The sequence below is a fragment of the Mustela nivalis genome, assembly GCF_964662115.1.
Source record: "Mustela nivalis genome assembly, chromosome: 1".
In the NCBI taxonomy this organism is placed as follows: Eukaryota; Metazoa; Chordata; class Mammalia; order Carnivora; family Mustelidae; genus Mustela; species Mustela nivalis.
Window position 1 is genome coordinate 195,154,890 of NC_139020.1, and position 135,084 is coordinate 195,289,973.

Consider the following 135,084-nt stretch of genomic DNA (forward strand, 5'->3'; position numbering starts at 1 on the left):
GGTGTTCTTTTAAATCGACACTTGTTTTAAGTTCGGAGGAGCGGACCATTTAAACTATCTCCGAGGGGTGACTAATTGGCCCGTAAGGCATTGGGCGACTACCTAGTTTCAAGGGCCCTTTAAGAGAACGCCCAAAGAATGACGCACGTGTCCTCCACTTCCGGGATCCTTGAGGCCTTTCCAACGCGTGGTTAATCCCACCCGGCTCTCAAGGTATCTTGGGAAAAGTAGTTCCACTTTCCTACATACCCTAGGTGGTGGCTGTCTTGAAACTGCATTTCCCAGAAGGCTGTGCTCGTGGCCTCGTAAACCGAGCTAGGGGTGGGCGGTGTGAACACCTCATCCTGCGTTTTATCATTTCTCAGGGGATTAGTGACAGTGGACGGAGATCTTTGGCCGCTACGTCCGTGGGCTGCTGGCCTGGCGGAGCTGTGCGCGGAGGCCGTGGAACCCGCCACACAGCTCTGCTTCCGGCCTGGGGTCAAAAAGCCGACGCGCTGCGTCTCCTTTAATCGCCGTGAGCGGGGCGTGGCGACGCGACCCGCGTTGCTATTGGCGGCGGTTGGGGGCGCGGAAACTGAACCGGCCGCAACGGCCGACGCAGCTTTCTCCAGCGCCTTGGGCGCCCCCGGCCTGCCATGGCTGCACCTTGCCCTGTAAGTTCTCGCCGGCGGTGTTTGCCCGGCCTTAGTCTCCCCACTGGGACTGTAGGCGCCTGGCCCGAGCGATGGCTGCGAGGGGGCGAGTGGGACGCCGGGTTCCAAGCCAGTCTTCTCCAGCCGCTTGACGGTCTGTGCAGGGGTCGCTGGGTCGGGACACGTAGTGAGCTCCTCCTGCGCGCCAGACCCTTTGCGGACTGCCGCGGCGGACCACCAAGTCCCTGCTCCCTGGATTCGCATCCTAGCTGAGGAGACGCTAGTACTAGTACGTTTCGACTGGAGGTCGGGCCGGAGGCCAGCTCCGGGCCTCACTGGCCTGAGTCTCATCATCCTGAGCAGTGGGTGGCTGGTCGGGGCTTTTTTGAGCGAACACTTGCTCGGACCGGACAGCTCAGGTGTGCATTGTGTTCTGGGCTGGGCGCCCCGAGTCCCAGGTTCCTCCAGAGGGAAGCACTCCCAGACCCCTCTTTTTGAGAGATTGTGTAAACATGTCTGGTCTTTGGGCTGGGTTGAGAGTCAGGAAGATCAGATGGTGCTCTGTAGAGCGGAACGCCTAGACTTAGGATCCAGGCTTTGTTTTTTTTTTTTTTTTTTAAGATTTTATTTATTTGTTTGACAGAGAGAGAAATCACAAGCAGGCAGAGAGGCAGGCGGGGAGGGGGGGGGAGCAGGCTCCCTGCTGAGCAGAGAGCCCGATGCGGGAATCGATCTCAGGACTCTGGGATCATGACCTGAGCGGAAGGCAGCGGCTTAACTCACTGAGCCACCCAGGCGCCCAGGACCCAGGCTTTTTGATCCCTATTCTAGCCCTTTCCACAAATCCCTCCCCACTTCTTTCCATATATAAACCACCTTTGGGGAGATGAGGAACCATAGAGCCTGGTGGGATGAGGAGTTGGGAAGGGTGTTGGGCAGTCTCAGGAGCCCCCCCTGGTCAGAGGTAGAACTGAACTTACCTAGAGGTGGACATTATCTTATTCTTGTTCTCCCAAGACGTTCAGATGTAGCAGTTGCTGCTCTGTTGGGGGCCCTCTCCCAGCTGCCACTCCCTTTCTTGTTGAATGGGGGACTGGGGCAGGTGTGTTGGGGGTGGAGCTGGGCACAGGGCCCTGAGGGCCTTTGTTCTGGTTACAGCTCTGTGAGGTGGCATCAGTCTTACTCTGTTCCCAAGGACATTTTTTTTTTTTTTTTTTTCCAAGAAGAGGTTTTGCTGGGCTCCATGGAGGTTTTGCTGGGCTCCATGGTGTGCCCAGAATGCTTCTGATATTTAGGGAAGGGGAGATGTTTGCATGGCAGGACTGTGACTCTTCAAGTACTAAGAGAAGCTGCTGTTGGGTGGTAAGAGTCTCTAGAATATTTTCTCCATGTCTTCCTAAGCTGTGTCCTGAACAGCTGCTTCCTTGACCTCAGTAGAATGGTGGCACTGACCCTTGGGGCCTGTCCAGGCTGACCTTTGGATTCATTGGCCAACACTGGTTGCCAGTGAGATTGAAAGTGCAGAATCTGATTCCCGAAATGGGAGTTGCTGAAAGGTCCCCATTTCTTCTTCATTCTCTTAGAAACATTGCTTTGTTGAAATACTCACATGTCTTAAAATTCACCTTTTTTTTTTTTTAAAGATTTTATTTATTTATATGACAGAGACAGTGAGAGAGGGAACACAAGCAGGGGGAGTGGGAGAGGGAGAAGCAGGCTTCCCGCCCAGCAGGGAGCCCAACATGGGGCTTGATCCTAGGACCTTGGGATCATGAGCCAAAGGCAGACACTCAAACACTGAGCCACCCAGGTGGCCCAGATTTTTATTATTTTATTTTATTATTTTTAAAAGATTTTCTTTATTCATTTGAGAGGGGGAGAGGCAGGCAGAGGATGGGGAGTAGCAGACTCACAGCTGAGCAGGGAGCCGGACATGGGGCTCTATCCCAGGACCTGGAGATCATGATCTGAGCCAAAGGCAGACGCTCAACCATCTGAGCCACCCACGTACCCCACGATAGATTTTTATATATTGATCTTACAACCTTGCTTAACTGGTTTATTAGCTCTATTAGTTTTTTAGCTATATGTTAGTTATAGTTATTTAGCTATATGAAAATCCTAAGGAGTTTTATATATAGGATCGTGCCTTGAGCATTTTTGAACCCTCCTGGCTGTTTGGAAGAGTCTTGACCCCTGGGGAAGCTCCTTCTTCATTCAAGTTTCACACATTTGATCCTGGCTTTCCAACAGGAGGACCCCTCGCTGGAGAGGCATTTTAAGGGCCACCGAGATGCAGTTACCTCCGTGGACTTCAGTCTCAATACGAAGCAGTTGGGTAAGAGGAGGCATCTTTTCCTAGGCGCTAGGTTATGCGCCAAGAAGGCGGAGTCTTTAGCTGGGAGGTGTGGTGTGAGGGGAGTAGGACACTGTGAGGACCCAGGTGGTTTGTCTAGATCTGCATCTGGCTTCAGCTGGTCACTGTCTGGGTGCTGGGCTCGGTGTCTCTGTGAACTGCATTCTGCATGCAGAGTGTGAGACTCGAGAGTCTGGGGGCCTTGCCAAGGGCACGTAGCCTTGGGAGGGGGGCCCAGGGTCTGGGCTTTTCACTGCATATACCCCAGCCATCTCTTGGATCTGGCTGGTGGAATGGCCCTAAACAATGGCTCCGTTTCCTTGGGTCCTCAAGTCTTGTCCACAGCAGTATGGGGGCATCCAGTGAGAAGGGCGAAGAGCAGAGCCACATACTCCCTACCCTTGTGCAGCAGCTGAGTACTCCTGCTTCTTGGTCGCTTGGGGGTTCTTATACAGCGTCATGGCTGCCGTTTTCTTATTTGTTTGTTTCTTTTTTCTAATGCATTTTTTTTCTTTTTAAGATTTTACTTATTTATTTATTTGAGAGCGCGAAAGAGCATGGGTGTGCATGCGTGAACAAGTGGAGGGGAAGGAAAGAGGGAGAGGGAGAAGCAGACTCCCGGCTAAGAAGGGAGTCCAGGACCCTGGGATCGTGACCTGAGTTGAAGGCAGGCACTTAACGACTGAGTCACCCAGGTGCCCCTGCTTTCTTCTTTCTATGGACAAGACTCCCCCTTCATCCCATGGTCAGGGTCCCCTGCCAGAGGCTGCTGGTCACTATAGATGAAGAACAAATGAAATGAAGTCATTTGATCTATCTTGGGGAATCTCTAGGTTTCTGACTAACTTGGCCCCTCTCAATGATAGAAGGCCATTGGGTTGGGCTGGTAGGAATTGCTGTTTACTACCCTTAGGGTGTGACTATGTGGGTCCCCACGGGGGATGAGTTTTGTCAGAGGCCTGCTGGGTTGCAGCCTCGGGCTGGCATGTGAAGGGCATCTCTTGGCTTCACTCCCCTCTTGCTGCTCGGGCTTGCTGCTTGGAGAGCTGACAGCCCATCGATGCTCCAAACCCAGGCTTAGCAGTCGCTGGAAGTGTGATCTGTCTCCTGTCCCCTCACCCCATCGTCCTGCTCAGAGGCTTGTGGCCCACCAGAGCTGAGGGTCACAGCATCCCTCCTTCCTCAGCCAGTGGCTCCATGGACTCATGCCTCATGGTCTGGCACATGAAGCCCCAGTCACGCGCCTACCGCTTTGCGGGCCACAAGGATGCTGTCACCTGTGTGAACTTCTCCCCTTCGGGACACCTGCTGGCCTCAGGCTCCCGAGACAAGACCATCCGGATCTGGATACCCAATGTGTGAGTTACAGACTTGGAAGGGCTTATCTGAGCCTGCGGCCCTGGTGCCAGAGCTGTCCCCACTCAGGTCCCACCCTGGCTCTGGACTTGTCTCGGTGGGCATCTGCCCGACTTCTGAAGAGGGGCCGTCAGAAGCTGGGGCTCTGGTTGGGGCCCTCCCCGCCGGGTCAGGAGAGGGATTCGGGGCTTACCACTGCCATCCCGCCAGGGCTCCCATCTGATGCTGCTCATGCATGGCAGGGTGGGTGGTGGTTCTGGCCTTCCTTGTTGGGGGGCTGGGGCGGCAGGCCTGCACTGACGTCGGGAGGGGCCCCTGTGGGGTGTGGAGAGCATCGATGTGCTCACGGGCCCTCTGGTCACCGCTCTGGGTTTCCTGAGTCGAAGTACTCGTGCCCGCAGCAAAGGCGAGTCTACCGTGTTTCGTGCCCACACGGCCACAGTGAGGAGTGTCCACTTCTGCAGCGACGGCCAGTCTTTCGTGACGGCCTCCGATGACAAAACGGTGAAGGTGTGGTCAACTCATCGCCAGAAATTTCTGTTCTCCCTGAGTCAGCACATCAACTGGGTCCGCTGTGCCAGGTGAGCCTCGTCCTGGCCCAGGTCCCTTGGAGGGACCCGGGCCTTGAAGGGCCCTGAGGCGTTGCTGGGCGCCCGTGTAGCATGACCTTGGGCACACTAGTTCCTCTTCCATATTCCCGAGCCTCAGTTTCCTTATGGGTGAAATGGGAGCAGAGAAGTTGTCACTTTGTGAATTGTCGAGGAGCTTCTAGCTCACACGTGGCAAGTGAGTTCATTGCCAGCCACGACTGAGTGTGTCACATCTGGGCTGATGTGGCTGGAAGCACGTCAGCAGGGGCTGTTTTGGAGCAAGAGCGACAAGGTGATGTCCCTTCTACCTCACTACGATTTCTGTTCCCTTTTCACGGCAGTCCTGCAGGCTACATGGTGTCATTCCCACTTTGCGGATGAGGACAGGAAGGCTCAGGACAGCGCAGTATCTTGCCCCTGGGTGCTCGCTGGGTTAGTGGCAGAGCTGGGATTTGAACCTGTGGTCTACTGCTCAGAAGTTGATTTTGCTTGAGCTGCTGGATGGGGGTCAAGGCTTCTGAGGAGGCTGGTCTGGAGGCTGGTTCTCCCTTTGCTGTGGTGGGGCAGTGCTGTGGGGATGGGGGCCAAGTTACCCAGAGGACATTTCAGGGGCCAAGGATCGTGGGTGTAGATGAGCCCGCTTTTAGGTATTCTGATCCTTTCTCTGTAGATCTCCGCGCTCCAGAGGAAGAGGTTGGGAGGGCTGGGGACTCTGGGAAACAAAGGGAGTCGGAGATCAGGGCCTATTACAGTGTTCTTCTGGAGACCCCACGCAAGTTACTTCTTCTCAGGGCACCTTTGTCCTGGGAGGTCCCTGACTGCTCCGAGAGGCCTCACCATTGGGCTCCTGAGAATAGGAGTCAGGCCAGCAAACAAGTGTGGAACCTACACCAGCCTTCGTGGGTGGGTCCCTAGGACCTCCACAAACTTTTGTCCTTAGATGGTGCTCCAAGTCAAAAGTGAACTCAGGGGTCCTGGGAACAGGATAACGATGCTGATGGTGGCTTCGGGACACCTTCATGCTAATAGCATCAGCCATCAGCACACACTTTGCCACATGCCATGTGCAGTGCTGGGGGCCTCATGTGAGCGACGCTGCTCCCTGCTCCCCACGAGGTAGGTCCCGTTCTTACGCATCTCCCAGAGGGAAAGCCGCTTGCCTAGGATTGCTCAGGACCGGAGCAGGGCTCATTGCTTTGGCTGGTTCTGGAATCGGGGTGGGCAGGGCAGGAAGGTGGCTGTGGAGGACAGCGTGCCGCGTCCACAGTGGTGATGTGACTTGTGCTCTGCCTGGTTCAGGTTCTCCCCTGACGGGCGGCTCATCGTGTCTGCCAGCGATGACAAGACTGTCAAGCTGTGGGACAAGACGAGCCGGGAGTGTGTCCACTCTTACTGTGAGCACGGCAGGTAAGTCACTGGACGCTGTCATCCTCCTGCAGGTGTTCAGGATGAGCATGGACCTAGGGACAAAGGGGCCCCAGTGGCCTTATGTGGGGCCACGTTTCTGCCACTCTCTGTCTCTGGATTCTTTCCTCTGTGAGCAGGAGGTTCAGCCTCATCCCCATCCCCACAAATATGAGGGGCTAACTTCAAGGCATGTGATGCTTGGGGCCGCTCTTCCCAGTTCTCAGACTGGCGACTTGTCTCTCTCAAAGAAGGTGACCCCAGACCTCCCCACATCACATTAGTATGTTACTTACCTATGGTGATGGTTTTATCAATGACAGGCTTGTCAGGTTCTTGTAAGTTCTTGGTGGTGGTTCCCATTGTGCCACATTATCGGGAGAGGCAGGGGCCTGCACTGGAGCTGGACCTCCCCTGTTTTCTCCTCGATGAACCCTAGGGAGCCCAGGGCCAAGCTCCTCTGGAGAACCAGCCACGATGCCAGCCTGGGTGTCACGTGTGGGCATACTGGGGGACCTTAGCCTGTCTCCTGGAGATAGGTCAACCAGTGGTCTTGGGGTCCTGCTGGCCCTTTGCCCTCAGTGGGCAGGGCCTGTCCTGCCTCCCGTTTTGATGAGGGCTCTAGCTCTGACTCAGAACACCCTGAGTCATCAGCTGACCTCTGGGATGAGGACCACTTTCTCTATTTGTATTTAGAAGTGGCTGCTGGGATTTGCTCCCTGGTGAGTCCACGTCCAGTACCTGCTACTGTTCTCACCCTCTCCTTGCTATCTCTTGGCCCCTGGTAAAGAAACAGGGCAAAAGGGAGGTCTTCTGTGTTTGGGGAATAGTCTGAGCAGATGTGCATGGTTAGGAAAGGATTGGATGTCTGGGGTCTGTTCAGAGCCTGGATGGTCCTTCTCTAGCCTGTGGCGGCCACTTTCTTTGCAGCTTTGTCACCTCCGTGGACTTCCACCCCAGCGGCACATGCATCGCAGCCGCCGGCATGGACAACACGGTGAAGGTGTGGGACGTGCGGACACACCGGCTCTTACAGCACTATCAGCGTGAGTGGCCATGCGCTGCCGTGGCAGGGCTGCGTGGGAGCAGGCAGCAGGCTTGTCACTCTGGTGCTGAAGTGGCCCTGAGGATGGCCCCGGTCAGTGGGGAAGAGCCCTGGGCCTGCTGGGATCTCCCGTGGTCTGTAGTCTGTGTCGTGGCCATACTGGCTCAGAACACTGGCCTGGAGGTGGAGTGTGGCACTAGCTGGTGTCCCCCAAGCCCTCTGGGAATCTTACACATGCTGTAGGGCAAGATGAGGAGCTCGTGGGGGATGTCTGGCCAGGGCCCTGCTCACGGGCCACTTCTCAGGGGCTGCCTGTGCTACTGGCCTAAGGCAAAGGGGGCAGGTCTGTCAAAAGAAGTCAGTGTTTATGCGATCTTGGCCACCTCTGGCCTCATGGTGTCCTCCATAGATACAGAGCCATGAACCAGATGGAGGGTCCACTTAGGGTAGAGACCAGGCTCAGGAGACAGCCCCAGGGATGTGTGACCTGATCCAGCGGTAGCCCTTGGGAGGCAGAGTGGCAGGCAGTCAACATGGGCCACATCAGGCTCCAGCTTGGGGTGGGGGAGGGACGGATTTGGTATGATTAGGATGAGCTAGCCGAGGGTACTGGAGTATGGAATTGTCTTGAGAGCAGGTGTGACTGGGCAGGGCCCTGAGCCACCTCAGTTGTGGGGATGGGGCCAGGGAAGGAAGCTGGCGAGGTCCATGGGAGGAACTGGGGCAAAGTGCAAGGGGCAAAATGGTGGCTGGGCCCGTGGCCGAGACTGGGGAGGGGGAGAGCTGGAGTTGCTTGAGGACCTGTGGTCGTTGACTTGGGACTAAGTTTATTTATTTTTTTAATTTTTATTTATTTTTATTTTATTTATTTATTTGACAGAGATCACAAGTAGAGAGAGAGGAAGGGAAGCAGGCTCCCTGCTGAACAGAGAGCCCGATGTGGGGCTCAATCCCAGGACCCTGGGATTATGACCTGAGCCAAAGGCAGAGGCTTTAACCCACTGAGCCACCCAGGTGCCCCTGGGATTAAGTTTAAAGTCCATGGGCTATGTTCCAGAATTCACACCTAAAAATGGGGAGGATGTGTCTGGACAAAGGTGTGGGACTTGGGGTTCAGAGCTCTCCTTTCTACCCGCTCTGAGCCCTTCTTAGCTGATTCTCAGATGTTGAGGATGGCACTTTCTTGAGGTAACCGATGTGAGAAGATCTTCCAAGAAGAGGGAGAGGCTCCTGGTCTTAAAAAGCATGTGGTGGAGGGTGGGCTCTGCAGCCAGTCTCTGCATTCCTAGTTTTGTGATGTTGGGCAGGTCACTTGACTCCTCTGGGCGGGGTCTCCTTCGCAGATGGTGTTCGTAGGGTAACAAGGTGGTCTGGAACCAGGTGCTGTGTTCATGATGCCCAAGTTGCCAAGTCTGGGTCCTGGAGATCCCTGAGGAGGGAGTCTGGCCTGCACTGCCCTACACCACCACCAGGTGGCAGGGGCTAGCCGCATAACTGGTTCCTTCCTCCCCAGAGCCCCGTGTTTGTCATAGCCGCGGTCCCAGACGGGGCTTCCAAAATAGAGCAGCAATGCATCTGCCCTCTACTTGGAGACCACAAGTCTCCTTCCCCTTCTTCAGGCTTTAGAGGCCTCTCTTCTGCTCTGGGCCAGGCCTGGGTTAGAGAATGGGCACATCTGCATGGTTAACTAGGGGAAGGTTGGTGGGTGTGGAGGAGCACTGGGCAGGAAGGTGCCCCTGAGTCAGGAGAGAGGGGAAGGGAAGGTGATGAGGCACTGCAGGTTGGGAGTATAGGCTCTTTCCTATCTGTAACTGGGGTGGTAATAATACCTTATGGGGTTTGTGAAGCTCTGTTGGGGGAATCCACGTGAGTCCTGGAAATGTGGTTTGTACCACAGAAGTATTTTTCTTTTAATTTTTTGTTTAATTTTTTTTCACCACATAAGTCTTGACACTGAGGGGAGAGGATGTCTAGGCGACCCTGGGAGGGTCCAGCTTCACCTCTGATGGATCAGGAGCATGGGTCTGGGTTTGTAGAATACACCAGCAGGTACCCATTGGGGAATGCCATACTCTGACCTATGGTCCCAAAGATGCAGTCTGGCTGGCCGTGCTGGGACTGGTCATTGTTCGAGGAGTGAAGGTCTGTCTGGGAGGACAGCAGTGCTGGGAGGTCTGCATGGGCGTGGGAGGGGGGGGAGTTGATGCATTTGGGTGACTGGTGGATGGGCCGCTTGCACCCAGTGTCTGAGTGAGGGCCGGGTGTCTGAATGGGGCGGGGATGGGGCCCAGAGGGATAGGTTTTGGAGATTGACTAGAGTCAGGAGGTCATGCTGTGGGTTGAGCAGCCAGCTGGGCCCAGGAATCGGGGGGCTTGAGAAGGGCTGAGGCCATATCCTGGGTCCCTGCGATTGAGGGGCTACGGAATGGAAGGTCCACAAAGCAGCCAGAGTGAGGGGTAGAAGCCCTCTCTCCCAGTATGGGAGGGCTGAAGGGGCAGAGCCAGAGGCACGAAGGAGCACAGCGTCTCCTGAAGAGTGATTGGGAGGAGGAGTGATGTAAGGCAGTCGAGGAGGGTGCTGGCTGCTGGAGAGAGGTCCCTGGAGTTCTTGAGGGGGCAGTCTTGGCAGTGGATGGGCATGGGAGGTCAGTGACTGGCAGGGCTGGGGAGGTGGTGGGAGGGCTCAGGTGGTACCAGGAGCCAAGCCCTGAGGGGACCAGAGGTGCAAGAGGCTGACAGGCCCTGCGGAGAGATTTCAGTGGGTTTTTTTGCTGTTGTCCTTTGCTCCTGTGACAGAACCACCGGTGTCTTGTTCCTAAGCCACCCTAATATAGATCAGGCACCTGGGTGGCTTGGAATACCTCAGCTCCCTGCCCAGTGCATGGTGCATGGGGCAGCAAACTCATTCCACTGGCTCTAAGCTCACCCTCTAGGGCTCCAGGAAAGCCTGGTGGATCTGAGGACATTGGCTGGGGGATGGAGCCCTCGCTTTTCTGCTGCTTGAGGGCATGGCTAGGTCTGCTTAGGTCTAGCGGCTTCCCTTAAGGGCTCCATGGCTGAACTTTCTTCCTGTGAGGCTCCCCCTCGCCCCTTCATGGCTGCTCCCTCATCCTTAGAGGAGCTGGGGCATCTGTTTGGAGGCTGGTTCCCGAGAAGGACTTCTGGCACTCTGGTAGCACATGCCTGAACTCTTTAAGGTTCCCAACCCCTGGAGGAATGTTTTTAAGGCTGCCATGATCCCTCATGTCTCTCTTGGTGACTCTGGATGAGCTCCAGGTGTTCCTGGGTAGGCTTGGGGCACGTGAGGTTGTCGGGCTTTTCTGAGACCCTTTGATTCCTGGTACTGTGTGTGGTCAGCAAGCCCAGCCTGCCCATGTCCAGCTGCCCTGTGGTTGCGTGCATCAGAGAGGACGCTTTCTGTCCTGTGCTGGGTCTTCGGGACTTAATTTGGGCAACAGCAGGCAGCTGGCACTATTTGTCTCAGGCAAGGAGTTTTTGGCTCTAGCCTGTCACTGTGGGGAGCGGTTCTGGTTTCCCAATTCAGCAAGGAGACAGTGGGGCTACTGGAGCCCTGGGGGTGCCGGGCCCCACGGAGGTGGGTTCCGCTCCATATGCTCTGAGCCCACATTAAGGCTGTTCAGACATCTGAGCAGCAACCCCCATCCGGAACTCACAGTGCGGTTTGTGGCTCACAGGCACGTGTGGGTCCGCTGTCCAATGATGGGCTGGGGGTGGGGGGTAGGCGAACAGGACAGGGCTACTCCCCATTTCACAGATGGGCAGTTTGAGGCTTGCCCATGGTCCCGCAGCTGGGAAGCTGGGGATCTGAATCTCCAACAGAAGGCCTCTGAGTGTAGCGACCACATGCTGGCTTCCTTACACCATGTTGGATCTCGTGATTTGCTTCCTGAGGTCCCTGGGAGATTGTGGCTCAGCCTTCTCCCGACATTCTAGTTAGAGCTCAGAGTCCCAGGTTCTCTGTTCCCTGGCTCCTACCACACCCCTCCACCCTACCCCAGATGTGGTCATGGAGGGTCTTCAGGGGGCTGTGCAGTCAGTGGGGCAGGCCTGTGTTCTTTGCTTGACATTTGGAGACCAAAAGCGTTGGTCAGGAGAGCAGAGCACTGTCCCACATAACCTGGCCTTCCCACATGGCATCCCTAAGTGGGCATTTATGGAACATTCACACCGAGGCAGGTTTTGAGCACCCTTCCCTGCTGGTTTCAGAGCACTGTCATTGTGTGACTCCGTGGCCCCTGGAAACCCAAGGTCGCTGGTGACGCCAGTGGCACGTTGTGAGAAGCCACCCTGGGTGAAGAGAACCGAGCCCTTTGTGAGGGTGGTGGACTGGGCCTCGGCCTGGTGGGGCCTGCCTTACAATGCTACCTCCTTACAAAGCTACATCCTGGGTAGCTTTGTGTGGGTGCCTGGGACTTCTCTGGGCCCCCTGGTCCGTCTGGAGCCCACTGGGGAGTGGGCTGGGTTTGTGGAGGGCTTGTACTTGCAGGGCTGTGTAGGCAGCGGGATTATAGGTACCTAGGACTCTCCTTATGCCACGTGCTGCCCGTAAGTGATGGTTAGTTCCCAGTGCATAGGGTCAGGGTCTGCAACGGCCTCCGTCCCACCCTCTCTGGGCTCCTGGTGACGTGTAGAATCTTGATGTTGGCGTGTTTCTGACCGTGGGTTGGAATGTCTTCCCTGGGACAGCCCATGCTCCCCCTCCCCCCTTTGCGGCATTGGAAGTAAGAAGAGGGCCTGCAAGCTTTGAGCTTGATCAGAAGTGGATTGTTCTGGACAGTCACTGCTTGGGACTTTATGGCGGGAGCCTCCCTGGGGGACTGTTGTGCAGGGCTGATTCTTCGGATGAGGCCTCCCTAGAATGTGTCTCCCACCTCCATGGAGCGGGAAGGGCTGCCCCAGGCTGGCGGGGCGGTGGGAGAGGGAGGAGCATGGGGAGGGCCAGGCAGTGGGTCCTGCTATCTAATACATCCTCATCCCCCAGGCTGAATGCTCTTCTGGAGTAAATGGTTCCAGCTGTTTTCATCCCAGCAAGGAGAGCTTTGATATTCCTGCCGTTTAAAATGGAGCAGGACTTGTGTTACCCGTCTCTGGGGGAGATTCTCTCTGTGGGGTAGACCGGTCCAGCTGGGAGGCCCTGCATGGTATCCACATCTTGACCAGCCGCCCTGGCAGTGTGGGGAAGCCCTGGACTCCGTGAGCTCGCCCTCCCCTGATCCACACCCTCCTGCCCCCACTGCTGCTCTGCCAGCTTTGCCTCGGCTGGGGTGGGGTGGCGTTCATTCCAGGACAGGCTGCCAAGGGCCACAGAAATGAGAATAGCGTGTCCTTCTCCAGGCACAGGGAGGTAGATGGGCCAGGAGCAGCATTTGAAGGGGTCCTGGGGACGTAGAGGTGGGGCAGGCTGCCTCGCAGAGCTGTCCCACTGGGGGGCTAAGGGGTTAAGGGTGGCGGGGCTCCCCTCCTCCCACCCCACTTCACTACCAGCGTGAGGCAGCAATCTGGCGAGCATCAGTGGCCACTTGGGAGCACAGGGCCCTAGCTCTTGGCTTGTAGACACCTGACCTAGAGGGCTGGTGGGAGGGTGCTGAGCCAGACTGGGCTCCTGCCTCCCTGGGCATGACTCACTCTTTGCGGGGAGGGAAAGATTCACTTTTTATCATTCACCCAGTTGTGTAATCACAGTGACTGTATTCTGATGGTTAAAAAAAAAATCTGGGATACCTGGATGGCTCAGTTGGTTAAGTGTCTGCCTTCAGCTCCGGTCATGATCCTGGGGTCCTGGGGTCGAGCCCCACACTGGGCTCCCTGCTTGGTGGGCCGCCTGCTTCTCTCTCTCCGCCTGCCTTCCCGCCCTGCTTTGCACACACATGTGCTCTCGCTCTCTCTCAAATTAAAAAAAAATTTGGAAGTGTAACAGAATAAAAATGAGAAGTCCCATATTCCAGTCCTCTCCGGAGGACTCTATAGAAGGTCTCTATTTGGGGCTTCTGTCCACTTCCCTCTGCATGTGCGTGTCCCCTTCCACATGTGGGTACTGGCAGTCACATTCTGTTACGAACGTTCTTTCTGCTTCTGCTTGTGGTTGGCTCCTGCCTGTTCAGTTCCCGCTGGGGTCAGCTGTGGCTGAATTCTCTGGCTCTCCATGCCCCAAGTCTTGGCAAACACTGAGAACCCTGACCTCGCCCACCCCCGACAGCCTCGAGTGTGAGGAGTGTGGCAGGCTGAGGGCTCTGTCCTCTGTTTCTGTGGAGCCCCTGTCAGTGCCTCTGCAGGCTGGCTTGCAGAGCTCTGGTGCCTGGAGAGTACTCAGACGGAAACACTGTGTTATGTAAAGCCCTGGCTGTCTCCCCTAAGTGTGCTTGGGAGCTTGTACCCACACTCCCCAGGCATGCTGGCACATTAGCTGGGCTGGTGTCTGGGGGGGCTCCCTGTACCCCTGTGGGCTCTGCAGATGGCCGACCTGTGGTGGGTGTGTTTCTGGCCTAACGCTGGTTGTTGCAACCTCCCAGGGCCAGGCTGAGGGGCTGGTTTTAGAATTTTTCTTTCTGTTTGTAGCAGTTCTGATTCGGCAGGCCACGGTTATCTCACCCTCACTGGTGTCCCCAACCTGGCCCAGGGATGAAGGCACTGAGGTCTTCTTAAAGCAACTTCTTTAAGAAGGTGTAAGGTAGCCGGTGTCACGTTGTCGTCCCCACATGGCCTGCCTGGGTCCAGCTCACCAGCCGCTTTCTGAGTCCTGCTCAGTGTCAGGCGCTGAGCCGGGAGGCCAGGACCTGACACAGCCCCGGCCTGGTAGAGCACATAATCTCATGGGGGACCTGGCCACGAGTCAAAGAGCTACACCGAAACATGAAAGACTGCGGTGAAGAGTGCACCCACTGGAGCCTCGTGGTGCTTCAGGGGGACAATTCAAGGGGGTGGCTCTGATGAGATCGGGTGGCTTCCTGGAGGAGGTGACTGAGCAGTGAGCTGCAAGGTCGGGGCTGGAGATGGGCAAGAGTCTCCCAGCTCTGTGTGGAACAGCTGGGGAGCTGACGGGCCGGGGTGGCTGGATTGCGCAGAGTGAGTGTCCCTGGGATGGGGGAGCTCAGGCCGGGCACTGGGGGAAAGAGTCACACGAATGAAGGGGAGCTATGGAGTGGGTAAAGTGGCAGGACCTGGAAGCTGTGGGTGACAGCCAGGGCAGCAGAGAGACCCATCAGGGACAGAGGCCAATGGTAGGCCCCTTCCCACTGCGCCCCAACTCGTGGGTGCTGAGGTAGAGTAGGAGAAGCGGACACAGCATGTCAGGGTGCTTGCTCAGGGTCCTACGGTGAGGGACAGTGGGGAGGCCGGATCGGAAGCCAGGCCTGACTGGCTCCGGAGTGTGCATCTTACCATCTGCCTGCCTGCCCCGATCCCCCATTCAGTTTCCCCTAAGTAGTGGTCAGAGAGACAGAGTGGACACTACGTTTGAGCACTCCATTCTGCTCCAGCTCGACTGCTCCATGCGCTGAGGACAGGCATCAGGAGACACAGGGCAGGCGGGAGCCCATGTGACAAGGGCACGGACAAGTCCTCTACCTCTCCCAGGGGCTGTTGTGGGGCTCCCCTTGTCATCAGAGCTGTGGCCACCCTGGCCTGGCCCCGAGCCAAGCCTTGGCTGGCCCCAGTCACCCATCTTCAGGCTCCGGCTGCATCCCCGGGCCTCTTCCCAGCGCCTGACAGACGTCCCCCCTCTAGTGCACAGCGCAGCGGTGAATGCCCTCTCCTTCCACCCGTCTGGAAACTACCTGCTCACCGCCTCCAGCGACTCGACCCTGAAGATTCTGGACCTCATGGAGGGCCGGCTGCTCTACACACTCCACGGGCATCAGGTGAGGGCATCAGCCTGGTGCTCGGTGATGTGGAGGGAGGTGGAGGTGCCGTCTCGAGGCCCATGTGGGTCTAGGGAGTGGCCCTTCCCTTGGCACCCCCGCTGGGGTTGGTTTCTGTGGTCCCCTCACAGCCTGGGCAGTGGGGTAAGATGCAGAAACAGGTTCACCCCTCACAGGACCTATGACCTCTGGCAGAAGTGCTGGGGCTGGTACTATAGCTGAGAAGGGAGTCCAGGGGTTAACTTTGAGGGTGGGAGAGGCATTTGGACATGGTCACACTTCCCCAAGGGGCTACATGGAATCTGTCCCTCAGTGACCTCCAGTGTCTCTTGGGTCCAACATTTGAGTAGAGGCCTGGAACCCCTGCCTTGAATGGGGGTCTCCTGGGGGTTCTCCAGACATAATGTCTTTGGAGACAGAAACCACAGGTGTCTCTCAGGCAGGTGCTGAGGGAGGAAATCTTCGTGTGTGTGTGTGTGTGTGTGTGTGTGTGTGTGTGAGTGTGCACGCGCGCATGCGTGCACGTTTGCGAATTCCTGGAATTGAATGGAGTCTCTCGGAGTGACTTTTGCCAGTGTAGCCAGTGGCCTGGACTCCGTGGGCGGCCACTGACCAGCACTAGCCCCAGTGGGCAGGCCATGGGAAGGTGGGCCGCTTCCAGCGCCCAGTCAGGAAGTGTGGCTGAGCAGAACAGTCATTGGAATGTCTCCAGTTGGGACATAACTGCCACCACCAAAGGGGGCAGGGAGTGCGGAGACCAGAGCTTTCTTTCAGTTCATCCCCTTCTCCACTTGTGAGAGAGAGGCAGGCAAAGAGGAGAGCGGGAGTGGACTGTTGAGGGCTGAGGGAGGCCTGCTGTGCTCATGCATCTCGTGCTGGCAGCAAGGTGTGAGGCGTCCAGGCTGGGGCTCTGGTTTCTCCTGCCCTCTGAGTCGGCCATGTGGGGACCATTGTCCATGGCTTGGGGAGGGGGCGGGGAGGGTGGGCCTTTTCTTCTGCTCTCTTGGGACTTGGAAGGCTGCCTGCTCCCCTCAGCCCATGGTGACCACTTGTGCTCCCGGTCACATGTCTGGAGTGCAGGACCGGTGGTCCCCTCCCCGCAGCGGCCGGCCCATCTAGGTGTAGTATTTGGCCTTCAGGTGACTGCTGGGAAGCCACCCTGTCTGCCCTTTGGCAAATCGGTTGTTCAGACTCATGTGTAACCGGTTTGAGCTCTTCAATAACCAGGAGGATATTTTAAAACCACATGAATTTTGCTCTCCCCTCCAACTCCCCACAGAAAGAAAAAGCAATATCCAGAAACATCACGCAAACAGAGGCATGCCAAGTGATCACCTAGGGCTTTTGGGATGTGTGTGTGTGCGTTTGTGTGTGTGTGTGTGAGAGTGTGTGAGGGTTCTCTTTTAAACTGTTGACTCACTTCTCAGCCTAATAAGCCTTAAATGTGGTGTCTAGAATGCCAGTGCCGTGTTCAGGCACAGCATTGAGCACGTAAAGGAAACCTGTTGGCGTTCTCCTGGAGAGGTGACACAGGGAACAAGGGAAACTGCACAGTGGTTTGTTGGTTGTGGAACCTGGAGATGTGGGAACTAGGCTGAGGGACGGCTGGCAGTTCACACAGCCCTGTGCGGGCGTGCTGTCCTCTTGGGCTCCCTGCTTGTGCAGTCCGCTCCCTGGTCCGTCTCTCTGGGGAGCTGTGCACCTGGACTCTTCGGGGACTTGAGCATTCACGTTCTGTTCCAGGAGGTGGCTGAGTGCCCATCAGGCCCAGGTACCACCAGCCACTTCCTGAAGCATGGAACTGAGCAGCCCCTGGGCTCCCGAGTGGATCGTCGGTGCCTTGGGCTTCTGTTCTGCAGGTGAAGGCGGCGGATTTGAAAGTCCTTCCAATCCTGGTGGGGGCAGCCGAGGCCCAGGGAGCGGTTGGGAACTGTAGGGGTTGCACACAGCTTCAGGTGGCAGGGCGACGACTGGCGTGCAGGTCTCCGCGGTTCCCACCCTACTCACTTGCCTCACACGTCTGGCTTTTAGCTGTCGAGTTGTGATTTTGCTCTTGTTTTGCGATTCCCGGTCGGTGTAGAAGACCAGCAGGCTTTGTGACCGCTTGTGTTCCAGCCTTGCCTGCGGCATGACCTCATTCTGGTCCAGCAGGAGGGAACCCCGTGAAACTTAGGTTTGGACTTGGCAGCCCTCCTTGGGACAGTCCCCAGGCATGGGAGGGAAGAGTTGTGGGAGGGAAGGCTAGCGAGTTGTTCTGCCAAGTGGAACGCACCTCCTCATGCTTCTAGTTCCACACCTGCGAGAAGGGACAGCCCAGGCTCAGGGTCAGGCCTGCCGAAAGGAGCCAGCTGCAGGGGGCTGAGGCCGGCGGGAGGCAGTCCTTGGCCGGGAGGGCGCTCTGGGTGTATGCCAGGGAAGTGTCTCTCTGTCCCCATGTGAGGGCCAGGCCTGAGCCAGTCCCTTTGGGGGAACAGTGAGGGAGGGTCAGGAAGGAGAAGGAGGCTCAGGGCAGGCAGTGCTGTGGGGCTGACACTCTGATCTGGGTTGAGGCCAGAAGTCTGATAGGCCACTTCATGGTCTCGTAAAGGCACAAGGGCACCGGGATGGAGGTGCTTGTCAAGTGCCAAAACTAAGGTCAGGATCACCTGAGACAGCCCGGGTCTCCCACGCTGCACTGAGGGCAGCTTGTCAGCCCAGGAGTCTGGCCACAGCAGCAGTTTGCTGGTTGCTGTCTAGCACACAGTCGGCCATAGCGCCCATCGGCCCATGTGAAGCTGGCTCCTTTTGTGGGGTTAGGGGTGGATGTCAATCCTAAGTTCATTGTGGTCCTCAAAGATTCTGGTGTTTCTCTCCTACAGTCCTGGCCCTGGGACTCTGAGCTTCGAAGGCTCATTCAGGGGAGGTAGCCGGGGACTGAGAGAGGCTTCTGCCCCATGGGAGCTCAATGCCACTTCGGCTGTCCCCCAGGAATGGTTCCTTAGCTGCTGCTTGGGCCCGTGGGGGCTCTTTAGAGGCTTCTGCCACATGAGTGTCTTCGAGTGCTGGGTGCTGGGCCGAGAGCTGGACAGGCCCTTTGCTCTCTGCAGCCCGGAGGCCCCAGGCCCTCAGCAGCTCTGCTGCTCCAGCTGTGAGGGCTCTCGGCAGTGAGGAGGCAGCTGGTGGGGCTGGTGGGACAGGCTGAGGGGAGCCCTCTACCTCAGCCAATCTGCCCACCCCAGGTGGAGGGTGGGCGCAGTAGGGAGGGCACTGGCAGCCTGGATGGGGCTCATTGCCTTCTTTCCTCCACCTTTGTCCCCAGGAATACCAGGGCAGTTTCTCTCAGCGGACTGAGCTAGTAAAGAGCCTGCACCAGTCTCCTTTGCTAGCGTCTTTGAGGAGAGTGCTAGGAGCCATTCTGGGGGGTCGGGCACAGCCTTGTCTGGCGGGTGATGGTGCCCAGCTTTTTTAAGGAAATACCCCAATATCTCCAGGAACAAACAGCTTGTACCCACCTGTTTCTGGTTTCGAAAAGCCACGGCTCCTCTCCCACCTAGTTCAGCCGACAAGCCTGAGCCTCAGGAGGCGGGAAGAAGGCTCTCAAGGTCAGACCATTCCAGCTTTGCCTCTTAACCTGGGACATTGGGCAGGACCTTGAGCTCTTCCTTATTTGTAAGAACTGCTGCATCTGCCTCCTAACAGGGGAGCACGTGTCTACACTCCCCAGCACCTAGCACGGTAGGTCTTTACAGATACTGGTCCTTTTCCACTTTAGCTCTTAGGAAAGATCCCAGGCTGCTCTAGGTGAGCGCTCGTTAAAAGGCCATTGAACGTTTGTGTTATGGGCACAGTTCTGGCAGCCCGTGTGGGCATTCCTCTGTAGGAAAAGGAGTCCCTAGTAGGGGTCTCTGATGGGCCCGGCCCATAGCCACGAGCCCTGCCCTCTCGGGGCTGGGGAGTGCCTGTTTCCCTTCCCTCCATCACCCACAGGGTCTTTCAGGGGTTTATCTAGCTCTTCGTTTTGTTTGGGCTCATCCTCATCTCCCCTAAAACACCCTCTTGCTTTGGCTTCTCTTTGGCCACACAGCTCCTGATACCTGTCCTTGCGCAGGCTTTTTGCCTCAGTGCACTGGTCCTGGCCGGTTGCTCTGAGTAGGTGTGGCCTGTTAGTGCCTTGGTCCATAGGTCTGCCGGCCGGGCCCTTTAGTAGTCCCACCCATCAGGCTGTCTTTTCTAGGGCCTGCCTCCCAGAGGATGGGCCAGGTATATTAGCAGGAGGCTGGCCGGGTGCCATTGCCCTCTCGGAGGCTCTGGAGGGTCTCACTCTAGGGTCAGCCATGGCAGTGACAGTTAAGCAGGAGGAAGAGGGGTCCTTGCTTCTTGTTGGACCCAATGCAGACTTCGGGATGTCAGCATACAGGGGTCTCCTCTGGCACCCCTCACCTTGCAGCAGGGAAGAGCAAGAGAAGGAAGAGCTTTCCCACTGAGCACAGCTATTGTACTGCAGCCCCATGCCCCGCGCAAGGCCCCCATAGCTCCGTGTGGCGAGTGTGGGAGCAGTGTGCTAGAAATGCAGATTTATTTTTCTGTATTTTCTGAAACATAATCTTGAGCCATGCTCATTTGGTTTAAGTCCCCAGAGCTATTTGGGAGAGGATGGTGGGCGGGACGTGGGTGGGAGTTAAATCTGGCGTTTCTGGCTAGGCAGTTGGCGTTCGTGCTGCTGCGGAGTGACTGAGCTGCACGGGGACCACTGGGCACGTGGTTCCGTGCACCCCGGCTGGCTTGAGGGCCTAGAACCCCAACCGAGGGCTGCTCTCCACACCTGGGGCTGTGCTCCGAGGCTTGGTGCTTGTGAAATCACAGGCTCAGGGTATGGGGTCCACCAAGGTCACTGGGAGCTTGGGCCATGCCAGAACCGAGGCTGGGGCTGGGGAAGTGGCATTAAGGGGGGTTGCAGGGTTGAGGAGGAGAGGGGGCAGCATGACAGAGTGGCGTGGAGCACGTGGGCTGCCCCTCAGGCGGCTCCAGGTGGAAGGAAGCTCTCAGAAAGTGCCCTGCCCCCTTTGTTTCTTCCAGTGCTCGGCGGCCTGGTGTAATCATTTCACTTTGGAGAATTACTTTTATGCCTGGGAGGCTCAGACCCAGTTTGGATAGTTGGGCACCTCCGGGGAGGGATGAGAGCACATCAAGAGGGAGAACAGCTCATTTACTTCAACTTGTGTAAGCTGAGAGGTCAGCCTGGCCTTCTGTTCCCTGCCACCAGCCCAGGGTTGAGGATTGGGAACCCGCATCCTTGGCCAAGGTCAGGAGAGAGCCTCAGCATTCCTGACCCCCAGCTCCTCCCAGAGGCCACTCCTTGTCCACAGGGTCACTACTCATACAGAAGAGTCAGCCACGGCAGGCGCCAGCGAGCGAGTGCAGGAGCGTCCCTGCTGTGGGGGTTGTGGAAGGAGCAGCCTGGGCGCATCAGAGACCAGAGCTCCCACGCCAGGGGCTTCTCAGGCCTCCCTGGTTGGTCTCCATATCTTTGTTGGATGGTCACTTTTTTACCTCTGACTTGAGACATATGGTGTGACATTCCTGTTTGTTTGCTGGCGGCCAGTGAAAAACATTTCAGAAGCCTAGGAAGGTGGTGATGGGTGGGGTACTGTGCTGGGTCTTCGGCAGCGTAGCTGTTGTGGGCACCGTGGTCAAAGTTTCAAGTGCACAGGGATCTCGGGGAGTCAGGTCGAAGCGTATGAGGAGAGCAGAAGGACCTGGACAAGCTACTAGGGCTGGAGAGGGAGAATCAGCAGGACCTATGGGATCTAAACACTGTGGGTTCCTTTGTTTTGCCCTTTTTTTTTTTTTTTTCTTAAACTTTCTTGATTGATGCTTGATGCTTTGCCATGCGAGAGCCAAGAAAGCAGATTTTGTGGGTCCCTTGGGTTTGGAGGTTGTCAAGGCAGAGACAGTATGTGTTAAAGTGACTGGGTGGGAGGCCAGGCTGTGTCCTGTGCTTGTGACGACTGAGCAGAATCATCTCACCGAAGCCTGACTGGCCAGATCTGGAGAGGGAGGGAAGGATCTCGTTGGACACTTGAGGGGTCTCTGCCAGCAGATGTGGCCTGCAGGCGGATGGGGACCAGGACATCAGGCAGGTGGGCACCTCAGGAAATCAGAGCACACTGCTGAAGTCTCAGCCAAGAGCTCAGAGTCACGCCGGGAGTCACTGCAGAGGCCCCTCTTGCCTGGGTGCAGAGACCACTCGGTGACATCCCTGGCCCGAGCCAGTGAACTAATGCACCGAGATCGTTGTCAGTGATAAAAGGGACCCCCCACCCTGCCCCAAGCCACGGTGGTTTGGAAGCTAGAATGCCCGCCTAAATGATTGCTGGGCTGAAAGAGAATCAGTGGAAACACCGTCTGGAGGTGGCTGCCAGTGAGAGTATTGCATGTTGTAAACTTTGGGGGTGTAGCTAAAGTAGTAAATCGGAGGCACACGTGTAGCCTTAAATGAGTTGATTCAAAACTGTGAGAAAGATTGGAAAAAATCGAATCAAGAGCTCAATGCTGAAAGTCAACGAAAGATCCTGAAGCAAGATGAGACCCTCTGGAGCTTGTGGTGAGGAGCAGTGAGCAGGCTGATGGGGCTGGAGCACCAGTGAGGGCCGGAAGCGGTGCAGGGCAGGGGGGTCTGGTGAGGTCGGTGGGGACGGGGGTTGTGTGGGCCCTGGAAGGGGTGGGATGAGGGTTGTCAGTGGTGGAGAAGCCCGGGCTGCCTTCCAGTCCCTGCTGGCTCTGGCCCACAGCAGAGCTCTCTTTGTGGGCCTCAAACAGGCGAGAGCCTCCGTGGAAGGGTGTTCCCTCTGGGAACAGCAAGGTACAGGAGCCAAGCATCCTCTGGGTAAATGGGCATTACCGGGGAGGACTGGGGTCCTGCCGCCTTACTGCTTGCCTGCTGCAGGCACCAGCCCCGGAGTGTCTGGGCATTTGGACTCTGGGGAAACCTCCAGCACCTGCTCTCTGGTCCCAGCCTCCCACCAAGCCACAGGCTGCCGGCTGCCTTCTTCAAGGGTGCTGCTACTGCTGGCCTCCGGCATCTTGTCCCCAACTTGGCATCTGGTGGTTGAGTGACAGCAGGAAAGGAGACTGATGAGTATTTGTTTGGTTCCTTAGTTGCTCTGACCTCGTGGAAACTGGCTATTCCTCCATGAGTTCCAGGCAGGCAAAGAGCCCAGCTCCTTTGACACTCCCGTGCCCTGGTTTCCTTCTCTTTTCCCTCTCCCCTCTTTGTTTTTCCTCAGAATGAAAATAGTTTTGTTGTTTTGTTTTTATATTAACATAGCAACGCCACATACTCATTGTTTAAGAATTCAAAGTTTGGGAAATTACAGGATTTCCAAGAATCAAGTAAGAGTCATCTGAAATTTTCTCCCCCCACCACCCCAGAAGTCCTGTTCACCCTTGGGGGTTGTCACCCTGAAAGAGTATCTCAGGGATGCTCGAGCTGCCCCCCGCCATGCACTCAGCCCCGCACTAGCAGCCCATGATTCCTTGCAACTGGCATTTTGCACTCAACTGATGCCATTGACATCATTCCCAGTCATAAAGATGGATCTCCTTTGTCCTACTGGATGGCCATGTAGGGCTCCTGGCTGCATTGATCCCTGGGGCGCTTGGAGTCCCACCTGTGAGAGAAGGCAGGGAGAGGCGCAGGGGGAAGGGGCAGGACCTTTCAGACCTGGGTCTCCCTTCTGGGACGTGTCACCTGTAGGGAGGGGTCAGCATGCAAACCATCCTCCGAAGATTAAGTGGGTTAGTGCACAGCAGTGTTAAATGGCCCCATACTACTTTCTTCCTCAGCATCCTCATTATGGGCATCTTGGAGAGGAGGAGCCATGGGTAGATTCGGGAAGTGGAAGAATGTTCTGTCCTGCTGAGGATGCTTGGGCCCAGGGGGGTGGCTTTCTGCTTGCCTGTCCTTTCTGGGCAGGCAGAAGCTTGTCTTGTTCTATGACCACAGATTCCTGTTTTAGCCCATAACTTGTCTGGTCTTTTCTGGTATCAAGTGGAAGGTGCATCCCAGTGTTCCCCATGGCCAGAGGCACCCATTTGGGCACCTGGGTCTCTTGCTGCTCCCTGCTCTGGTCTGGAAGAACAGAGATGGCCTTTGTGACAGAGGCCATGCCGTCATCAGTTAGGAGAGAAGCTCTTTTTTCTGGTTTTGCTTGAGGTATGCCAGGTACTAGCAGAAGGACTGTTTGGCTAGGAGGGATTGGTTCACTGTGTCGTGTAAACAGACTTGCTTCGGGCATCTTTCTGCTGTGGATGGCAGGCGTGTGGGAAAGAGCCTTCCATTTTTCCCAGGAGATCATGCCCTGCTCCTCCAAGCCTGGATGAGCTCCTGGGCCCTCCAAGCGCTGCCTGCACTGGTCTGGCATCCCCCTTCCCACAGTCATCCAGACCTTCAGCCCCGGAAAGCCAGAGTGGGCCTTTCTCCCCCCAGGGTCCTAACATAAGGCAGGTGATGCACATTAGGGGGATGTATCTTGTCACTCCTGTACTCAGGCACATTTGATAATCCCTTCCCCAGCCCCCTTCCTGCCCTGCTCTGCCCTCCTGTGTCCCCTGGACTCCCTGACAGCACCCTGCTTCTGCTCATTGGCTCCGGTTTGGGCCATGCACTTCTCTGCTCGACTTTAGGGCAGTGTGGGGGAGAAGCACGGCCCCAGGCCAGGAGGACCAAGTTCTGGAGCCGGTGCTAGGCCCGGGATGAGTCAGGGCACCTCTCTGACCTCCAGCTCACCCCTGGGAAGCGGGGACAGTGATGTCAACCCAGCAGAACTGTCAGTGTGCACTGTGCTGCTCACTCCTCCCTGCCCACCACAACCCTGTGGCCTGGCCTTTGTGCTGTCAGCGGTGCTTGGGAACAGAGGACTCAGCCTTGATGCTTGAGGCTGAGCTTCAACAGGTGCCTCTGAGAAAGCTTGGGGAGGACTAGGAGCTCCATGAGGCCCAGCCCTCGGTCCTCCCGCTGCTCTTGTTCATGAGCTGGTTTTCTTCCTGTGCTTTTAGAAGCTAGAGTGACCTTTGGTGTTTGTTCTTTTTTGTTTGTTCTGATAGGGCCCCGCCACCACTGTTGCCTTTTCAAGAACAGGGGAGTATTTTGCTTCTGGAGGTTCTGATGAACAAGTAAGTAAAGAACGGTGTGAGGCAACGTTGGCTGATACTTACAGAAGGGAACAGGAGGTCAAGGCACCTTGAGGACGGGCCAGTTCTTGCCAGCTTCCTTGGTGGCTTTGAGTGACCATCAAGGCTAAAACTTGGGCTGAGGTGCTCAGACCCGGGGTGCTCCACTTAGGAGCTCTTTGAGGGGCCCCGTTTTCAAACTGTTTGGTTGCAGGGGGAAGACATGTGTAAGGAGGTCCTGTCCCATTTTGTCACCCTTTGTGCCGAGGCTTTCTGCCTGTCAGCCCTGGTGCCTCCAGCCCAGAATGTTCCTTCGCTTAGGGCTGGGCCTCACAGCTCTGACTGCTCAGCCCAGGAAAGTCCCATTGGCCTCCCAGTGAGCACCCCCAGCCCCACGGACAGATTCAGGTTGAGTGTCTGCTAGGAAAGCAGAAGGTGGTTGGAGGCTTTTGTGGCATGGCCTGGATAAGAGGCCGTGGGCGTCTTCCCGTCCCAGCACCAGCTCCTGTGCTAATCAAACAAGGGAGGAAGAAGGCCCAGGGGACCCCTGAGCTGTCCCCGAGTGTGGAGGCCTGGCTCATTGCTTAAACAAGGGAAAAGTCGTACAGTCAAGTCACACTATAAATAGTCCTGGTAAAAGAAAGTCACAGGGTACAAGAGGCAGCCTAGTAGAAAGTAGGGCTTCTGCCCACTCTGGCCCCTCCTCAGGCCATCCCTGTGAGCAGCTCCCTGGCTGCTTTCTGAAAGTCAACTCCCAAGAGCCTTTGCAGAGAGACATGTGAATCTGTCCCCTCTCGGGAGTGTAGTCAGCAGCTGGACCAGTGCGATTACACTGGGCCCTACAAATAGGGTGGGAGGGGTGCTAATTCTGTTTGTAAACAGGAGGAGGAACAAAGGCCTCAGTGCCTGTCAGTCAGGGGGCAGTAAGCAGTGGGCTGCCCTGGGAGTGGGGTGCGGCCTCCCACAGAACCAAGCTCGTGGCTGCTTGGCAAGCAGGGAGGCCTCTCAGGTGAGAGGCATCTGACGAGGCTTCGGGACTCTGGGGCCTCCGCTGAGCACTCCGTAGCTCCTGACACATTGTAAGTGACCCTGGTGTAGGGCAGCCACCTGGGGCTGACACCTTCTAGCAGGAGCTCTCTTGCTCCTCAGCAGGGCCATTTTCCAGCCTTTTGCTGGGGGACCCTCAAGAGGCAACGCTCCTTCAAGCGGAGCGGGGAGTGATGGGTGTGTTACCCACGGCTCCCTGGCTACCAGTGTCTGCCGAGCTGTCTCCTGTGAGGTTGGAAGTAACATCATCCCCTCTTCGCCGATGAGGAACCGGAGGCACAGAGAGGTTGAGTGCCTTGCCTGGAGCCACACAGTAAAGGGTGGACCCAGGAATTTAACCACAGTGGTCTGCTGTAACTTAAGGCCAGGCCGCGGCCCTTGGGAGCTTCTGTTTGGTGGGGAGAGGGACGATAAACGAGGACGAGAGACAGAGAAATTGAATAACTGTCGAGTCTGATGCTATGAAAGAAATCACTAGAGGGCTGTGATAAAAATTAGCAGGAGACCAGGACAGTCTCTCAGAAGATGCTGCTGAAGCAGACACTTTAGCACAAGCAGCTAGCGTCACTGATGCTGGGACACTCCAGGAAGGGGCGGCAAAGGGCAAAGGCCTAGGGACAGCACACAGTGAGCCCACACGGTGGTCCGTCCGAAAAGTTTGGGAGGTGGGGCAGGTCCCAGAGTTGAGCTGGGCTGTCAGGTGGGGACTGTCTTGCAACTTTGGCTGGGGTGGGGGGTGGGGTCACCTCTGGGCTCATTTCTTCCATGAAGTAGGGCTGGTGTGATGTCTCTGTGCTTGTTGCTCTCCGCAGGTGATGGTCTGGAAGAGTAACTTTGATGTTGTGGATTATGGAGAAGTCCTAAAAGTGCACAGGCCCCCAGCCCCACTGGCCACGTCCTCTGGGAGTCTGGTAAGTGACTCAACAGGCATGTCCCGAGCCCTGAAACTCTGGTGGGTCATGGTGAATGGCAAATCATACTTTGGCACTTGCTGCACTTTGTTTCAAATCTAGAGTGTACAAACAAGACGTGAGGACCACTGGGTGCAAGGTCCTGTGCTGTCTGGTGGGGGGAGTGTTTGCATGGCGCAGGCTACTAATGGTTGAGGAGAGGAAGGACCTGTCCCATGCCCGAGCCTTGGGCCGAGGACCCACTGGAGAGTTCCTAGAGGGCGTGGGGCCTGAGCCACAGCTGGGACGGATGGGAAAGGCCCAGCCTTGTTGCTTTCACTTCCCCTTTTTTTTTTTAAACCATGGAAAGGAAGTTCCTCAGCCACAAACTGTTTTTTAGTATCTTTGTTGGTAAAAGGGCATTTAGTGTTCCTGAATTAAAATAGTTAACAGCAATTTTTGACAGATACTTTTGGGGAAAATTTGATAACTGCCATGATCTCATTGAATAAGGTTGCATTCCGCTGTGGCTGGAGTAAGTTGTCAAGCCAAAGGTGTGGAGCCCTGAGGGTTTTAAGCCCTAGTGGCCGCAGGGTGTTTAAATCTCTCCCTCCCGGACCCTGGAGGCAGTGTAGCCTCTCCCACCCACGGAAACCAGCCTGAACAACAGGAAACGGCTTGCCCAAGGCCCCCAGCAAGTCAAGGCTGGCCCAGAATAGAACCAGGAAGCCTCTGAGTCCATCCTGGGCTTGCCTTGGCTCCAGCAGAGGGATCCCCCACCCCAGCCTGAGACGCGCACACACGCGCACACACACCCCCATTCTGTGTGTTGGAGCTACCTCTAGGAATAGGCCGGGTTGAGATTTAAAGCTTTTCTTCCGAGGGTGGCCCTGGGCTGGGAGGTTTTGTTCTCCTTCCACATTTGTTAACGAGTAGCTAATTCTCAGCTTTAGGGTTTGGTGGGGATGACTGGGTTGCATTGCGGCCTGCTTGCTACTATTTGGTCTTCTGCCTAGAAAGGCATTTCTCAAACTGCAGGACTGGGATCCTGTGGGGTGAGGACCTTCTCCCCTCTAGCTCCCCCATGTACTGGGCATTCAGTGAGCCGAGCCCAGGCTGGACAGGTCAAGTTACTACTCATTCTCAGATGAGATGCCTGGGGCTTAGTCACCTGCTGGGATGCCTGGACCTGGGGGCTCACCACACTGGCCCCTCTGAGCAAGGCTGACCAAGCTAGAAACTAGGGGGCACAGGGCTGCCCAGCAGCTCTCCCCCATCCCAGGAGAGGGCACGGCCACCTGCCTCTTGGGAATGGTTAGTAATCAGCAACAAGGGGAGAATCCCATATTCTTCTTCTTGTGGTTATTAGGCAAGTGGCTTGGACAAGCTGCCTCTTGTCCCTTCAGTCTTGCTCAGATAAGGGGTATGGAGAATCCTTGTGTCCCAGAGCTGTGGGGCTTAATACTCTAGCACGAAGGCCTTCAGGGTAGGGGAAGCCAGCAGGACAGGGCAGGGTTTGGCAAGGATGGGAGACTAGCTCACCAGTACTCAGGAAAACCATGTGTTCCCATGCTGCCTGCTGGCCCACGACGGAGCTATGGCCACAGTTCCCCTGGACGTCACCACGTGGTGCTTACACAGGGGAAAGGTTATGGGCTCTGGGGTCAGAGAACTGGGTCTGAATCCTGGCTGTGTGGTCCCAGACGAAGCACCCATTCTTCCCACACCTCTATTTCTACAGTGGGACCTGAGTACTCTCGCAGGCAGGTTCTGAGGACCCCATGTGGGACATAGGTGAACTTTACTAATCCACACAGTGACTGGACTTATTAGTCCTAAAATTGTTGTTTATGGCTTTTGCTCTACATGCCGAGGCAGTGTGTGGGCCCTCATCCAGACAAACCCCCATGCCCAAGGCTACACACCACTTGGAGTACACGGCGAGGAGTGTCTCTGATCTCAGGACTCCCAGGCCAAGAGGAGGGCTAAGGGGTTTTTGGTTGGTTTGTTCTGTTTTATGTACATGACATAAGATTTCCCTTCTGAACTAGTTGAAGCATGCAGTTGAATGGTGAGAAGAGCATTCACCCTGTTGTACAGCCATCAGCCATCACCACTGTCACCCACAGAGTTTTTCCAGCTCCCCCTCGCCCAGGGGAGCCCGTTGGCCCAGTCCTACCCTGCAGTTAGGTTTGCCCCTGTGGTGGGAAGGGAAGCTGACAAGTACGGGCTCACCTTTCCTGCCCCAGGGCTTCCCTGGCACTGAGTCGGTGACTGATCGCATGGTTGGCCAGAGTGTCACCACTCCCCTGGGGAGCCCAGGTCCTCTGCAGCCACATGCCAGGAACTGGTGCATCCGATGAGCTCCCGCCCCTTTCGCAGACCCCACCCGGGGCCCTATGAAGGCTGCATCGGGGGCTGTCCTGGGCCTTGCAGGATGCTCAGCAGCTCCTGGGCCTCTCCCCACTGGCTGCTGGTAGCATCTCCCCGCCCTTTGTTGTGACAGCCCCAGATGTCTTCAAACATTGCCAGATCACTTCCGGGGGAGGGGGGTGCGGTGCACGTAGGATGGCCCCCTGCTGAGAATTGCTACCCTAACTCCCGCCTCAGGAGTGATCCCAGAAAGGCAGTGAATGCAACAGCAGGAGGGTAGGAATCAGGTGGGTCAGGGGCATCTCTGGCAGAAACAGCACAGCCACGGTGTGGAGGGTAGGCTGCCCCGAGCACGATGACTCTGGAGCTCCTGCCCCTGCTCGATTGGGCCAGATTTGGGCTTCACCCGGCAGCCATGGCTCAGGTCTCTAGACTATCTCTACAGAAGTCTATTTTATAGAAATGTCGTTTCAGCCTGTCAAACTTTGGAATCTTCCAGAGGTGACGGTAAACGACAAAAAAAGACCTTTAGCAACTCGTGTTTTTTTTTTTTTTTAACTTACCATTGGAGTGTGTTCTTGGCCTTCCTGCCTGCCGGCTTCCCTGGCCCTGAGATAGTAACTGGTGAGTGGTTTGGTGGCTGGCCAGGGTGGCCTGGCTCAGCCCATGCCCCAGGCGCTCTTGAACCTTCTGACCCCCTCCCCCTCCAGCTCTGTCTCTCCCCAGAGCCTGGGGCCCTAAAGCTGCCCGACACACACCTGGGCATTTGAGGATCTTAGGGAGCCAGGAGGCCAGATACTGTGTGTGTCACGGAGGATGGCATTCTAAAGCCGGAGGGCAGGCCCCCCGGTGGACCATGGCCAGGGCAGCCCTGTGAGCGTGTGACAGCCCCTGTGCCCTGGAAAGCCCCCTGCCCTGTACCCCTGCTCGGACTGTAGCATTCAGCTCTCTCTCTTGGAATGAAGGCCATCCTTGAGCTCACTCTGAACAGAGAGCTCTGTTCACTGCCAGAGCTATTTTCAACCTCTGGTTGAAATTCACAGCTTATTTTTAGGCACATTTCATGTTGAAAAGCACAAGCCATTTCCCAGCCCTTCAGAATGAGAATAATGGGTTCCATTTTCCCTCTATTCCTGGCTGAGTTGTGGAGGAGAGAGTTTAGGACTGTGGCTGGGAGCTTTCTCTGCTTGGAAGGCTGCAGAGGAAGGGCTCCAGCCCAATGGCTGAGCTGTGGGTGGCCGGGAAGCTCCGTGTTCTGCCGTGACATGATACAAGGCCAGAGGGAGGTCGGGAGGGCTGCTTGTGGGCAGATGAGCACTTCCCAGAGGGGCACGTGTGGGGGCAGGGGGTGGGCCCTGCCAGTCTTAGGCAGCAGGTGCTCCTGCTGCTGTTTTCAAGGGTCTGGTACTCACCTCTGTCCTGAGCTGTAGTCCCCGGCCTTCTCTGTTTTCTCGGCACTCAGCCACTCAGGTTCTAGCTCCTCTTAGCTCCCTCCTGCCAGCCCATGAGGCATCAGGGTCACTGTGTCTTGGCTGACCTTGGATTTGGCCCTGCTCCCCCAAGCCCAGCTGCCATAGGACTGATTTCTGCCTCAACCACAGAAGCATTTTTAAAACCACTTTTAACAGCAAAGATGCATTTGTTCCGATTTACTCTTCTTGCCTTTCCTCCACAAACACCTGAGAGCCTATTATGTAATTGTGAAGGAAGGTTGTGCCGAGTGGGGTGGGAGGGGAAGAGCGCAGAATTCCAGGTAATTCAGGAAAACTGAAAACCACTTCCTACGTTCTCGGGCCTGGCTGCCCGCCAGTTCAGACAGTAACCTTGAATTTTGGAGCCCCTCAACCTCAGATGGGAGGACGCCAGACCTTCCTTCATGAGATTTCACGAGGTGGTGCATGCCAGGCAGCCACTTGGAACCGTGCCTGGCACATGGCAAGTACTCACCAAGCTTTAGCTGTTTTTAAAATGTTCCTCTTCCTTCCTCTGTCAGACCGAGAGCAGGATGAGCCCCCTGCCCAGTCGGGCTGATTGTGTGTTCCCCACTTGCTGAGCGGGGGGACAACATGCAGCAGAGGGAGCAATTCTGACAGAGATAATTTTTGATGTTGACTGCTGTCTGCAGGTCGCCTTTGTGAGGTCCTGTAAGGGTTTTAGACCCTTGCAGGAATCAGTTCTGCTTTCTGATGAGAGACCCAAGTCCTCTGTGTTCCCAGATCCAAAAGCCAGTCCATAAGGTGAATGGAAACAGGCTTCTTTTCTTCCACCACCCCCATGACTCCTCAAAGCAAAGTGGCTGCCCATGGCCCCCCGCCCCCATCCAGATCCTCAGTGCTAGAGCTGTCCCCAGGAGGAGGTGGCAAGGTTGGCCAAGAATGCTTGACCCGAGGGCTCAGCGTTTCCTGAGGATGGCCTGTTTCTTCTTCCTAGTTTCTCTGTTCTGAGGGTGAAGCCCCAGCCGCCTCCTACACCCATGCTTCCACTTTCTGTTTTGGGGTGCTACCATGGGTGGCACTTGATGTAGGGGTTCTCGGGCTCGATTCCAGTCTTGGCACTGCCTCTTACCCCATGCTGAAGATCTGAGGCTCCTGGGTTTTCAACCCAGGCATCTAGCCTGAGGAGTCAGATTTGAGGCAGAGGACGGGGTCCATTTCTACTTGCTTTGTGGAATTCCCTCTGTATGGAGCGTGGAGGACTGGGGTCTCTCGCTGAGAACGTAGTTTTCTGGCTGGCATTTGCTTTCAGTAGTGGGGAGAGGTATGCATTTGAGGGGATGCGTGGCAGACGAGGCATTGTGGGTGTTTACGGCAAGAATGAAGTCCAGATTTATGGGTATTAGAAGGGAACCTCTCCTTTCTCCAGCTGACCCTGGTTCTGGCTCTGAATTTCCCAGGACTAGTTAGTCAAAAGGGCTCTAGTCAGCAGGTGAGTCGGGACAGGCCCAGGCACTTACGCATCTTGGAAGAGGGTTGGTTTCCTGGGGTCCAGACTCCCGACAGCCTATAACCAGTTGGTTGGCGGTTTAAGAGCTGTACTGCCCCTGTTTGCTGATCTAAGAGGAAGCTGGAGCCTAGCCTGACGTGTTGAGTCTCTCCTGTAACCTCAGGCAGTCCATATTGCTTCTCTGTACTCGGATTTCCTCCCACCAGCCTACGGTACATCCTTCGGGCATTCTCCATTTTCCTGGCTCACTACGTAAAAAGCTTCTCCTGCCGGCATGGGGGTAGGGTGACTGCAGCGGCCTTTGCTGATTCTGGGCAACAGCAGGCCCCAGACAAGAGGCCTCACGTCAGACTCTGGTTGCATTTTCTTCACCTTTACCGGCGTAGAAGTCATGAAAAGTGCTCTGGGCTTCTTAGTTTAAGCGGGAAGACAGAGGAGAATAGAAACAAAGAAGATTCTGTATTTGTTACCAAGCTACAATTCTTAAAGAGAGTCCTGCTGGAGTCCGGGCATCCTTGCCCAGTGGCCGGGGAGGGTAACTTGACTGCGCCCAGTCTAGGAGAACCAAAGATTCCAATGTTCCCTGCAGAGGGGCACCTTGGGCCTGGGGACCAGCATGGGGGGGTTGGACCCTTCCCTCAGGCTCTGACCTGTTGCATCTGCTCCTGGGAAGCAGGCCAGATCCCCACTCCTTTTCCTTCCAGAGGCCACAACTGAGTTTCCTGGGAGGTGGGTCAGGGCTGCAGCCAGGTGCATGTTCAATAACGACTGTGTTTACTGGAAGGAGGAAGTTGCCTTTGGCAACGCAGCGAGGAGACAGGCCTTTGACCAGTTCACGTGGATTGCGATAAGCCTCTTGCTGTGGCTCTCAAACCTCATTGTGCTTCCGAATCACCCCGAAGGCTTGTTAAGCATAACTTGTCCCATCCCGAGTGTCTGACTTGGAAAGGAATTTGCAATTTCTAGGTCATGTCGATGGTCCCGGGACCCACTCTAAGAGTCGCTAGTCTACTGGAAAACAGTCTAGCCAGTTGTGACAATGGCTTCCTGAGCAGGGATGTAGCAGGAAGAAGAAAGTCTCTGACCATCTTGGGAACTTTCCATGGTTCATGGGGACTATAGTTTGGGAGAAGCATTTGGAGAACTGGGGTCCCTTTCAGCCCAATTTGGAGAATTGTAGTCCTCCTCTTTCCAAGAGGGGAAAAGTGCTATAATGGCTTTAGTTCTAATCTCTGTCTAGTGGTAAAAGAAATCCCAGTGCTCCCCTGTGGGCTCTTTAAACCTAGAGGCACCCACTGGGCTCTACAGACAGCTGGTTTTTTTACCAACCAGGATGCACTAAGGGGGAGGATGGTACCCAGGGCAGCCCTCCGTGGGCCTCTGCCGCCGGTCTTCCTGTCTCGGTTCCTGTTCCGTCCATTAGCGCTGCTGCACTAGTCCAGTGACCTGTTTTTAAACCCGCATTCTGTGGTCACCTGCCTATTATCCTCAGTGCCGCTGCCTCCTGTGCCTGTGCAAGTGTGTGCCTCTATCACCCACCCCCCCCACCCCCCCACCCCCCCACCCCCGTCCTCCAGAGCCCGCGGGGCCTCTAGGGAAGCCAGCAGGTGAGAGTCTCTGGCCCCTGAGCTTGAGATGAGCTGGGTGCTGGTGTCTCAACGTCTCAGGCCTCAGGTCAAGGAGCTTTTTGGGGAAGTGCCTCCAGGTATTAGGAGCAGAAGCAAGTCCCAGAACAGCGGTAACTGCAGTGGCAGTGAGAGGATGGGGCTGTAGGATGGGACTTGGCTGTACACCCTTCTCAGAGTAGCCCCTTGGAGTGGTCGTTTCCTGCCACTGGAAAATTCTCATCTGTTCCACCAACAGGTAGGTCACTATCTAGAGAAGAGTAGCGTGATTCTTAGGAAGGAAAGCCTATTTAATGACTTAAGCCAACAGCAGACATGTTCTCGGAAACCCCAGGCAAGGCATGGTAAGATATTCATGGTGTCAGGAAGATCCAAGAACCTAGCTCCGGAACCCATACAAGGCCCAGAGGACCCTTGCATCTGGCTCTGCGTGCTTGGACATGGAGCGTAAACCGGGCACGCACACACACCTTTCAGAGCTCTGTTACCTTCTTCAAGGGTCTCATAACCATTGGAGGTTTTCCTTTTCCCCGCATTTCCCTTCTTCCCAGATGACCTCTCCTCCATGTAGCCTTTTCCGGGAGGCCCACAGCTTGTGAATCCTTCCTGCCCCACCTTTCAGAGCAGCCCTTCTTTCCTGTAGTTGGTTATTCTCCGGCCTGTGGTCTTCCTGGAGGGCTAGGTACTTGGTCACTTTTTGGCGCCATGTATGTCACCAGAACACAGAATGTTCTAGAAATCCGGGTTCAGTGGACACGTGCTTGCAGCTGAGGGCAGCATGGATTGAGCCTTTGAGGCAAGAGGCAGGCTCTGGCTCTTTCTTTTAGTGTTTTTGACGGTCCCAGGTTAAAGGAAGGAAACCCCTTTCTGGCCTGGTTTGTCAGTTTCCAAGGGCAGGTGCACGGGTGGTAGGGGCAGTGACCGGGCAGCGGAGGTGGTAGAATCAGCATGTCTGCGCTAGAAGTTTCAGTACTTCTCGTTTTCACTGGAAAAAAGCCTTTTGCAGCTTGAATTTGCCAGATTGGATGGCAGCGTTGGCCCATGTGGTGTAAGGGTGTTAGATAGCGCTTGTGTTTATGTTCTCATCGGTTACCATGGCAAAAATCAGAATAGATGGTTTCCATGGAGATTATCTTAAAATTAGTTTCTTTGACGGTCTGGACATTGCTGCAGGGTTCACAGAATGCTTGTGGTGCCCCTGGGGGATTTCTCTGTGGCCATGCCAAAGACTGGCCTGAATGTTGACGGACTCTGACAAATCTGCATCCTGTGCTTGAAAATGCTGGGACACCAGGCTGGGGACATGTCCTCAACTTCTTCCTGGGGTCCCATTCGCCTGGCCTCAGCTCCACGGCTCGTTCCAGCCACCTGGGAGCTTCTTCTTTTTTACTAAGTAAAACAAAACACAAAAACCCCCTTTATATTGTGGAAAATTTCAAGCAAGCACAAAAAGTAGCGAGAATAGTGTCACAGACTCCCCTGGATCTTTTGTCTAGCTTCAGTGTTTTGCTGGTCTATTTTGCTCATCTCCCTCCCCCCATTTTTTTTAGAAGAGTTGGAGTATTTTTATTTAATCCCAGATACATTATTTTACCCTAAATAAAGACTTTTCTTGGTTATATAACTGCAGTGCTCTTGTCACATCCAACAAAATTAATAATCCCTTACTATCAAATGCCTAGTCCATACTCACATTTTTCCACATTGTTCAAGAATATGGCTCTGTGCTTTTTGCTCAAATAAGGACGTGGGAGGCATTGAAAAAACCCATGTCTCCCTTCCCCACCATGGTTCTGGTGCCTGGAGAGACTGAGCAGTCTTGGCTAGAGGTGCATTTGGGCTGGGGGCAAGAGAAGCTCCGGGGTGCCGCTCTCCCACTGTCCTCAGGGACATTTATACCACGAGCTCCAGGACACCCTTGTTCCGGCCTGGAGATGGGTCCGCTAGTGCCGGCTGTCCTGGGCAGGCATCCGCTGGAGGGCGCTGTCCCTCTTTGCAGCCTGTAGGGGGAGGCAGAGAGAGAGGTGATATAACCTTGGTTCACAATAGCTGTGTGCAAGTTAATTTTCCAGGAGGGGGAGGCTGAGAGACCCGATAGAATGAAGCCTCCCTTGACTCCTCCCTGGGGGTGAGAGCTTTGGCCCAGAAGAGGCCCGCTGCCTCTAGGGTAGGCAGAGCTGGCCGTGGTTATCTGCCTTGGCAGGCCGTGCTCGTGTCCTGAGATGCTACACAAATTCTGAATTGCCGAGCTCGGGAGTGATGCCCGGGTGTGGTCAGTGCCTCTAACACTCTCCATTGAACTAAGTGCAAGGAGAGTTTAAAATAGCCAGCCTTTGTTCCCGAGGTTTTAAAAATTCAACCCCAGTAGTTACAATGAGCTGTCTTCAAGTGGATCTATAAATAAACCGCTACTGTTCCTCTTTGTCACCGAGAGCTTCGGCGTCTTCCAGAGACGTCGGCTCTGCCGCTCATCTTCATTAGCTGCCTCTCATCTGTGGGGCAGCTGTGGCCATCAGCAGGCTGGGCTGACAGTGCGGAGTTCGTAATGACAGCGACACGTTCCCTTTTTAAAAAGCCACATTTTACAAATAATACATTATATGTTAATAAAAACAATTAATTTTTTAAAAGCCACATTTTAAAAGCCAAGATTAACTACATAGGGAAAGATGTATTTTCGCACTGGGAAGCCTGGCAGAGTGGTCATCACCATTGGTCAAGGTCAACGCCATTGATAATACGTCCTGTCCACATGAGTTCTGCGGTGTCGGGTGGTTCGCTTCTGTGGTGTTCTCATCAAAAAATGGATAACCTCGTTCTGATCGTGAGAAAACACTGGACAGACCCACACCGAGGGACGTTTGACAACAGAACTGATCAGTACTCTTCTTCAAAAGTGTCAAGGTCATGAAAGACAAGGGAAAACTGAGGAGCTGACACAGATTGCAGGAGACCAAGGAGAAGTAACTCAGTGCAGGGGGACGTCCTGGTTGGGATTCTGGAATAGCAGGATCCAAGGACATTAGAAAAACTGGTGAAGCTCAGCCGGGGCCCTTAGTTTGGTTAATGGTATTGTCCCAAGGTTAATTTCCTGCTCTGATCATTGTCCTAATGGTTATGTAAGATGCTAGCACTGGGGAAGCCTGGGGGAGGGATATATGGAAATTCTCTGTACTATTTTTTGCAACTTTTCTCTAAGTCTAAAATTAGTTCAAAGCAGTCTAATTTTTTAAAAGAAAATCTCTAGTCAGTCCTTGGGCTTCATCTCCCTCCCTGGGTGCCCCGGTTCAGGTGTTTGCACTGGGAGGGTAGGTGTTTCTGTCTCAAGGGAGGGGGCAGGTGACCCTAAGCCCCTCAGCACCCAGCCGGGGGTGGGCCTGTGGTCACATCTGTGGAACGGAGCTGAGCAAGAGCTGACCCTGGAAGACACGGGTCCTGTTCACAGGGAATGGTGTCACAGGGGCGCTGCTCACCGCTGTGGAGACTGCAGGGTGGCTTCTCTGCTTGTCAGTAGTGTGGCTTGTGCTAATGCTCCGGAGGTCTTACCTGCTCCAGGAGTGGATGACTCCACCCCACCCCTGCCTGCTTCCTTCTGGTCCCTGTCGCTGGCCCCTGACTCTGCCTTGCAACCCACCACTGTGTGTTTCTGGCTGTACCCAGTATGAGGGCCTGGAGGGCGTCAGCCCCTAAAGGCCTGGGGTGTTTTCCTGTTCCCTCAGCACCCCTTTGGGGAGGAGGGTCAGGGACCCCCTCTGTGCTGAGGACAGTTCTCGATGCACGATGGCCCGCTTGATCTCCCCCAGCCTCTACCTGTGCGCAGTTGCCAGGTCTTCCTCCCTGCCCCCCGCCAACCTCGGCTCATTCTCGCTCTTTTCTACCCCGCAGCTCCCCTCCCCTGAGTATGCCGCTGCGGTGAACAGACCTTCTCAGCTCCACTGCTTTCCCTGGAGGGCATATGTGGACGTTGGAATTACTTTCCAGTTCCTGCTTCTCAGGGCAATCCTTTCACTCCTCTGAAAACTCTGGCTTTATACATCAGCCCTCTCCTGTGGGGAGAGATATTTGGAAACTCCTGGAGAGTGTGGCTGGCAGTGGGCAGCTGGAGGTCGCCAGGGGTGGAGCCCAGGAGGGTCGTTTGAGCCTGGGTATGGAGGCCTCAGTCTTGCTTTGAGCCTGGGTGAGGAGATAGGGTTCCTTGGTTTGTGCATTTAGCATCTCGCATGTGCCAGGCAGGTCTGTCGGGGACACAGGTGTGATAGGATGCCATCTGCCTCCAAGGGACCACTCTCTGAGGAGAGGACTGGTATGGGAGTGGGCCAAGCTGCCTGGAGTCCCAGGGTGGGTTAGCATGTGGATCCCTCATCCGTCTCAGACCCATCCTTCGACCCCTTCACAATTCTTAATTCAGAGGACACCCTGTCCTCTTCTGATCAAAGAGGTGGGGGCCTGGGGTCAAGGGATGGCTCTTAGACCCAAACGTGACCCGTTGTCATAGAACATTTAATTCCGTTCAGAGGCTGCTCTGCTGGCCGCAGACCCTGTGTCCTTGAGCCTCTTGGCTCCCTCTGTGCACACAGTTGACCCAGCACCCTGCCCTCCTTGGGAGCCTGCTGCGGGGAACACACGAGAGCACCCTGCACATTCGTACCCTAGATAAAAGCCAACACGGTAACCAGATCCCATACTCATACTTAGACTGGCTTGGAAGAACATTGGCAAGATTGTCGAACAATTAGATGATTTGAAGACACCAGTGTTCCTCTTGGGTTCAGGGCTATGTTTAGAACCAGAAATTTTCTCTCTTGTTGGACCCCAGGCCGGAACTCTAAATTATAGGGCAAACAAGGCTGTTGTGTATCTAGTCCACAAATATGCGCAGTGGATACAGTACCAGGTTTCTTCCGAGCTCTGATTCGAGAAAACGGCCGTGCCTTTTTTCCACTTGAAGAGCTGGAGAGAAGCATGAGCTCCAGTGAGCTCTGTCCTCTTTTCTGCTCTCCTGGCTGGGATCAGGTTTAGCAAACAGGCAGGCAGACATAGACACCCATTAACTTTTCATGAGGGCAAATTGTCAGAGCCAAAGGCCCGAGGCAAAGACTGTAAGAAGCAAATGCGTGAATCTCTGCACCCTCACTTAGCAGACTATGCAGTGAACAGTCAGATGAAAGATTTTAGTTGAGAAAGATTTAATCATGGTGTGTGTGTGTCTGTCCATTTCTTCCAGTTTCGTGCTCAGCCCTGCTTTGGAAACACAGTGACACGCTTTGGTGTTTTTAGTGGGCCATGGCCAGCCAGACGGCTGCTCGGTTCTATACAAGTTGGGTCCCCGTGAGATCGCCCAAATTTGGGGCACAAGTCACCTTCCTCTCCTCTTTCTGGCCCAGAGTCTGGCCCCTGGACTAGTTCAGGGTACTTTTGTCTGTGACAGAGTTTGTTTCCAGAACAGGCCGAGCAGGGGGCAAGGTCCAGTGTTAGAGATTAAAAGAAAAGGAGAAATTTCCACCTTGAGCAGGTGTTAATAATTGACCACCCCACTTACCAGAGCGGCCACTGGGTCACATTAGCTCACAGCATCTTCATGGTAAATCTCCGGCCACTCCTGGCTGCTGGCCAGGTATGTGCAGACCTTGCTTGCTGCTGACTGTCAAGCTACATAGGGACCTCTGAGCAGCTGGGGCCTGACATTCCACAGACAGGGTGGCCACTGCCTCAGAAACGCTGCCTCAGAAACCTCTGCTGACGACCAGGGAAACTGAGGCTTTGGGAATTGAACTGCACTGAAACGTGAGCTGGTTTTTTGCATCTGGGAACTGTAATCCCCAGACCAGTGATGGGCCTCATGGGCCTCACCTGGAGTCTTCAGCCTGGGCGTTTGCCCTTTGGTAATGTCCAGTGGAGAGTTAGTGATCTTCACCTTGATACCGAGTGGCCGTGATGGGTAGTATCAAGTACAGTGTTACGTGATCGGCAGGTTGGGCTTCTAGGGCTACTTCAGTTAAAACAACATCTTTTTTTTAAAGATTTTTATTTATTTATTTGACAGCACAAGAAGGCAGAGAGGCAGGCGGGATGGGGGAGGGGCGGGAAGCAGGCTCCTTGCTGAGCAGAGAGCCTGATGTGGGACTCCATCCCAGGTTCCTGGGATCACGACCTGAGCCGAAGGCAGAGACTTTAACCCACTGAGCCACTTAGGTGCCCCAGTTCATTTCTTTTTATTGCTGAGTAGTACTTCATTGAATGTTTATCTGCCTGTTGGTGAACATCTGGGTTATTTTCAATTTTTGGCTATTGCAAGTAAAGCTGCTGTTAGGTTTTTTTTTTTTTTTTGCTGTTAACTTTGTTGTTGTTGTTTTTTTTTAAGATTTTATTTATTTATTTGACAGAGATCAAGTAGGCAGAGAGGCAGGCAGAGAGAAAGGAGGACGCAGGCTCCCTGCAGAGCAGAGCCTGATGTGGGGCTCGATCCCAGGACCCTGGGATCATGACCTGAGCCGAAGGCAGAGGCTTTTAACCCGCTGAGCCACCCAGGTGCCCCAGCTGTTAACCTTTATATACTTACCTTTATATGGACATGTATTTCCCTTTCTCTCGGGTACATATCTAGCTGTGGAATGGCTGGAACATAACAAGTGTATGTTTAGCCTTTCAAGTAACTGTCAGACTCTTTTCTGAAGTGGTTGTACCATTTTACATTCTCCCCAGTAGTGTCTGAATTTGAATTTCTCTACTTCCTCGCTACCACTTGGTATGGTCAGGTGTTTTAACTTTAGACCATTCTACTGGGTGTATACTGGTATCTTACTGTGATTTTTTTTTTTTCTAAAGATTTTATTTATTAGAGAGATAGCAGGGGAAGCAACAGTGGAAGAGGGAGAAAGAGACTCCTCACTGAGCAGGGAGCTCGACATGGTCCTTGATCCTAGGACCCTAGGATCATGACCTGTGCTAAAGGCCGACGCCCAACTGACTGAGCCACCCACGAGTCTGTGATTTTTAACTTGCATTTTCCTAACTGCTAATGATGGAGAGCATCTTTTATGTGTGCATTTGCCATCTTTATATGTTCTTTGGTGAAGTGTCTGTTCAAGTCTTTGGGGCTTTTTTCTTTTCTTTTTTAAAAGATTTTATTTATTTATTTGACAGAGAGAGAGTGATCATAAGTAGGCAGAGAGGCAGGCAGAGAGAGAGGGAGAAGCAGAGCAGAGAGCCCGATGTAGGGCTGGATCTCAGGACCCTAGATCATGACCTGAGCTGAATGCAGAGGCTTAACCCACTGAGCCACCCAAGTGCCCCTGTTTTTTCTTTTAATTAGGTTGTCTTCTCATTGAGTTTTGAAAGTTCTTTTATATTCTGGATACAAGTCCTTACTGGATATGTAACTTGCAAATAATTTCTTCCTGTCCATAGTTGGTGTTTTCATTTTCTTAACAGTGTCTTTCAAAGAGCAGTTTTGAATTTTGATGAAGTTCATTTTATCAGCGGTTTCTTTTATGGGTCATGCTTCTGGTGCCATACCTAAGAAATTTTTGCCTAATCCAAGACCATAATGATTTTCACCTATGTTTAGAAGAAAAGCTTATACAAATATTATAGTTCTAGGATTGACATTTAAGTCTGTGATCCATTTTGAATTAGTTATTTTTTATATGTGGTATGAAATATGTACCAAAGTTCATTCTTTTACATATGGACGTCCAATTGTTCCAGCAACTGTCTTTACTAAGTCGTTTGCATGCCTTCGTTAAAAATTAATTGCCCAGCTATCTGTAGGTATATTTCTGGATGGCGTTGATCTATGTGTCTGTCTTTTTACCAGTACCACACTCTCTTCAACTACTGTAACTTTAAACTAAGTCTTGAAATCAGGTAATGTTTCTATGCTTCTATAGCTGATTTCAGAGAGAGCTGTCATCTCAAAAACACTGGGCCTTCAGTATGCAAGCATGATATATCTCTTCATTGGTATTGGTCTTCTTTGATACTACTCATCAGTGTACTGTAGTTTTTAGCATAAAAACATGTAGTTTTTAGCATACAGATTTTGCATATATGTTGTTAGATTTATGTTTAAGCATTTTGTAGTGGGTTGAACAGTGGCCCCCTCAAAAATATGTCTGTCCTGACCCCCAGAACCTGCAAACATTATCTTATTTGGGAAGGAGGTCTTTGCCAATGAAATTAAATCTCGAGATGAGGTTTTATCCTGGATTGTTGGGTTGGCCCTAAATCCAATGACAAGTCTCCTTACAAGAGCTACACAGAAGAAAAGGCCATGTGAAGATGGAGGTAGAGACTGGAGTAACACAGTCATAAGCCAGGGAATCCTAGAGCCACCAGAAGCCGGAAGAGGCAAGAAACAATTCTTTCTCAGTGCTTCCTCAGCACAGGGGCCCTACTGATACCTTAATTTTGGACTTGTAGCCTCCAGAACACGGAGAGAATAAATTTCTATTGTTTTAAGTCACCAAGCATGACCATTTGTTAGAACAACTGTAGGCAAGGAATAACACATTTCATGATTTTTTCATGCTATAGGAAAGATAGTAACCAAGGATTTTTGAAAATTAATGAAAGGGATCAAACAACAGACCCAAAAAGCTCAGAAAAAGGACAAAAGGCTAAACAAAAAACCTAAACCAAACCCTGTATAAATTACATTCAAGCTTCTACAAACCAAAGATTAAGAGAAAATCTTGAAGGTAGACAGAAAAGTGACATTGTATACAGGATCAAAGGTTAGAACCATAGAAGAATACTTCTATGAAACTACACAATCCAGAAGTCATTGGAGTAACATCTTTAAAGTATTTAAAAAAAAAAAGTCTCAACCCAGAATTCTGTACTTAGCAAAAATATCTCTTAAAAATGAAAGAGAAATAAAGACTTTTTTTCTAACAAAAGCTGAGAAAATTTGCTACCAGCAAACTTGCTCTGTAAGAAATGTCTCTTTTCTCTTTTCCTTCTGGGATTCCTGTCACACGTGTCAGACAGTTTGGTCTTGTCTCACGTTTATGGATACTCTGTTCTGGGGTTTTTTCCTCCCCCCTTACTGTGTCAGTTTGAGGAACTTATCAGTGTTGAAGGACATGGATTCATTTTCCTCAGCTGGGCTGAGCCTACCAATTAGCCCATCAAAGCCATTCTTCCTCTCTGTTACGGGGTTTCTGATTTCTAGCATTTTCACGGACTCTTTCTTAGACTTTCTACCTCTCTGGTGGAATTCCCCATCTGTCCATGTGTGTTATCCACACTTTCCAATACAACCTTTAACATAGTAGTCAGAGTTATTTTAAATTTCATGTCTGATAGTACCAGCGTCAAAGTCATCTGATTCTGCTGATAACTTTTTTTTTTCCCAAGATTTTATTTATTTGAAAGAGAGCGAGAGAGAGCGAGCTTGCACATGTGATCACATTTGATGTTGAGGAGAGGCAGAGGGAGAAGCAGGCTCGCTGCTGAGTGCAGAGCCTAGATATGGGGCTCAATCCGGGACTCCAGGATTGAGACCTGAGCCGAAGGCAGATGCTTAACAGACTGAGGCAGCCAGGCGTTCCTGCTGATGCTATCGGACAGTGGGGTTTTTTCCCTTGCCTTTTTGTGTGTGTCATAATTTTTGATTAAATGCCCATACATCATGTTTAGGATAGTAGAGACAGAAGTAGATAGCCTTATCGGGAGTTGAGCTGAGTTTAGTGTTACTCCTTACCCATATCTACATCTTGATGTTGAACCAGTGAGACCATAGTCAGTCCAGATGGGTTGATTTCTTGTCACAAAGAAGACCTGCCAGCTGTTTTGTTTTTTAATAAATGTATGGGTTGGTGACCGTGTGTTCAAGTGGCTGAGATCAGTCGGATATTTCTGCAGTTTCTACTGTGCACGATGCTGAGCTCCTGGTAGCCTATGACAGGCTGGCGGCAGTAGAAACTGAGGCAAGCAGAAGATGAACCTGCTGTGAGAGCTCAGGATCCCATACCAGGGACCATACCAGGGGACCGTACCAGGGGGTACATGCAGACCCCAAGTGAGAGTTCCACAAAGTGAAAGGGATTTGTCTTTTCTGAGTCTTCACCTTTTTTTCTTCGGACGTTAGGAGGTCTGTATATGGCAAAAATGAAAGCTGTCTGCTCGGTGCCGCTGTGTAGGTACATAGTATGTGCTGATGTCATCGTCACTGAGACTCGCCGGCAGGGCTCCCGGGACCCTTTGATGTTGAGCGGGGCAGAGTCCTTATAGCCTTTCTCCCTCACGTGCTGCCCCGGCTGTTCCGTCACTGTCATTACTCACAGCCAGGTACGTGCGTCCCTTCCCACTCCCCTTCGTCATCTCCTTATCTCTGCTTATCGCTTGCTCGCCCAGCGCTGGGAAACGCCGCATCTCCAGGGAGCTGGCATGCAGGTGAGGGGCTGCAGCGCTGTGCAGGGTGGGGCCGCAGCCTGCCTTGGCAGGGTTTCATTACCCAGGAATGTCACCGCGGGTGAGCTAGGCTCTCCGAAGTGGTGGGTGCGTGTGGAGGGCCTACTCCATGTTCAGCTCTGAGCCGGGCAGGCGGGTGGGGGAGTAACTTAGACAGTGTCTGACGCCGGACCTGTGTAGCAGGCATGTGGAGGCAAAACCACAGGCCGTGTCACCTGTCAGAGGCTACCTGATGTCAGGGAATGGCCTCTCACGTGGGTCCTGGTCCCAGCTTTCTCCTTTCCTGGGTGACTTTGAGCAAGATCTCTAACCTCCCCGAGCCTGCTGCCTGCCCCCCCTCCACCGAAAAATAAGCTTAATGATGCCTGCTGTGAAGAAAGGGCCACTGTAAGGATTAAATGTGTGTAAATGCTGGCACGTGGTAGGTAACAAGGGGACAACAGCTCTTGCTATCTTTATGTTCTGGCCCGGTGGCGTGTGCAGTGCTGTCATGTCCACCAGTAAGAGGATGGACAGAAAGCAGAAAAGGGCTGCGTCCTGGGGGAGGAAAGACAAGGACCAGATGGCGCGGCCAGAGGAATAGCCTGGGGCAGGCAGGACCCTGGGCTTGTGGGGGAAGCTTGAGGCTGGGGCCCTCCCAATGGTCATTTGCTCTCGGAGCTTCTGTCTCCTTTGTTGTCACCTGGTCACAGCCTGTGAGAGGTCAGAGTGGGCAGGGGAGCATGGCGGTTCCCACAACCGTGTCCTCCAAAGGCCTCCTCCCTGGCTCGGCACGTGGCTGCTGTCCTCAGTGCACCTTTGGAGCTGGCTCTCTTTGGGCTCAGAAGAGTTGTGAGTCAGTGGTGGTCCCCCCAACTCGCCGTCGTCACTGTGCTCCCAGGGACTCAGCTTGGGGCTGTCAGTTTCTGGGCCGTTTTTCAGAAACACTCAGAATTTCCATTCTATCCTTCCCAGGCAGCAGGCAGCACCCGTCTGGCCACTCCTGGAGGATGCTGGCTGTCGGGACAGAGGGCTGCCTGGCTCCCACCCTCACTTTCATGGCCTTTCCTGAGGGAGCCACAGGGACTCACTGTCCAAAGGAAGAGTGTGTGTGTCTGGAAGGGTGGCGGGGGTGGAGTGGGGGGGAATCTTTCGGGGCAGGGGCGCAGGGCTGGAGCTACTTCTCAAGAGGGGCCTGCAAGTGATTTCAGAGAAGTGCCTTTCACAGCCCAGCCCTTTGCGGGATAGGCCCAGTCATCACTCCCATCATGCAGATGAGGAAGGAGAGGCCTAGGGAAGTTAAGCTTCTTGCCCAGGGCCACCTTGCTTATCAGTCCTGGAGCTCAAATGTCGGCCAGGGCCTATCTGAATCCCTGCTCTTCCCCAGTGCACTGTGCGGGGTCCCCTGACATTGCTGCCTGGGCCTGGGGCTGCTGTGGTGAGGTGAGGGCTATTCAAGGCTTCTGGAACATTTCCTTTTGGGGTGGACTCCTGCATAGGCATTGGGATCTGAAACTGTGTGCCGCTACCTGTCAATGACCAACATTGTGGTTGAACCCGCCCTCATAGTTCTTAATATAATTACAAGACACCCTTCAGCAGTAACCATCAGGAACCTTTGGAAGAAATGAAGGGACCGGGGCGCCTGGGTTGCTCAGTGGGTTAAGCCTCTGCCTTCGGCTCAGGTCATGATCTCAGGGTCCTGGAATCAAGCCCCACATTGGGCTCTCTGCTCAGCAAGGAGTCTGCTTCCTCCTCTCTCTCTGTCTGCTCTCTGCCTACTTGTGATCTCTCTGTCAAATAAATAAATAAAATCTTAAAAAAAAAAAAATGAAGGGACCTAGAAGTAACACAGCACACATGAGGCCACACAGCAAGGGTGAGGGGAGAGGAGAGAGAGCAAGCACCTGAGGTTGCACTTTTATTGGGGTTGAGGGTAGAGGCCTGGGGGTTTTCAGGGCTCCCTCGTTATTGGTGAATTTTAAACATAAGAGTGGGAATTTTAAGAAAAAAACCACATGGCCATATGGTCAGTTCCCTAAATCTGCCAAGATCTCGGAAACCAAGGAACCTCTGTGGTGGGGGGTGTCCCAGCTCTTCGTCTGGTCATGGGCGGGCAGCATGTTTATTCAAGATAGCCCTCTTCAAGTGGATGCCTCTCTGAAGTGGTTGCCTGGGCAGTCAAGAAGTCAAGCACTTGCATTACAAACCAGAAGGAAAACCCCCACACCTGTCAGGGCCTACGCTAGCCAATCGCACTGGTTTCTGAAGGCCCAGGGCCCCAGTCCTGGTGGGCACACATAGCACACAGCAGGCACGCCCACAATGGGCTCGCGTGCTTGGCACTGCTCCTGTTTTAGAGAACACCCCTTGAGCTCTGTGTCTGACCTTCATGTTCTCTTTAACCTCCAGAGCCTGTGTTTCTCCAGGTTCCAATGGGCATGCATGGGAGAGTTTGCTATCTTTGAGACTAGAACACTTTCCGACTACAGCAAAATAGGCAGTAGGGCCCAGGAGCCAAACTGCCCTCCTTGGCTGATTGGGAATCCTCCCCTGTGATCTTTTTCTTCTAGGACTCTGATGCCCACCCCGGTGACCCTGGCCAGAGCAGAGTCTTCCTAGGGCTGGGCTACTATGGGTCCATCCCGGAGATGGGCAGACTCAGAGATGCAAGCCAGCTGCTGGTGGCACATGTGCAGGCAGCCTTGGGGAGCCCCAGTCACAGCCAGTAAATTCTGCTGGCTGGGTAGAGTAGCCATAGCTCTGTGGCACATGGGTAGCTGGCATGCTTTGAGCCCAGAGATATCCTAGATTCAGAAGGGACAGGGCTGATGAGCATAGGCAGGAAACAGGGAGAGGCACACAGACTCATGGATGGGCAGCAGGCCCTATGGACAGGCCGGCATTGATTCAGCCCACTCGTGTGTCCTGGCACTGGAGATGGAGTGGCTGGAGGAACCGGGCAGGGCTGGGGCAGGCACAGGCATTCGGGAGCACAGAGGCGCTGCTGATCAGGCGTTCCAGGTTGCAAAGCAAGTAGAGGCTAGGGTGCTGGGGTCAGGGGGAAGGAAGGCTGGATGAGGGCCTTCCAGTAGGGGAGGACCTTGGGATCTGGGCAAGGGGGTGCAGAAGCAGGAGGGGAGTTGTGCAAGGAGGTAGCCTGGAGTGGGGTGCCTTGTCAAGGTGCTCAAATTTTCTCCCAAAGGCAGTAGAGAGCCCTGGAGGACTGGCAAAGCCATGGGGTGATGTGGTAACATTTAGAAATTTGTTGAGGTCATGGTTTAAAACCCTGAGCCCCACGTGTGGCTGCCTTTTATGGGTTACTGGGGCTTTTGGGCCAGCCAAGAGTGTCAGTCTCACTAAGCACATCATTCCCGCAGGGAGCAAGTCCACAGAGGAAGGTTCTAAGACCAAAACTGGGGCATCTGCCATCTGTGTCCTCGGGAACGGTGTGGCTCTGGGAGTTCCACCCTCTGAACATGCGCACAGCGGTTCATGGGTTAAGAGAAGTGCTAATGCGTACACAGAGTGGTGCCTGAATCTGGGGAGACCCAAGTTGGACCGGGATGGGTCCCCTTAGGAATCACCTGCGCTCGGTGATTGTGAGTGTGTATTTGGTGGGGGAGTGGTGCAGAGGTTAGGCTTCTGCATTTGGGGACTGAAGCCTCTCAGGCAGGAACACTGATCCCTCACGTCTCCGGAAGGCTCTCTACAGCAACTCGGGGTACCTGTCCCACCAGGCACAGGATTCCCACCAGCCATCTGGATGCTCACACACAATTCCTGTTTTCCCAGGGGTTCTGCACTAGGGCGGGGTCGGAACATCCCCCCAGTTCTAGGCCAAGCCCACACTGGGGGTGGGGAATGGGCCTGGGCCTTGCCAGGAAGAGGAGTGACATCAGAGCCAGCCTGGGCTTCAGGGTCTCCAGACTCTGAGGGGGCCTACTACGGGCACGGGCTGCATGAAGAACCAACGGAGGGCACTCTGCGGCCCACCTGCCCCTCCCCCCCGGCTCCTCCAGCCCTCACTGCCATGTGCTCGGATGGCACTCCTCACTCACGGCCTCTGCTCAGAAAGGAAGTCCTGGAAGCGGGTGCGTGGCCCGGATGTGGGAGTACCGCCACACTGCATTTCTCACCAGTATTTAGAACTCATGTTTTCCAGATTGTGGGTAGTTTTCCACTTTATCCTTTGGAGGGGCTGTTCCTCTTTCCGTGTTTCTTTAAGTCCTGAATGAGGACTGAAGGACTCCCTTTCTTTTCATTGTCCTTAGCCAGAAGTGGATTTCCCCATCCCTCCAGGCAGAGGCAGGAGTCAGGAGTCGGTGCAGAGCCAGCCCCAGGAGCCCACCAGCATGCCCCAGACGCTGACCAGCACACTGGAGCACATCGTGGGCCAGCTGGACGTCCTCACTCAGGTAGGCCAGGACGTGCATTCACCCCACTTGGCCTGGCATTTGGGCCGTTTGAAGTTGGGCAGCAGGTGCTATATTTAAAAAAAAAAAAAAATCATCATAATGGATCTACTTTCCAGTCCAAATTAATAAAGTTGCATTGCCTGCCTTGAGGTCCTGGCTCTCAGAGCCATCCGAGCTCCGGCCAAGCCACTGGACCCCAAAAATCCCCAGTGCTGGTCCTGCCAGGGTGTGCCCTCCCAGGGCCAGCCTGGCCCACAGCAGAGCTTTGAAAGAAACACTGTCCATTCATCCCGCTCATCGCGGGGTGGGCACCCTCCAGGGGTGTGCCAGGGAGCTGTGAGCAGTGAGTCAGGCATCTGGGAGCCCAGGCTCTGGCTTTGAGCTGGCACTGCTCTTATCCTCCAAGCAGCCTTGGCGAAATCCCTTTGGCTGGTGCACTCCCCAAGCCCTGGTGCACTCCTCTATGATGTGCGGTGTTCGTGGACTCCAGGTCCTGTTCATGGTCAGGATTAAAGAAGATGAATCTGTGGGAAGCATTTGGCTTACACCTGGCTCAAGGCAGCTGTTCAGTAAACATAAGCGGTGGTGCTGACCAGCGTCATCAGCAAGGTAGACATGGACCCAGGCCTCTGGAGCATAGATACATCTGGCAGTTGCTAATATAGAATTGGAGTACAACAGCTTCCCTAAGAACAGAGTGCCCTGGCAAGAGGTGGCTGCTGGCACTGCAGGCACGAGAGTGGCCTTGGTAGGGGGAAGCAGCCTGCCTGCAGGACTGGAGGGGGCCACAGGCACATCCAAGCAACAAGCAAAGCCCAGCATGGCTGGCATGGGGTATAGGTGGGGGGGGGGTGCCAACGCAGGATTTAAAGGTCGTCAGGTCCTTTCCCCACCTCAGCTGTGGGTGCAGACTGCCTTCTCTTGTGCCAACTCCTGGGTAGACCAAGGGTGTGGGAAGAAGACAAGGGAGCCCTGAGTCCCTGGTAGAAATAGAGCTGAAGTGGCGTACCATCCTTTCCCTCCCTCTGGATCCCTGGCCAAGTGAGAAAAGCTCTCTATCATGTCATGTGGCCCACGGCGTGTCGTGGCATCCCAGCTGGCACTGCACACCTTGGGCCCAGGGAAGGAAGGAGCTTTGAAGGGAAAGGTCTGGTGTAAGTGGCTGGGGCTGGGGGGCGTTGGGGGTGGGGAAGACAGGCACATCAGACAGACATTTCTGGAAGCCTGTTAACCCTTGAGAAGGCCTGTGCTGAGAGAGGTATGAGCAACATGCACATCCCCCATCTCACACGCGTCAGAAACCGCCAAGCCCGCCTCATGTTCTTCACAGCCTTGTCAAGTGTGAGAGATCAGGGGAGGTGGAATCAATTAGAACTTTATAGGATAAAATTGGAAATTAAGTCTGAGAAGATGGTTAAAAATAGCTTCATTGGATCGCTTCATTGGAGTATAGCACTAGAAGCATTTCCCATCACTGTTTCAGGGGTGCACGCGGGAGATTTTGTTACGTGTTAGCAGTTTGGAGTGTGATAGTAACTTTGTGAGAAACCGCCATAGCTGAGAATAATGAAGGCTTTCAGGTGGCCTGGGCCTCTGGCCCCAGGTCTGGATGGCTATGCGGCACCCTCGTCCTACCTCACACCATCCAGCCCCTTTGCAGATCCAAACAGCACTCCACCCCCGACCAGATGCCAGGCCCGTCAGCCAGGCACCTGCTCTGCCAAACAGTGTGCATTCCTGAATGTTCCTGGTGGACTTGACATATCCTGAAGAAGATTCTTGGTTTCCACAGTTGAAGCCCCCAGTCAAGGCCTCAGCCTAGTTTCCAAGTGGTAGGAGGTGCATTTGTGCTCTCTGGTGTGCTGTCCTTGAGTTTGGCTGCTGGTTGTTTTCCAGACGTACCTCCTCTCTTCCATTTGGGGCTCTGGCTGAGGTATCCAAGCTACAGCCAGAGCTGTCTCTTGTGGGATTGGGTGTTCCTTTCTCTTGGGACCAGTGTGGCTGTGGGCAGCCCCACCTCTGAAGTCCAGAGCCCAGAGCCATGTGATCCTGCTGAGATACCCATGTGGGTCACTCAGCCGGGCTCTGAGCCTCCTTTGCCTATGGGTATTGGTCTCACACAGGACCCCGTCAGTGAGCACTGCTCGCCATCTTGACGTACCTCTGTACTCTGGAGGGGCAGGGGTTTCTCAGCTACCCCCACAAGGACTCCTACCTCAGAGTCATCTGAATCATGCTATTCCCCTCTGTCCCAACCCCCTCCCTGCCCCTTCCCTCCCCGACAAGGAAGTCTACTTCAAAGAGGGTTCTGAGAGGGAAGTTGCCTTCTGGGTCCTTCCATCCTCCGTCCCCCAGAACATCCTCCAAGGAAGAAGTGTGGGGGCTGCAGTGGCTGAAATGTTTACTGAGTGAGTCACAGAGCCTTCCGCCCCTGGGTGACATGAGCAGGACACTCCGTTGCGGAAGCCCTCAGTCCTCAGAGCCTGCCTTTCTGCTCAACAGGCTGGGGTGGCCCAGTGACTGATTCCTCCTCTCTGGATGTTCCCGGCCCATTTGTGCCAGTCTGAAGGCCCAGGACCAATCTCAGTCCTCCTCAGTGGCCCCCAGAGGTCAGGCGGCTGAGTGCGCCCATGGAGAACAGTGGCTCAGCTTGCTTGGGTGTACGTTCTGGTGACCTTGGGCCAGGTGCTTAACCTCTGTGCCTCAGTTTCCAAATCTGGAACACATTGCTGATAAGAGTAGCCACTTCACAGGTCTGTCGTGAGGATTAGATGTGTTAGCTCGTGTGAGGCTCTGCGAACAGTCCCCAGCAGCGCTGTGTGCTGCCCTCGTCATTAGGGTCTGGTGGGGGTGGCGGGGGGATCACAGCAACACCAGAAACACTTCCCCCAGTTCCCCCCTATCTCCCTGCCCGGAGGAGCCGTGCCTCAGACCCTCGCAGAGGGGGCAGCGAGTTCCCTTCGTTGCTTGAGCTCTCTCTGCATCTGGGGCCAGGAAGCGTTCAAAAGGCTCGTCATTGCCTGGGAAGCAAACTCTCCTTGGGCCATGTACAGCATCCAAAATCCAACCCTTTGACTCTCCAGTTGAGGATGGACCATTTTATTTTTTTAGGAATGCCTTTTCTCTAAAGTGTTCTTCAAAACGGGTACACATTGTTCTTCAAAAGTGTACCCGTTCGGGGCGATAACTTTGGAATGGTTGCAAGGTTCACAGGCCTTTGTCCATCTCCCGCGTGAGTGTTCTCTTTGACCCGGCCTGGCAGTCCTCCCTATGGTGTTGTATTAGATGGGAAGTCCACAGAGGGTAGGGATCATGTATGCTTTGTCATCTGCCTCCTCCCGCTGTTTATCTGAGCCCTGCAACTTTCCACAGGCACTCTTACCTGACCCTCTTGTCATCCTCCCGCCTGGTGCCCAGCAGCTAGCACCATGCCAGTCGTGGATAGGGTGTGGGTAATGGCTTGCTGGGCCTGGACCAGCCCCTGGGGCCACTCAGCCGGGGACTTCTCCAGGATCCTGGGTGATCCTGAGCTCAAGCCACTGTAGGCTGGGGTTCCCCAGCTTCCCCTGCTGGAGAGTTTTGGTGTAGTCAGGGTTGGCTTCCTCGAGGAGTCCACCTGCAAGCCGAACGTTAACCTGAAAGTTAAGGCCAGACATTGTTGCTCTGTGATCACAGAGCCTGGTAGTTCTGAGGTCCCAGGCTAGAGAGTACACCCCCTTGCCCTGACCCTTCTTTGTGTGGAAGACACCCCTCCTTACCCCTCTGAGGTTGCGGTTTGGGGCTTCACGGATTCCTCCACTGTGCTCCTTGGGACCCCATCCCAGCTGGATTTTGTGTTCTGAACAGCTGGGGTCTGTCTAGCCTTACACTCCCCTGCCAGCTGTGGGAAGCAGAGTGACCACCAGCCCATCAGCTTGGACACACCTGGCCTCCCGGATCTGAGGACCAACCCCATCATTCATCAGGTGACATTGTTCCCCAGAGCCTTATAAAGTTGGGACAGTCGAGCCAGCTCATGTTTCCGAGCGCCGTTGGGAAGCCCTTGGTTAAATGGATGTGTTAGACCGGCACCAGCTGTTCCGTGAAGCACAACACGAAGTCCGTGTGCTCCCAGGAGAGTGTGGGAAAGCACCAGGCTGGCCAGGTAACATAGGAGTGTAGGGAGTGGACATTCCACAGGCCTCCACAGCTGCTGGACTTGAGTCCCAGGAATGCCCTTGAGCTGCCAGTGAGACTCTAGTGGTCTGACTTGGCAGTAGGATGAGAGGGAGAGAAAGAAGAGCTCTTTTCCCAGGTCCAGGGAGGGGAGTCCAGGAGGTGACGGGGGACCGGGGTACAAGGGGTTGTTGAAAATCCGAGATGGGTCATGGGGCCCATTAGAGATGGGAGCCTTGAACCTGGACCCAGGCATCTGGCCAAGATTGAAGCTCTTCAAAGACGTATACTTACTGTGATAGCTGTCTTTTAATCCAGTTATCCTAATGATTGTTGGGGGAAATGTATTTCCTAATAATGGCATTTAGGTTTTTCTTTCTTTCTTTTAAATTTTTAAATTTTTATTTATTTGAGAGAGTGAGAGAGCCTAAGCAGGGTGAGGGGTAGAGGGAGAAGCAAGCTCCCTGATGAGCAGGGAGCCCAATGTGGGGCTTGATCCCAGGACCTTGAGATCATGACCTGAGCCAAAGGCAAATGTTTAACTGAGCCACCCAGGCACCGGGATTTAGGTTTTTCTTTGGAAACTTTTTGTTCCTCAAAACCCAGATGGGAATTCTCAGGAGCTGCCAGGGCTGAGTGGGTGCCCCGTCTTCCTCTTGTGACCCTGTCCACACACACACACACCCTGGAGAGAACACACACCTGTCCTATGGCTACCACGGGGTCACTGCCTGTCCCAAGTCTTCTCTTCCTGAGAAAGTTGGCTCAACCTTAGAGGACTATGACGTCCAGAAAAAAACTGCTCCGGCCCAGCTTTGCCTCTTTCTGTCTGTGTAGATCTGAGTAAGCCTTGGTTTCCTCCTCTACAGACGGGAGACTTTGGGCACTGCCCATCTGCCTGTCCCGTGCGGTAGGCAGCAGAGGTCAGCACCTCACGTGGGGCCAGGACTTCCCTTAGGGCCTTCTTGCCATGAGTCGCCTTCCTATCTCTGCTCCCCTTGAGGAAGCACTCCAGGGTAGGCCCCGTGGCTGCCAGACCTGCCTGCTTGGGGTTCTGTATCCAGACAGAGGCCCTGGTCTTTCCTCTCATGTTCTTGTGGGCCTGTGTCAGGTGATCTGGGGGCCACGTCCCATCACCAGCCTGGCTGCGTGAACTCGCCTCCCCCTCCCACATTGTCCCCTTTGCTTCCTTTGCAACTCCTGTATGACAGAGCTTCAGGGGCTTTCTGGGATTTGCAGAGTCCCTGGATCTTCCTCAAGGGCCAGAAGTAGGGCGCTGAGGTGCAGACAGTACCCGGGAGCTGGGGAGGCTACAGTGAGGGGCCTGGGCCCAACAAACAGCTTGGAGGTTTTGCCTTTGAAGCCCACAGCAGAGTTATTTCTGACTCTAGTTTCACATCTTGCTGCTTTTTAAAAATACCAAACCATGAAATTCCTGCTCCAGCTATGTTTTTTTTATGGCACCCGTGCTTCGGGCTGGCCACAGCAATGCTGTGATGTCACGTTCAGGTTCCTGTGACTCACCAGGGGCCGCTCGCTCCAGGACTAGAACATGCATGCGGTGGGAAGCAGGCGGGGGCAGGCCTACCCAGCCCCGCCAGTGTGGGCCTCTGACATTTGAGTTCGTGAAATAGCCAGAAAAATAGCCAGGTTGTAACTCTGCTGACCTAACTCAGCAGGCAGGGCCAAGGATTTGTGTCTGTGTGCTTCGGGGAGTTAGACAGTTGGGGAGTGGCCTGTTTATTTTGAGACATCCCGACCCTCCCCATCATGGTCCTGGTGGTTCCCTATTTGATGGGCTGCTTGGGTGCGACACCTAGTTCCGTGCTGGCAGGGAAGGTGCGAACGCAGGGCCCACCTGACTCCTCTCGGGGGCTCTCGGTCTACTTCTTTCCTGGGCAGATGAACTGTTGTTTGTACAAACAGACTCGATTTTGAAGCAGTTGTGCCATTTTAGCTGGGGGCGGGCCCTCCCAGGTGTGCCTGGACCGAACTCTTCAGGAGGGTGTAGAGTGAAAGTCAGCCTTCCTGGCTGCTCCAACCCCTGCCAGGACTCCCATTTATAGAGTGTGTGCGGCCCTCCGATGGCAGCGGCCTGGAGTGGTGGTTGCAGGTTCCAGCAAACGTGGTGCTTCTCTCCACATCAGCACATCTGACCACCAGGCCTACCTAGTCCAGAGAGGGTCTAGCTGTCCTCTGTACAGACATTCAAAAGCTGCCATTGGGCCAAAATCAAGTTCAGGACAGCCTGCGCTCCTGCCACTTAGGGGTTTGGAGACGAGATTTGTTTTTCCTCTGTCAAGAGGCTGCTTCCTGGGGACAGGACACTCTGTGGTCTGTGTCAGAGGCATACTTGGGGTTTGACTCCAGCTGGTTGCAGAGGGGCTGGGCCCTGGCCCTTCCCCCACCCTGTTGCTCTTTTGGGCCATGTGTCCATAGGCCCCTCTGGCTTTGCAAAAAGCAAAGGCTGGCGCTGCTCAAGGCACTCAAAGATAGGCCAAGCTCACGTTCATGAGTGCATGGCAGGCTTCGTGGCAGCTCGGTCCTCTCTGCCGTCTGCGGTTGTGGCAAAAAGCATTCCTCTCCAAAGAGGCTGCAGATCGAAGGCCCCCCGCCCACCAGATGGACTTGGGATGGCTGTGGTTACCTCCGGGGCCCGGAATGTTCACGGTCCTAGGAGATTTCTCCTGTGAGGCCCCAAGCCTGCTTGGGGTGGGCGGCGCGGGGGGAGGGGTGGGGGAGCAGGGGCTGAAGTGGGATAACAGGGCCCATGCAGGGGCATCGCTTTCAGACTGACTCCAGGATTACTCTAGAGGAAGGAAGAAGGGGACTGCAGGTTGTTTGCTCACACTCTTCTTGGGACCCAGGGGCCCTCCGGGGAAGGGTTAAGCGCTGGCCACAAGAAGGGGCCTATGACTGTTCTGGTTGGACAAACAGTGCCATATAGGCCTGCATGGCTCTGTGATGAACCAAGTCACAGCTGACCCTGTGGCCATTTGGCACTGTCCCAAATGAGGCGCCGCTAGAGCAGGGGCAGGGAGAGCTACAGTCAGGCTGGCCCCTTCCTTCCCCCTGCCCCTCGGAGGGCCCTCTCCAGGCCTGGACGGCCAGTACAGATCCTCTCCTTGATGGGGGAGGAAAGGCAGAAAGATGCTTTAAACTCAGGGAGGCATGGCTTTTGGAGGAGCAGGTCCATGCATGCCTCCTTTCTGATTTGGGCCCTGCTGGTGGCTCCAGAAAACCATTAAAGATGACAGGCTACGTTTCCTACCATGGATCAGTGGGTCCTCAGCAGGGCAGGGAAATCCTGTGAGCCCTTCTTGCCTGAGCTGGTCCTGTTGGGCTGGGGCTTACCGCCTGACTTGCCAGGCTGTCCTGAGGCCTCCAGCAAGCTACCTGACAGTCTGTCTGACTTGGGATGATCGTGTTTTATTGGGTTGTGGTAAATTAACTAGCACGTTCATTTATGGATTGTTGGAAAAGTCAGCTTCCAAAGAAACAGAATGCAGGAGGTGGTCAAAGCCAAAGTTCACGCCCCATGCTCGGCCCTGTTTGGACTCACCCTGGGGTCAGAGTACAGAGCCTCTGGCCCAGCAGTGACTAGCATCGTGCACTTTGGGGCTGTCCCCATTAGACCCTTTGCCTCCCTGGTGGCCTGCCCAGGGCTGACAAAGAGATGACCTTGCACTCAGGCCAGTGTGGGTGGGATACGCAGCTCAGATCTTCTGTCCTGGTGCAGGTAGCCCCCCTGGGTCCCAGGAGCATTTGGTTTTATGGATGGTGGTGAGTGGACCCACTTTTAATAGCTTCTCTTTTGTGGGTAAGTAGTAAGATGGAAAAGCCTGTGTTCATTTAAAAGGAGCTGCTTTTAAGTCACAAGGAAGGTAAATTAGCCAAGATTCCTTAATCCCATGGCTAATCCACCAATAGAAAATAGTATTTCATGTACTTCTCGAGGAGAGCTAATCCTCCGTAGAGGTGGGGGTTGGGGGATGCAGAAACGTCAGAGAAATCCTATATCCCTGAGATAATGTGAAACAGAAACATAGACCTATGGGCTCGAGGGACAAAGGCTCATTTTGTGTTGTTAGCAGCAAACTGGGGGGTGAAAAGGGTTGGTTAAAAAGACAGTTGCCTAGCCTGGAGAGATTGGGAAGAATTTCTTCAAAAACACATTTTGTTGTATATCGACTCTGTGATCCTAGACAAGTCAGTCTATCAGACGCCAGCGTGAGAGGGAGTCTCCTTCTTCCCTTCTACAGTTCAGGGCTCAGAGCTGTTCGCCCTCATCAATGAGGTCTGAGGTGGGAAGGGGAGGAAGTGGGCTGCTTCCTGGACTCCCCACCCACTTTGTGCACCCCCACATCCTGCTGAGGCCAAGGCCAGCGGACAGGGGCCCCTCCGTCCTACCTACCCTCCAACCCCTCCCCCACCGTTCCCTCAAGCCTCCCAGGTCCAAGGCCCAGGCCAGAGGGAGGGGAGCGGGTTCCTTACCAGCCAGTCGGGCTCATGGGGACCTGGGCTGGTTGGGGCAGCACCCAAATTCTCTGCATCTCCGTGGCGCTCAGGGCCTGGCATTTGTCCATCCAGCGCCCTGTGTGGCACCTACTGTGTGCTAGGAGCTGTGCCTGGAAACAGGAGGATAGCGGTGAGCAAGAATTGACAAAAACCCCTGTCCTCGTGAAGCTGACGTTTAGATTGATGGAGGTCAACAGGCTGTCGAGGGCCAGCATCTGCACCTTCAACTTGAGGGCCCCTGTGCCACAGATGACGGGGTGCCAGACAGAGGCTGGGGCAGAGGGCCAGAGCCCTGGCTGGTGGGAAGGGCAGGGCTCAGACCAGCAGCCCCATTCTCAGGAAGGTGTGCTGGCCCTTCCAGCCCACATTCACCCCACAGACACAGGGCAACTGGCTGGCCAGGGCACCATCCCCAAGACAGGGTACTGCGTGTGCACATGCACACATGTGTGCTCACACAGACATACACCAGCAGACAAAGCTGGAACTGGCAGGAGACGAGGCAGAGCTGTGCGGGCGCTGAACCTGGCAAACCCACTTTGTTTTGATAGCTCACAAGACCCCACAGCAAAGAGATTCCCCTTTTCTTGCATCTGTTTTAGATCTTTAAAATCTGAGTGAAGTCAAAACCATGCTATGGGGGAGATTAATTCCACATTTTTCCATCTTTGCAATGAAACCAAAGGAAAGTTCGACATTCTGTGCGGCATAGTCAAGACAGGGGCCTTGAGCCAATGGCCAATGCCAGGATGTTTCCCCGCAGCCTGGCACCAGGGTCCCCAGTGGTGTGGTTGGGCAGCTGTGCTCTCTCCCGAAGCCCCAGGGCGCCTGGGACACTACCACCAGTAATCTGGCTTCTGGGATGGGGGGCGGGGGCTGGGATGCCCCCACCCCTGTGGGAGACCGCCTGGAGGAGCCCAAAGCAACCACAAGCCTGGAAATGATTAAAAGGAACTTTCCGTCACAAGAGAACTTTAAGGAGCAGCCAGACCACCACGTGCCCTGATGGCTCAGTCCCTACCAGGCCTGACCACAGGCTGCCTTCTTCAGGGCCCCATCCAGGCCCATCTGTGCGCAAGGCCCCCTGCAGCCCAGAGCTCCTCCATGGCCCCTGTGAGGTGGGGAGTACACCCCCGTGTCTAGAGCAAGGGCCACATAAATATGAGCTGTTAGTACAGGATTACAGTGGAGCCCAGAGAGATGCATTGTACAGATGAGGAATCTGAAACCTTGAGTCCTGTAGCTTGCCCAAGGCTGCTCAGCAAGCTAAGAGTCAAGTTCAGATCTGAACCCAGAAGAACAGCCCTGGAGCCTGTGTTCTTCCCACAGGATAAAGGTGGGGACCGGAGGTTACCATGGCAGCATTTTCCAAGGGCCCGCCCCCATGCTGTGGCCAGGACATCCTGGGGGAGGAGGAGGACAGGCACTGAGTATGGGATGGGACCCGGAGGTCTTCAAGGGGAAGAGGGCTGGAGTGGGGCTTTGGTCAGAGAGAGCCGTGGTAATAGGCAGCGCGGGCCTGGAGTCCAGCTTTTAGCCCTGAGCTCCTGCACAGGAAAGTAACGTGGGAGAAGCAGGTGGAGGGGAAGGGTGACCCAGGAGTCCCGAGAAGCTGAGGCAGCAGAGGGGGAGGCCCTGGGGCAGGGGTAGCCTGCCTGTATCCGGTGAGGGTACTCCTCGAGCAGAGCCCTGGGTGAGGGCGTTGCCCAGCCTGATTCAGCAGCCAGAGGGGTCGCAGACAGCACGGTCCAGTCCCGGGACTGGTTTCCTGCACCCGGTCAGCCCTTCCTGCAGCCCTTCCCCGCTCCAGCACCCCCCTGTGCTCACCAACCCCCTGCCCTCTCCCAGCCTTTGGGCCTATGCCCCAGGCTGCCTCCGCCCTGCATACTTCACCTCCCTCCCTCCGACTTTCTCCCCACTCGGTGGCCCTGGCACACAGCTGCACAAGTGGCACCCCCCACCCCAACCACTTCGCCTTCTTGCCTCACTGCCTGTCTTGCCCCCTTCGGGCACTGGTGGCTCCGTCTCCTGGCTTTCAGCTACACTGCTGTCTTAGGACAGAGTGCTTGTGGGGGTGGGGGGAGTGTCACTTCTGGGCCACCTATCTTCCACGGTCTGGGAGGCCTGGGAGGGGCCTCGTGCTGTACCCAGAGCTCTACTGAGAGCAGGAGGCGGATGTGGAGAAGTTCCCTGGCTGGGGTGGGGGGCTGTGGGAGAGAAGCCTGGGAAGAGGGGGTCGCAGTGGGAAAAGCTGGGGCACAGCCTCCATATGCAGGAGCATTCTGTAAGGAACCGGCCGGATAGCTGAGAAGTGCACATAGAACGGCTGGTTGGTCTCCCTTCATCTTTCTTCCGCCTTCCAAAACGTTACTCACTCTTAGTCGTGGCCGAGGTGCTTCGCCAGAAGCCAGCCCAGACAGGACAGGTGCGGCAACCATGCCAGTGCCTAGAAGCCCCCACAAGCCAGAGTCTCTTGCTGGCGGCAGGTGACAGACCTGACAGATGTGGGGATGTCCAGAGGGCCCCATTGGTGTACTGTGGTGCCCTCGGGGCTTTATGGAAGTTGGGCTCCAGTTTTGCTGCTACATTTGCCCACAGGCTATATAAGAGAGAGATTTTCAGGAAAGGTCAAGGTAGCAGCCGTGCACTGGGCGGAGGAGCAGCTGCAGAAGGTGCCCTGGCTCGGAGGGTCTGCCCTGGGTCTGTGTTCTGAAGTGCCAGGTCACTCCCTTCCGTCTCACCTCCAGCTGAGGCACCACTTGGCCAGGGTCAGTTCCCGGGTTGAGCCTCTTCCCTAGACTCGCTTTGGAATCAGCTTTGAGAACTGGCCACTCTGAAACTTGCTCAGACCTGTGAATGCAATAAGGCAGTGCCAGGGAGTGGAGACTTCCCTGTTCCTGTCCCCTGTGGCTGAGGGCCCTGGGGCCCCTCCTCCACCTTGCCCGTGGCCACCACACTCTCTTCCCTGTTCAGCCACTCCAGACCAACCACACTGAGCTCCTTGATAGTTCCAAGTGCACCATATTCTTCTGTGCCTCAGGGCCTTTGTACCTGCTGTACCTGGGGTTTGGAATTTGTTTCCTTCAGCCCATCTTGTGTTGTCTCCTCACAAAGGCCTCCCAAGCCCTTGTCAGAGTTGGAGGTCTCCTAACCAGGTCTGTCAGCCCCAGAGTAGGTGAGCCGTGTCAGGGTCCTGGATTTCACTTGGATCTCACTCTGTGTGAATACATCCTGCTCCTTTTCTTGCCTTGTCTCCAGACACAAGTGAAAAGGGGATGAAAAATGACCTGAAAAACAGGTAGAAACAAGGAGTGGGGGAAGGAGCTGAGGAAAAAAATGCAAGACAAGCCCGCCTCAATAGGAAACCAGTCTGGGGAGAAATAAGAACCCAGCAGGGCTGAAAGAAGGGGAGGTCATGCCGTGAGGAAGTTGGGGGCCAGGAAGTAGGCAGAAGGGACAGAGGAGAAGCCCACCAAGCCCAGGGAAAGCACGATGGCAGAACTGGTAGGGAGAGAGTGGTCCCCAGAGGACTGCACACTGCTCTAGGAGGAGAGTGGGGCCTCCGAGGGTGGGGGAGTCCTCTCAGGGAGCACTGGACTCTCACCTTCACACGATGCCCGTGCAGCGGCCGTGGGAGCATCCTGGCTCCCCAGCCTTGGCACCAGCCCCCTCGGGCAGCGCGCTCAGGCAGATGCCCTGCAAACCCACTTTGGCCTCTGATGGCACTACCGTTTCCTGAATCCCTGTCACACACCAGGAGTCGGGGCCTCCCCTTGGCCACCTCAGAAGTTAGTGGAGATGCACACACCAGGCGCTGTCCCTCATAGGGCACCTAGACTGGCCCATCTGAGCCCTTGGGGGGCATAGGGACAGTGTAGGGGGAGCTGGGCTCTGCTGTTCCAGCTGCCAGAGCCCCACGGCTTCAGGCAGGCATTGGAGACCTGGATGCCTGTCGGTAGAAGGCGTCTAAGGCCATGAGGTATGGAGCCATGGTGTCTGTGGAAATGTCCCCTGTGCTGTGTTGTCTCCCACTTGGAGTTGGGGGCCCTGGGTGCCAGACGTGTGGCTGAGGACTGGCATTTTGGTGTGGCTTCTTTGAGCATCACTCAGGTTCTTAGGGGACTAAAAATACAAGCCTGTCACTTTAAAATCGGTTATTTTTAGACCCCACTCAGAAGGCCCTTCAGGGTGTTACATGAACCGTCTTACACGTCTTGAACTGTGAGTGAGAGAAGCCGCTCGCCTGTTAATGTTGACTTGACGGGACAGATCAGTGTCTGCTGTCCCCTGAGCAGGAAAATGGGGGTTCACGTGAGATGCCCTTGTTCGGCCTCTCCCGGGAGGATTTTCCCCTGGAGAGCTCAGGCAGCCAAGTCAGGCTGGAAACCGTTCCCTGCTCCAGCTGGAGCTGGACTCCCTCGTGCTCATGGTTTTGGTTCCCAACACCTCTATCACCCTCCTCCCTGTCTGGCCCCTGTGTGGGGCTGTCCCTTCTTTGTCAACCACTGAGGGGCCAGGCTGCTTTCCAGGGGGCTTCAGCCGTGTCCCTGACATCCTTGTGCCCCTGGTTCTGTCTGAGACCCGGGGCTTATGGGTCCATTGCTCTCCCTGCTTGTGTCCCCCACTCTGCCCCCAGCAGTGAAGATGATGTCAGCAAAACAAAATAGTCTTGCTGCTGGCTCTGATCCCCCGCCGGGCCCTCAGAGGGACCTCACACTTAACCTGTCCTCTCCGGAGCCCATTCTCACCTCTTGCGGTACTGTCCTGTCCCTTCTCCCATCCCCCCCCCACCGACTTACCACCGGGTGCTGGCGGTTCATACCTTGTGGGTGTGTCTGGTTAGGCCTCTAACACTCCTAACCAGGGCCATGCAGGCTCTCCCCAGAGCATCCTCGTGTGGCAGCCAGAGGGGTCTGCTCCCCCCACTCAGCCTAGGACCACCAAACACCATCCTGTGCTCTAAGGCTGAAGGCAAGGCCGCCTGGCGTGGCCGGCAGTGCCTTGCCCCATCTCCTGCTTCCATGAGGCCCTTCCTCGTTCCCGTACAGGGCCCTCCTTTTCTCTGTCCCTCCTTTTCCTTTCTTCCCTGCCACCTCTCGGCTCTGTGCTCACTGACCCTTTGGGCCCAGCACCCTCCTTGCCTGCTTGCTTGGTGAACTCCTCCTTAGCCTTTGTTCACCCCTCCCTTCCCCCACCCAGACCCCTTGGTTCTTCCCAGCACACCCTCCTGCTCTGTCCTGCTGCTTAGTGCTTGGCTTCTGGATGGGGCGTGTACCCCACAGGTCCCGCCGAGTCGGTGTGTGCCCTTGTCAACCTCGGTGACATAGGTCAGCCCAGGGACCATGTGCCAAGGCTGAGCGCGAAGAAAGTCTGGGGCAAGGGTCTGCAAACTTTCTTAACAGTAGCTATCAGGCTTTGTGGGCCAGAGGGTCTCTGTCACAACCGTGCAACCCCATCCTTGCCAGAAAGCAGCCATAGACGGTATGTAAACAGGTGGGCATGGCAATAAAGCCTTATTTACAAAACTGGGCAGCAAGCTGAGTGTGCCAGGCCTCAGTCTAGAGAAACAACAGAATATGTTCAGCAGCAAGCAGGAATGTTCCTAAGGGCACTGTTTCCCATGACCAGGGCTGTGGCATCCTGGAAATCACCAGTGACAGGAGCAGCAGAAAGTGGTTCAGAAACAAGCCCTCCAAGGTGACCTGCTGACCAGGTGTGACTTTGAGAATGAAAATTCTGGGTCTCCTGTGACCTTGCCCGCCCATGAAGCTCCCCCGTAGCTGGCAGGTGAAGGCTGTGACCTTGGAAGTGGAGGGTGTTAGGTGAGGGGTGATGGTGTCCAGGCATGGGGTTTGAATTTTTTTTTTTTAATTTATTTATTTGACAGAGAGATCAAAAGTAGGCAGGCAGGTGGGGGAGTGGGGGAGGGAGCAGGCTCCCTGCTGAGCGGAGAGCCTGATGCAGGGCTTGATCCCAGGACCCTGAGATCATGACCTGAGCCAAAGGCAGAGGCTTAAACCACTGAGCCACCCAGGCGCCCCGGTGGGGTTTGAATTCTGCTTCCTGTCACTGTGGTTCAGGGAGAGAGTAGTCAAGCCCTGTGCTGTGAGGGGTGGGGCACGAGCAGGGAATGGGGTGAGTTCCATGCCGTGTTTGGGAATTGATTGTTTATGCTGAGTGACACGGCCCCCAGTAAAAGAAAGCGTCTAAAATTCAAGTTTTCGCGTGGTTTCTCATCACGTGTCTATTAAAAGGTTCTTGTTGATAATGTCCCTTTTGTCCATATAACAACCTTTTTGTAGCCAAAATTGTGACTTTTGTGATAATTCCAAACCTAAATATCCAGTCAGATGAGAGAGTGCTTTGTGGGGTTTGGGGGCATCTGAGGCCTGGGAGCCACCTCTGAGGGTGGCCTGATGGTGTGAGGAGATGCTGGGTGACGCTGGAGGGTTGTTCGTTCCCATTTAAACTGGAGCCACTGGGCCAGGTGACCTGGACAGGACAGAGGTGTCTTCTGATGGATAAGAACAGAGATGCACGAGGTTCTCCTTAGACTGCCCGAGTTTGGGCTTTGGGTGGGGGACACACAGGTCTCCTGGGGTTACATGGCTGGTACCCTTCAGGCGTGGCTGGAGCAGGGGAGGAGGAAGGCCAGGCCTCACCTTATTCGTTCATGAGAACAGAGCGAAGGTGCAACTCATGGTGCTTTAGCCCAAACTCTGAAGCTGGGCCCCCTTAGTTCACGGCCCTGGCTTGTCATTTATAAGCTGTGTGACTTCAGGCAAGCTGCTTAATAGCACCATGCCTTGGTTTCCTCATGTGAAAAATGGGGATGATGAAGCCTCCCACCCCGGAGGGTTTTTGAGGAGTGCTTGGCGTATCATGAGCTCTCTGTGAACGGCAGCTGCCAAGAGCGGCCCCTGGAGCCGAGTGTGTCAGAAATCATGAGGATGACCGCCACACCCCCCCCCCACACACACACACACCCCGGCTCCCCCAAGCCTGTCCTGGGTCTTCCCACCATTCTCCCTTCAAGTCTGGACTCCTCACTCCATTTACAGCGGGGACTCGAGTAAGCTCCCCAGATGGCACAAGGCCCAGGGAGAGGGAATGAGTTGCATGGTTTCTCCCCAGTCCACAGACAAGAGGGACCTTTCCGAAGGAGTTTGGACCCCAGCGTGCAGGAGGCCTAGGACATGGGTTACCTTGCCCAGACAGGTCCGCCCAGCAGCCAGAACCCTGGCCTCTTCAGCCGCTTCTCCACTTTCCCTTTGCCCTGCTGCAAGGCAGAGGCCTACAGACAGCTGGGTCAGTCAGGGCTGCTTCCCTCATTGGCATCTGCCACCAGACCTCCTTGGGGACTTAAGCCGTGGGACTTATAAGGGGGAGAGGCTGGGACCAGACCTCCAGCCTACCTCTCCTCTGCACAGAGAAAGGGGAGGGGCCTGTGGGCCCTGGGGCTGCTTGCGAGGCCAGACCTCATTTGCCCTGAGTGGAAGGAGGGTGAGAGGGTGGGTTGGGGGCAGGGGTGACGGTGTCTGGAAGACTGTGGTGCTGTTTGCTTCAGTAGTGCGCCTCCCCACCCTCTGAGGCAGGTGGGCCTCATCTCTGGGCACCATGTGGCAGGACCCAGAGTGCAAGGCGGGGTGAGCAGCCTGCTTAGCGTGGATGGCCCTGGGCAGCTGGAAGAATGGACTACGGCCTCTGCCATCTGAATGCTGAGGCAGCACGCATTTACTGAGGCTTGTGGTATGCCTGACATGTGAACAAGGCCATGCAGTATGACCTGGAACCAGTCCTTGCTGGGGACGCCCTCACCCACCCATGTGCTGTCCCCAATGCTTTCCCCTTCCGCCAGAGGCCCCAGCAGCTGGGAGGCTCCGTGGCACCATAGTGGCCTGGGCTGAGTCACTGCAGATGGCCCACCCGCCCTCTTGCTGTCTGTACCGCCAGCCCTGAGCATGTTTGACCTCTGTTCCTTGAGTGCCCCAAAGGCACCCACTCGGTCTCAGGAGAGATCTTTCTCCGTGGCAGAGGGAAGGCACATCAGCAATATCAGGCATTGGGATTTCTAGGTTTCACTTGACCTTGAGAGACACCATTTTCCATGAAAACGACACCCCATGCTTTATTAGAGTAGGATTATTAAGGAAAACTTGTGGAGCAGAGAACACCAGACAACATTCTAACATACAGATAATCCAAAAATCGTCCTCCTCTCCCTGGCCCATCCTTCCGGCTCAGACGGAGGTCGGGTGGGATCAAATGTGAGTGCGAAGAGCCTGGTGGGCCTCATCCCCAGATGGCGACTGTCACTCAGCATCTGGGCAGAGCCGGGGGGCACTAGAAGTAGAGACCAGAGATGATGACTCTTCCAGAGTCGGTTGCAGCTGGAGAAAGGGAAGGCGGGAGAACGACAGGGAGGAGGGGGCTGCAGATTTTGAGGAGTCGTGGATGTGAAGCCTTCCTGTCTGCAACAGGCCAAGGAAGCACGTCCTCAAACCTCCCCAGGGGAGGGCCCACAACCAGCCGGACAACCAGCCGGCACCCTCCTTCCGGGGCTGCAAGGGAGAGATGGGTGTGCAGTTATGTTTAAAGAAGTATAATATGGACAAATGGCCGTATTTCTACCAAGCAGAAGCATGGGCCCCCCGTGGAACTAAGTGGAGGCCTCGTGAAATGCGTGGCACCCCCGGTTTTGACGCTCGCCCCACACCCACTGCCTCCACATTTGCGGATTCGGTCCCTGTGGAAAGTTAAAAAGGGCGGGGAGGGGGTGGGCACGGATGAAGAGCAGGCTGGCTCCCCTACTGTGACCTGGAGTCCAGGGCCATCGGAAAAAGTCTGGATGGGGAAGGATTTTGGAGCTTGGCTCAGCGCGCGTTTCACAGCAGCCAGTGGAAACTTCCAGGAATGCTGCTCTGGGCCAGCCAGGGGCTGTTTCCGCCGCCCCTTTTACGAGGTACAGACCCCTCAGCGGCTTCTGGCCAGCACAGGAGGAGTGTGACTGTTCCCTTCAGCCTGGCTCTGCCTCTTGGGGTGCAGTGCTCCTTTTCAGGCTCAGGCCTATACCCCCGGGTTCGGAGCCCCTGCAGCCCAGGTCAGCTCCCTCAGAAATGGCCAGCCGCCCTGAGGAGCAGCCTCCATGAGCAGCCGACATCCGTGCGGGATGCTGTGAGAATTTATAGCTGCCCGAGAGGATAAACTCCTTCCCAAAATGTTTCAATGGTTTATTAAATGTATGAAAGGAAAGTTTCCTTTTCATTGGACCAAGGCCCAGAGCCTCCTTGGAGCCTCAGGGAAGGTGGCAGAACCTCTTGGGAAAGCCCATAGACAAATGGGCAAAATTAATAGAAAGTATTGTTTCTTAACCTGACCCCTTTCTGCTGGCTGTCAGCTGCACAGCACAGGGACCAAGCCTGCCTCGCTCATGGCGGATTCACCCCAGGCCTGGTGCAGGCCTGGAACTCACCCAGCCCTCGGGGAGGAGGTGAAGGAGAACTCAGCCATCATGGCCAGCCTGGCGAGGGCTGGGCTTGGCTGTGTGACTGGTGGGCAGGCCCTGGGCAGGAGTCCTTGAGGGCAGTGAGCCAGCTGCTCTGTGGGGAACACATGGGCTCCCAGACAGCACTACCCCTCTGCCAGCACTCTGTCCCAAGCCAGAGAAGGTGGGCATGTTTTTTACAGCCTTGTCCAGCAGCCATGTCTGTAAGACTGGCCCCGGCCCATGAGGCACATGCCTCCCCGGCACGTGGGACTACCAGCGTTTGGCAAGCCAGATGGCTAGGTCCACAGGCCAGCCATGCTGGGTGGGCAGGAGAGGACAGGGAGCTACGGGCTCAGCCTCTGGAAGCCAACATGATGACAAACGTTCCTAGCATGGATCAAGCTAAGAAGTGCTGGCCACCATCTTGAGTCACCTCCTAGGCTCCAGGATTCCTGTGACCTTGGCATTGTCCTTCCATCACAGAGGAGAAAAGGGGCTCAGAGATGGAGTTAGGGCCTGTGTCTCAGATGACCTATTCCTGCAGTGGTCCTCCATGGACTCAGACAGGCAGAGGCCCTCCTAGGCTCAGAGTTGCTCAGTCACTCACCTCCCAGCCTGGGAAGCCCCTCCGGGTGTGGAGGTGAAGGGTCTGAGACGTGGGCAGGACCCAGATGGGGTGCCTTCATCTGGGGGTGTTTTCTTACCTTTGGAATGGAGATGGGTGGTGATCTCCAGTTGATTGTAGACAGAAGCCTAGTCCAAATGAGGAAGTGGTTCTGCTCTGGATTCCCGTCCAAAGGCCAGACTTTCGGGGCTGGGGATCCTGACCCTTGGTTGTCTTGGGGAATGACCAAGGCTGTGGGACCCGCTGCCTCCCTTCCCTGTGTCCTCCCCTTGCCTGCAGACATCAGAGGACAGCCACGCAGAACCAGGAGGAGACGCAAAGGCCGGAACTATCCCTAGCAGCCACCGGAGACAGGGACCTGGCAGCAGGACAACAGGCTGGGCAGCCGAGCAGGACTGGTTGAGGGGATCCCCAGGGCAGCCCTCTGTCCTCTGAGGCCTGACTGTGCCATTTGTTTTACAGACGGTCTCCATCCTGGAGCAGCGGCTGACGCTGACGGAAGACAGGCTGAAGCAGTGCTTGGAGAACCAGCAGCTAATCATGCAGAGAACACCACCGTGATCAGGGGAGCCAGGATCAAGAGCTCGCTCGATTTGGGGGGGTGGGTGGGGGTTGGCAGGCCGGGGATTTGTACTGGGGGACTTGGGTCAATAAACGAAGGGGATTCAGCTCCGTCCCCGAGACCCCGGGGTTAGGCACTTCTGTCCCCCACCTGCTCTCTGCCGCCGGAGGCTTGCAACCTGTCAGCAGAAGGCCCCTCTGGGCAGTGCCTGCACAGACACAGAGGACTGCGTTTGGTTTAATGGGAAGGAGTCACTTGAAAATGTTTGCTACCTCGGAGTCCTCATGGGCCTGAAGATCACAACACACCCTCCCCCAGAAGAGGTTGCCCCCAGGCCACCTTATGGGGTTTTGTCGCTCTCTCTGCTGAATGCCTGACTCTTCCCACCCATGACAGCTTAGGAGTGGACTGACTGCCCATTGGCTGGGCCAGCCAGGAAATTCCTCTAAATATGACAAAAGGCTCCATGGGGGCCATCTGAGTCAGGTTAGTCCAGGAACAAGCGTGCGGTGGGGCGGCGGTGGCTTCACTGTGGCCTGGATTTCTGCCCCACACGTGTTCACTGGGGCCCAGTGGCTTCCTCCTCTGTACACCTGAGGGTGAAGGAATCTGAAATTAAAATGGACTTTATTGAGCTTGTCATAAAAGTGGCTCATTCTGAGTGAGACCTCATCAGTGCCCCCCCCCACCCCCCATACACACTCCTCAGGGCCCCTAAAGGGAGAGTGAAAGCAGTGGCTTCAGAGGGCCCTTACCAGGTCACCTTGGGCACTCGGGACACTCATCTGCATCTGCTCAGGGAACTGGGGGAGCCAGGACAGCCGGAGCCCCAGCCCAGCACCCACCTCCCTCTGGCTGACCTCAGCCAGTTTCGTCAATTGGGTCCTGGAGGACTCAGGCAGCTGCATTTCCACTTACTCCGGAGGGTTCCCACAGGCTTCTTCCTGTGCACTGCACAGGGAGAGCCCGGCGAGTGCCCTCCACGTGTCTGGGTGCTGTCCGTGTCTCCGGCATTTGGCTTCTTGGGGCCCAGCCAGCCAGGGAGGTATTTATCCTTCAACATACCTGCTGTGCCCTGGGGGGCTGGGGGGTCCTGCGTTCGATCTTCTCAGGAGCTGTTGGTACCACGCAGCTAATGAGCTTCCCAGCCTCTGCAGCTTCCAGGTGGGAGCAGAGCCTGAAGGAGTTGGGACCGACACGGAGGCAGCCTCCATGGAGCCTGGATGAACGGCAAGAAGGGGGAAGCTGCCTCCCCCAGCTAGTAGGGGAAAAGCCACAGTCCAGGGTCAGGCTTCAGCCAGCTGTGTAGCCTTGACACGGTCACATAACCTCTCTGAGTCTCAAGTTCTTGTTTTAGGCAGGGCTGGTAAGTACCCCTCCAGGGGCTTAGGAGGTAGACCGCCTCCCCCGGAGCTCTGCGAGTGGGGAAGAGACTGCCAGGCAGGCATGTGGGTCTGAATTGGCAGGTAAGGTGCTCAGATTGCTCAGGAGGTCAGGAGCTCCCCCTGCGTGAAGGCTCTTAGGGAATCTGGGCAACGCTAAGGGAGCTTGCTCAGGACGCCCTTGTGGGGCCGGTCTGGTCATCCTCTCCCATGCTGGACTTGTGGGAGCTTCCAGACCTGAAGCTGGAGACCCCAGCGTTGGGGCTCTGGTGATCTGAGCCACCAGTCCAGGGGAAGGTCATCTGCAGGGACACAGATGGTACCCCTCACTGGGGACGGCAGGACAGAAACCACGTCTCCAGGCAGCGTGTGGCTGCTTTTGCTCGGGCCAAGCCAGGTTACCATCTCCCTGCCTTCAGTTTACGCCAGGATTGAGCTTTGAGTTTCTCTGTGAAGAAAATGTGGATTGAGACCCTGTCAGGGATTTGGGAAATGGCCTGGCGGCAATGGTGTCTCTGGGTCCCTGGAAGCCCCACCCTGGGCTCTCCAAGAGACAGCCACAGGTGATCTGAGAGGCAGGGCCCTCCTGTCGGGCTTCCTGCACACTCACACACCCGCCTGGATGCAGTCACCAGCCAGACTCGGAATGGGAGGCAAGATGGTTCTCGGAGAGCAGCGCTTGTCTTTGAATCACCACAGAGACCCACCTCCTCCAAGCCTGAGGGTCAGCATGTGACACACAGGCCAAAGCTATGAAGGAGCCAAGTTCTTGCCCAGAGTTCCTTTTCTTGCTCCCGTGGGGCCTGACTTGGGACCTCACTGCTCTGAGGACCTAGGAGCCCAGATTGCCCCTGAGAGAAAGGGGACAGAGGACCCTAAGGTGCTCTGACCCCCCCACTCCCCGCCCCGTGAAGGTGCTGCAGGACCCTGACTTGGGCAACACTGGGCTGGTCAGCTGTGGGGGCCTCATAAGCAAGAGAGGAGTATGGAGCCCGGGTGGGCTTGAGGCGGCTTGGCAAGGTTGGGGGCCACGGGACAGGGCCTTTCTTGTGATGGTGTCTCCCTGCCAGGCCTCGCCAGCAGCTCCCCTGTAGTAGGGGCTCCTACCAGTCCTCCCGCTGGTGCTGCCAGGCTCAAAAGCAGCCGTCTGGAAATGCAAATGCCTCTGCTCAGCCACCATCTCTCCTGATTGTGGATTTTGATAACCAAGCTCTGTAAAAACCAAATTGCATCTCTCTCTCTCTCTCTCTCTCTCTCGCTCTGTTTGCTAGAAGGGTGAGGTGAGGTTAGGGGGTTTTGTTAGGTATATACAGTGGTAATTCCCACCACCCCCTCCTCTCATGGCCCAATTTTCCTCACGTGAGCTAAAAGAACAGGTGTCGGTGATTGGCGATTTCTTTTTTTAAAGATTTTATTTATTGGGGTGCCTGGGTGGCTCAGTGGGTTAAAGCCTCTGCCTTCAACTCAGGTCTATGATCTCGGGATCCTGGAATCGAGCCCCGCATCGGGCTCTCTGCTCAGCGGGGAGCCTGCTTCCTCCTCCCTCTCTGCCTGCCTCTCTGCCTACTTGTGATCTCTGTCTGTCAAATAAATAAATAAATCTTAAAAAAAAAAAAAAAAAGATTTTATTTATTTTGAGAGAGTGAGAACACGAGTTGGAGGGAAGGCAGATGGAGAGGGAGAAGCAGACTCCCCACTGAGCAGGGAGCCCGATGCAGGGATCCATCCCAGGCCCCAGAGATACTGACCTGAGCTGAAGGCAGACTCAACCCACTGAGCCACCCAGGCGCCCCTGATTGGTGATTTATTTTTATTTATTTTTAAAAAGATTTTTTAATTCACTTTTTGACAGAGATCACAAGTAGGCAGAGAAGCAGGCAGAGACGGGGGGGGGGGGGAGGAGGCTCCCTGCCGAGCAGACAGACCGATGTGGCGCTCGATCCCAGGACCCTGAGCCGAAGGCAGAGGCTTTAACCCACTGAGCCACCCAGGCGCCCCCTGTTTGGTGATTTAAATTGTGATTCCCCCACCTACGTTTGCCAGATTCTTGGGGTTCCAGGATGAACCTGTACTTCTGCCAGAGACCCTGGGGGAGGTCCCTCGGGCCAGCTGGACGACCGAGCCAGTGAGAAGCAGCTTAGTCCTGTTGTCACCTGTGGCAAGCCCAGTCCCCTTTCATTCCCGAGTGTCTGCTCCCCATGAAGTCCTGACAGACCGGCCAGGCTGACCTGGAAACTCTGCCATCTTCCTACCCAGCCTCGTCTTGTCCATCTGTCCCAGGACCCACTGGCCACAGATTCCCGACCTCGCCGTGCTGGTGGGCTGTGTGTCTGTCTACCAAGAGGGCGGAGCAGTGGAGCCAGGGATTCGCTCTGGGAGTCATGGTCCCATGACCCACTGCCCGAGTCCAGACTCTGACACCTGCTGGCTCTGAGATCTCCAACGAGTTCCCTAAGCTTGTGGCATCTCCATCTGGAAGGTGCTACTGGTCTAATCGGGCACATGAAGTGCTCAGAGCAGTGACTGGCACAGAGCGTGACTGTGGTCCTTGTGTGATCCCCCCTCCACCAGCCTGGGGTGCTGTCACTTCCAGCACCCTGGAAGTTAGTCCTTCTGTCCATGTGCTGATGGTCCCAGGGTCCCTCTAGCTCTGGAATTCTGGGTGGCAAGAGTTACAATCTTTTGATGCAGTGGGCCCTGCCCTGGACATCCCCAGGGGTGCAAGAGGGATTTGGGTCAGCTGGTGGGCAAAGGGGCTCAAGGCAGCCCCACCCCCTCCCCAAAGGCAAGCACTCTAAGGCCACCTCCTTGACTGTCACCAAGGCCGCCACCCGGGCCAGCACGGGCTAGAGGGTGGGTGTTGTGATGACCCGGAATCCCGGAAACCCAGCCCGCTGAGCAAGCGAGAGCATGGTGACTCACACTGGCCCTGTTGTCCTGGCTCACTGTCATTAACCTCATTTTCCTAGATGATGTGCTCAAGATGGGCCCCTGATGGCTCCTGCCTTAATTGGTGTGTGGCCATTTAAGGGGGCCAGAAATCCCCCCAGGGCTTCTCACTGAGCACCCCCGCTCCACCCCACCCGCTCCAGGCTGCTGAGGAGGGACCCCCGGCCAAGACAGCAGTGGCAGGCCGGAGGGGGCCCAGGGGCCCAGGGTGCCGTTCCACTTCCACTGGGCACCGGGCCCTGGCGCAGGGCCTTGTCCCATTGCCTGACGTGCACTAGCCCAGCCCAGCCAGGAGGCCGAGGCAACCTAGGCTCACTGGCTTGGCCACTCTGGGGAAGTCTTCTAGAGGCTTTGCCCCTGACTCCCTACCAAGGAGGGCCCAGCCTGTGCTCAAGATAGGACTGGAGCCAGGCCAGAGAGCTGGGGGCGAAGGCATTAGGAGGCTTTCCTGCCAGCCTCTCCTGGGGCTGGGAGCCGCTGTGTGCAAACAGTCTCCCAAGAACCTATTTATAGAGCAAGGCCAAGGAGAGCTTTCACTTCAGGTGAGGCCACCTTGAGCCCCACCTGCCTGGGAGTGCTTTCTGGCTGCAGGAATGCCTCTCCCGACCCCCACTCTCCTACCAAAGAGATCTGAGCACCTGGGTAGGGAACCTGGGCAGGAAAGGAAGTCCTGTGCTACAGCAGCTTCCCTTTCTTGGCTCTAAGCTTCTCCTTCAGGCACAGTGTGTGTTCCTGCAAGTGGGACTTGGGCACCTTCCGTGGGTAGCCAGGAGGCAGGGGGCTGGCCCACAGGAGCCAGGGCTCACACCAGCAGTGTCATTCTGCCTCGCATCCTGACGTCGGCCTTGGTCCAGCTCCATTCTCCTCCTGCTGGGTGCCTGGACTCGGCTTTGGAATCAGGACAGCCTTCGGGGCCGTGGATGTCTCTGAGCGCTGGGGCCTGTGTTTATCCAGCCCGTGTCGCTCTCCTGGTCTCAGGTCTGGCCAAGGAGGGCTCATGTGTCCTACTGATGCTCTGCTCAACTGGCCTCTTCCAGAATTTTCCCTGCCCTGGCTCTCCCTGGCACATCTCTCTAGAACCACCTAGTTCTAGAACTGTGATGCCCCACCCCACCTCTGCACTGAGACCCTTAAACCCTGACCCCACCCAAAGACATGCCCTCCTGCCCAAGTCGTGCCCCCCATTCCCAGATCAGCTCCCAGAATCTTTCTTCTGTAACAACTGCTCCTAGACTGGCTCCTCAGAAGCTTGTAAAACTTGGAGCCAGAAAAGCAATATAATTAGTCCTCCCAGACCTTCCAGGCAGCCTGTCACATACGTCTGCTACCTGGAAGCAGAAGGTGCTTTCTGTTGCAGAGGCTGGGGCCAGCCCATGTCTGGGCTGCTGCCATGGACTTCTTAGCTCAAACCGTGAAGCTGACCTTTGCTCCTGGGGTTGCCCTGGTCATAGGGTTGGGTCTAGCACCCCTGGTAGTTAGGGTGTGTTTGAGAGCCATTTGTGATCCCCTATAAGAATGCCCATGGCTCTGGAGAGATGTTCTAAAGTCTTCCATTGAGGGATAAGTGCCTCTGGTTTGAGGCATCCTCAGCTCCACAGGCCCCTCTGCTGAGGGATGGGAGCCTCAGCTGGTGCAGGTGAGGTGAGGGCCCTCTCAACCTCCCCCAGAAGCTTGGGCCTGCCTACCACTCAGGCCATCCCAGAGCTAACCACCACCCCCATCCCCCCACAAGGATCCAGAACCCGCTGAGATGCCTGATCATTTCCTGGTCTCCCACTTCTGCTCCCCCATCCGTTCTCATCAGAGCGGCCAGGGGCAGCTAGGCGATCAGAAGAAAAAGTGATAAATAATAAGCAAGAACTGGGAAGATAGCCCGTGCCTTCCCTGCTCAGCTGCTTCCGATGGTCCCCCAGCCTCCTCCATGGCCAGTGGAGGCCCCAGTGCAGACCACAGCCCTGAGGCCCTCCTCAATCCTGACTGGCCCCCATCCCGTCTCTTGCCACCCTCTGCCCTCTTCTCATGCTCCTCCAGCCACAGCAGCCTTGGCCATACCTGGCGCATTTCAGCCCCAGGGAGCCTTTGCACCCACTCTGTTCCTGCTGCCAGGAATGCTGGGACTTGACCTCTCTGCGCTTCAGCCTCCTCATCCAGAACATGGGATGGGAGCAGGAGTGGCCGCATAGGGCTGTTGAGAAGATTCACTGAGACAATTCATACAAAGCTCTAAGAGCAGGCCTTGTCCTTGCTGGGCTCCAGTACATGGTCTGGAGAAGGGGCTGGAAGCAGAGGCTGAAGGGCTCGGCTCCTGGCATTGGAGTCCTGAAGGTGGGCCAGCTGGAAACCTGGGGCTCAAAACCAGTGCTTCTGGGGGGGTACACATTGTACCCCACAAAGCCCCCAGACTCTGGCACTAACCACCATGGGTCTCTCTCACTGGACAACACCCCCACCACATGCACACACGTCAACATGGCTCCCTACACACCCTTCTCCTAATGAGGCTACCAGCTGTCAGGCCAGTCTAGGTGCCTGTGCATGGCCCCCACCTGACAGGGGCGGGGACAGCCAACCTACAGGCCAGGCCTCCCTGCCTACCACCTCGCCAAGAGCGGCAAAGGTGGGGGTCAGGCCTGACATGTCAGTGGCCTTGCTCGCCCCAGGGCTCTCTGGTGGAGTAGGGGAAGCTCCCTACACCAGCTCCAAGAGGGGCTGGATCCCAAGGAGCATTTTGCTCTGGCCAGCTGTCTAGCTCTGAGGGAGCTTCCTCAAGCCACCCCTGCCCCCCACCAAGAGCTTGTTCTATCTTGCCCCTAATGGCTCAGAACCCCAGCCAAGTAAGGCTAGGAGGTTAGGGCTTTCTCCACTTGAAAGAGGGTCTCTCCTACCACTCCCCCAAGGGACTGGTAGCCTGGGGCCTCCTAGAGGGCCTGGGATCCTGGTAGCCAACCTCGTGGTGGGGAGGTAGGCACCAGAACTTCTGGAGATAAAGATTCCTCCTCTTGCTGCTGTCATGCTTCTCCCCCCTTCTTCCTCCTCTTCCTCCTCCACACATGTTTCCAATCCTCTCTCAGGTCCCTCTCCCCAACCCCAGCCCCTTCCCGTTTCCTCGTTTCCTCTCAGAGGCATCCACTCACATGTGGAATTCATTAGGAGACCCTCAGGGCTCGTAACCCAACTCTGGCCTGGGCTTGCGGAGGGGGCCCTGTCCATGGCTCCCATGCTGAGACACAGCAGCCTCCCCATCCACCCCGGCCCTGCCCCGAGCAGCTTTGAGCCAGCAGCCGCCAGAGCTGGTCAGGGCCAAGCGCTGGTGCCTGCTGGTTGGGGGAGGCATGGCTGGGTGTCTGGCTCACCTCCTCCTTCTCCAGCCTGCCCCCCACCACCGTGTCCATTTATCGTCGCCTCCCCACCAGGCAACAGGCTAGCTTCTGATCCCACGCTTTGGGGTTGGGGGGTTGGGGGGGGTGGCAATATGGGCTGGGCCTGAGGTGGAAAATAGACCGCAGGGTCCTACAGCAGCCTGGAAGAGCGTGAAGCTCCGCGTGATCATCTGGCCGACCCTCCGCTTCCATCTGAAGATGGGAAGGACACTCCAGGGAAGAGATGTGTGAGAAGCCACTGGGCAACATAAAGCCACTTTCTCCCCTGAAGGACACGCTGAGGGCATAGTCCCGTGAGCGGATAGTGGAGGTCATGTCAGCAACGGATGCTGTGGTCTCCAGCATTTTTTGGTGTTTTTTTAAAAAAGATCTTATTTATTTATTTACTTACTTACTTATTTGAGGGGGCAGGGAGACAGAAGGAGAGGGACAAGCAGACACCTCACTGAACGTGTAGCCCGACGGGGGGTTTGCTCCCACAACCCTGGGATCATGACTCAAGCGGAAATCAAGAGTTGGGCATCCAACAGACTGAGCCACCCAGGTCCCCGCTGTGGTCTCCAGAGTTTGGGAAATGCCAGGTGAACAAAATAAACCCAGCTAGATCCTGGCAGGACTTGTCAGAGCCTTTAACACACTTCTGTGCCAGGCAGTTTGGGCCACAGCACTCATAGTGTTTTCCAGACATTTGACCACATAACTTTTTTTTTTTTAATGATTTTATTTATTTATTTAACAGAGAAAGAGAAAGAGAGAGAGAAAGAGCACAAGTAGGGGGAGCAGGGGAGGCAGAGGGAAAAGCAGGCTCCTCGCTGAGCAAGTTTGATGCTGGGCTCCATCTGGGGACTCTGGGACCATGACCTGAGCTGAAGGCAGATGCTTAACTGACTGAGCCACCCAGGTGCCCCACATAACCTTTTATATCAAGGTGTACTGGGGAGGCCCAGTGTTCCATGGATCCCACTTTGGGAAAAGCCCTGAGGAGGCAGGAGGTCTGGGTCAAAGCCCCCTGATGGAAAGGCTCTTTGAGTTCAGAGAGGAGGGGCTATTGTCTGCTGGGTCTGAGCGAAAGGTGGGAACTGAATGGGGGTGACAGCTGAGGAAGGGTGAGAGAAAGCAACAGGGGGCTGGTGTGGCCGATGCTTGGAGGTGGGATCATGTTTGAGCCGTGTTAGGATCCTGACGACACTGATTCCCTCCCCGCCCTTCATCATGGGGGGGCAGGCAGGTGGGTGGGCAGGCGTGGCCGCAGAGTCAAAGGCGTGAGGCCGGCGGGCAGGGCCTTGCACCACGGGATGGGACCTGCACCGGCAGGCCCCAGGTGTTGGGAGCATCCACGCCACCGCACCCACCCAACCATCAGCCTCGGGACAGGGCAGCCACCAGCGCCAGGCCCAGCAGTGGTGCTCGGTCTCCTCTGTCTCCGTTTCACCTCCCTGTGGGGCCGGCCTCTCTGCTCGAGCCCCTTCTGCTCACACTCCTTGGCACAGCTGCTGCAGGCCCCTTCTCATCCCTCTGCTCCAGAAAGCTTCCTTCCCTGGGGTGGTCATCGCCTGCCCCCAGGGCCCTCTCCCCACTGTCCAGGCCCAAGAGGGTTGAGCCCAGGGATACATGCTCATCCCTGGGCTGGGCCCTCCAGGGGTGGGCTTCCTCCTGCCTTCTTGCAATTGGCATGGTATAGCGCACACCCACTTTATAGAGGAGAAAGCTGAGGCCCCAAGAGGAGAGGCTGGGGGTGGAATCAGGACTGGAACCAGGTCTCTCTTGGTCAGGTTCCCCCCCACCCCAGTCTCTACCCACCACCCCTCCTCTCCCGCCCTGTCGCAACACGCACGGCACACTCACGCCTTGGATTATGCTTGGAGCCCTGAGAGTCAGAGTCCATTAGATTCCTCTCCCGCAGGAGATCTTAACCTTTGTGGGGATGGATTCTGCCAAGTTCCAGGGCACGTGCCTCTGTGGCGGGAATAGGGCGGCATAAGGGCCAGGCCGGGGAGGGGAGTCTTCTAGACCCTTTCCTGGTGCTGCCCCTGGTGCTGTCCAGCCCAGGCAGCCAGACGGCTGAGCCCATGTGGGATGGCACCGGGTGCACCCCGCAACCTCGCGCCTGGCCCAGGACAGCTGGGTCCCAGGCCATTTCCCCCGGCCTCATCATGATCATGTGGTCACCATCACCAAGGCCTCGTAGGAGGGATTCCTGAAAAACAGGGCTGTGTGGGCCAGTGGGGAGGGAAGCAGACAGGCCCAGGCAGCAGGCAGATACTAATGAGGCAATTAGGCCTGGTGGCTACAGAGAGACCGAACAGTCTCCACCCCTTGGCCCACCCGCAGCAGACCCAGCCCAGGCCCCTGGCACTTCCGCCCCGCCAGATACCCTGGGAATTCCCAGCCTCCTCCACCCTCTCAGCCTCAAAGCTTGGAACGCCTTTACCGTCAGGACCCTGCCCATGCTGGTTCTCCCGACGGGGAAACCAGAGGCTGGTTCAGCCAAGACAGAACGGGACCCAGACTCGGACAGGACAGAACGGGAGTCAGGCAGCCGCTCCTGACTCCATCACTACTTCTGGCCTTTGCTCTGGCCGGCAGTGCCTGTCGAAGACACCCTCCTGCCTCCACCCCTGCTCCAGGTGCAGGGTTCCAGGCCCTTCGGGACAGAGGTGGCCTCAGAAGGATCAGAAGCCTGGAGCAGGAGGCCAAGGGCAACATGGTGGCCAGGGCAGCAGATGGGCAGGTGGCTTAGGACTCCTACTCCCCCTAAGCCCGGGCTTGCATCCCTCAGGACCTGGGTGGCCTGGGTACCCCCAAATTCCAAGTTTCACAAGAGGGAGGGGGAATCAACTCAGAGTACAGACTTCGGGAAGGAAAGGGCTCTGGCCTTCATATGTGGCTTTGGGGCAGGGACTGGGTGGTCCTGAGCTCACTTGGGCTCTTTACCCCTCTGCTGTTTCTTCTGAACACCCAGGAAAGCTGGCCTGGCCTGCCTGGTTTCCTGAGGCAGCTGAGCTGCTGTTGGCCCTCTAGGAATGACCTCACTGTCAGTGGGTGGGGCTCCCAGCTGAGTCTAACCCCCAGGCCAGCCCCTCCTCCAACTGGTGGGTAGTGGTATATGTAGGATTGGAACGCAGGCTGGGGACCCAGGGCCCTCTGAGTCCACCAAGAGGTGGGCATTTTGGCTCGACCTTTGGAGAAAGGGTGAGCCACACCTGGATGGCAGGGAAGGGGAGCCCTCTCCAAAACAGGGAAACTGAGGCCTGCCACTGGAGGTTGGGGACCAGGTGCTGCTAGGCACACTGAGAGCAGGAATCCATCCCTCGACAGCAAGGAGCCTCTTCTGGCTCCAGGTAATCTCACTGAGTGACTCCAGCAGGTCTCCAAGTGGGAAATGGAGGTGGGAGGCTTCCAGAATCACCCAGTGTGCAGGGGAGAGCCAAAGGCATTTGAAATCACGGCTGGTGGCTGACAACACAAAGTCTAGAAGGAGGCCAGGGTTCTAATGCTGGTTCAGCCACTTCCTAGATGCCCACTCCAGCTCTGGAAGACAAATGGGTAAGAAGGTATTTAATTTAAAGGCAAGAACTAGGAGAAGTTTCCAACAGAAGGACCAGTGAGTGCAAAGGCCCTAGAGACGGTGCAGGAGGACAACAAAGGAGGCAGGGCTGGGCTGGGAGAGTGAGGGAAAGAGTCAGACAATCTTGGCCCTTGAGGAGAGGCAGGGCAGTGGGGAGAGGGGCCGAGCCGCTTCATTAAGGGCCACACTGGCCACGGAGAGAAGCTGGGACTCTGTCAGGACGATGGGAAGCTCCAGAGCGGGAGAAGGCCAAGTCTGATTCCACATTCTCAAAAGATGCCTCTGGTTGCACCTAGGGGCTGGGAACGAGGCTGGCAGGGTGGGCCAGGGAGAGGGAGGAGGGCCGGGACTACGTTGTGACGGTCAGTGAAGGTGGATTCGGAAACCGGCTTATGGGATGGATCGGCCAGGTGTGCCTGGGACATGGGAAGAGCGTTTGATAGCACAGATGCTATGTGCAAGGTATAGATAGGCCCCTCTTGTTATGGGGTGAATAGGTTCACATACCTCCAGTCTGTCCCCTACCCCCACCTTCCAGAAATGGGAAAGAGCAAGGAGTCAAAGAGCAAGCAGTCCCTGTGGACTATGCTTGGGTCCCCTCCTGTGGGAGGGGCCGGGAGTCGCAATAAGAGCCAGCTGGGAACCTCTCCCCTGGGGTAAAGGAGCTCTGGGTTCTTAGTCTGGGGCCCAGCCCCTGCCACAGCTTGACTGATAACCGCGGGCCTCAGTGTCCCCATCCGTCAAATGCGTTGACAGCCTTTCCAGGGCTGATTAAAGGCCGGACGAGGAGCCAAAAGGGAACGTGATTTGAGACAGTCAGGTGTGCACCTGCCCACTAAGCCCACAGGGGTCTGCGTGTGGGAGATTGTAGCTGGAGCCCGAGGCAGGTACTCACCCCGCCTCCAAGACGGCCCTTCCCACTTGCCTGTGTTTATGTTTCCTTCCCATCACCTGGGCCACCATGACTCACCTCAGGCCCAATGGCTGAGTAACTGGCTGGGCCTGGAGCCAGGCCCTTGGGCAAGACATTTCCCTTCCTGGGCCTCAGCTTCCCCACCTGCAGAACAGACAAGGCCTGCTCTGGTCTCGCTGGGGAATCGCCAAGGATCGCAGGGCTGAGGATGTGAAAAACGCTGTAGGACGTAGGAGGAGGGCAGCACAGGGTGTGACCTTTGCGTCGGGACAGAAACTGGGCCTGCTTGAAATCAGTCTCTAATCCGTCCTGAGCAGAGAGCATCCCAGGAGGCCCCTATCTCCCTTACGGGGACCCTCGTGCTGAGGAGAGCTTGGAGGACAGAGGGCCGGGCCAGGAGGAAGGCCTGGCAGGGGGAGTGGAGGGGGAGGGGCCGGACTCTGGGTGAGAAGCCAGGATCTCGGGAACTCCAGTGACAACAGGGGCTCACACAGGTGAAGTCACACAGATGCTCCCTGGCTGGATCGGCTCCCTCCCAGATCCCTCCAGGCTCAACTGCCCTTAAGTGGGGAGAGGGTAGAAAACAGGAACAACACCTGGAGGATCAGAGAAGGAGCACACTCTGCTGAGGTCAGGCAGGGAAGACTTCCTGGGGTCAACACCCCTCAGAAGCTGCAGATGATTTCAGAAGGCAGGGGGCACAGAACGAGGAAGTGTGTGGAAGCAGGGGTGCCATGTCTGGGCACAGACTAGGGGGCAGGAAGGGGCCAGGGTGACATGAGCCAGGGCTGGGGACAGAGAGGCCATGGCTGGCCTGGCTATGAATTGAGGCTTTAGCAAATAGGTTTTATCTCCCTTGTCTACCACAATCAATCAGCTGGTCATGCCTGCTTAGGACGGTTTTGAGGCCAGAGGGTGGTTCAGCAATCAGGAGTGCTGTGATTGACTAGTAATGTCTGCCAGGGGACAAAGCAAGGCAGAGTAGTATAGATTTGTCCTCTAGTCTGGCTCCTCAGGCTGGCCCCAGTGGGGGACACACATGGGGAGGTTAGCTAAGGGCCTGCTCTGCCGTTGTGGGAAGCTGGGAGAGGGAGCGATTATGCTGGTCTAGTTCCCCTTTGAGGTCCCAATCCCCTTCCCTGCATACGCCCTGGCCTAGGGCAGGAAACGTGTAAGCTGGAACAGGGGGAGGCTCCACAGTGGCCTGGCTCTCCTCACTTCTTCCCCTTTATCTCCTCCAGGGAGCTTTGGAGAGTTCCATCCTGCCAACTCTTGGTCTCTGCTTCTCTTGAGTTTGACCCTTTCCCACCTGCTCCCCAGGGCCCTATTCCTCCTATCCCTCTGCCTCACACCTGGGCAGGATAGAGGGGAAGATGAATAGGCATGTGGCTCCCCAACCTGAGAGCTGTTCCAGGCAATAGCTTCTCCGGGCCACACTGCTATCACCCAGGGTCTGGTGGCTCCCTCCTGGAAGGAAGGGAGAGGCAGAATTTGGTTCCGTTTAGAACCTGTCACCACAGAGATCCAAGCAATAGCCAATAGCCTGTAACAAGCCTTCTGTGACTGGTCTGTGGGTACTCCTCCAACAAGAATGGCAAATGTCCAGACATTACAGGGTCTGTGTATGTGTATGTAGCTAATGGAGAGTGTGTGCGCACATGCGTGTTGTGTATTTCTGCACACACCCATATTTCTGCCTGTGAGCATATGTGGATACAGGGTAGGTCTATGTGTGTTTGGGACTGTATTGTGTGTGTCTTTACCTGAGTGCATGTGCATGTACAAGCTCAGGCGTGCACAGCCAGAGCTCTGCCCAGGGCAGGAGAGTTGCCAGGCCTTTCACGGTTCACTTCTGGCCTGGTTTAGACATTACCTGTTCCCACGGCAACCCAGGCAGGCACCTCACTGGGGGATGGGGAAGAAGCTGTCCCATGGTTCTGGGACAAGCATAGTGACCCCCAGTCTGGGTCTCAGACACAGATGGGCTGGAGTTGCCGGAACTCTCCCCAGCCCCTGCTCAGCTCTCATGGCGGGGTGTGAAATCAATCACCGTTGCAAACTGCCCTCCTGCAAGCAGCAGGAGCTCACCTGAAATTTGTGTTAGTTTCCTAAGGATAGGAGGAACAGACTCTCCTCCCCTCCTCTCCCTCTGGCATGTGCTGTTCAAAACATGTTTGCCCATTTCTAAGAAATCCATGGACACTGGTAGGAAAAGGAAAGTCTGCTTCCAAGATGCTTAAACTATTCTTATTTTTTTAAAGATTTTATTTGAGAGAGAGAGAGCAAGAGAGAGAGAGACTGTGCGCCCATGAGCAGCAGGGAGGGGTAGAGGGAAAGGGAGGAGCAGGCTCCCCACTGAGCAGAGCCCTGGGATCTGACCTGAGCCCAAGGCAGAAGCTAAACTGACAGAGCCACCCAGGCGCCCCAATGCTTAAATTATTCTTGGCGACATAGTTCCTGGGTCACCAAGCCACGAGGATGGGGGAGGGGTGGACGGCAGGGAGGCTGCACACCAGCTCACATCTGGCTTAGTTCACATCAAACATCCCACTATCATAGCCTTGTCGTGCTGGAAGTCCCCTTCACTGCTTGGTTCTGGGGCTGGATATGAGCAGATAGGGAAGGTAGCTCCAAACATACCTCATGGGTTCAGGCCTAGCACCTGGGGGAAAAGGGGGGAGACTTGGGGAGGTAGACATGCCATTGGGTATCCAAAGGGAGAAAGTCTGGTGGGGTTGCTGGACAACAACAGTGATAATTCCAGTGCAAAATTGGGGGCAAGGGTCCCAGGGGCATGGAGCAGGGGGCTAATTCTAGCAGAGAAGGGCTCCCTGAGGGTGACACCGAACTGTGATCTTCTAGAAGGCTGGCAAAGGGTGAAGCCAAAAAATGTCCAGGCCATGGGGGTAGGGTGTACAAAGGCCTGAAGGTGTGTGGGAGAACGGGACAGCCCTGAGACAGCCCACCCATACTCCACTTCCAGCTTACCCCCAGGGACCCGGACCCATTCTGGGGGTCCCCACCCTGCCCCTCAGGGAAACCCTGGTGAGGGGGTGATGGGGAGGTGGGGCACCTCTCCTGGGGGCTGCAGATGGGGGAGGGCCTGAACCCTGAAGGGCAGGAAAGGCCACATTCCTGAAGAGGAAAAATGTCTTTGATCCCAAGACCTTGCTCAGGGCACAGGGCTCCCTCTTCCAGGTATGTCTTGCAGCATTCTGGAGGGAGACTCACAGTTGTAGGGCAAGGTCCTGGGCAGAGGTGGTCCTGGCCTCAAGCTGTCTGACCACGGGCGAGTTCCTGCTGTGCTCTGTAAGTCAGAGAGTTCTGTGTCCCCCCCTTGCATGCACGTGCACACTCATGCATATGCACCCAGGGCATCCCGGATATGATCCATTTTATGCCTTGTGTCTAGCTGTTCAAGACTGGAGGCAGGGCTTCCACCCAAGAACCAAGGCTTTGGGCTATGCCTCCAAGCTGAGAGATGGCGGTCCAGGGCCCCACAGGCAGCTCCTACAGCCAGGCTAGTTCTCTTCCACTCCTTTGCTTCACTGTCACCTTCTCCTCAGGTGCCTCCCTCCTTCTGGATGCATCTGAACCCTGCCTCTTCCTCCGTGCTGGAGGATGCACCCACCTCCCGGGGAGTTTCTCCATTTCCTCACATCCTCACAGGTCTCTCCTCCAGCCTGTACGGTTCCCCTGGAGGAGTCCTGAAGGGGAGACAAGGGAGCCATCACGAGCTAATGGGGAGGGGGGGTGGCACGGCCTCCCTCCTCTGTCCAGGGAGATAGGGACTGCGGGGACACAGCGGAGGCTCCCATTTCCCACTAGTGAGAGCAGTAACCAATTCACCAGGCCCTGCTGTCCCCAAAGCTCCAGCCAGCCCTCAACAAGCCGGCTGAGGAATGATTCATCAGCCAGCAGGTCCCCTCCAGTGTGGGTCTGCTTAGGCTTCCTTTTCCAGTGCTGCCGCCGTCCCTGACAACCAGCACGTGGACTGCCAGTCGACGGTCTGACCTCAGAGAAGTGCCCTCATCGCTGGATAGATCTGTGACGGGCCTGCTGGGCTCTGTCCAGGCAAGGTGGCTGTGTGCTAACCAGCCTAGGGCAGAGTGGGAGATGGGAACCCCGAGGAAGTGGAGGCACTCCGCCCGCTGGGAACGGACCAGGCGGACCGCAGGGCCCGGCCCTTAGCTCCCTTCCTAGGCAGACGACACTGGCTCCGTAGGGAAAGCGCAGTAGTCCGTGCGCACGCGCGCCGCTCGAGTCAAGCCGCTTTGTTCCTGCGCTACCTGCGGCTCCATTCACCTCCTCCGCCCCGCCCGCCTGCGAGCGATCCAACACACCGCGCTCGCGGAGACCCCGCCCACTTCCCTGCGCCGGGTGGAACGGGTGACGAGCCGCCCTCCCTCCCAACCGTCTCTTTCAGTCACGATTGGCCATCTGCGCGACGCGCTCCCGCCTACCGCGAAAGTTGGTTGGCGCACTGGGAAGGAGGTTGGCGAGGAGAGAGGTTGATAAAGGAGAGCTCCCCGCCCACCCGCCCCTCCGAGAGAAAGTCACGTGGCGCTTCACTCGGCGCCTGTCACCTCCCAGCTTGTAAAGCTTTCTTAAAGGGCTAGCTCTGTCTTCTTGGGGCTGGCCCTTTCCAGGATTTTTCCGCTCCTGCCTGCGGAGTGTGGGGCGGCCCTGGGTCCTCCTAGTCCTCTAGTCCCCTGTTCGCTGATTACCCATCAGGCCTGCTGGGGTGGGATCCCCTTTCAGGTCTCGGAGCCTGTGGCCATCCTAGGGACCAGTCGGTCGCCTGAAACGGTGACCTTATCCTAAGCACAGTGCCTGGCACGTAGTAGGCGTTCAGTTTCCATTTGTTGAATGAACTCGCTGAGAAAATGAATGAGTGGGGTTGACAGACAGGAGGAGGGGGATGTTGCCTCAGCGTGACCGCCCCCACCCACCGCCCTATCCCTGGGGAGGCTCTGCTTCAGGGAAAAGTCGGGAGGGGATGCGAGGCGCAGGACGTCCCTAGGGCAGCCCTTCACGGTAGGACTCGGAAGCGCTGCGAGCGCGGGCATAGAGGAAGGGTCTTGGCCGGGCACCCCCGGCTGGTCTTAGCCAGGTCGGGGTTGAGGTGGGCCGAGGGCCCGGGCGGGCGCAGGTCTCAGGGTGCACGGGGCCGCGAGCGCGTTCGCGTACTCCGTGGGGAGGGGCGGCGGAGGCGCGGCGCCTTTAAGCCCGGGCGCCGGCCCCGCGGCCCCGCCCCCCCCGAGGACGCCTCGGCGCGCGGCCGCCGGAGCCGCCGTTTAATTGGGGCTGTCAGGCCGCGGCGCGCGCGGAGGGCCGGGCGGGACGGAGGCCGGGAGGCCGGGAGGCCGGGGCGGCGGGCGCGCAGCTCGGCGGGAGGCGGGCGCCCGGAGACGCGGCTGGGGCCCGCGCGGCCGGGGCGCCGTCCCAGGGCAGGGCTGCCCGGCCCCTGCCCCGGGCCGCCCGCGCTCCCCATGAAAAACCAGCTCCGCGGCCCCCCAGCGCGGGCGCACATGTCGGCCTCGGGGGCGTCGGCTGCTGGGGACACCGGTGCGGGGTCGGAGCCCGGTGCGGTGTCAGGGTCCGGCGCTAGCACCGGCGCGGGAGCGGCAACGGGTGCGGGGGCCATGCCGTGCAAGAGCGCCGAGTGGCTGCAGGAGGAGCTGGAGGCGCGCGGCGGCGCGTCCCTGCTGCTGCTCGACTGCCGGCCGCACGAGCTCTTCGAGTCGTCGCACATCGAGACGGCCATCAACCTGGCCATCCCGGGCCTCATGCTGCGCCGTCTGCGCAAGGGCAACCTCCCCATCCGCTCCATCATCCCCAACCACGCCGACAAGGAGCGCTTCGCCACGCGCTGCAAGGCGGCCACCGTGCTGCTCTACGACGAGGCCACGGCCGAGTGGCAGCCAGAGACCGGCGCTCCCGCCTCGGTGCTTGGCCTGCTCCTGCAAAAGCTGCGCGACGACGGCTGCCAGGCCTACTACCTCCAAGGTGAGGGCAGCACTGAGACCCCCGTCCGGGATTCGGGCTCTCCCGCGGCTCCCTGACGCCCCCGCCGGAGGCTGCTTTCTCTCCATGCGCTCCGCCTGCCCGGCCGGCGCCACGTCGCCCCCGGCTCGCATCCGCCTCTAACGGGAGCTCGGCCCCCGCGGGTTTAGGCTGGCGCGAGGGTCCCTTCTGCATCTCGTCCTCGACACAATTCGAGTGGGCTGAAGAAACTTTTGCCAACCTGGGCTTTCCTTTTTTTTTTTTTTTCTCTCCTGTTGTTGGGGCCATGGCAGCGCCTAGTCTCCTGCTGAGCCCCTTAGAGGAGGAAGGGGCCGTCTCCTGGGACCCCAAAGGCGACAGGACACCAGGTCCTGCTGCTCCAGTCTAGAATGCATGTCCCTGGGAGACCAGAGTCAGGATATAGGAACCTTTGGCAGCATTATCCCCGCCCCTAAGGTATAGGGACCGTTTGGGTTGGGGAACTCTGGGCATCTGGGTTTTGGGCTCACTACTTGGGGATCACAGCCTCTTGGAAACACTTGGGGCAGAACTGTAACCAGGGTCCCCCGCCATGGCTGTCTGGGACCCCCAAGTCCCCAGCCTACTATCCTTGAGCTTGTGGAAGGGGGAGGCAGCTGGGGGGCGAGTGGCTGCAGCCGGTGTTTCCAATTAACATTCCAAAATGGCCTCTCGCTGGCAGCGGGCGTGCAGGCAGGGAGGGGAGGGGAAGCCTGCGGCACCCTCGGGCGCAGGGCCCATGCCTAGCTGCAAGACGCTCCCCATTTCTTGTCTCTGTAAAGCCCCAGCAGCCCTCCCCCTGTGTTTCCAAAACTAGGGTCCTTGAGATCTAAGCGGGGGGAAAGGTGGATTGGGACCCCTTTTATGAAACTTGCCACTGTGGGAGGGAAGGGCCAGCCAGTACTTTCACACTGTCCTCCCTGACTGTGGTTGGGGTGGGGGGCAGGGACCGGACTCCCAGGCAGGAGGCCCAGGACCTCTGTGCCTCTCACTGACCTAGACATAGCTCTGGCCCCTGCAGTCCCCTCTGTAAGAGGGGTTTACACACCCACAGGTGCTGGCCGGAGACGGGGTTGTCTTCTTTCCTTTACCACTGAGCCGTTACTCAGCACCCATGGGTGCCAGGTGTGCCTGGGGGCTGTGGAAGCGAAATGAGCTGGGGCCCTGAAGCCTAATGGGTCAGGATATGGCATTCAGGCATGTTACTTCACCTCCTGGGGGGGCCTCAGTTTCCCATTCTGTCGGGGGTCATAAGCTGGATGTAGAGAACACAGGAGCAGGTACACGTGTAACCCAGTTGGCAGGGCCCACGTTGGCTGTTGTCGGTGTTAAAGTGCTTGATGTGGGCAGCCCACTGGTCTGGAGACATTGGCCGGTGGCATGGGCAGTCTCTCACCCAGGCCCTCTTACCCTGGCCACAGGTGGTTTCAACAAGTTCCAGACGGAGTATTCAGAGCACTGCGAGACCAACGTGGACAGCTCATCCTCACCCAGTGGCTCACCACCCACCTCCGTGCTGGGCCTGGGGGGCCTACGGATCAGCTCTGACTGCTCAGACGGGGAGTCCGACCGAGAGCTGCCCAGCAGTGCCACGGAGTCGGATGGCAGCCCTGTGCCATCCAGCCAACCAGCCTTCCCCGTCCAGATCCTGCCCTACCTCTACCTCGGCTGCGCCAAGGACTCCACTAACCTGGATGTGCTCGGCAAGTACGGCATCAAGTATATCCTCAATGTCACGCCTAACCTGCCCAATGCCTTTGAGCATGGTGGCGAGTTCACCTACAAGCAGATCCCCATCTCGGACCACTGGAGCCAGAACCTCTCCCAGTTCTTCCCCGAGGCCATCAGCTTCATTGGTAGGTGCTGCTGCTCTCTGGGCGGGGTGGGTGGGCAGCTGTGTCGAGGTGTGTATGGGACTTGGGTGTCACTGGCGCCTGGCTGGGTACCTCTGGGCCTGTCGAAGCCTGTGCGTGCCCTGCTTGTGCTGGCATGTGCCCGTGGCCGAACCCATGCCTGCTGTGAGTCACCGAGGCCCTTGGGACCCAAGTGGTCCCCTGAGTCCTGGACCCCCCCCCCCCGCCCTGCCCCATTGCCTCACCCACGGACCCTGCTGTCCAGCTTGTGTTTTTGTGGCTCCGCTGTTTTGGGCTTGGCTAGCTGAAGCATCACAGCTTTCAGACCTCCCACAGGTCTTGCCTGCTCGTCCTCATGCCTCAGCACACGTGTTTTCCGGGAGGGGGCTGCCACTGTGCCTCTTTGGACTTTATTTTGTACCTGAGGGGGCTAAAGGGTGGTGCTGGAGCCGAAGGCTGACCCCAGATGGGCAGCTATTGGAATGTGGTGAGCCAGAGTGACTTGGTAGGGCCCTGGGTGCTCCTGGCAGCCTGTGGGGCTTGCTTGGAGTATAGGAGGCCTCCCTCAGAGCAGTACGTCCCGCTGTTGCGCTTAGAACCGTCAGCCCCCGATGGCCCCAGCTGACTCAAGCTCCATGAGCTGCCTTATCTTCGACCTCCCCATCCTGCTTCCTCTGCGGCCAGCTGGAAGCTGTTAGCAGGTCATCTTCCTGGCCCTAGCTCTTACCCAGGGTGCAGGGAAGGGCTACCAGATCAGCATGAATGTAAACCCTTGGCTCTCGGAGCCTGATGACCCCGTGTTTCTCCCCAGCCTCCAGTGGCAGAGAGGAGGTGGCCTGGGCAGTCCTCTCCCGCTGGCCGCTGTGTCCAGTGGAGGGCGTTTTGGTGTCAGCTGGGCCAGGCTAGCTTTAATAACAGGAAGTGGGAGGCTTCCCCGCCTCATCCGCTTACTGGGAACCAAAACTAGGTGCCTGGCTGGGAGGAAGGAAGGAAGCTGAGGCCTGGGGGAGGGGCTGTGACCAGGGCTATTGGGAGCTTCCCAGCTCTGCCCAGGGAGGGACAAGGCCAGGAGGTCTCTGGGTCCTGCCTGAGCGTTCACTCCTTCTCCAACAAGACAGGGGAGCAGAGAAGGGGGATCCCTGGCTCCCAGGACAGAGCCTGGCTCATGGGTGCCTTTATCCTTCTTGAAGGTCCCTTTGCATCTGGGGAGGGAGACAGAACAGGGTATAGGAGTGGGGGAGGGGGACAAGTGAAGGAATAGAGGCCTGAGCACCCCCCAGGACTCGCTGGGACTAGATCAAGCCTCAAGCCCCACGCTGCTCAGCCACACCCTGAGAAGGCTAAAAATAAAGCCCGTGGAAGCAGTTTCACTTTGGATCACCCGGGAGTGGGTTTGGGGGCCAGGCATTCCCCATATCCTGGTGTGTCACCATTGGGGGGCTCATCTCCACCGCCCCATTAGCCCCAAGTCTCAAGGTCAGACCGCACCACTCTGCACCAGGCTGCAGCTTCTCTCTCTTCCCCAGCTACTCTTGCCCCCAGGCAGTGCCTGGATCTGGATTAAGTGCCTACTGCATGCTTAGCCCTGGGTGTCCTCATGGGGATGAGGAGGGGAAGCTCTGCCAGGCCAGAGGGAATGAGCATCAGAGGCGGAACAGCCTGAGAACCTGTGCATCATCTTGTGGGAGTGCACTGATTGAGTGCCAGCTGTATGCTTGGCTCCCAGTGGGCTCAGAATCAGAGAGCTAGGGACCTGGAGGGCCCCAGAGAGCTGCCTCTTGTTAACCTCCATCCTTGGCACAGTTGTGGCATAGAGGCCCTAGAGCCTAGGGGAGGAGCGATTATGGGACTGAGTTGTTCAGTGGCTTAGCTAGTGTTTATTGAGCTCCTACTGTGTGTCAGGCTGAGGAGACTGAGAGAGACACTGGGAGAAGCTGGGAGGGTGGGCAGAACCTGGTTGGTGGTGGTGGGAGAGGTCGCTGGTGCATGGGCCTTCTGGGGGAAGTCTAGTAAGTGAGGTGGGGGAGGGGGCTCAACTAAGAGAGCCTCCCTGGCGAAACCTCAGGTGTGGCCTTCCTCCCAACCCTGGCTGTTCAGGAGTAAGGCTGAGGGGCAGGGGACAGGGCAGAGCTGGGTGTAGGGCCGGGGCCCTCCATTCCCTCTCCAGGGCTCCCCTCAGGCCTGTTTCCCAGGAGACCCTCAGGGGATCCCCATGGGAGCCGCACCAGAAGAGTGAGCTTGGCCTCTGCCACCAGTCGAGGACTGACCGTGGTATGTGCCAGGAGTTAGGAGGAGTCTGTCTGTGGCCTTTGGCCTGTCACTCTCTTTGTGCCTGTGAACCTCATTTATAAAATGAACTTGCTGACCATCTCAGGTGCAGATGGCCTGAAAGGACACAGGTGACACCCTCAGCACAGGCTGGGCACTGTGTGTAGCCATCACAGGCACCAGGGTTTGGAGAGCCCTCTCTTGGCTCAGGTCCTTGTAAGAGCACTGGGAACATGGGGGCCCATTTTATGGATGAGGAGACTGAGGCACAGGGACGTCCAGTGACTCGAAGCTGACGGGTGGCAGAGCCCTCTCCATAGTCAAGCTCTTGACCTCCACCCCAAGTGGCTGTCCCACCCGTGTGGGCCTTCACCAGGTCCCTCAAGTGTTGGGCAGCACCAGCCAGTGACCCTGCTGCCCTCTGTGCCCCAGCCCCCCACCTCCGGCTCCCTGGCAGAGGTGTCCTCCTGACCCATGCCTGTGTGTTGCAGACGAGGCCCGCTCCAAGAAGTGTGGGGTCCTGGTGCACTGCCTGGCAGGGATCAGCCGCTCGGTGACGGTTACCGTGGCTTACCTGATGCAGAAGATGAACCTGTCACTCAATGACGCCTACGACTTCGTCAAGAGGAAAAAGTCCAACATCTCGCCCAACTTCAACTTCATGGGGCAGCTGCTGGATTTTGAGCGGACGCTGGGGCTGAGCAGCCCGTGCGACAACCACACCCCCAGCGAGCAGCTCTACTTCTCCACGCCCACCAACCACAACCTGTTCCCACTCAACACCCTTGAGTCCACGTGAGGCTGGGGCACAGGTGGTGGGGGCCGGCCCCTCCCCAACCCACCCCCCCACCCAGCTCCTCGGGCCAGGTGGGTGGCCCACTCCTGCTACGTCCAGCCAGAACCCAGGCAGCCTCGGACATGGCCAGTGCCTGGAGGCCCCCGGTGGGCAGGTGGCCGAGCTTCCCTCACCGCCTTGGGGCGGGCGGACCACAAAGCGAGGCCTCCCTCCACAGGACTTTCTGGAGAGGCCCTGAGCTCTGGGACAAATGGCCTCGGGAGGCCAGCGAGGCCTCATCCTTGTCCCAGGACACTCCATCAGCAGATGGGCCAGCCAGTTGGGCTGTTTTTTAAAGACCCATCCACGGACCTGAGTTTACTTTTTACTTTTGGCAGGTAATCCAAGCTCCCCGGAGCACGGCAAGTGTTCAAGCTCTTCTTGATTTTTCTTTTTTAATGAAAAGTGTTATTTTCAGGCTACACGCAACGGTGGATTGTATAAACCAGTATTTCATCCCTTCCTTGATCCTGCGCGCGCGCAAGAGAGAGAGAGAGAGAGAGAGAGAGACATGTTCTCAGTTTTGTTTTTATTACTACTTCAAAAAGCAATTACTGTTTTTTTTTGTTTTTGTTTTTGTTTTTGTTTTTAATGGAAAAGACAAACCCCGTGTTGATCTTGACCAAATGCGTTTTGCACATGTGTGAAGCCTCCCATTTCTGCAGCAGCAGGCCCTTCTCGAAGGATTGGCTTGCTGCTCTCTTGGTGTCAACACCACCCCCCCCCCCCCCCCCCCCCGCCAAGTCGTGTCCACATCTCTTGGCCCAGCCCCCGTGGCACTGCACTTGCCCTTGACGACCTCTGCAAGTCACAATGGGTGGGCTGCGGGTGGCCTTTGCATTTTGGACCCTCCAGCGGTCCCTGCAGACTGGGCAGACTCCCGGAGGCAAGAGATGGGAGGCCCTGCAGTGGGCCCACTGGAGGTGGAGCTGTGGGGGACGCCAAGCAGTAGCATTAGCCCTCTGGGCTCAGCCCGTAGGAGGGTCTGGGCCCCGGGCCCTTTCTTTATGTACCCACTACTTCTGTCTTTCTCTCTCTCTCCGTTTGTTTGTGACTGAGTGGAGGCCCGGCTGCGGGCGGGGGTGCGGGGAGCCTGGGTGGCCGAGGCCCAGCCCCGCCTCCTAGTTTCTGTCCCTTACCCTGGCTGATGCTTCGGTCCAGCTGCCACTCGGAGCCCCCGTGTCCCATGGAAGCTGGCCCTGCACTCCTCTTGCCCATGCCTTCTACTACCAGGAAACTCGCACCAGGAAAATACCAGGGCAGGGGCAGAAGGGGCAAGGATGGACAAGAGAAAGGGGCGTGGGGCTCTGTCCACCCCCTCCCCCCAGGATCCACAGAACAAAGCCACGGATTCCGTTATCCTCCAGTTTCGTTCCTTCTCCAGCCTCAGTCCCACCAGGTGTCAGGACTGCACAGGGGCCCGGGGAAAGGTGAGTGGTCAGGCCGGGGTCCCTGAGTGAGCCAGCACTTGGCCCGAGAGCGAGGCCGAGGAAGCTCTGCCCCATTGCGTCTTACCTCACGGGGCGGTTTTCAGGGATTCTTTAAGGCAGCGGATTAAAATCTTGCCACAGTCGAGAAATTGACAAAAAGCTTCCATGCTGTACATGGTTCTTTCTCTTTTTTACCTTTAAAAAGAAAACCCCAGAAAGATGCATCAGATTTGTGTACGTGAGAGTATGCGAAGAGGGTGGCCAGTTTTGCTTTATGACCTTATGAAGGAAAATTTGTGACCCTACATATACACACACACACATACATATATATATATATCCCGAACCAGCAACGGGACTTTGTTTATATTGCAAATAAATATTATTTTTTCTTTAAAACAAAGTGTGATGTCCAATAAGGGACTGGCAGTGGGGAGGGAGGTGGGGAGGAGAGGCGGGAGGCGTCCTAGCACCTGTTCTGTGTGAAGTCCGCTAAGCCAGGAGGAGGAGGGGCCCAGCCCGGTGGGGAGGAAGGGAGGGGTGGCGTTGCCCCAGCCCTGACACACTACAGGCAGGGACCTTGCGACTTTTCTCCGTGGGCTTTTGCTGATTGGTCGACGGGAGATGGAAGCTTGGAGAGGTTTTGTGGACCAAGGTCATACAACTGAGCCAGCCCTCACTCACCCTGAATGGCTCAGGGCTGTCCGCTGGGCCTTGGCCAGAGCTGCCCCAGGGCCTCAGACTCCTGACCAGGCCCTGGGGGCCCTGACCTTTTCCTCTTGCTGCTCTTGTGGGTGGAACAGGGGCTGTGCATTGGTCACCTCAGCCTTCCACCCAACTCCCACCCTCCCCCACCCCCACAGTCCCTGGGAAGCCAGTGGGACTTGCAACTTGGCTGGTGACAGATCAGCCCCACTTTGCTCCTCAGGAGCTGGGCAGTCCTCAGGTCCCTCAAGCCTCCCTTAGCCTCTGTTTCCATCTCTGAAGCAGAACCAATGGCACGAGATACCCAGTGCCTTCTGTATTGGGGGCACGAGGAGCAGGTTCTATTTATTTCCTGGTCTGGGCCTGCAGAGGAGAAGCGGGGGCCATGCCTGGCTTCTCCAGAGCCAGTGAATGCCCCCTCACCATGCAGGGCCCCCCTGGGGGCTCCAGGCCAGGACCTGGGTGGAAGCAAGGAGCAAGAAAGAGGGGAGGGGACTGGAGAAGGATGGTGGCCATGGCCTGGGGGTGTGAGGCCCTCCGTGGGGGCATAGCTCCATGTGGAATGGAGCTCCAGAATGGGGAACAGAGGCTCCGGAAGGCTTTATGTCTCCTTTGCCTCTGCCGGATGGAGGGAGCCCCGGTCGGGGACTAGCTGCTGACTCCGTTTCCTCATCTTTGCCTCTCATCTGGTTTTATCCCTTCCGCTGTGACCACACTGGGTTGGCGGCAGGTAGGGTGGTGGGTAAGGGCAACTCGGCCCCTTTTCAAAGACTCCCAGCTGAGCTGTCCAGCTTCAAACAAAGGACCTTGATTCTAATCCCAGACTTGTGGCTACCCGCTCCTTGCCCCTCTCAGCTTGCCCATCTCTAGAATGGGGGAACACTGGTGCAGTCAGCAGGCCTGCAGGAGAGGGACGGGGGCTCCTCACGGCCTCGGCGAAGAGGCGGGTGCTCCCTCCAGCCCTGGTCCCTCTGTGCCAGGGGCGGGCGAGGGGGTGGGGGCCCGAGCAGGCAGAGACTGGGCCTTTGTTCCCTCTTGCTGCCCTTGGCCAGGGCTGGGGAAGCCCGCGGGTGCCGGGCTGGGGGCTGGGCTCTTGACAGGCCGAGTGAGTGCCTGGCAGTACCAGCGTGCCCAAGCGCAGGCTGGGGGGTGGGAGTAGCCTTGCCTCTCAAGGCGGCTCCTCGAATAGAGGACGAGGGGGCTTGACCTTCTGGACCACCTCAGGCCAGGCGGCCTCAGTGACCCTCCGTGTCCTCATCTGAGGAAGTTCAAAACTCAGCACCATGCCTGGCTATGGGTTTCCTTCAGCTTCTCTCCAGTGGGGACAGGGGACCTGGTCACAGCTGGGCAGCTGGGACTGGGGGTCCTCACTCTGTGACTCCGGGCTGGGGCCATGCTTACTCCGGATGGTCCAGGAGTGGGAACATGCCTGTTCCGTGGCTCCCAGGTTCCCACCTCATAGTCCTCTCTGAGCTCCTGTTATTCTACCCGGTTTCTGCTGTCCTTTCCCCGCTGGGCCCAGGCCACCTTTGGCTGAAGCCCTTGATGCCATTGTCCCCTGAGCTCTGGAACATTCGCTCTCTGAGGTGGATCTGCTTAGTCCATGTGTTCTCAGCCCCATCTCTCCTCCTGATCCCCTCTTTGCCTCCCTTTGGATTCCTTTTTCTGTCTCCATCTCAGCCCAGGCCCCAGGAGCGGCCCCCTCCCTCCAAGTCTTAGCCACTTCCCAGCCTTCTCATGGGAGGAAGATCTGAGCCACTCACTCATGGGCACATTCATCCCGCAGACATTTCCTGTATCGGCTGGGCTGCCCCAGGAGTGGGAACATGCCCGAGGGCAGTTTGGTGATGTCAGGCTGGGTGGCAGGATAATGGGGCCCTCAGCTTGTCCTCTGATAAATGAATCAGGTGCAACAGCAGGAGTGACTAAGGCTGGACACGAGAAAGAACTTGCCACACTATGGAGCAGTCCCTGCTGTGGGGCGTCTGACAAGTTGACCACAAAAGAGATGAACATTTTCCTAGGGTAGCCCTGCCCTTTCCTAGGGAAGGGGCAGGAAGCATTTAGGAGAGGGGTTGCCCCCCCCCCCCCAGGGCTTCTCTCCGGGATGCAAACATAGAACCCGTGCTGGGACCTGTGCCCTCCCCTATCACCCCCCTGCTGCCTGACACTCTCAGACCTGCTTCCAGACACTGTGTCTATCTCAGGCCACCTTCCATGTCAGTCTGGACGTGGCTGGGACACCAGCACACACACCAAACTCTTAACAGAAGTTGGAAAGCCTGACGTGGGAGCCAGGTGTCCCTGGAGCCTGGGTTGCGCAGGGGTAATCTGGGTCCTGATGGATCTATTTCCCCTGTTTGTTCTGGACCCCACTGGAATACAGCCCTCTCACCTCCTTCCAGAGGTCTTCTGGGGTCGGTCCCATCTGATTCCTGATACCCGGCAGACCTGAAAGCCTGGAGACGGCTCAGAATGGCCCTGCTCCCTCCAACCCCATGCAGATAGGGAAAGCGAGGCTTAGATAGGGTCATAGAGTGAGTCAGGGAGGAAGCTAGGCCTCCCCACGCTGCTGCCCTGAGTCTTTTCGTCCAGGTCCGGCCTCCCGCCTTGGGCTGGGAGCCTTCTCTATCCGGCCCTGTGAAGGACCAAAGTCATATGTGTGTGTGCACGTGCGCACGCAGACACACACACACACACACACACACACACACACATCCACGGCCCCCTCATTTCTCAGACAGGACAAGCCCAAGCAGATCCCATAGTGATGGAGGAGCCGCCTGCCTCTGACTCCAGCCTCTTCTCATTAGGGCGCGGGCGGGGTGAGGTCATCCCCTCCCAGGCAGGGCCATTAAAGACCATCATTAACAATTCTCAAGGGGCCTCAGCCCCATTGTCTCTGGCTGGGTCAGTTGAGCCTCCACTGGGACTCCAGTGCCTCCCATAACACCCTTTGCTCAGGAAGCCAACCCCCTTCCCCGGGCTACCCCGTCACATACCTCCAGGGGCATCAGCTACCTTGTGGCTTCTGTGCATCTGTAGGAGCTCCATCGACCCGCGCCATGGCCCCATGGTCCTTACACCCCTGATGCAGGCAAAGGAGAAGCTGCAGCCCCTTTTCCAGGGCTGGATGGGCCAGGGAGGACGAGGTGCTGTCCAGAGAACCAGGGAGCCCTAACAAGCTTTAAGTCGAGGGCTGACAGTGCTGGTTGTCACTAGAAAGATCCCCTAGCTACCAAGTGGAGAACACCCTCAAGGGGAATGTGCAGAACAGGGGACAGAGAGGCAGCTGAGCTGGTCACTCGGGTGGGGGGGGAGGGCAGACCCCCATGGACAAGGAGAGGGTGAGGCACATCTGCAGAACGAGCAGGGAGGGAGACAGCTCATGGGAGGGAGGGCCCGTTGTGTGGACAGAAGGTCCCAGCTTGGGGCTCCTGGGTGGCTCAGTTGGTTGGGCATCTGCCTTCGGCTCAGGTCATGATCTTAGGGTCCTGGGATCGAACCCCACAATAGGCTCCCTGTTTCTCTCCTGCTCCCCTCCTTCTATGCTCTGTCTCTCTTTCTTTCTCTGTCAAATAAATGAATAAAATATTTTAAAAAAGAAATTCCTGGAGCGCCTAGGTGGCTCAGTGGGTTAAAGCCTATGCCTTCAGTTCAGGTCACGATCCCAGGGTCCTGGGATCAAGCCCCGCATCAGGCTCTCTGCTCGGCAGGAAGCCTGCTTCCTCCTCTCTCTCTACCTGCCTCTCTGCCTACTTGTGATCTCTGTCTGTCAAATAAATAAATAAAATCTTAAAAAAAAAAAATAGAAATTCCCAGCTTGTCTAACTCCACGTCCATGACCCGAAAGGCACCACCATGGGTCTTTGCCAGGACATGCGGAACCCTGGCCACTGGAGTCTGAGTTCCCCCTTACCTGCCCCCCATAATGTTTACCCACACATCAAATACCCAGAGAGAGTCAGGGGTCACCATGGTCCTCCCTCCTACTGCAGACTTTCCTGGGACAGCACAGCTCTGATGGCCCCTCTCAGAGCCTTGTTTTTCTCTTCTGTACATCAGAGACATGAACCGTGGGTCCCAGGGTGCCTGGCTGGCTCAGTTGAGGGAGCATGCTACTCTTGATCTTGGGGCTGTGGGTTCGAGTTCCATGTTCAGTGTAGACATTACTTAAAAATAAAATCTTAAAAAACAACAACAATAAAGAACGGTGGTTCCAAGAGGAGAGAGCAGGCTGAGGGGCCTTCCTCCCAGTGAGGCCTTGGGAATGTTAGTCATGATGATGCCACTTTACCTGTGACCACCCTCCAGGGGCCACCTCCCATGGCCAGCTGTTGCTGATGGCTGGCTAGGTGATCTCAGACACGTTTCCTTCTTATCCGGTCCCCAGGTTCCCTGTTTGCACAGGTGACAAATGAGAATGACTCCGATGGGCCCAGCCTTCAGACTTGGAACTTAGGGATTATGGCCCAGACCTTTACTTCTATCCCAAGGGCTGGACAGCCTGGCATCAGGAGTGGCCTAGGAGCCAATATCCCACCTACAAGGAGAAGGCTGGAGTTCAGAGCTGGGGAACCTTGGGCAGGGGGCCTGGCTGGGGAGGAATGGGCCAGGCCAGGCCGCTCTCTGCTCCAGTAGACTCCTTTGCTACAGTCCCTTAAGGACACTTTTTCTTTCCATCTACCTGCCTAGAGGACTCTCTCACAGTGTCCCCCGGTCCTGAGAGGCTGAGAAATTTAGAGTGTTACTCCCAGGTGAGCCCTGGTGCCCAGTCCTACCGCTATGGCCTGCCCATCCCTGTCCTAGCCTGCCCAAGTGATGAGGGAGCAGGAGGATGCTTTGATCTGGGAGTCTAGATGTCTTCGTGGGGTTGTCAGAAAGGGCCTTGAGCTCACCCCCTCCCTCTCGCTCTATTTCTTTGCTTAGACTGTTTGTTACCCCATATTGCTTGTCCAAAGTCCCTCCTCACCAGCCCCCCAAATTCCCAAGTCCTGCCCATCCTCAGCCCCTCACCTGGGTGCCTGAGACCTGGACTGGCTGGAGCTGCTTCTCTTCTCTCCTCCACAGAGGGTAAGGGGTGGTGTGACGGCACCCCAAGTCACGGCACAGCAGGAGCAGAGTCACGCTTTCCCTCAGATCCCTAGAGCCAGGCCTCACAGTTCTCTCCCCTGCCCCTGAGAAAGAGAGGGGCTGGACACCACCTCCCCTCCTTGGTTGCTGGGCACTCAGGTTGTCTTCAGTCTTCCTTGTCCCATCAGGACCTCTGGGCCAGGACTCTAGGTGTAGTGTTTTCTACATTTCAGGCTCTTTCTCTGGGCCCCATGCCCAGAAGTGGCATATCCGGGGCAAACACCTGTCTCCATTTTGCCGCTTGGTTTCTGAAAGGAAAGCAGGATCGTTTACCTTTTATGTTTGGTTGTTGATGTAGCTGCTTCGGAGAAGCCGAATGTCGGTCGGTCGTGCTAGTCACCCAGCAGGGGCCCGGCAAAGCACTGGGGGCTGAAGCATCCCTCAGAGGGAGCCCCTGCCTGGGTCACCAGCTCTAGCGGTCCCTCATGGCCGCCCTGCCTGGGAGTTTTGCTGAATGTCTCCTCCGGCAGTAAGAGTAATAATAGCAAAGCACGTACGTGACCATTGCTCTGGGCCAGGGTGCCCTGCCGACTTTACATGATAAATTCAACAGATCCTCTCAGCAACCCTCAGAGGAAGGTGCTAGATTATCCCTGATGACCTGAGGAAGAAGCCAAGACAGAGCAGCGAAGCCTGGAAGGTGCCTCTCTGGGGTCAGGGTGCAGGTCTGGCTAGATCGGGAGTCCCTCCTCTCAACTAACCCAGGCCGGAGAGGCGAAGATTAGCTTTGAGCCCTTGACCCCACCCAATTCAGATCCCACCTGGGCTCCTGACTGTGCCAAGCCCGGGAAAGCAGCATTTCAGAGGAGGGAGTCCATAGCCCCCTTTCTGAAGGGATTGGGATGCATCTGTGGGTTCTTCAGGACGGGGCAGGGGAGGTTGAGGAGGAGAGCTGGCAGTAGGTCAGGAGGCTTGGGGAGGGGTGTTGAATTTGGGCTGTCCTGGAGTGTGTAGGCTGGAGGGCCAGAGACTGGGGGATACCAATTCTAACAGGTAAGGCCATCTGGGAGGCTTCCCACAGAAGGGGATGTCTTGTGGTGGAGAACCTCCTTCTGTTCCTGCCCCTGGGGCTTTGCATATGCTATTTTCTCCTGCAAGAATACTCGCATCACCTATAGCCCCTTCAGTTGGCTACCTCTCCTACTCTTTCCCTGAGCGAAGCTCAAATGCCTCCTCCTCCAGAAAGCCTTCCCAACCTCTTCCCTCAGCTGGGCTTTTGGGGCCTCTTCTAGCTCCCATGGACGTCTGTGCAGCCCCATCTCCTGGAGACCTTGCTAGCCACCGCGCTGGGTCCAGCTGGGCATCATCAGCTCTCTGGCCCTTGTCTGGGGGCACTTCTGGAAACTTGCCTGGCTCTGGATGTCAGACCTGCGTGACCCATGCCTGTGGAGGTGGATCTGGGGTACATGCCTCACTGTGGAAACTCGCGTGCTCAGTGTTGCAATTTTGCAGCTGCTGAGGCCTATGGTGGTGCCCAGGAGGTGGCCCTGGACCCCTCTGCGCCACTGGCTGGGTCTCTTACAGCCTCTGCGCCCACCGTGATCGCCTGCTTTCTCTTTCAGTCCCAGCCAGCCAGAGAAGGCTCTGGAACTCCTGTTTATAAATATCTGCTACTGCCACAGCTAAGTGGAGGGGTCTGGAGGCCACGCTAATTGATTAATTAAACCCTCTCGGTTAATTAGCTCCGTCCCTCCAGGGAAAAAAGTCTAGAGCTAGAGCCAGAGCCTCGCCTGGGCTGAGGGAGGGTTTAATTAGCCTGGGTCAGGCTGAACCTGATGCCAGCTGCTGGGGGCAGTGGCGAGTCAGGGAGGAGAGTAAGTTCTAGGCCCTGGAGCCAGTTGGGCCCCCGAGGTGAGGAGAAGAGGCTCCAATCTGGGCCTGGACCAAACCCCTCCTGACCACCTTCGCCTGGCTTCCTGGACCCCAGTGGCTGGAGGCAATGGGACCTGGACGAGCCGTGGAGGAGAAGGGGATTCTTCGAGGGGGCAGGACCTGTGGGAGCAATGAGTGAAGGCTGGATCTGGAGATGGAAAGTAGTCCCTGCTGGGTTCTGTACTCCCACACAGGGGCTGAGGGATGCTCCGTACTATAGACAGAGCTCCCCGTCTGACAGCTACGGCACAGTGAAGGCATTGAACGCCAGCACCAAAGCTTGACCTTTGGTGCTGGATAGGGGAGGCCATGACAGGTTGGAAGCCAAGGAGGGACCTGGTCAGGTTTGGGTTTTGGAAAGATCTCAGGGTCTGCTGCTCAGGGGAGAAGGGACTGGAGGGGGTGGCAGAAGTGGACTGGCAAGGAGGGGGCTTCAACGGTCCAGCAGGAATGGAGGTGCATCAGCCAAAAGCTCCTGCTGTGTGGCTCAGGGCCACCCAGTTCCCCTCTCTGGGCCTCTCTCCCCTCATCTGGAAGGTTGGGGGAGGGGTTCCTTGAGGCCACACCCTTAGGATGTGAATGTCACTGACAGGTTGCTTGCCCCAGGACAAAACACCTTCTTTACCCCTCAAGCCCACAGGCATCCGGCCTCACTCACACGGTTTCCATGTATGCAAAGAGGAGAGCCCCCCACACGGCGGGTGCATCCCATTCATGATCCCCAGTATCATTCCAGCTGCAGAGCGCAGAAGAGGGAGGGGGACAGGACGCTGTGCAGGAGGAACCCTGTGTTCAGTCCGGCCCTGCGGGGCGGTGGCCGCGGGTAGGAGTCGGAGAGCCCAGGCCACTCCGACAGCCGCAGGCTGCAGGCGGGGCTGCAGCCTTGGCATGGAGCCCGCTCTGGGTCGGTCCTCCAGCTCCCTGAGTGGCCGCCCAAGTGGGAACAATGACCCTTTCACGTCACGCCTCCTCCAGTCACAGTAACTTTGGCGCCGCAGGACAAAGGGGCCATTTCATCATTGTTGGGCTGGATCAACAGCCCGCCAGCCTGAGCCCGGCTGCCCCCACCCAGCTAGGCCCGGGGCAGGGAAGCTGATTACCCAGCCTGGCCAGAGCCCGACACCTTCACTCCACCTGGCGTGGTCCTGGCTGTCCCGGAGACCCTCCTTGCCTTCCTAACCTGGCCTCCCTTTCAGCTCAGAGCTGGGACAGAGCCAGCCACTATGAGAGCAACAGGCCGTGCCCCCGGTTCTTTCCCTCCTGGACTCTTGGTCCCCATATTTGTGGGAAGGGGGCTGGGTGACTGGGAGCCAGAGGGGTAAGATGTCCCCCCTGTGTCCCTGCTCCAGCCTGGTGAGAGCAGAGGTAGGGAGGGGACCCTAACCCAAGGGGAAATCTCCAGTTCAGTCTTCACCAGGTCCCTTCCCATCCTCTGCTCCCAGGGACCTTCCATGGTGTGAGCTAGCTCAAGGCCACCTTTGCTTGTTCTTGAGCTAGCCTCAGCTCCTCAAGAGCACCTGTCTGTACAGAGGCCAAGACAACCAGGCCTCTTTCTTGGCATGCACAGCCTCAATCTCCCACCTCCTTTTGTCAGAGGCTGGAGGTTGGAGTCTTGAACCCCCAGGCATCCTCTTTTTTCTATCTGGCCAGGCTTTGCTAAGCTTCTCCAGTGGGAGAGGGGTGGCACCTTGGGGAAGAGGTCCCAGACTATGGGCCAAGACAGAAACTGCCTTTTCTACCCACTGTGGTCAGAGCCGGGTCATAGAAAAGCCTGAGAACCCGAACATCAGGGGCCCAAGGCACACTCGGAAACAGGGGCTGGTGCTGGGGAGTGGCCTGGGGCAGGTGCCCACAGCCTGAGCCTGTAGACAGCTGCGGTATTGATCAACCACCAACCAGTGGAGGGCGGGAAGGCTGATTGGTCTGGCATCCAGCCAAAGGTGGGGATGCAGAGAGCTCGGCCAAAACTGAGAACGGGGGATCGCTGTTGGGCATAATTACACAATAAAAACTGTTGGAGCAACTAGTTCCTTTTTTTTCCTTTTTTTTAAAGATTTTATTTATTTATTTGACAGAGCAACCCAGCGAGAGAGGGAACAGAGGCAGGGGGAGTGGGAGGGAGAAGCAGGCTCCCCGCTGAGCAGAGAGCCCGATGAGGGACTTGATCCCAGGACCCTGGGATCATGACCTAAGCCAAAGGCAGACACACAACAACTGACCCACTTTGGAGCCTGGAGCAACCAGTTTTTGAGAGATCCCAGGACTACCCCTTCTGCTCAGGGAGGGCAGAGACTCGACCCTACCCCACTCTTTCCACAGGACCCCGGGGGTAGGCCAAACTGATGTTGGGGCAGGGAAAGGCCAAGGGCATATGGGTTCCCCAATTTTCCCACTTCATTGGTGAGAACCCCAAGGTTCAGAGGGTTGAAGTGACAAGTGTAAGCCACACGGGAGGTGAGCAAGAAAGCAGAGACTCAGCACCTGGGTAAGAGGGAGTTAGAATCAGGGGCTGGTCGCCGCAGGGTCCTGGTCTCCAGGGACCTGCCCAGGTGCGGGGTGCTCCGCTGGCTCTCGAGGGCAGCCGTGGTGGCATAGCAGTCAGGGAGGTGCAGGGCCCGGGCTGCTCCCTGGCTCTGACTGCCGCCGTCCTCCCAACCCTGCCCGCCGTGCCCGGCGGCCCTGCACACACATTGCCCATCTGCCCTGCCTCACTTCCTCTGACTAAGACTAAAGAATCGTGCCTTCAGGGGACTGGAGCCTGGCACCCGTTGGCAGGAAATGCCCAGCCCAGCCCTCCCTGGAGCCTGCCTGCCCTGGCACCCCTTCTTCTGGGCTCCCAGGAGCATGTGGTGGGGGTGGGGCTAGAGGGTGCCAGGTTACCCATCTTCCTGATCCCTAGCCCCCCAATCCCTCGTGTCCAAGGCCTCCCCCAGCCTATTCGAGCCTGGGACCCTGGGAGGACTTAAGGGCTGAGCCCCTACTGTAACTCCAGCCCCCAAAGCCCAAGACCTGGACTCTGAAGACAGACAGTTCTACAGAACTTCGAGTCCGAGGCAATCCCTGAGCTGTGTCCCTTCAGGGAACAGAAAGCTTGAGGCTGCCATGAGAGACCTGCAGCTCTGAGCCTGAACTCTGAGCTGGGGTAGTCTTGGGCCCTCCTCCAGTGGCCAGTGGGCTCAGCTACCCTCCCTTTCCCAGGAGCATTCTGCTTCCTGGGTGTCTGGGGCCAGCATGGACCCTTGCTCAGAGCTGGAGACTTCCCACGAGCTCTCCAAACTCCTCCACCGGGTCCCTGTTTTACTATAAGGGTGGAAACTGAGATCCAGGGAAGTTCGGTCCAGGTTAGGGGCCGGGTGAGGCTGTGGGCCTGGATGTCCCCACAGGTGGGCTCTTCTACCATAGGGCGGGGAGCTCAGGTGACTCAGTCTCAGGCCACAGGTAAAACTAAACTGCCAGGGCAGGGGTGGGGTAGCTCCTCCCCTTGGGATTGGCCTCGAGGCCCACCCACGGGGGGGGGTGGGCAGGGGACCTGGAGATGCTTTCTAGAGGCCATTTGACTGACGACTTGAGTTAAAAGGCCTAAAAATGGGGACACCTGGGTGGCTCAGTTGGTTAAGTGGCTGCCTTCCGCTCAGGTCATGATCCCAGGGTCCTGGGATCGGGTCCCATATAGGGCTCCTTGCTCGGGCAGGGAACCTGCTTCTCCCTCTGTCTCTGCCTGCCTCTCTGCCTTCTTGGGATCTCTCTCTCTCTCTCTCTGACAAAAAAATAAATAAAATCTTAAAAAAAAAAAAAGGCCTAAAAATACACATAACCTTTAACCCCGCAGTTCCCGGTCTGGGAAACTGCCCTAGGAAAATCTCTGCTTGAAGGAAAGTAGAAGCAGTTAGCCTCTAACTTGCTCTGTGATCTTTGGAGAGTTCCCCATACAGTTCCCGCTCTGTATGACGAAGGGCTGCAGACATACAGCCGTCAAAACTTAGCCGATCCATGGGCCATCTTTGTCAGACAGACTCCTTCAGGGACCTGAGTTCTGTGTCTTCTGATGGGCTCCAGAGGCCCTCGACCAATGAACCAATGAAGCAGAACCCTCCCTTTACTCCCAGGATGGTCCTTCCAGTGCCCTCCAGCTAGGGTACCCTGTGAGGGTCTAGAAGCTTCTGCGGGACTCAGCAGACCAGGCCTTCTCTGGGGCTACAGGTGGGTGGGGCATGGCAGTTCTGCAAGCTGTGGGGAAGAACACTGTCCTTCCAGAAGTACCCCTTTCGTGGTGAGGGGTGGGGGCACCACGTCTAGAAGCAGGACCTGAGTCTTGTGACCCTAGAAGCCACCCATCCTTGGCTCACATCAGTCCCAGAGACTGGTGTCCAGAATCCCTGGGGTGGGTCGTTCCCTCCCACAGGAAGAAGTGCTCTAGTCACGCCCACCAGCTCCCCACTGCTTGGGCCTATGTCCCGTATCTATGACCCTTCCCAGCCCTCCCTCTCTCCTCTCTGGAACTCAAGCCTCCTGTCTCCCCAGTCATGGGGCTTTCAGAGCTCCCCTCCTCTGGGGAGCCTGCTCACACTTCACCTTGAGTCCTATACCCATTGCCCAACCCCCACCCCCATCCCCCATGGAGGCCACTGGGGGACCATGCCCGGCCTGTGGGTGCTGATGAGGGCTGCAGTGAGCGGGATGGCTCTGCGCTTCACAGAGCTCTTTTGCCACTTCCTGCTTAGTTCCCAGACTTTCTGGGAAGGCGTGAGGCTGATGTCCTCCAGGAGGGGCTGGTGGCCACTTTGACCGCAAGCGCTCCCACCGCCCCACAGGGACCCATTTGGTGATCACTGGGACCTGCCCTCACGTTCCCCCTCTTTGGCCATTTCCCCAGCATCCACATGGCGTTAGCCCACTGCTTCCCCTACCTGTCTAGGTGAGAAGGTGAGGGCCGGGCAGGACCTCCAGAGGACATTTGTCCCTTCCTTGCCTCCAGGCCCTGCTGCCTGCAAATCCTTTGTTTTCCCAACTGGAGGAGAATGGAGTTTCTGGCCTGTGCACTCTGTGTGGGTCCGTGGGACAGAAACACAAGCTGCGGGACCAGGAGGACAACTCAGCGGTCAGGTGATGAGACCCCCATCACCACAGGCTACCTTGGAACGTTTAAGCTGTGACACCTGCTCCAGGGCTCTCAGGTCGCCTGAGTCAGGGATGAGGCACCTGCATGGATTCTCCTCCCTGTGCGCCAGGCTCTGTTCCAGGCACATATAATCTCATTTCAGCCTCATAGGGAGGGCTCCTTTGCCGCCATCTTTTGAGCAACAGAAGGGAGGTTGAGGCACTGAGCCATAGAACTGAGCTGTGATCCCGTAGGCCGTGGGGAGGAGGCCCCCGGGAGGCTGGAGAGCAGGTGGGGTGGGGATCCTTTAAGCACCCACCGCACCCACCCCGCTGAAGGTGCTGCCATAGGTGCTGTGGGGCAGGGGCAGTTCTGCTCTGGCTTCTATCGGCTGGCCGTGCAGCCAGGGCCCTGGCTTCAGCCCCGCAGCCTCTGCGGCAGCATCGGGATGTGCCTGGAATTCCAAAACAGAGCTGCAGCCTCCGCTGGCCCGGCAGCCCCGCGGCTCCAGGCCAGGTCCTGGCTGCTGCAGTCTCTGCCCGACCTCAGGGATCCCCATACAGTACAGAGAGAAGGGGAATGAATTCAGTCGCAGCCTGCTGCCCCTCCCAACCCGGGAGAGGGGTGTGTTGGGGGTGGGCAAAGGGGGCTCCAGCAGAGCCCTCTCTGGAGGGCCACACTGAGCCACGCAGCTATGCTTCGCGACGGGTGGGTTCAGACCCTCTGTGAGACAGCCCTGAAAAGCTGGGACAAAACTGGTCACCCCGGGCTGAGGACCTCCCTGTGTGGGTTGAGCGGGTTATAGGCATGGAGCTATGGCCGCAGGCTAGAGCTGGGTGACCTCGGGCCTGTTGGCAACCCTGCAAAGTCCCAGATTCCATATTGGGGGAATGGGGAATGTCAGACTGATACCTCTGAGGTTCCCATAAGCCATGTCTGGCCTGGTGTGATCACGAGGATCCTCCCCTGTAGTGCAGCTCTGCTTTACACAGACCCTGCACCAAGCATTACATACGCTCAATCTCACTTTAGCAACACAAAAATCCCATGACATGGACATCAAGGTCCCCATCTTACAGATGAGCAAACTGAGGCTTAGCAAGGCTGAGACACACCTTGTTCTCAAGGAGTGATGGGAGTGAGGATGTGAGGGAGTGCTGTCCGAGGGGGCAGCCTGCTGCACCTTAGGTTGAGGGCAGGAATGGGGTGTGGGTAGGGGCATGGGCCCTGTCTGGGTTACAGGAACAGAGAGGAAGCAGACCAAGCAAACACTGGTATTAGACTAGCTTGTTGAGAGTCTGGGGTGGGCCTGGTCCCAAACAACCTCCCAAACTGCTGAGGAGGGAGGTGGTGCAGGCAGTGGCGGAGGTCCTGGGTCTAGTCTGAGGGGACGTGCCCCAGAGCCCTCAGGCCCTGCTGTCAGGAGACTCTCATCCTCAATGCTCATTAATGCAGCTCAGCCTGGCCAGGCAACAGACAGGCAGGATCACAGCTCAGGAGGAGTCAAGCAGACCCCAGGAGGCCAGGAATGGGGCCTGGTCCAGACTGACGCTGCCCCTGGGGCATCAGTACAGTCCCTGCCTCACCCCCAAGTTTCAGCCCAGGAGGATGGACAACTCTCCAACCTGCACATGGGAGCTGACCAAGCTCCCAGGGAAGTCATGGAACAAGAAAGCACCCCCTCCGTGTCCCCCCCTCCCCCAGCAAGGGCAGAAACAGCCAGCACTGGGGACTTGGGTGACTGCCATGAACAGGCACCAACTCCAGCCTAGAGACCGCAAGCTAAGGGCCAGCCTCACCTTCTCTTCCCGAACCCCTGCCAAGTGAGTGCTCTGAGTTAGGCTCAGAGCAGCAGAGGAGAGCCAACAGTACCGAAGCGAAGGAGCTGGAGGCAGGGAGGGAAAGGGCCTGACTCTGGGTAAGCCTGCGGTGTTTGGGGTGGTTGGTCGCTGTCCCCCTGGTTCTTGGTGGGCATCTCCAGGACCTGTGTCTTCTCCTTAGAACATCTTCATCTTGCTTCATTTAAAGGATGGGGACACTGAGCCTAGCATGGTGCCCTGACCGGCCCAAGACCACAGGAAGTCTGCACCAGAAGCTGCCTAGCTTCCTGCCCCCTCTGTGTCCTCAGGCTGTAGGAAACAGCCGGGCAGGCACTGGGGCTAGAGGCGGAGAGGGAGAAGCATGGGGGCCATGACCTGCCCCGTGGAGTTCTATCTGCAGGGGCACAGACCTGCCCCTGCCTCACCCCAACCTCCATTTCACCCCTCCACTCTCACACCCTCTCCATCCTCCATGCCCGCCCTGGGCACTGCCCCCCCCCCGAAAGCTTCCATCCTCCGACCACCCCCCCCCCCCGGGCCCAGGGCTGCCACAGGGGGATGGCGACTCAAGGCCAGCTTGAGTGACGCTGCCATCACTTCTGGTCCCGCCACAGGCCAGCCTGACCGCTGATGGATGCCTGGAGGCCATGAGGGACTCCAGGATGGGAGGCAGGACTGTGTGTGCCTGAGGCAGGGTGACCTGTCGCCTGTGTGGCTGGTGCCACTGAGGGGAACTCAGAACCTCAGAAGAGAGAGGGTGGTGGGAGCAGGCAAGAGGGAGGCAGAGGAGGGGAGGAGGAGAGGGGGCAGGAAGCTGCTAGCGGGGAAGGGGTAGCTCTCCAGCCCTAGCCAGGACTCCATACCCGGAACTGAATCCAGAGAAAAAGGGGAGGGGGTCAGGGGAGGGGAGAAGGAGAGAAAAATGCGCAAGAGCACTGTGGCAGGATCCTTGTGAGCAGTCCTTGTGTGCACAGGCATGTCCAGGTGCCCGGAGGTGTGCGCCTCGGGTCCTATCTGGGTGCCCCCGGCGTGTGTGTAAGAAGGTGTCCTGGTGCCGGCCTGGGGCTTACACAGCACATAACGTATGTGAATGGGGTCCGTCTGAGTCAACTGCGATTACCTTCCCCCGACGCTGGGCCTGGACCACTTTCTGCACCCGCTTCCACACCCCCCTCCTCGAGGTCCTCCTGTTCTGAGCATGAACTTGATTGGTGGACAAGTTGGGTTACCCAGGGATCACCCCTCCCCCACGCATTAAGGATTCTGAGATCCCAGATATCCCAGTCAGGAGTGTGCTTACTAGCAATGAGACATGCCCTGGAAAAGCGTCCTTTGAGGGTGGACCCTTTGAGGGTGTACACACGTGCCTTTAGGATTATTGATGCTCTGTGACTCTGGGCCAGGATTTTAACCCCTCTAGGCTTTGGCTCTTGTCTGTAAAACAAGGATGAGTAATTGTGCGAACCTCACAATGAGACTTAAATGAAATGGGAGAGCGGCAGGGGGGTTCAACTCCGCTCTGACTGGGGTGTGGAGAGCTCAGCAGTGCTACTCCCCAAGATTTTTTTAAAGATTTTATTTATTTATTTGACACACAGAGAGAGATCACAGGTAGGCAGAGAGGCAGGCAGAGGGAGAGGCAAGCAGGCTCCCTGCTGAGCAAAAATTCTGATGCAGGGCTCGATCTCAGGACCCTGAGATCATGACCTGAGCCGAAGGCAGAGACTTAACCCACTGAGCCATTCAGGCACCCCATTTTAAAAAAATCATCAATATTATTGTCACACGACTGGCTTGGACCCTGAGAGGCTGGCCCAGCTCAGCGCGGGGTTTGCCAACCCCTGCCCCTCTTCCCATATACCACCCCCGGGGCTGCTTCCAAAGATGGGAAATGTTCTGGAGAAGGCCTCCCAGGGCTGGTCTCTGCTGGTTCAGGGGGCAGCCTGGTGCTTATCTCCTGAGGACTGGAGGCCTCTATCTTCCCTTGGGTTGACATGAAGTGTCCCAATCAGTGTCAGAGGGGAAAAAGCCCTTCCACACCTGAAGTTCCAATGCCCCCGGCCAGACTGAAGGCAGGCCCCCCCTGGACATGGGGGACCCCTGATGGGCTGGGGGATGAAGCTGGTAATGCTGTGCCTGTCTGTCATCCTCCCCTCCCCAACACGGTCCCCTGTGGTCTCCTTTTTGCACAACTGTCACGTTCACAGCCTACCTCCTCAGCCCCCAGGACCCTCTCCCGCACCATCCATATATAGCCCAGGCTAAAGGGTACCCAGAACCCCCTCACCTTGAAAGGTGGTCATGGGGGGCGCCTGGGTGGCTCAGTGGGTTAAGCCGCTGCCTTCGGCTCAGGTCATGATCTCAGGGTCCTGGGATCGAGCCCCGCATCGGGCTCTCTGCTCAGCAGGGAGCCTGCTTCCTCCTCTCTCTCTGCCTGCCTCTCTGCCTGCTTGTCATCTCTCTCTGTCAAATCAATAAATAAAATCTTTAAAAAAAAAAAAAAAAAAGAAAGGTGGTCATGGGTCATGGGGCCCTAGTCTTCTCAAAATCCACCCTCCTCACCCCAGGACCTGCCAGATGAATTCCAAGGCTCCCTAGCATGCTCCCTTCAACACTTTTCAAAAAAGCCTCTGCAGTTCTGGATCAAATCACTGCCTGGGACACTGGGGCTGAGAGAGGAGAGCTGGGGTTCATCCCCAGACCAGACCTCCAGACGTCCAACATGCTGAAAACACTAGCCCATAAAGCCTCTGCTGGCGAGGGCTGCAGAGGTGCCCCCATGGGGCATGATGATGAGTCCGACCCGCAGCCCAGGAGAGGGGGCGTCTCCTCCTCCTTCCTCCTCTGCCTCCTCCTCCTCCCCATCTCTGCAATCCAAGGCCTGGGCTCACCTTGGTTCCCAAGGGTGACCCTATCTTTTATGATCGAGCAGGGGGTGGACAGGCATGTTCCAGGCAGGAAGATAGCGAGACCAGTGTGAACAGCCCCTCGTGTGGGCCCGACCAATTCCGGGAGCTCATGAACTGGGGGAAACATCATTATCCATGCCGCTGTGGCAGCTCATTTTTGACTTCTTAATTTCAGAAGTATTTGCTGAGCCCTACTGAGTGCCAGGATAGGGAGATAGAGTGAGCGGAACAGCCTCAGAAAATTCTGACAGTTTGGGGGTGTCAGATTTTAGCTGGGCAGAGGAATTGCAGAGCTGTCCTTTGCCCAGTGGCTTGGCCTCTCCAGGCAGACAGTACTGTGCAGCCCGCCAGCTCAGGCTCTGGAGGCAGCTCTGAGAGCCCCAGGTTCAAATCCTAGTGGAGCCCATTCCCGGCGGCTCAGCCTTGGGTTGGGGACCTCACTCTTTGGTCATTGCTTCTATCTGGAAAAGCCACATAAGGCAATGCCTGCTCCACAGGAAAGAGGAGACAAGACAGAGGCCATGCATGAAGGTACCTGGGATTTAGGAAGGACTCACTAACACAGTACTGTGCGGATCCCCCCTGCCTCAGTTTCCCCATCTGTAAATTAGGTAAGGCAGAATCACAGGGGCCCTGCAGTGGGAGGCGTACTCCATGCCTGAACGACGCAACGAGCTCCTTGTTCTTGGAAGACAGCAGCTTTTTCCATGAGGCAAGACAGTCAGATGTCTGAGGCCGGCAGGTTTCAGGGCAGGTGTCTAAGCAGGGTCTGGGGCAGAGCCTGGCTGGCCTGAGGTTGGGGACAGAAGCCCTCCTGTGTCCTCTGGGTGACCGCAGGTTATCTCCTGCAGACAGCTCCTTCCGCCAACTCTGCCCTCTGGCTACTGCTTATCTCCCTGATAAATGGCCCCACTGTCCTGACAGGAAGAGCAGTCTGTGTCCTTCAGAGCCCTCGCTGCTCTGGCAGGGCATTGCTGGGTGAGGACTGGTTGCTCAGCACGTCAGCACGGCGATTGAAGGGTACAGGCCATTGACCCGAGAGTCTTGCCAGGTAGGGATGGGGGCTCTGGTCTCATTTTCAGTCATCTTCCTGGTGAAGGCCCTTGGGGCCTCTGGTCTGAAGCAGAAGACAAGGCCCTGTCTGGGGGAGTGTGAGGGGACGGCGAGGCCTTGTTCTTCCGGAGCCCCCTCTGTCCCTTGCGTGTCCCCTACCCGGATACACACCTACACAGCAGGACTCACTGAGCCATGATCTGGGAGCGGGGAGGGGCTGCTCTGAGCTGTGACCTGTACCTGCCCCTTATGTGACCCTCGGCAGAAGGTGACAGGGGATTGGGGGGTGAGGGGGTTGGGGAGTGTGGGAGGGGGCTGGATCCCAGGCACATGCCGTCAAGTAGCACCCTGGGGAAAGGGAAGGCAGTGAGCCTGCCTCTGTGGGGCCCGTTGGCCCATCCCAGCTCTCACTGCTGCTTGAACACTGGCCCTAGAGTGTAAGGCCACCTGGTCTAGGACTGCACCTGGCCGGCAAAAGGACTGGAGTCTCCAGGGTCCCCAGCTGGCCTGGGCCTTCCAGGGACCCCCAGGACAGGGTCAATCTGTGCCTCTGTGCAGACAACAGCTATGCTCAGAGGTGGCACGTCCTGTGGGAGTAAATGTCTTTCCTTCCCTTGGCCAGAGGGCCAGCAGGAAGGTCTACGGATCCTACTTTTTGCTCCTGGCCTCAGGCTGATGCAAAGGCAAGTCTGTCTGTCCACCGCCAAATCCTTGGGGCTCAGCCAACCCTTGGCACGCAGTGGGTGCTGGAGAAATATCTGTTGATGAATGAATCTTGGCGTCACATGAAGCTTTGATACCTTAGGTTCTTGCATCCAAATATAATGTTTCATTGAAAAAACATTCTGTACTTTCTTAGTGCTGAGGTAGCTCCCAGCACATGGCCAGGCCTGCTAACTTCAAGGCTGCCTGGAACCAGCCACAGCCAGCCAGGCTGGGGAGGGCCAGGGGTTGGTTACATTTTAGGAGCCTGTGTATCGTTCTTTGCAAAGTCCCAGCACAGGCTTGTTCCAATCTTACCAGCCCCATGGGCCTGAACTTAAGTTTCTATTAATAGAAACAACTCGTTTTTATATCTATTTATTCATCACTCAACATGTATCGATTAAGCGTGGGGTCTGGGCTCAGCTGGGGATGAGGCAAAAGGATACAGCAGGGACCAAGAGAAACCTGCCCCTCTTGCTCTCCAGGATGGGGCCAGATGCCAATCAAATAAGCACAGGATTAAAGATCTGGTGGAAGGTTCCATGAGTGCTCCAAGGGCAGTGCAGGGGGCTGCACTAGGGGGCCATCATGGTCTGAAACCCGGGAAAGCTGCCCAAGGAGAGGGCTGGGATGCTGAGTCTGGAGAGTGAGTGGGAGTTAGCAAGGGAAAGGGAGAGGACATTTTCCAGGCAGACAGAACAACCTGGGAAAAGTCCAGGAGGCCAGAGAGACCATTAAAACCTAAGAATGTTCAGTGCTTTGAGCAGGGTTGAGCTCCAGGAGAGGCTGGGGTTGGGGGGTGGAGGGAACAGAGAGCACACAGGGCCTCCGGGGCCCTGCGACTGGGAGCCCCGGCACCTCAAGCACAGGGAGCAGGAGGCCAGAGGTGACTTAGAGGTCCCTCTCTTGTGGCTGGGTGGAAGCTGGATTATGTAGGATTTTGCTCCCAAAAGTCTGGAGCTGATTTTGCTGGTAGGGCTGGCAATGCAGGCATTTTCTTGGGGTCTGTTGTCTTCCCCGTGCCTTTCCAGCCCATGGGCTCCCAAGGGCAGGGCTCAGGTTCGTGATTCATTCATTTCTGAGCATCCTAGGACCAGATGCAGGAACCTGCCGCGTGAGGGAGTGCTCTGATCTGCTGCTTCCTCTACCCATTGGCCCATGTCCTCAGCCAGGCCAGGTTGGGCCATTCAGAATGTGCTGGATAACAGGCCAGGCATCCGGGAAGCAGACTGCTACAGAAGCCCAGAGCCCTGCCCATGGAGTCCACCCTGGCCCCGGCCTCACCCCAGGCAGGGGTGAAGATGATGGGTGTGGTTAGGGCAGGGCAGAGGTTAGGATGCAGAGAACCTTGAGTGGGAGCTGGAAGCTACTCAGGAAGAATGGCCAAAGAGCTGCAGCTGGTCAAATTCACCCCAGGCAAACGGGAAGCAGTGAGCTCTCCGTCCCAGGAAGTGTGTAAGCAAGACCAGAAGCTGGAGGAGCTTCCAGTTCCTCTCCTCCTCTCCCACTGTGAGAAACCCCCCACCAAGCGTCCTCTGCTCCCCTGAGCCCTGGAAACCACCCCGCCCTCTCCTGCTCCCCCGGGGACAAGAGCTGAGGTGGGGCACCTGTGTGGCCTTGTTCCTGCATCCCTCCATGCCTCCGCCTCCCTTGCCTCTTTTGCCACACAAAAGTGGGTGAGCTCAGGCGGTATTTCTTTCACTCCGTGCCTTCAGCACCTTATTCTCAGCATCTACAATAATTTTCTTCTAAAACAAAAACAGGAAAAATCCCAAACTAATTAGCAAAAACATAGAAAATCACCCTCCTTTCAGGACACAAAGAAATACAGTCATGCTCCTGTGTTTTCCTTGCAGCCAGCTGGATTATTTCTCCAAAGGTCTGAGGCCGTCTGGGAGAGGTCTGAGGGAGGCCAGTGTAGGAGGTCCCCGAGACCACCCCCTCAGTCCCCTTTCCACCTACCAGGACCCCTCAGGCTGGGACTATGGGTCCATCTCTGCTTCTGCACACAACCCCCATCCTCCTCCTCACCCCTGCTCCCAGACTGCCTCCTCCCTCGCACTGCTGATAAAATCCACTCGCCCAACATGGCCAACAAGACCCTGAAGTTGGGTCAGACCAGGGTCTCCACCCACTTCTCAAGGCCACCCCCTTGCTCTGCTCTTGGTCTTTGCACTAACATGATGTTCTTCCTTCTGGAACTGCCCCCCATCTTTTCCCTTGGCCAAGGAGAGATTTAGTTTATAAACCGCTTTCCTCTAGGAAGCTCTCCCTGACCCCACCAGAGGCTTCCACAGCCACTGGGCAACCCCCCCCTCCCCGCCCACCACCACCACCACAAGCCTGTTCATTCTGTCCCACGCCTGCCTGGTCACATGTCTGTCAGCTCCACGCCGCTCAGCGTCTCAGGGCCCAGTGCAAGACCTGGCACAGAGAATGTTTCCAGAAAGTACTGAATGAATGAGTAACCCCCAAAACGTCCTCAGAACTCTGAACTGGCTTTGACTAGATGTCCTGGTTCCAAGCTCGTTGTCCAGTCCCAGGAGAGCACGGTTAGTCCTGAGCCTGGATGTTAGTCTGGGACCTGGGGATCCCTGCACCCTCGGGTGGGAGAGTGTGTGCACCCAGAATTCTTTCCTAACGTGGTCCTGTTATTTACGGATGGACCAACTGAGAGTCGTCGGGGAGCAGGAAGTGGGAAGGAAAGCTGGGCCTCTGTTCTCCTACCCAATCCTCAATTTGGAGGCTATGCAGCCTGTAATTTGGAAGGCTAATTTGGTCTGGGGTTAGGAGGGAGCTCTCTGTGGGCTGGATGATGCCATACTCTCCGAGGGGAGGAAGTGTCCTCTTGCTGGAGATCTGGGGCCTCTGCTCTCAGGCCCAGGCCACATGGCTCTAGTGTACCCCCCTGAGGTCTGGTCTGAGGCCACCTAGAGGATTGGGTAGCCAGCCCTCGGCCAGAGAGAGGGAGGGAGGAACCTGGGTCTCCTCTCCTTGGCCACTGACTGCTCAGACACAGTTTAACTTGAGTCAGTGGGTCCCAGATATCAAACAGAGCTAGCAGAGGGCCCCCAAGGGCCAGGGCTGCGTGGTACGCAGTGCCCTAGGGGCACCCAGCAGGTCATGCCCCTTCTTGGGCTTCTCAGAAGCAACATGGGGGGATGGGCACCATCATGAGCTGGCTCAGAAGCTGCCCTCCCCAGCAACCAACCCCCCCCCCACACCTGCTGCTCCCTGAGCAAAGCCACAGAGTCACTTACTCTCCCTCCAGGCATGATGGGGCCATAGTGCCAATTCCAGCCTTTGAACACATTTCACCTCCTTCCCTGTGAAGCCCTCCGTGACCACCACCCTGGATCAAAGGCCGCCTCCAGGCTCCCGCAGCCTGGGGCTCCCCGCTTTACAGCACTGTGCGTTCTGCCCTGGTGCCTGGCTTCCTCCCACATTGGAATATGGGCCCCATAAGATGAAGTCTGGTCCTGGTCACCTCAGTGGGTCTGGCTTGGCACAGCTGGTGTGACGGGATGGGCAGAGAGGCTGCTCCACTCACAGATCTGTAGCCTTGGGCCTCAGTTTGCTTGTCTATAGGCCAGGCACACACAGTATTTCAGCACTTGATGGGCAAGTGATTGAACGAATGAATGAATGAGAAGTTGAACTAGATGGTTTCGAACCCCAGGCAGCTCAGACCCTCTACAGTGTCTCCTTCCTCACCTGAGCTGTAGGGTCTCTGCCCAGGTCCGCATCAGCAGGGACTGGCCGTGACCTTGGGATGAAGTGGGCGAAAGCCCCCCCTGGGGATAGGCAGACAGGAGCTGCAGGGGAGCCGAGAAGCTGGGCCTTGCGTAAGGCAATGGATTGACAAGTCTGGGTTGGGGGAGAGTAGGAAGACTTTGGGGTGACAGGTGAATGTGCCTCGTGCCTCAGGACCCCAGCCTACCCGCACTCCGTCCCCAGCTCACCCACACCTCAGCGGCTTCTCCCAAAACTTCTGCTCAGCTCTGACAGTCTGTCACTGGAGCTGGTGATTCACACGCGCCGCTCTTCTTTCCTTTTACCAACTAATTATAGCTCCTGCGTGTTTCTCCCCCTGGAAAATGTCTTCTTAAAAAAGTATATCCCCAAGCTGGCAGTAATTAATTTGGTGAGCACCACAGTGTGCAATTCAGACCTACTCTGAGGACAGGAAGGCCCCAGGTGTGGGGGGATGTGTTCTGTTCCCCAGAGGAGGGGACAGGCGTGGGACTCAGGATGGACATGGGACACTACAAGCAGCCTAGGTTCAGCCCATCCCCCGCTCCACCCATCATGGCTCTGGGGACCCTGGGGAGTTACAATCACAATAACAGGGACTCTCTTAGTACTGCTACGTACCAGGTACGGTGCCAAGTACCTGCCAAGTGTGCTGACATTTAGTCGTGTGGCACCTGCTGCAGCAGGAGTGGTGGGCCCTGGGAAGGAGGAAACGGAAGCTTAGAGCCCGCCCAGGGTCCCACAGCCGCAAGTGGAGGAGGAAGTTGGGGTCCTGGGAACAGATCATGGCCAGTGGCCTGAACAGAGGGAGACCCTCCGAGGGACAGGCAAGCACACGGCCCTCTCTTCTATGTCTCCCGCCTGCCTTCTGGGAATCACAGCCACTCCCCTGGAGCTGGGCCAGAGCTGAGACCACAAAAGTGTCGTCTGAACTCTTCCCAGGGGCCCGACAAGTGGCTGTTGGAGCAGATGTCTCAGAAGGCATCCTGGCCAGATGGGGAGAGAAGACCCTACCAGGACAGGGTCTCAGAGCAACAGTGACAGGAAGGCCGAGCTATCGGAGACTGGGTGGGAGAGAGCCAGAGGGGAGAGAGAACTGAAGATGGACACTGAGACAGAGCCACGTCGGAGTCAGCAAAGGACAAAGAGAAATGTGGACAGAAGGGACAGAGACGCAGGGGAGGAGACTGAGCAAAGAGGTAGCAGCCGGTGCCCCGGCCGAGCAGCAAGGACAGCCGAGGTGGGAGCAGGCCCCAGAGCTGGTGTGGCGGAGGGGCTGGTTTCGTCCGTGAACTGGAGCCAGGAGGGAAGGAGAATTGAGAGGAACATGGAAGAGGAGAAATGGAGGCCCAAAGCCTTCCTAAGGTCAGGCTTTGCTGGCTGGGGCTCCAAGGAAACAGGGAGGGGAGGGGAGCGACACTCCAGGCCTGATGTGGGAGGCATCCTTATTAATCCAGGAAGATGCCTGTGGAGGAAGTTCTAGACGTGAGCACATGGGCGTTAGGGGAGCTGAGGGAGCATGGGATGAGTGAGCCGTGGGGCTCATTCTGGGAAAGGCGCCCCCGGAACCAGTTCTCTAAGCCTGGCCTGACACCACGGGCAGAGGTAGAACCCTCCCTCAGGACAGGAAAGTCCAGGCAGGGCTCATCCACCTCCTCTCTTTTGGAGGGGCTGTGCGGTCAGCCCAAGGCCAGAGGACCCCTGTCTTATCCTGCAGAGCCATGTCCTTCCAGCTGCTTAGGAGAAACTCCGGGGAAATGCAGAGCCTCCTGCCTGCCGGCTGAAGGGGGACAGGGGGAAGCAAGTCCGGAGCTTCTGCAGGCAGCCTTCCCTGTTGGGAGACTGGGACAACTTCCCAATCCCCACCAGCTGCTAGGAAATATATCCCATCTACTAGACCCCAAGACTAGAGGTCTCTTCCCCAGCCTAATACAGGACTGTGCTTCCTTTCCTGGACCCTCAGGACGGGGCCTGCCTCTGCCCTCAGACCCTCAGGACAGGGCCTGTCTCCACACTCAGACAGGGCCCATCTCTCCTCCTCAAACCCTCCAGGCCAGGGCAGGGCCCCTCCCCCAACCCTTGGCCTCTCTCTGCCTTGGCAGCCTGGGAGGTGTCAAGAGCCTCCATAACCACAGGCAGATTGCCCCTGGCTCTAGCCATCCCCTCCCCCAACTCCTCTGGACACCTGACACAGCCACAGCCAGCCTGGAGTCAGGGCCCAGGGCCCAGATCCTGCGAGCCAGGCAGCTGTCGGGATTTCCGGCGGGGGGCCTCTGGGGCTAACACCTCTCAGCCACTTTCTCATCTGGACTTTCCCGGCCAAGTCAGTACTCTGCTGGGGTCTGCGTCTGGATCCTGGAGCATCTGCCATGGGAAAAGGAGGGAGACACAGCAGGGAACAGGTGGCCTTTGGTGGCCTTGAGCCCGGAAAACCAGCACGGGACCCATGATGTGCCCTTGAGCCCCAGGAATGAAGGAGCGGCTGTCAGTCCCTGGAAGGGGTTTCATCAGTGCAGGAGAAAGGCGCCCGTGCAGGTTCCAGTGCTTGGTTCCAGCCATGCCAGTGGGCCTGGAACTCTGTAGCAACTGGGGCATTTTTGAAGGAAACAGCTGTTTCATGGATCCCCGGAACAAACCAGAAACCTCCTTTTATAATGATGTAATAGGAGGCAACACAGGGTAGGGTTTGGAATCTGACAAAACCAGGTCTATCCAGCTCTGACTCCAGAGAAATGACTGAGTCTCAGTTTCCTCATCTATAAAATGGGGCTACCAGTGATGCCCTCCTCGGAGAATGCCGTGAAAAACTGAAACTTCGCACACGAAGTTGAAACATGAATGGCTCTGCTTTAGGGGACCCGGCTGCCACCAGAGGCTCTAACCTTCCCTCCAGAGTTCCCTTTCCCCTCCAGGCCCCTCCTGGCAGCAGCAGACAGGTAGCTCGCAGCCCCACTGCAGCCTGGGGCAGACCAAGCTGAGGTCTGATGGGAAGGAGGAGATCTGGGTGGGGGTGAGGAGAGTTAGGCGGTGGTCTGCTCCCAGGTGAGACCCCTGGCAAGCCCCCGCCCTATATGTCCAGGCAAGGTCTCCAGGGGCCTGGCCCGGCCAAACACTTTCCTGCTTCCAGCTGGAATCCTCAGGCTGGGATCCTCTGTCACCCTCGGCACGCCCCCCTCTCCCCCCACTCCCTTCCAGGCCAGCCTGGCCTTTGGCCCCATCTCCTCAGACAAGAAGAAAGGGAGAAGGCCTGGCTCACCCTCATCTCAGACCGTTTTTAGCCCCCGAGGAACTCGGCGTCCTCCCAACAAGGGTGCGTGGGTCGCAGTTGGGTATTAATAGCTCAGCTGGAGGAGGTGACCGGGACTTTCACAGCCAAACCCTAAAGGCCTTGCATCCTGGGTGGGCAGGGCAGCCCTCTAGCTGTCCACACGGCCTTCATGGGCTCTCTGCTGCTCCTGTCTCCCTGGGTTTCTCCCACCAACCTCCAGCTGCCACCCCCTCCCATATGCTCCTCCCTGCCCCACTTTGGTTGAATCTCCCTGTGGTGCCCTGGGGAGGGGGGACCTCCGGGGTCAGGGCCCCAGAGCCTGGTGAACGGCCCGAGACGGGTCTGTGCCCAGGCCCCGTGGGAGATGAGAACAGAGAGGCCTGTGATAAGGCTTCCTCCTTGGCACTCTTCTCTTCTGCCCGCTGGCCTCTCATTCCTGCTTGCCCGCTCCGCCCCCAGATTCCCCACTGGCTGCTGTGTGGGCTTGTCCCCAAATATCTGTCTGTGCTGGGCCCAGAACAGGAAGAGGCGGGAAAATCCAGCTGTCGGAATGGAGGCCTGGAAAACCTGCCTGGACGAGGCTAGGGTGGGTGGGGCAGGTGGGGAAGCCACAGGGCCCCCGGGCCATGAGCAGGGACCCAAAACCTGGGCGCACTTCTGACGAGGGCCGCCCCCCCATACCCCCACAGAGACCAGGAAGGGACATATATCCACAGCAGGCATGTAACATACCTCGACAACACATCCTCGCCAGCAGCTCCCCTAGGCCCCACCCTGACCATACATAGCCGTGAGGGTAGAAATGCAGCACTGAATGCCGACCATCGACCCCCCGGGGCGTGAGCACCATGGAAGCGGCCAGATCATGTGAGTGTCAGAGACGTGCTGCTGAGATGCCCATCCCGGAGCAGGGATGGATGGCCTTGTTTGTAGTCTCGTTCAATCCCTGGGGGCACCCCCCCAATCCCAAGTCTTGATCGTCACAGGCATCCCTCTGTCACCGGTCCTGTCCCACTCACTTCCAGGAAATAGGAAGGCTTCTAGGTCTTCTGGAACCTTCTCCTTGGTCAGCTGCGGCCCTCAGCCCCAGGCTGATCCTGACCCCTGAACTTAACATCAGCCTGAGTCCTCACCCTGAGCTGAGACAGTGCTTGGCTCTCCAACCAACCTCATCAACTTCTGAGCAATGGCTCCTGCCCTCTGACCCCTGGGCTCCAAGCAAAGTCTGGACCTTGGCTGCTGGACAAGATGGAGGCCTAACCCTCTGATCTCTGACCTGGGCTCCAGTCTGTCTGAACCCTGAGGCCCAGGTCGAATCTGGGCCGTCAGCCCTTGACTCCCACCCCAGGCTGAGCCCCAGGCCCAGCCCCAGACCTGGCAAGAACGGGCCCTCCACTTCCTTTCCTGAGTCTCCGTCCTGGGCTCACCCCGGCTTCCAGCTTTGTCTCTCCATGTGGAGGAGGCCCCGCATATGCCCCTTGTACTCACTCAGCCTCCCCCACCCTGAGTGTTGAAGCAAGCTGACACAGGAGCACATCACACCAGGCGATTTATGACTTGGATGAGCAGAGGCTAGAAACATATGCTATTTCAGGGCTGGATCCTGTTGGTTTGGAGTGCGGGGAAAGCAGCGCCCACGGCAGAGGGAAGGGAAGCATCCAGGCAGATGGACCCTCATGCACACCAACACCATGTAGTGGGGTGCAGGGGCCCTGGGAAACCTGGGGCTGGGACCACATTGCCCCAGGGCAGAGAGGCAGGCATGCCTGCCCACCTTGATCTGGGGGAAAAAAAAGTATGGTAAATGTGACCCCCCCCCAACACATACCCTGTTTTCTTTCCAGCTGTGGAACCCACATCGCAGGGGAGCTCACACTAGAAAGTGGGTTCAAGTCCTGGCTGTCCTTCCCACGAGCTGTGAGACCTAGGATATGCTGCTCGGCCTCCAGTGGTCTCAGCATCTTCTTCTGTAAAATGGGAATGTGATGCTACCTTCTTCACAGGCCTTTATCAAGATGAAATGCCATCCTTGTGTATGCCCCGCACAAGGCAGGAGCAGCTGCCAATATTCCATCAGAGATCAAAGCCCTGCTGCTTCCGTTGGAGGGTGGAAAGCCTCTCCCTCCGCTCCTACCTAAGGGCCCCTGGTCAGCTGCGGACACAGTTTGGAAACCCTTGACCTAAATTCTAGGCTGGCAGTAGGACCAAAAGTAGCATTCGTCGATGATTACAGGAGACGGAACAGCCTGGAATTTGTCAGCATGGAATTAGGTCACAGAATTCTTAAAAACAGAGGAGCCACAGAAGCCAAAAACTCCACATCTGAAGGCACTGTGCTCTCCTAGTTCAAGAATGGAGTACATCGACCAGGAAAGGATGGCTTCCCGCCTCGGGTGGCAGGTTGGGGCACAGGCATGCACCCGTCTGCTTGTCCCTGGGAGTCCTGCAGCATCCAGGGCCTGGGGAGGGGCCCTTCAGCTCCCCCAGGATCTTCCAAGCCTCCCATTTGAGGCGGATTTGGGGGATTTCCTTCTTCTCCACCTCTACTCGGCTTAGGTGCCTGGGAAGGTCCAGCCCCTCCTAGGCCTCCCTCCTAGGCCTCCGGCCTGCACTTGACAGCCGCTGTCGACCCGTTCCAGGACTGCCTGCCTAGATGCTGAGTACCTTGGGGTGAATCCCAGTGGCCCATCCCTGCTGTCTCCGGGAACTCTGCAGAGTGGGCTCTGGACATATCAGTGGCCTCAGGTCCAACCCTCTCTGGGCTCCCTTTCCTCGAGAGTGAAGGAAGGCAGTTAGCACCTTTGGAAGAAGGTGGGCACCGCACATGGGACACCTGCTGTGCGCTCATCGATAATTTGGGAAACAGAGTCAGATGGGGTGACACACCCACGGCCACCTTGCTGGAAAGCAGTAGGGGATGAAAAGACCTAAAGTTGCTGTCCGGAGAGGAGGGGCACAAGTGAGGTCTCAGGTGTGGGACAGGCTAGGGCTACCCTGCCCCAGGGAATGGCAGAGAACTACAGCCAGTGCGTCCTCACCCCTATCTCCAGGGGTGGCCTGGCCTCCACCACGGCTGGCTGAGCCCTGCCCCCGGTGCCATTCCACATGACCTTTCCAGGTGGCTAATGAGGGCCTGGGCACCACTCCGTAATTGGCCTCATTAGGCGGCTGGGGCTGCCCAGGGGATGGGGTGGCGGATGCTGGGCCCTGGGGGGACAGGCCAGACAGCCTCCCGTTAATTACCTGAAAAATCAGACAATTAGGCCTCCTGCCACCCGCCTGCCCACGTCCTGCTGGCCCGTAATTACCGACGGCTGCTGAGCAGGCTGGGAGTGACCTGGATTTGGACCAAGGAGCAGCCATTGCCATGCCGCCCCTCCCCCACCGGGCATGCATCACAGGCCGTGGCGGGGGCGGGGGGGGGCGCGGGAGTGGGAGGCAGCGGAGATGTCTGTCAGGGAACCTCTGTAGTCCACCCCCCCACCCCCCCCACCCCCGCTCCAGCCCTGAGCCCTTCCCACCCACAATCTCTCCCGACAAGGGCAGTCCTAGAAGAAGAGGGACGGATGCCTCTGCAGCCCCGGAAGGCATCGGGGAAGACGGGTGGGCTGCTAGGGCAAGGCAAAGACTCAGAAAGTGGAGTCCAAGTGGTTGTGTGGGGGGGAATGACATGACTGACCTCCCCCTTCTGCCTGGCTCCTCTGGGGAAAATATACTGGATGGGGTGCCTGGGTGGCTCAGTCGTTAAGCACCTGCCTTCAGCTCAGGTCATGATCTCAGGATCCCAGGATCGAGGACTCACTGCTCAACAAGAAGCCTGCTTCTCCTGCTCTCATGCCTCCTGCTTGTATTCCCTCTCTCTCTCTCTGTCAAATAAATAAATAAAATCTTAAAAAAAAAAAAAAAAGAAAGAAAGAAAATATACCGGATGGCGTTTGGAAATAGGAACGGCCCAGAAGACAAGGCTGAGAGCTCTCCTGGGAGCCAGGTCAGGGCATGCTGGACCAAAACTGCCCCTGGGGAATCCCCCTCTTCAAAGCAGGAGAGGGACCTGGACAAAGCAGGAACAGAGTAAAGCCTGTGGTGTTGCGGGGAAGTGTGGAGAAAGGGGCCTGGCTCCACTTGGGTAGTCCTAGAGAGCCTCCCAGAGGCAATGACCTTTAGGCTGAGCCAGGTGAGGGCTGCGCTATTCTCAGCAGAGGGAGCAAGGAGTGTGGGGTCCTGAGGTGGATTTTTCCCCCACAGAAAGCTCTGGCATGCGCCTGGCAGTGACACCCGCCTGGCCCCGGGGGCCTGAGCAGGGGAGCCGGGTGGACACAGTGGGGCTGGCAAAGGCACTGTCCCTCCACCTGAGCATGCTGGGAGATGCCACCTTCACAGACAGGGCCTGGAGGAGGAAGTCTGGTCTGGGAGTACGGGCCTGCCTCTCTTAGTGCTCCACAGTAGCTCGGGGGCAGCTTTCAGAGAGGAACTGGCTTACCTCCCTGACTTATTTCCTTTCCTGGTTTCTGTGGTAGGATTGAAAGTCCCCTCCCTTGTTTCCCTGGGGGCCTTGGAGGCCCCAAATTGCCTGCTGCACAGGGAACCAGTTTCAGCCCAGAGAGGTCAAGACGCTAGGCTGAGATCTGAGCCCCAGCCGGGGACAGAACCACAGCAGCAGGGTAAGAGAGAGGCCGGGAGGAGGCAGGACCACACGGTGGGGTGGTCAGGGGAAGAGGCTGAACCCTGCATTTGGGAGCTCATCTCCCTGGCTGCCAAAAGTTATGCCAAACCCATCTCCCAGCCTAGCTCCACCTCCAGACTTTTCTTTCTCCAAAAGAAATGGGGGGAGGGTAGTGAGACCAGAACCCTAAAGAGACCCTGACCCTGCGTGTTTCCAGGCAGTGGGACAGCCCAGGGACCTGCCTTCTGGGGCAGGTATGAGATAGGAAGGGGTCCGTAGGGATGTGCTCGGAAAGGCCTGAAGGCAGACAGTCGGGAGAGGCTCAGAACATCCCAGCATTCTTCTGTAGGTAGAAATCATCCAGAAGCTCTCATTGTTGCTACATTTGTGAAGTACAGACCCACTGAGTATTTTTAAGTGACTCCCTCACTTCGTAGCTATGTGAGTTTCTGAGACCTCTGAGACCCCAAGTTTCCTCATCTATGAAAGGGGGATGTGGAGACAGCCTCCCTTGAAAGTTACCGTGGGAATAAAATGAGACAAAACATGTCATCGGAGATAAGCCATGCATACCTGCTCTCGAATCCTTCTGTCTCTCCATCTGTGAAACGGGTCCCACAGCCCAGAAAGTCAGAAGCAATCCTGATTCCCCACATTCTGACTTTCTGCCCTCGGGCGTCACTGAGATGTGCCAGAACTTCCAGATTCTGGGCTTGTGAATGGCACCTCGCAGGGGCACGAACATCCAGAAGGAAGCGCGGAGGCTCCGGGAGACCAGGGGCCTCAAGGACCTGTGGTTCAGGCAGAGCCTGCTTGTGGTGGTAACGAGGGGAGCAGAGTGGACTGGAGTAGGGAGGAATGTGGCGTGGTCCCGTGTGTGTGTGTGTGTGTGTGTGTGTGTGTGTGAGAGAGAGAGAGAGAGAGAGAGAGAGATTGAGAGAGAGAGAGAGAGAGACTGACTCAGAGTGGCGGGGAGGTCAGTGACAGCCAGGAAAGAAGGAGACAGGGAGGGAGCCCTTGCAGAAAGCAAAAGGCAAAACAGGCTTTGGATGAGCATAGGGACAGAAGAAGGACATTCCTGGAAGGAAGCTTTGTGCGCTGAGTCATGAAGGCGGGAGCGCAGGTGGTCGTGGTGGAAAAGGGGCTGGGAGAGTTGGGAAGAGGAGAGCGAACAGGTGTCAGAGTGGAGGAGCAGAAGATTGCTTTTACTTCTTCCTTTTTTTTTTTTTTTTTTTTAAGATTGTTATTTTTAAAGTACTCTCTACACCCAACGTGGGGCTCCAACTCACAAAGCCGAGATCAAGAGTCTCACATTGCGCCAACCAAGCACACCCGGCGTCCCAGGAGCAGAAGAGTTCATAGAATCACGACAGCAGCGCGGATGGTGTGGTAGGTCCTGGGGCCTTCCCACACATGCCGAGTCCTCCCGAGAGCTGCTGTGACCATCCCCCTTTACAGATGCAGCAACTGAGGCTCAGCCAGCCAGTCACCTTCCTGAGGCCCCTGGGCATTCCAGGAATACAGTGTTCATCCAGCAGGCGCTGTGCTGAGTGCCAGGGCCCTGGGGGACAGAGAGCATTAGGATGGCCCTCAGGGAGCCACTCAGGACCAGGTGAGAAGGTGAAGGTCACAGGTGGAAGCCCTGGCGCAGGGACTCCAGGTACGGGCTGAACCTGGACTTGCCACCCTCACCCCTAGCTTTGAAGCCAGGTCTCCTGACTCCGTGAGCTGTGCTCCTTTCCTGGTCCCATTCTTAGTCTTGTGGGAAACCATCTTTCAAGCCAGGAAATTAAGAATGCACTCACTCTGCAGAGGACACCCGGAGCCAAATGTGGGTAGGGGCCCAGCGGTGCCTCTTCTAGGCATGTGCCCTAGACTGCCCCTCCCCGAGCCTCAGTTTCCCCATCTGTCCCACAAGGCTGAGCTGGGAGCCCTGGTGAAGTGGCCTGGAAGGCCTGTGGGCTTCCTCTATCGCAAGACTCAGCGTGGCTGGAGGTCAGAAGCGGCAGCATAGTCTAGAAGCAAGGTGGCCGAAAGCCCCTTCCTCTCCATCCCTTTCCAAGGGCCTGGGCTTCCTGATAATCACCGGTGTGACTGCCCTGTGCTCCACAACACTGATCGCCATGGCTACCCAGGCATTTCCTACTAACCACGTTAATCTGCTGCGTGGCCACGGCTGTAGGGATGTGGGGTCTCCAGGCTCCTGCCAAGAGCCAGAGTGCGGTGACACCCACACTCACGTGCGTGCCCACGGATATGCACCCACCCCTGTCGACTCACCGTGGTCTCACTGTGCTTCCTGTCCTCTTCCTGCTACCATGAGTCCTCCCGTAATCCTTCCCAAGTGCCTTGTGTACCATCACGGTATACTTAGGGCCCCGGATCGTCACCCTGTGCCTGTCTCCCTCAGTGGACAGGGAGCTCCCAGGAGGTGACCACTGTTCTCTTTCGCGGTCTGGCTGCTGCCACAAAGGAGACACCCCTTTAATGTGAATATTTCTAAAAGGAGTGGTTGGTTGGTTGGACGGATGGACAGATGGATAAATGGATGGACAGATGGTTGCCTGATGGATTGGATCACTGGATGATGTATCCATTTTCTCTGGTGCCTTTAGCAAATTACCACAAACTTAGCGGCAGAAATCAACAGGAATCTATTATCTTACAGTTCTGGAGGTTAGAAATCTGAAATGACTCTCACGAGGCCAAAATCAAGCCGCTGACAGGGCTGTGTTCCTTCCGAAGGTTCACTCCCCTCTTTTGCTTTTCCGGCTTTTAGAGACCGTCCACTTTCCTTGTCTTATGATCTCACTCCTTTATCTTTAGAGCCAGCAACGTTGGGATAAGTCTTTCTCCTGCTGCCATCATGTTTTCTCTTCTGATTCCCTCTCCACTCTTAAGGACCCTTGTAATTTCATTGGGTCCACCCAGATAATCTAGGATAATCTCCCTATTTTAAGGTCATCTGATTAAGCACCTTAATTCCACCCATACTCTTAATTCCCCTTTGCCATGTTAAGTAACATATTCACAGGGTCTGAAGATTAGAAGGTAGGCATCTTTTGAAGGCCATTGTTCTGTCATAGATAGATAGTTGGTTTCATGAATTCATGGTTTCACATGTGCGGGTGAATGGATGGATGGACGTATGGATGGATGGATGGATGGACTTATGGATGAGCTGACAGCCGACTGAGCCCTCCAAGTGGCGATAAAGAGCTTGAGACAGAGCACCATGTTAACCTCCTATCTTCTGCATCCTCTGCTTCTATTAATGTAGCACAAGAGCCTGGGCCAAGGGAGGGATCTTTCCCAGGCTCTGCACGCCTGTCTATCGCGTTTTATCTTCCCCACTGGCTCTGGCTCTCCCAGAGGTCAAGTATCCTGCCCCATCTACCAGTCTGGTACTCCAAGCCAAATTTGACCCTTGCCTGCCAAAGAGTCAGAGAATGACCTTGTCGCATGTTCTCCTGGGACTGGAGGTTGGAGGGATGATCGGGGTGCAGGGGTTGGGACTCCTACTGGATAGATGTGATGAAGTATCAGTGAGAGAAGGCAGAGAGAGGAGGCCAGCCCCCCAAGCCCATCCACTTTGGTTTTCTTGTTTGATTTTTTTTTTTTTTTAGGGAGAGAGCAATTACATTTGTATTTATTCCTTACCTGTTTAAATATAGTATTTAATATAAAAGAATATTTGGGAGACACAACGTATAATAATATAATGGCCACCTGCAATCTATCACACGACGCAAGCCTGGAATGAGGGTTGCCTCGAGAGACCTAAGCTCCCTGAGCCCCTAGATTCCTGTCTGTCTCGCTCCGGCCGCACCCCGTCCAGCATCAACAGTGTCCGGTACCCTGTGGGCTCTTGAGAGATGTTCATGGGTGAAATTTCCCCATTCTTGATACCCTACTGCAGGGTATCAAGAAACTTGGCTGCTGGACCCCGACACAGCCCCCACCTCTCTGAGGACGGTCCCTCAGGGAGCCCAACGCCGCCTCTCCAGACTGATGGAGAAGATGGGACCGGGAGAAGCCTCAGCAGGCCCGGGAGTCAAGGGCTTCATATTCGCACCCAGTCTTCAAGTGAGGCTCAGTGTCCCATGGCAGGGAAGGGAGAAATAGGGGACAGGAGTCTAGATCCAAGCTCCGGTCTAGGCAGGAATGAGTGGAAGGGACCCTTGTCCTGAAAGTGTGTGTTGGTGGGGGGAATCCTCCAACAGAGACTGTGTGCTGGAAGGAGCCGCTGCCACCACCTCCCCGATGTGAGTCCAGGGGTCAGGCCCGCCTCGGCCCCCAGCTCTGCTCCTCGAGCACTGTGCCCTGGGTGTGCCCTGGGAGCAGGCCTCGGGGAAGGAGGTGAGAAAGGGCCAGGTCTCCTGCAGTATCCTGCAGCCCTGCCCACCTACCAGCAAGGCTTTTCTCCATCTCCTCTCAGGGAACCCCCTCTCAGGGCTGCTGCCACATTCCCACCCCCGCAGCCCCCAGGCCCCTCCTCCCGCTAGGGTGGGAGCACAGCAATTCAAGTTATTTTTAGCCAAGCCTCATCCTCCAGGAGACGCAAGTAGAGGGGAAGCCGCCCCCGCACCTCCAGGAGCTGCTGGTGGAAAACGATTAAAACCAGAGCTGCCAGGCCTGTGCCAGGCGGGCAGCCGCACGGAGACAGGCCCGTTCAGGTCCACTGGGCTCTCACCCTCGGGCTCCTGGGGCTGTGGCCTGGATGCCAAGAGTGGCAGGGGTCTCCGTATGCCCCTCCCAGCCACCACGACCACCACCGCTCAGCCTGCCAGCTCCCGGCCCTGCCATCCCTGCCTACAGTGAGGGGGGCAACCCAGGGCAGCCCCGCTCTCCTCTCTCTCCCTCTGAGCAGGGCCCCTGGAGGGTGGGGAGCTGCTCTGTTTCCAGGGAGGATTGGTGGGGGGGGGCAGGGAAGGACCCCAGTGCTGCCTGCCTGGCCTCCTGGCTGCTTCAGGTCTGGTCCCAGGAGGGCTACTGAGTCAGACAGAGACCACGGGCCAGGCCCTGGTAGGTGCTTGGCTGGAACGGGTCGCTGGGGCCTCACCACAACCCGGCAAGTAGGTAGTGTCCTCATCTCCGTCTTACAGGAAGGGGACACTGAGCCACAGGGGTTCAGGATTTGCTCCAGCTGCTCCAGCTGTTAAGTGTCCCGCGGGATCTGGGTTGTACTCTCCAACCTTCGCCAGTGGAAGGGCTGGGGCGGAATGTGATGACCAGCCAATGAACAAGCGTGGGGCAGACACAGAAGCAGGACTCCCCCATGTTGTCCTGCAGGCATAAGGTAGGCGCCGCCCCCAACTCTCGGCCGCTTGCCACGGGTTCCAGAGCCCACTCTACCGCAGGGTCACCCCTCAGATGACAGCCCTTCTTTCCCCAAGCCGCCACCAGAGTCTCAAGCGGGGTCCAAGCCCAGAAGAGCTTCCAGAAGTGGCTTTGACTGAGGAGAAGAAGCTGGTGACCCTGAGCAAGTCACTTCACCTGTCTCAGCCTCGGTTTTCTCATCGGCAGCATGGAGTAGCTAGAGAAGCCGCTCAGAGGGTATGGCGAGGACCAGCGGGGACTGAGGAAGAGTGAAGTGAAGCTCCTGGCTCCAGGCCCTGGCGGGGGCCCCTTTCCCTGCTGGAGCCCTGGACTTAGGGCAGTGTGCCAGGAAGGTAGGGATACCCACTGTGGGCCAGGACTCAGGGCTTTGGGGGTACAGCTCTGGGAGGCCCCGATCAGCTGGGATCTGGTGCCAGAGAACCCCCCTAGCCCCTCCCTACCTCTGCCTGGTTTCCCTGCCTTTGAGCCCAACAGCGTGCCTCCTCTGCCAGAAAGACGTCTGGGTTCCTCCTCCAACCTCCAGAGTCTCCTGGCCTGGATGGACCCCTCTGTTCTGCATCTTTTCTTTTTTTAAACGTTTTATTTATTGGGGTGCCTGGGTGTCTCAGTGGGTTAAGCCTCTGCTTTCCGCTCAGGTCATGATCTCAGGGTCCTGGGGTTGAGCCCTGCTTTAGGTTCTCTGCTCAGCGGGGAGCCTGCTTCTCTCTCTCTCTCTCTCTCTGCCTGCCTCTGCCTGCTTGTGATCTCTGTCGAATAAATAAATAAAAATCTTTAAAAGAAAACGATTTTAATTTATTTATCTGACACAGAGAGAGACATCACAAATAGGTAGAGAGGCAGGCAGGGGAAGGTGTAAGCAGGCTCCCTGCTGAGCAGAGAGTCCGATGAGGGGCTCAATCCCAGGACCTGGGATCATGACCTGAGCCACCCAGACGCCCCTCTGTTCTGCATCTTGGTGTGCTGTGCCTACAGCTTCCTCTCCTCCCAACCCTCCAGGCTCTGTGCACAGTAGATGCTCGTGGTGATCGTGGGCGCAGCCCTGGCCTAGCAGACATAAGGGGTTTCAAGCTTGGAGTCCATCCACAGATCTCCTGGGTGGAGCCCGAGGTCATCTTTTCTCTTTGCTGCACGGCAAGCATCCCCCCCAGCCTGAGTGGCTGAACCTATTTGACGTGGAGGAAGGGTAGAAGGGGAATGAGGGGCAGCCCCTGGGAAATTGAAGGGTTTACCCAGTGACACAGCTGGGAAAGGGCAGTGCTCAGACCAAAGCTTATTGCCTATGGCCACAAGTCCTTCTTGCCTTTTAGGGTCCCCAGGCTTCCTGAGTGTGCCCCTCCTCAGATCCCCAGCTCTGCTCTTTCTGGTGTCCCTTGTGCCTCCCTAAACAGGGCTGGGTTTCCTTCTCCCTCATTCCATCCATGATGTGCTGGGGCCTCGGTGGGGGTTTTCCTGAAGCCCTAAACGGGGAGCAGACAAGAGTAAGCCCAGAGCCCTCCAGGGACCTCCCCCACTCCACCCCCATGGGGTACAACCCTCCTGAGACCCTCATGGCCTCTCTGTCCTTCAGCCTGACAGGAAGATGCTCCCCACCCCCGACCTCTCTTTAGCCTGGGCCTGGACGGTGGGCATCCGGGCAGGACAGGGTAAGGGGAGGTGGAGGGGCTGTGGTTGCCGTGACAACGATGCTTCTGGCTCCCTGGAGGCTGCTGGGGAGGGAAAGGAAAGGGTGCCTCCCAGCTCCCCGGCTTCATTCTTCCTTTTCAGACCCTCTTTGTTCAAAAGGAGTTCCCTTGGCTGTTTTGTGTTTTCCACCTCAGAGGCAGGAGTGGGGCGGGGTGGATGTGGGGTGGGGAGGCACTCGGGGGTGCAGTCCTGGCCTGTCCAGCCCCCTCACATGCACCTACTCCACGTCCCCACCCCCCACCCCGCCAGTCAGTTCTCTGAGCCACGGATCCTCCCCTCTATTCACATCCTGCCAGTCCCCGCCTGCTTGTGGTCGACTGACCCCTGCCTCCTCCCGGGGTCACCACCACCACCACCACATGTCTTCCTTTCTAGGCCTGTCCTGGGTGAGTGGGTCTGAGAGGAGGCAGGGGCTAGCCCAGAGGGACTCCCACTTGGGGCATCTGTTGACCTTAGAGGCCATGGGCTTCTCCCAGGTCATCCTGGGTGGGGTCAGTGTTATGGGGTTCCCTCTATGGCCCCACCGGGCACACACCATCCCATCCTCCTCCAGGTCCTGGTGGGCATCTGGACCACAGCATCTCCTCCATTGGGCTGTGGGACCTCTAGCAAGTCGTGCCCAAGGACTCTTGTCTCTCCCATCTGTGAATTACCATAATGAGAACCTCATCTCCCCACAAGACTGCTGTGCGGTCTTGGGAATGCACAGGCAGGCTCTGGGCGGCTTCCTGCCTGCTCAGCCCTGGATGCGGCTCTCCCTCACTGTTACAGATGGGGAGACTGAGGCTCAGCGATGCGAAGGCATTCTGCTGGTGAGCGTCAGCGATGCGAAGGCATTCTGCTGGTGAGCGGCAGCAGATTTGAACCCAAGCCCTCCTGATGCCCAAACCACGTCCTCCAGTCACTCTGAGGTGGACCGGCAGGGGCAGGACCCACAGGCTTCCCTTTCTCTGCCCTGAGCTCTCTTTGGGAAAGACACCCCACCCTCACCCCCCATCACCACCAGGCGCTTGGAGTCACGGGGACCCAACCCACCCTGAACCACCTGCCAAGAATGGACAGACAGAGCCTCGATCCATAGGTTGGGGGCGGGGTGGAGAAGCAGGTGTATTTGAGAGAGAGAGAGATCAGGGAGGCTCAGAGGGTTCCCAGGAAAGGTGAGCTCCAGCCTGTCAGCCGCTGCATAGTCCATCCGCGGGGCCGTGCTGCCCCCTTGTGGACAACGGGCTCACATTCCTCACTGCAGATGCCAGAACACTCCTGGGCGGGGGGAGTGGGTGCTGAAAATCAGTGGCCTGGGGCTGTTGAAGGCATACCCAGGAACCTGAGGGATGGGCTGCACCTCCAAGCCTCCATCCGATCTGTCCTCTCTTCCGCCAGGTCCTGAGCTGCGGCCTGGAGTCAAACCCTGTACATCGCCTTTCCTTCTCCAGGAGCTTTGAATCTCAGACTCCAAGAGGTAAGTGAACTTAAGGGTTATATTCCCCATCCTTCTATTCCATACTTGCTCCTCCATCCCCAGTAAGTAAAGCACTGCTGGCACACCTCTTGTACCAGGGAATTCACTGCTCCGTGGTTTGGGGAAAATTCTGATTGCAGAATTGATCCTCTTCTGTGGATCTCGTATTTGCCTCCATCAGTCACAGCTCAGCCTTCTGGGGCCACCCAGGGCCAGGGGGGACCTCGCACTTGGGCATTTCTAAGCAGATCCAAAGCCCAACTCAGTGGTTAGGGGGCTCCTCTTCTCTGTTCCCTAGTCTTCCACAGAGAAAATATCCTGGTTCTGATAATCCCCTCACAGTCCCTCTTGTTGGGGCATAGTGGAGGTCCCTATCTCTCTGGAACTGCAGGACTGGGGGGACCCAGGACGCCTGAGGACTGTGACTTCCCCCATCCTGTCCCTCCCTTGGAGCCTGTCCTCAATTTTAGCACTCAATTGCCACTGACACTCTTTCCCTAAGCCTTGTCCCCCCTCCGGAGGCCTTGTGGAGAAAAAGCATGGGTGGGACGGACAACGATTAAGCACCTAAGGCATACTCAGCGCAGTGTCCAGTGCTTTGCTCAAAGTACCCAGTGTCACCCCGTGAGGCAATTATTGTGTTTGTCCCCAGGTTATACCCAGACTGAGGCTGAGAGAGCCGATACCCAACGTGGTAGAAGAGTGGACTGTTATCCCTGTGAAATCCCTCCAGGCTGCCTGGCTTCCTGCCTCCTGATTCTGCGATCCGTGTGGATTTGTGAAATGTGTACATTTAATTCCTCAGATATTTACCAAGGTCCTCCCTGTACCCAGGACCATGCTAGGCACAGCGAAAACAACCCCGGATGTCTCCGACCCTCTTACTTTGCTGAGTGGGCCCCACTGGGTCCTCCTTACTGCAGTTGGGCTGTAGCTCTGGACAAGGCCTGGGCGAGACACTGCCACTGCCAGTCACATGGCACAGAGGGTCACATCCTGCCCAGTGGAAGGCTTGTCTGGTCTCCGGGCCTCACCTCTCCATCTTGCGCCCAAGGCACTGGCAAGGAGCCTGGTGGACAGATAGTTGGCCACGTCCAGTGAGTGGCTCTGCCCAAGGCTACAGAGGATGGCAGGTGGACCCAGGCCTCCACGCGGATGGAGGCAAGAGCTGCTCACTCGCAGAGGGTAGAAGTGTGTGGACCCTGGAGGAAGGGTTAAGTTTTTCAGCTTTTTTGTGTCAGAGATTCCTTTGACATCTTAGTGATGTTTACTGATCTCTTTCGGAAAATGTGTGTGGGGTGAGTTTGTTTGTTTGTTTGTTTGTTTAAAGTAATCTCTCCACCCAGCATGGGGCTTGAACTCTCCGCCTCAAGATCAAGAGTCTCATGCTCTTCCGACTGAGCCAGCCAGGTGTCTCCCAGAATAATGTTTTTATTTTCATTTTTTAAAAGATTTATTTATTTCTCACACACACACACACACACACACACACACACACACAGTGAGAGAAGGAACACAAGCAGGGGGAGTGGGAAATGGAGAAGTAGGCTTCCTGCTGAGCAGAGAGCCCAATTCGGGGCTCGATCCCCGGGATCATGACCTGAGCCAAAGGCATACGCTTAACGACTGAGCCACCCAGGTGCTCCCAGAATAATGTGTTTAAATGTGTAAAATAAAACAGGATTACAAGGGATTTTCATGAACAGGGAAGGATATCCATGAATTATGATTGAATAAATAAAATCAGGTTACAAAAGAGCTTTTTTTTTTTTTAAAGATTTTATTTATTTATTTGAGAAAGCTTGAGGGTGAAAGAGCATAAACGGTTTTGGGAGAGGCAGAGGGAGAAGCAAACTGCCCTGCCAAGCGGGGGGCCCAACGAAGGGCTTGATCCCAGGATCCCAACATCATGACCTGAGCTGAAGGCAGATGCTTAACCAACTGAGCCACCTAGGTGTCCCAAACAAGCTTTTATGGAAGGAAGGAAGAAAGGAAGGAAAAAAGGAAGGAAGGGAAGAGAGAGAGAGGAAACTATCCTTATATATAGGGCAGGCCCTGCCGTCTTTCCTTACCTTGAAAAGCATAGCAGCCGATGGCTCCAAGGTCATGTTCCCCTTTGGCCCCTGAATGAGTCCCCTCAGATCACTGTCAAAGTTCCTGGCTCTCATCACTGCTCCCCCTTTGTCTAGCAGCTGGGATCCCACCCTGGGCCAATCCCTCTAGCAGCTCCAGTGTTCACGGATGGCCATCACCTGTCCCTGAATCTGCCTCCCCTGTCAGACTATGGCTCTCTGCTCACTGCCTGCTCTGCCACTGTCCTAACAGCCTGGCAAAACTGAGTTCCGAGCAGGTGTCACTGTCCACTTTTTAGGAGCTCACTGTGGGAGCTAGGGCTCAGCCGGAAGGCCACACGATGGAGCAACCTAGCTCCTCTAAAGTCATTCCAGCGCCTTCTGCTGGCCCCTACCTGCCAGGTCCTCTCTCTCAAGGGTGCAGCAGTCAAACCTTCTTCTCTCTGTCTCACCCTTTGCGTCCACCTCTCCCACTCACTGAGCTGAGGTCCTGACTCGCCGGCATGGGGCCACCCCTACTTCCCACAGTCCCCACCTCTGCCCCCGGGCTCTCCCATCCGTTCTCAGCAGCCCTTGGGACTACTCCTCCAGACACCTTCCCTCTGGCTTCAACTGTTTCTTGGCACTAGGTCCCCTGCCAGCATCTGAGCCTGCTTTTCATTCTCCTGACTCACAGTTGCCAGATTTCTCTCCCCCTTCTCAGGAATGCTTTGGTAAGGAGTGACTGCCATGTCCTGCCTCCACATCCTCCTTCCCCCTTCCACATCCCGGCTCTCTGCAGTATGCTCCTGTCACTCCACGAATCCACCTTGCCGAAGATTGTCCATCCAGCCGGTGGTTAGTAAGTTCCTATTCTGCATCAATGCTATGCCCAGCAGGGGGAAAGGAAAAGTGACCCAACCAGTCCTGAACTCATGGCACTTGTGCCAATGGACACATACACTAGTAAATAAAGAACAGGATTAGAGTCTGGAAAATTCTGTGAAGGAAGCAAAGATAATGAGAGCACAAAAAACACCTGGGGAGATGGAGTGGAGTGTATCTATTTTATTTTATCATTATTTTTTATTATAAGAGACTTTTTTAAAGGTTTTATTTATTTATTTGGCAGAGAGAGAGAGAGAGAAATCACAAGTAGGCAGAGAGGCAGAAAGAGAGAGAGGAGGAAGCAGGCTCCCTGCTGAGCAGAGAGCCCGATGCGATTCTGGGCTCAATCCCAGGACCCTGAGACCAGGACCCGAGCTAAAGGAGGAGGCTTAACCCTCTGAGCCACTTAGGTGCCCCTGGGTGTATTTATTTTAGATGCCCTATCTAAAGGCCTCTCCAAGAAAGCAGGCATCCAAAGAGCAGTGAGAAGGTAGTCCAGGGGGAGGAATAGCAAGTGTAAAGGTCCTGAAGTCAGAACAAGGATTCAGGGGCGCCTGGGTGGCTCAGTCAGTTAAACGTCTGCCTCCGGCTCAGGTCATGATCTCAGAGACATGGGATGGAGCCCCAGCAT

At 56.5% G+C, this 135,084-nt stretch overlaps 2 protein-coding genes and 1 long non-coding RNA gene across 7 annotated transcripts; 2 read left to right on the forward strand and 1 right to left on the reverse strand.

The window, feature by feature from the left end:
- The first annotated feature begins 298 nt into the window (after positions 1-298).
- POC1A (POC1 centriolar protein A) lies at positions 299-68,098 on the forward strand. 4 transcript variants are annotated; one of them, XM_082701828.1, is made up of 11 exons: positions 299-656; positions 2,889-2,973; positions 4,178-4,349; positions 4,749-4,928; positions 6,237-6,344; positions 7,272-7,387; positions 15,130-15,263; positions 24,348-24,416; positions 26,273-26,371; positions 47,961-48,104; positions 67,352-68,098. In XM_082701828.1, the coding sequence occupies exons 1-11, from the start codon at positions 639-641 to the stop codon at positions 67,448-67,450; spliced, it is 1,224 nt and encodes a 407-aa protein (XP_082557954.1). In that variant the 5' UTR covers positions 299-638; the 3' UTR covers positions 67,451-68,098. The 4 variants fall into 4 exon arrangements, with proteins under 4 accessions (XP_082557954.1, XP_082557957.1, XP_082557956.1 ...); XM_082701831.1 differs by having other exon boundaries at positions 311-656; positions 47,965-48,104; XM_082701829.1 differs by having other exon boundaries at positions 489-924.
- Positions 68,099-81,890: 13,792 nt separating this feature from the next.
- On the reverse strand, positions 81,891-83,983 carry LOC309840975. Of its 2 annotated transcripts, XR_014298879.1 has the most exons (4): positions 83,658-83,983; positions 83,275-83,350; positions 82,875-82,950; positions 81,891-82,305 (listed from the first exon to the last, which is right to left on the reverse strand). It is a non-coding gene; the product is annotated as an uncharacterized lncRNA (long non-coding RNA). The 2 variants fall into 2 exon arrangements; XR_014298878.1 differs by lacking the exon at positions 83,275-83,350.
- A 990-nt stretch (positions 83,984-84,973) lies between these two features.
- DUSP7 (dual specificity phosphatase 7) lies at positions 84,974-92,456 on the forward strand. Its single transcript, XM_082683677.1, has 3 exons — positions 84,974-85,652; positions 87,089-87,523; positions 90,280-92,456. The coding sequence occupies exons 1-3, from the start codon at positions 85,136-85,138 to the stop codon at positions 90,585-90,587; spliced, it is 1,260 nt and encodes a 419-aa protein (XP_082539803.1). The 5' UTR covers positions 84,974-85,135; the 3' UTR covers positions 90,588-92,456.
- Positions 92,457-135,084: the final 42,628 nt, after the last annotated feature.

What these genes read in the sequence shown, in the direction of transcription:
- POC1A (XM_082701828.1), top strand. An exon ending in TCTTACTGTGAGCACGGCAG is followed by an intron (nt 6,345 to 7,271) that starts GTAAGTCACTGG and finishes CTTTCTTTGCAG; the next exon opens with CTTTGTCACCTCCGTGGACT. An exon ending in ACACACTCCACGGGCATCAG is followed by an intron (nt 15,264 to 24,347) that starts GTGAGGGCATCA and finishes TTGTTCTGATAG; the next exon opens with GGCCCCGCCACCACTGTTGC.
- DUSP7 (XM_082683677.1), top strand. Translation starts at nt 85,136, where the DNA reads ATGAAAAACCAGCTCCGCGGCCCCCCAGCGCGGGCGCACATGTCGGCC. An exon ending in CCAGGCCTACTACCTCCAAG is followed by an intron (nt 85,653 to 87,088) that starts GTGAGGGCAGCA and finishes CCCTGGCCACAG; the next exon opens with GTGGTTTCAACAAGTTCCAG. An exon ending in CGAGGCCATCAGCTTCATTG is followed by an intron (nt 87,524 to 90,279) that starts GTAGGTGCTGCT and finishes TGTGTGTTGCAG; the next exon opens with ACGAGGCCCGCTCCAAGAAG.